This window comes from Vanacampus margaritifer, chromosome 14, assembly GCF_051991255.1.
Source record: "Vanacampus margaritifer isolate UIUO_Vmar chromosome 14, RoL_Vmar_1.0, whole genome shotgun sequence".
NCBI lineage: Eukaryota > Metazoa > Chordata > Actinopteri > Syngnathiformes > Syngnathidae > Vanacampus > Vanacampus margaritifer.
Genome location: NC_135445.1, coordinates 15,227,562 through 15,350,577, shown reverse-complemented (window position 1 = coordinate 15,350,577; position 123,016 = coordinate 15,227,562). Strand labels below are relative to the sequence as shown.

At 38.0% G+C, this 123,016-nt stretch overlaps 3 protein-coding genes across 4 annotated transcripts; 2 read left to right on the top strand and 1 right to left on the bottom strand.

Moving 5' to 3' along the window:
• Window positions 1-7,706: 7,706 nt before the first annotated feature.
• Window positions 7,707-33,071, bottom strand: atp8b1 (ATPase phospholipid transporting 8B1). Its single transcript, XM_077586370.1, has 30 exons — window positions 32,921-33,071; window positions 24,188-24,369; window positions 24,008-24,105; window positions 23,669-23,782; window positions 19,859-19,957; window positions 19,513-19,574; window positions 19,223-19,295; window positions 18,653-18,723; window positions 18,150-18,232; window positions 17,726-17,884; window positions 17,491-17,579; window positions 17,092-17,282; window positions 16,611-16,695; window positions 16,292-16,415; window positions 16,172-16,215; window positions 15,900-16,056; window positions 15,594-15,782; window positions 15,388-15,500; window positions 15,111-15,275; window positions 14,740-14,851; window positions 14,109-14,184; window positions 13,782-13,914; window positions 13,308-13,436; window positions 13,068-13,224; window positions 11,905-12,128; window positions 11,741-11,824; window positions 10,035-10,280; window positions 9,415-9,553; window positions 9,124-9,254; window positions 7,707-9,005 (listed from the first exon to the last, which is right to left on the bottom strand). The coding sequence occupies exons 2-30, from the start codon at window positions 24,348-24,350 to the stop codon at window positions 8,784-8,786; spliced, it is 3,732 nt and encodes a 1,243-aa protein (XP_077442496.1). The 5' UTR covers window positions 24,351-24,369; window positions 32,921-33,071; the 3' UTR covers window positions 7,707-8,783.
• A 1,612-nt stretch (window positions 33,072-34,683) lies between these two features.
• txnl1 (thioredoxin-like 1) lies at window positions 34,684-38,620 on the top strand. Its single transcript, XM_077586369.1, has 8 exons — window positions 34,684-34,991; window positions 35,714-35,810; window positions 36,291-36,464; window positions 36,583-36,708; window positions 37,093-37,162; window positions 37,315-37,487; window positions 38,161-38,265; window positions 38,342-38,620. Exons 1-8 carry the CDS (start codon window positions 34,894-34,896, stop codon window positions 38,369-38,371), a joined length of 873 nt encoding a protein of 290 aa, XP_077442495.1. The 5' UTR covers window positions 34,684-34,893; the 3' UTR covers window positions 38,372-38,620.
• A 1,381-nt stretch (window positions 38,621-40,001) lies between these two features.
• wdr7 (WD repeat domain 7) lies at window positions 40,002-111,786 on the top strand. 2 transcript variants are annotated; one of them, XM_077586196.1, is made up of 31 exons: window positions 40,002-40,154; window positions 41,484-41,655; window positions 42,807-42,913; window positions 43,197-43,275; window positions 43,508-43,682; window positions 44,106-44,182; window positions 44,286-44,405; window positions 44,510-44,655; window positions 44,772-44,871; window positions 45,664-45,811; window positions 48,570-48,685; window positions 48,802-48,934; window positions 49,264-49,484; window positions 49,900-50,095; window positions 55,020-55,234; window positions 58,739-58,972; window positions 59,656-59,949; window positions 60,881-61,077; window positions 63,914-64,011; window positions 67,440-67,586; window positions 71,040-71,158; window positions 73,307-73,430; window positions 78,523-78,636; window positions 91,278-91,505; window positions 97,617-97,803; window positions 103,766-103,883; window positions 104,050-104,199; window positions 104,392-104,474; window positions 104,571-104,670; window positions 106,522-106,626; window positions 107,925-111,786. In XM_077586196.1, the coding sequence occupies exons 2-31, from the start codon at window positions 41,497-41,499 to the stop codon at window positions 108,126-108,128; spliced, it is 4,494 nt and encodes a 1,497-aa protein (XP_077442322.1). In that variant the 5' UTR covers window positions 40,002-40,154; window positions 41,484-41,496; the 3' UTR covers window positions 108,129-111,786. The 2 variants fall into 2 exon arrangements, with proteins under 2 accessions (XP_077442322.1, XP_077442323.1); XM_077586197.1 differs by lacking the exon at window positions 67,440-67,586.
• Window positions 111,787-123,016: the final 11,230 nt, after the last annotated feature.

The following is a 123,016-nucleotide window of genomic DNA, read 5'->3' as shown; positions in this document are numbered from 1 at the left end:
TGTGTGTGTGTGTGTGTGTGTGTGTGTGTGTGCGTGTGTGTGCGTGTGTGTGCGTGTGTGTGTGTGTGTGCGTGCGCGCACACGAGTGTGAGGAAGTAAGAAAGGAGATTGGATTAAGGCAGGCAAATAGCATATATCATATATAAAATAATGTGCGTACACTGTATATACATGTACAGCCTATTATAGTACTATACAGCTATGCATACATTTATACTGTACTGCAGTTAGTAAACAGTCTATTATTTTTATTATACTACAAGTATATAATATATGCAGTTTGCTAGTAGTATACTATTTCTTGTGTATATTATTACAAAAGCACACCCAAAAACTCACATTCTGATTTATTGATTAAAATGCAGATTGTCACTCCATGCAAAGTGAACAACCAAGTATACAAAATGTAAAAATCGACAGTTTGGGCAACATTATGACATGACTCGGTCTCGGGACAATGAATGGAAATGAATGAATGAGTTAAAGAGATCAGCTACAGTAAATGAAATATTAGCTAGTGAGCTAACTAGCTAGCTAAGTAGCTAGTTAACATTGACCAGAGTGTTGGGGTGGATGTTGATTATAACCTGAATAGCACTACCTTGAGTGTTGAATTGACCACACCCTCATTTCCAGTGAAGGAGAAACATTCCAATTTTCCTGCGCGCTGTCAACAGTTCAATAGCGATACATCCAGTTGTTATTGTTAGGGTGGTGTGGCTCAGTGGTAGAGTGGTCGTCTCCCATCTGTGAGGTTGTGGCTTTGATCTTCACTCCTGGTGACCATGTCGAAGTGTTGAAGAGCATGACACTGAACCCCGATTTGCTTCCAGTGGATTGTCTTGCAAACCTGAGAGTGTGGGTTTAATCCCAGGTGTCTAATGCTACATTCACGCCAACAGCGGGGGAGGTGTTTCCGCCGGGGCGATTGCACTGTAATTAATGGACTTTGTGCGAGCGGGCGCGCTTGGCACGTTTCTGGCGAATATTTCGCTACTTCGCCCATTTCGTCGGCATTGGCTGAATTCAACTTTTGCCGCCATCACGTCAGCGACAGCCAATCGGTGTCAAGATAGTCACATCACCAAATATGTTACGCAGCAGATAAAGACAGGAAGTGGTTGCAATACACCCATATTGTGTGCAGAACGTGTAGCATAGCATTGGAGGACAGCTTGATCGGCGCGGTTTGCAGGCACCCAGAGCTGTATGACATTGCAAGCTACATGCATGTACCGGGACCTGGCCAAAAAGGAAGATTGCTTGGAGGAAGATAAGCATGGCAGTTGACGGAGATTTTTTAAAGTGTGAAGCAAGCTAGCAATGCTACAGTCAAGTTAGCACCAGCAACTGAAGCGGAAAACCCTCCTCTTCCTCTGTTGCGGCGCGGCGCGAAACAAATCCCATTGGGGAACCCCATGAACAAACACACGCGAGACCATCGTCGCGTCGCGATATGTTTGGCTCGGTGTAAACGTAGAATAAGTCAAAGTATCCTTGAGCGAGATACTGAACCCCCAGGGGATCCTGATGCCGTATCATCAGTAGTCAAAATGTAAAACACTTGTGAGGGCCTTATAAGGAGGAAAAGTGCTATATAATGAAGTAGTACCAGAGTAAAGTGTAGTTTGAGTTATTTTTTTAACACTGACACTAGTGTAAAGTACTTTCAACACTACTCAGTGTTTACCAGTGTAGATTGTAACACTATACAGTCTTGGAGTAACACTGGTCAGTTGTGGAAAAAAGTAACACTTTGAAAAATGTAAGATTTACACTCAGTGTTAATCTAACGCTGGAGATTTTGCTGCTGACTTCCTGCTTTCATGTCTAAGAATCATGGGAAATGTATGTGATGCCACCCCCACCCCCTTCCATGACTTCACAACTCATATCTCCATGCTCAACGGGGCATTCCCGCGCACACGTCCTGGTTTGAAGTCGGAGAAGTCCGACTTCCCACCTTCCTCTTGTCCTCAAACGCAGCATTAGTCCACCATTTTGACTTGTGATGCAAATGTGATGTAAGATCGGAAGAAAAAGATCGGCTGTCTGTCAGGATAGAGCAAAAAAGCTTGGATAATGGTGAGTGGTTGATTGTTTAGTGCTGTTTCACTGTCAACCAAGATAGTATTTAGCATTAGCGATTGTAGCGACTGCGCATCCCAGACCTTTCGCTCGTTGAGCAAGGTTCTGGAAACCCTGACTGTGGATGGTTTGACAAACAATGACTTCTCACTTACAGAAGGGGTTGCGAGCATGTGTTGAGCTAAGTCAAAGTCGAAGTAAAAAATGCCAGGCTTATTTTTTGCGTCAGTCCATCCTTGATCGAGAAGACCCTGCAACTTGCCAAGATCAGCAAAGTTTTTAAGAAACTTGGAATTTGCAAAGCCACTCGCAAGCTACAACCAACAGATGAAGATTTACCTGTCCTGATCACTTTTCGTGTTTACCATGGGGGGAAGAAAAGATTTTGGCGCGGTGGGGAATCATGGGCAGTAAAAACACACCCATTTCATCACCTTGCACTGTACAAAGGATGGCTGCTAGAAATGTTTAAGGGCTGAACTAAAAGCCATTCAAGCCAGGGACTTGAAAAATATTGAAGTCTACGTTTACAACCGCTTTATGGCCAGATAAAGGAAAATACAATCTGAATAGTGTGAACCTGAAGTCAATAAAAGTTGTATTCAATGCAAGTTGAGTGAGTGGTACTCTTATTTTATTTGCTCTGTGTGTGTCGGAATAGAGGCCTCTGGGTGGGCTTTCGTCTGCCCCATCACTGTGGGCCCCAAACTGGAGGACAGAAAACTTCTTTAAAAAGAGAACAAAGTAATCATAATGATTTTTTTTTTAAAAAAGAAAGAAAAGGGACATTTCTCTATGGGGGATAAAGTCGTCACATTGCTAGTGGTTTCATTTGCCGCAAGGCATCACAATGAATGACCACAGCCACCATGCACCAATGATGTGCTTCACTCGGGATAAAATGGTCACTTTGTTAAGGGTTTAATTTGATCCGGGGCTACAGAATGACTACAGCCACTAATTATGCTCTTCATGCCAAGTCAATGATGAAGCCTTGGTCAGCGAGCTGGTTAAAATAGTCCTCAGTGTGTGTGCGTGAGTGTGCATGCAAAACCACTCCAAGTGAAAGTGGCCCTCTGAGGTTCAAATTTACATAATGATCCCATGTCAATTTGATTTACTCATTTGAGTCTAACCTCTTCTTTGTATTTTTAAATCTTTATTTATGCAGTCTTTTTTTTTTTGATAGTGGAAAGAATTCAAAACGCAACTCTCTGCTTGGGTGAGCGTTCAACTCCCAATGGGGCCCCACTTGCTAAAATGAGTACTAACTGTATCAAGGTAAATGGAACAAAATGCTACTGATATTTAATCATAATTAAGCAAGTGTAATCTATAACAAAAAGAAACACTTCAAAAGGGGAGAAAAAACAACCGCAAGGGTAGAAATGAGCTCAAGTATTTATTTTAGTCAAAACGAGGCTTCATCTAAGACATTTATAGTTATTACTGGATAAACATAAAGTCTTAAGTATCATTATAATGTAATGGGCTGTGCTGAAGCAGCTATGAATCATTCTCATTGCAGTTTTTTCGAGTTGGAAATGATATATATGACTCTATATATGATTAAATAATTGTCTATTATTTAATGATGTCACATTTAATAATTAAGGTAGACGTGAGCTTTTATAGGGCTTCAAATGATTTTGTTAAGGAGGTAATGTGTAAAATAAATAAATAATAAAATGTCCTCTATATTACATTTTTTTCCCCTGTATTTCATCCTTGTCAATTTGGTTCTTGCAGTGTAGTCAGTGAATGTATTTAGCATGCATACAGGATGTACTAACTTCCTGTCGAAAATGCATTTGATCACCACTTTAGTTTATTCATCTACTGTATACATTCGTGCCTGGGTTTTTTGCTTCCATACACTCTCAGTCAAACCCATTTACATTTTTCACTTCTGATCTGTGCAGGTGTCTTCCATGAATATCAAATTCACCTCAAAGAGAATAATGCACCTCCTGTGGCACTCACATACAAACATGCACGTTCAGAAAAGCTGTGTTGTCAGTCTAGGAGTGATTCATGTCACGTGAGCACATCTGTCACAAACCTGTATATTGTCACCTTTTTTGGGGGGGATAATTTATGGGAGGGGACATTAAATGCTTATTTTTCATTTATTAAACAAATTGTGCTTCGATTATAATTGCCCTCTATAAGTAAGTCTTTTTGGAGTCAATTAAAAATAACAGTATTTGTATTAGTGCTGTGCCTTTTCAACTGTCATTTTGTAGGCCTTCGAAGGCCCGTTTTCATTACCGCCAGCCAACCCTCAGCACTTCTCCCTCTGTGTTTCTATAGTAACCTTGGCTAAAATCCAAACAGCCAGTAGGGCCCTCTGAAGGGCACTACACAGGGAAGATGAAAGATCTCCACCAGGCGACTGCAGCTTCCAGGCAACAGATAAATGTGATTTTTTTAAAGGAGGGCATGGTTCCACTGTGCAGGAGGAGCGACGGTGACTGCTGCTGTCACTGCGAGAGGGGTCTCTTCAGTATTCTGATATGAACAAATATTAACACGCTTCTTTGTCAGCCATGTTTGCACCTATGCTCCATTGCCTTCAAGCAGATCATATCGTGGAGAACGAAGGTAGAGTAATGTTAAAAAATTGTTTAAACGGCCACAATAGACAACGATGGCATTCCGTATAACAGATAACACATTAGTTTGATTAGATTCGACCTATTGAATTCAACATGCCAAATCCGTTAAATTCCTCATCTAGATGGATTCAATGCACAGCAACATCTAGTGGCCATTCAAACTCCAGTTTAGACAATTTATCCTCATTATATATATATATATATTATTAGGGGTGTCAAAATCTGTGAATTAATTTTGAGTTAATTTAAAGTTCCTTTAATGCCTCAAATTTTTAATGACCGCCCCTTACTCGGAAAGCAAGTACTGGGGGAATTCCAGTCACAAGACAGCAGACACGTCCACCTCAAAATTTTGCAGTAATAATTTTAATAATAATGCATATTATTGTGGAGACTGAAGTTAAGTTGTTTTTTTAAAAAAAAATGTGCAAAAATTTACTTCATGTTAAAGATTAGATAGCTCTTAATATGAAAAAACATGCACTAAGCTGTCACCAACATCTTACAAATGCAATTATGCTATCTAGTGGCAGAAAAATTTGTTAGAGTATTACTGATTGTCACACCCAACTAAGTAATTCAAAATTCATTCTCCGCATGTTACCCATTTTACGGTACATTTTTAATTTTAACTCAATTTTCTGAATTATTATGAAATTACTGTATCAATGACTAAAAGTTTCTTACATATTTCTATTAGTTTAACATTTTTTTCCACTTTTATGTTAACAAGAGAATGAAAACTTAGGGAAAAAATATTTTGCTGTACATTTTATTGTATATTTAGAACAGATATAAAATTTGCAATTAATCTTGAGTTAACTATTGAAGTCATGCAATTAATTATGATAAAAAAATTATATTGCCTGACACCCCTAATCTATATATATATGAATTAGAGTACATATTTACAGTGTACTTGACTCCTATCTCACACTTTCTTTGGCCAAATTGTCTGAGCAAGCATAAATTTGCGGCCGCAGCCATCCAGCGTTCAAAGCTCTAAGCGTCAGTGTTTCTGTTTGTTCTTTGAAAGATTCATAAGTGCCACATCTACATGAATCATTCACCAAGGAAATGATTGTCATAAACATGAAGTGCCATCTCTGCCACTGTGTGTTGAAAAATGTATGCTTTTTAAGTCATAAATTATGACATGGCACTCAACATCCTTCTGCTGGAGGAGGGGTGCATGGCGATGACTTTCCTTTTACTTACTTTCATTTCACAGTGAAGAGACTTAACATGGCAAATGACATTTTCTATGTTAACTTCAAATAACTGCCAAATGTCATGTGGTATAAAAACAAGAGGGAAACGGTTACCAGAAAGGGTGCAAATGGCCCAATGTTGAACTGATGGACAAACTAAGACACAAAACAAACTTTTATCCCTGCAGTTTCTCCATCTTGATTGCTCATTTCCAAAAGTGTTCTCGTTCATATTGGAAGTACCATGGACCAAACTGTGAGAGCACGTCCATGTCTTTGTGTGTGTTCCTCTCTTTCTGCCTGTACTGTATAGATGAGACCCTCACCTCGAGGCGAGCCGATCCTCTTACTATAATACCTTTGCCTAATCTCACAAGCGAATCAGAGAGAGCCTGGGGCACTAGGCACTAATAGGTTCACACAAATGGGATCTCGTCAAAACCCCTTAATCCTCCCGGAACTGTAAATATGGAGGGCATTATCTGCGTAGGCCTAGAGGCCTCTGATGTGGTACTGATGCAGATTTGACAGAGAGGCTGCGAGATAGTAGCCAAAAACATAAATAAAAATAATTTAACATGCTGTAAACCGTGTTAGAGCAGTAATACTGTTAGATGATGAAATACATTAGAAACATTTTAAAAGCCAGATTGAGTGTAATATCTTGCGTTTTTCTTGAAGAGACAAAAATGAGGGATTTTTTTTTTTACCTCCACTAAATGTGTAATTGTGTAAGTGAGAAGTATTATACACAAAACAAACATTTTGGCGGAGCTGGGGAATAGAAAAAGCAAGATGTTACAAAATATCTAAATTTATGTAAATTCATCAGAAAACAGCGCATGAGAAATAGTGAGAAATTTGATGAAAAAGGCAAATGTATCAGGTGGATGGATAACCATGCAGGTGGACAATTGGATGTCTAGCATTGTTTAGTGTTGGAGGTCACATGCACTTTTTGCCATCCTAATTTCTACTGTACAGTACTTTTTTTTTTCTTTTTTTTTTACAGCACTTGAGTATCAATGCATTTGTAGGCCTCACTAGAAAAAAGAGATTGCATAGACAAGAACAAAATGTGATTTTTCTTTTATTCAACAAGACATCAGTGTTAAGCACCAACCGAAGTAGCTGCTCACCTTAGACTATTTCGTTTATATAGGCTACATTCTTATTCATATTCCCGAAAATCATAACGTGAGGTGTGAGATGCTACTTTAAACACTGCGTAAATAAATTTTAATAAATAAATATTAAAATTCTGATAAATAAGAAGCTGGTATAGGCTGGCATAAGAACTGAAGCAGACTTACACTACACTACATTTCAATGTTTATCATTACACATCCGATTTAATTATGCTATCATTTGCTTTGATTTTTCGATTCCTTCACATGATCCCAGAGAACGTATACGCTACGTGGAACCCATTTAGAAGGTCAAAAAATATGATTAAAAAAATAAACTGAGATGTGCAAGAAGAAAGAAAACCATGCTGTTAAAAAGACATTTATTTGACGTGGCTTCATAACTAAGAGGTAAATGTTAGCTAGGCCTCCATTGAGAAACACAGGTGTGAGCACGCACGCACACGAAAGAAGTGAAATCTACTGAGTTGGGGAGCATTATCTTGCAGTGACACCCAGAGGCTTTGTTTGGTACTGCCAAACTAAAATACACGCACTAACCTTACTGCTGCAAGACGGATGGATGGATATATGGATGAATGGATTATGACCAGATTAAGTGGAATAAAAATAAATATATTTTGAGAAGAAAAAACATGGTGTCAGATTGATACATACCCTTGGTTTTTATTAACAACACTGATAAAATATCATTAATTGATCCCAACTACCGCATGTCTGGGTCAACTGCCTCTATTAATTTAATCATAAAAACACATCTGCATACAGTAACAGAACAACAATGTCTTAGTTTTGGCTTGGAAGTGTGTAGCAGATAAATAAATTTTAGGGCTAACAAAATGACATTTTAATGTAAACAAACATTTGTATATTTACTGTACATGCACACAGATGCAAACAAAGCTGTAAAATCTTGAGTGAAAAAAAAAGAGATGGAAGATAATCAAGAATCTTTACATCATGGGCAGGAAAAAAGGACAATAGCTTTTAAGGAAAATTATGCTAAAAACTAAAGATTTTGATTGAAACAAATTTACCCCAAAAAAGTGATTGTGAGAGCCGTCTCAGCCACTAGAACAGTGTTCACTTCACAAAAATAAATGACATAAACACACTTTACAGAGGGCCATCTCGCATACCCTGACATCGTAACATCCCTCCTTTATTCATGATACAATATTAAAAGTGTGTTTAAAAAAAAAAACGGAGTGTCTGTTTTGAATTTCTGAATTTTAACAGACAAAAATAAATGAATCAATTTAATCATATTTAATGAGAATTTAAAAAAAGAAAATACTAATTTTAAGTGCTCGATGGATAAGGAGCCATACCTGTTGGAAAGTGAAGTGGTGGTGGCAAGTGAGAAAAGTGGCTTGGGTGAGGTCAACCAAATTTTTAAAAATAAAGCTTTTTGTTTAAAAAATCCTGAGTTGAATAAATGACATTTTTGTGAGGCACACTGTCAGCGCATGACCCAAAATGGCAGTTGTTTCTCTTTGGTTTTGCATAATAGAGTCTGTGCATAGAGGACAAACAAGTGCCTCAGGTCTTCTATTACTTTCAAAAGCACTTCAATTCAAAAATATCCCTCAACTTTGAAGTCATTTTGATGCTGAGTTACCAATCTTGACCACCTCAAAAGTGTTGGCGCGGATTGAATAGTGATTCCAGAAATGGGAAACACACCACAGCAGTCAGTTTGCACCGGTTTCCAGCCATCAAATGTTCTCAGCTCTTTCAGGAACCCCCCGCAGGGGGCCAACCCGCGGCGTGGGGCGCCTCCGAATGCTCCGCCCAGAAGCGATGAGGTCGGCGTAGCCTCGAGAGTGGGAGAAGGCGTAGCCAGAGCGGCGGGAACGTGCACCGCGTTGGAAACCTGGTGCCCTTTTCTTCGCCCCCTGTTGCATTTCTAACTCGTACCTCTTTCTATTTCTCTGGACCTTGAGGGCAGAAAAAAATAGATTTACAAACTCATACGTGACTGATTGGTCAAATCAATCAGTCAGGTTTTCACATATGAGGCTTGAGACTGGGAAGGGCCTGCAAGTTTGACCTTACCTTGTCTCCTATGGAAGGAAAGATGAATTTATGGAGGAACTGGATGCAGATGACAGGCAGCAGGCTGATGCCCACTGTGAGGATGATGACTAACCACAAGTAAGGCTGGCGGAAAGCGTTTGATGCTGCCCCTATAAGAAATGAAATATCGGTAACATTCTTAGTGACAAAAGACAACAGGGTTAGAGTACCTTTGTATTTGAGCTCATATGTATTGTGGCATACAAATACATTTTGTATACAAAACTGAGGACCGACATGGACATGGATGTTGCCAAATGAACCACTGACCTGTGAAGGTAAAATGACGGGGAAAGATGACGTGAATTCCAGCACTGTGCAAGTCAAACATAATGCCGAAGTAGATGGCTATGCTTCCCAGAACGGCAAAACAGTTGACAAAGGTCCAGTAGGAGGTATCCAGGGAGATCTAAAGGCAGCAAAAATGATAATGTTTTACATTTTTACAGTTACGCACACTCACCTGTAACATGTACGTTATTTTTCTCTGTCACAAATAGCATTATTGCATTAGCAACAGAAGACCTCTTTGCATCCAGTTCTTGAAATTAAAGTTAAAGTATCACTGATTGTCACACCCAACTAAGTGGGGCCAAATTCGTTCTCCGCATCCCCTGGGAGAGCAGTGAGCAGCAGCAGGAGCCGCGCTCGGGAATCATTTGGTGATCTAACCACCCCAATTCCAACCCTTAATGCTCAGTGTCAAGCAGGGAGGCAAATGGGTGCCATTTTTATAGTCTTTGGTATGACCCGGCCGGTCTCAGGGCGGACACTCTACCACAAGGCCACCGAGTCATTGTCATTCCATCAGGCTTATGTATAATGAAATGTTCAATACTTGGAAATGATGAATGTCAAAGTCAAACTTGACAGACAGGTTAATGACTAACCTGTAGATTGACGGTAAAAATGAGCGATGAGGCAGTGACAACGGCGAAAGACTGATAATTCGAGGCGCCTTCTCCATCTTGCCCCATGGTTTGCAGAAATGCTCCGTAAGGAATGAAGAAGATAATGAGGGAGACGAAGATGCCATGGAACAAGCTGATGAAGAAGTTCTTGTAGTTGAACAACGCCCCCTGCTGACCGGGCAGATACAGCTTGGGAAATTTCAGGCTCAGTCTGTCGTTAACGTCCTGCAGAAAATGCATAAGAGTCATTTTAAGATCTGCAGGTTGATTTTCTTTAAGCCACACAAAACCACATGGATGAATCTATACCTAAAAATAAAATTGTGGCTAATAAAAATGCTTAGTGGCTTTAGTAAGTGTGAAGCCACTATCCAACGTGGCTGGTGAGCAGAAAAGTTCATCTCAATGCCAGAGAGAGTGACGGACAGAACAATTATATGTGGTACTGCTAGATAGCAGAAGATACAATTAAACTGTGTATTAGCCACCTGTTGACATTCCTAGATCAGAATAGTAGCTGTGTTCACTAAACAGGCCCAAAGAAAAAGTTGCGAGCAAATTTAATTGAGGTTATTATTTCAGTGAATGCCTTTTGTGACATATTTGTTTGGTGCTGCAGTATAAGAGTTTCGAATGTTTCATATGCACTTTTCGTGGCGGAAACAGAGTTGTTTGCCGCTACTTTAACCCTAGCAAGATGAATTAGTTAAATTTCAAAGCATTATTTTTAGGAGTATTTTTTCTGAATTTCCATTTCCAAAGTTGTGAATACAAAAACAATGTCTCAGTGGTAAAACACCTAATAGCAGAGGTCTTCAATAGGTCAAATGTGGTCCTCAGTCACACAGATGCTACTCTATACTGACCCTGATCTATTTTGACATTATCTATATTAGAAACAACTTCACACATTAACTGTTGTCTTATTTTAACCTGAGCACATTTCGAGCAATGTTTTCCATCGTTGCGATCCAAACGTACAGTAAATGTGGGTGAGTCAGGGAAGCGGTAAGGAGAGAGACAAGGTCTAAAAGTAAGTTGAGAGCAAACGGATAATAAACTTTAAAACAACAGCACAGCAAAGAAACAAAGAGGTTGACGTATTATATCTGTTATTCATACATATATAAATAATCAAGAATGTTATCAGGTTAAAATGCTCACAGCATTTATGTTACTTTGATATTTAGTCACAGAATTGTTCCCAACACTTTTATAATAGATAAATACATAAATAATATTTTAAGAATTATATTATAATAGTCCATCTAGTTCTTTGTGAAAATCAGCTATATATACTGGACCTCTTTAAATTTAAACTGATAACCTCTGACCTAAAAGTTAGACATAATGCAGTTTAATGATTTGTTGACGAAAGTTCTTTTCTTTTGTGCGTCAACAGGAATGGGAAGGGTGGGAAGAACACATACAGTCAAGTTACACAAAGTCATGCTGATGTCACTGTATTTACAAAGCTGACACGCCCCACAGTGGAAATTGGTTTATTGTTCCAAACTGTCGCTACTGTAAATTGTACTGCTTGGTGGCTTCAGTGGGTAAACATTTCATTTCAGAGTTGTACAACTATACAGTTAAACTTTCAGATCTCAGTACATCCTGGCTCTGAACTGAACTTTAGTATACTGTATATATTTTTACAATCACTATGACATTGTTGTTTTTACCTGATCAAGGAGTCCAACTAGAAGAACAGGTAAGCTGCTGTAAAAAAGATTGTAGAGCGTGATGAACCAGTCCTCATAGGCCACCTAAAGACACCGATAAAAGATTATTCAGGGCCTGGAATCGCATTACTTTAATGTTAACTTTAGGAAAACAAGATGCTGACCTGTGCTGAGTATCCGCTGAAGAAAGAGTACCAGAAATGGACCAACGTGAAGGCAAAGTTCTTGAAGAAGAAAAACCGAAGGAACTTGCACATTCGAATGTATGACCAGCGTCCGTGCACTAGCAGGAGTCGTTGCAAGTAACGGAACTGAGCAAAAGCGAAGTCACTGGACATCACAGCCTGCATCCCCTCTTGGCCACTGATGCCAACACCAATATCTGCGGCTGGAGGAACAGGAAATGGGGAAAGATGGAGTGAGGATGCAAGGGAAGGTGTGCCATTAAAATGTGTGTATGTACACAGCAAAAAAAAAAATTTTGTAAAATTTTGGGGAGTTGATTTTAACCCCTGAAGTGTAATTTTGCAACATTTTCAGGATCAACTCTGCAGAGATGTAACTAATCTCCACCTTCGCATCTAGCGACAAACGACGAAGAGTAATCGCCACACTCTAGTGTAATATCAACACTGACCAGTGCTAACTAGTACTAAATTGCAACTACCATCAGAGTTGTTTTAATCCAATCCCAGTGTTAAAATAAAAGAACACTTTTATAAGTGCTGTTTTAACTATTTAGTGTGGACCAATATATACACTTTTGAGGTGTTAAATTGACCTCAGTAGGTGTTGAATTAACAGCAGCAAATCCCCACAAATTCATGGTTCATAACTCACAAATTCACCTTTTTGCCAAAATTTGGGGGAACCTATCGTATCGTATCAAACCTATCACTGAATGGTTTAGGGTCCTGGACACATTAATGAAATGTTAATTATCACAAACCCATTCGGGCTTTGAAGTCTGCAGACTCTGGTCAATAATCAATGAAGCCCAGAGTTCAAAGCAAACATGGTGAATCAGCATTTAGCGGTTATGCTGCATGCAAATGGAATTAGCTGCCAACAGAAGTGAAGCCAGCCCCATGTGTAATTGCTTTTAAATCCACACTAAAAAAACAGCTTTTTTAAAATCATGTTAACCAAAATCTTGTTCCTGCACTGTTTGCAGTATATTTACGGGTTGAACTACTAAAATACATAACTGTAAATCAATTTTAGGGGAACATCCATTACTCACAAAAATGTGCTATTCACAGTCAGGCTCGGTCCCTGTCACCTAGGAATAATGAGGGTCAACTGTAGTAGATGTTTGCATACATACTCTTGATCATGTTGACATCATTGGCCCCATCTCCTATGGACAACGTCACCGCCTTCTTATACTTCTTCACCAAACTGACCACATTAGCCTTCTGCTTCGGTGTGACACGACAGCAGATCACCGATTCACACTCACACGCCATGTCCACAAAGTCAATCTGGGAAGAAAAATAGATTTGTGCAAACTATTCCATCGAAACTCAATTGTGCCTACTATTCTGTTATTTTTATTTGTTTTAACCTGTCTCATCTCCTTCTCCCATTCGTTCATTGGCTGTCCATCCTGAGGACTGCTGGGAGGCAGTCGCTTTCCCAGACGACGAAGACGCAAACGGCGGCGTTTCTTCTTCTTTTCATAAAGAATCTCATTCTGAGAAAATAACAATAAACATGATGTGAAATATAAGAATTTATTGGTAAAATTGTTAGTAGTTTGGTTGGTAAGCTATTGTGAGATTTTCTATTTCAAAATCACTTTTTTAGGCACCAACTCAAACTCAATATTATATATGAATTTGATTTACTTAGAAAAAAGTTATCTTTTGTACATCATTAGCCTCTTAACAAACACTTAACAATGCATTATTGTAAAGTAGTACCTCCGTGGAGGAAAAAACACAGCCAGGAACAATAAATGAACAAAGAACAGACAATAAAACAATCAACAATAAGAAAAAACAAACAATACATCTTAAAAAAAACAAAAACAAATTACCAGCCATCCTCCGGTGATAATGAGTGCATTTTTGCCCGGCTCTGGGAAAAATGGCTCTGCAGGTTTCTTTCTGCCTCGACTTTCAGTAGGAGGCTCGTGTCTCCTCTTAGCCTGACGGAGGCTAAGCTTCTCACTGGTGGCAAACAAATCAATACAGATTAACAATGAGTCTGAGACAATGGCCTAACAATTATGACAAAACAAGGACACCTTCTGAAGCATGTATTTACACGTTAATATTAAGTAACTGTACTTTTCACATTTTGCTTGTATTTGATGGTGTTTGTAGAGAAATGCATGGAAATGATTTCAGTGAAATTAACTCACTTGACATCCTCTCCATAGTGAAGGTGCATGTCATCTGTCAAAAGGGAGCATGAAAATCCAATGTTCTCTGCAGTTTCTGGAAGAGGAAATAAAATCAAGATTACAGAGAATTGCGACGCAAACACATTTTTATTGATTTTAGCCATATAATGTTAGCTCATTTATTAATTACTTCAGGCAATGCAATACAGTAGTCAACATACTTGTCAACTATTTTGTGTTCCTCATTTGGACTTGCTCAATACTCAAAAATAATGATAATTCCAATGCGCTGCTCTTCTATAGCCCTTTTCACACTGCACTCGCTCAGTGTGAAAGAGTCACGCAGCAACACCAAATGATCGGTTGCCAGCGTGCCCATATTTGGAAGAGATGACGTACAGGATGTATTTTTCATTGTTGCAAAAGAAAGCCCTATATTTGCTCATTTTAAGAAGGAGGTGGAGGACTCAAGTTAGGCTACTTGTAAAATAGGCCCGCCAAAATAATACTAAATGACTCCTCTCCAATTAGAGACACTTGTTTGACGTCATGCTGATGAATGAGTTTAATGACGACCCACTGCACCCTGCTAAATGCAGTGTGAAAGGGGTTTAAGCTACTGGTTTGGGTCTCTTGAGTGTCGAAGTACCTTTCTTATCTCCAGTCAAAACCCAAATCTTGATGTTAGCCTTTGCCAGTTTGGCAATGGTTTCTGGTACTCCTTCTTGCAGTTTGTCTTCAATGGCTGTTGCTCCAATCAACTGAACAGAAAAGTACAGTTGATATGTTTGACCAAGTTGGTATTTTTCAAGAAAAATAAATGAGATTCATTAAGGATATTTTCTCTTGATAAATGGAAAAAAAAATATTGGAACGACCAGCAATGAAATTCAGTGGAGTTTCTCAAAGAGAATACAATCCGTTTTCAAATACAGCAGTACTGATAAAGTGACAATAAATGCATCTTTGACAATGGATTCACTTTCCAAAAAAAAAAAAGATTCAGCATTTCCCACTCACCATGAGGTTTTTCTCAATCATCTCGTACACTTGATCGAGGGCAGCCTCTCTGTTGACCATGGTCACCTGAGCATCATGGTGTTTCCTGGACCAGGCTTCATACTCGCTACTGCTGATGTCTTTGTAGCACAAGCACAGCGTTCGCAAGGTCTCGTTGGCAAATTTCTGTAGGGGAAAGAGCAGCACTAAAAAACAGTTCTCTATATTTCATAGACTCAATATTGGACATAAAATACATTTTACTCTTTGAAATCAGAGTTAAGCTAAATTAGCTCACATCTAGAGCAGTTTGAGTAGACTCCTTGTGTTTGGAATTGGGTGAAAGTCGCTCGTAGATGACTGTGTCAGCTCCTTTGCAGTAGAGACGAATACGACCATCTGGAAACTTCACTGTAAGGGCAAGAGATTCATTTAATCCGATTCAACTTGCTCTGCTTTGTACGGCTAGTGATCAAAAAGATTTGTTTGCGTGAGCACTCATACAGATGATGGACATGCGTTTGCGGTCAGAGTTGAAGTCGAGCAGAGCCAACATCTCGTAGGTTTTCTCCTGTTCCATCTCTGTGATGGTGATTGTGTCCTGAGTTCGGGAAAGAAAGACAAAGCCAAAGTTCCGAGCTGCCGTTACTAGTGCGCCTTCATCTGGAGACGCCGCTTGGTACACCAATTCGCCTAAAAATGAAAAACAAAATCAGAATGTTCATAATTTGATATAGAATACTTGCTTGATAATTATACTTAATTATGCTGTAAATAATTATGAGTCATCATTAAAAAAATCTAAATTACCATCCTTGTTGTCCACCATGACAGTGTGACAAAGGGAGAGGAGTCTGAAGAAGTCCATCGCCTCTTTATCCTTCTTGGATCGCAAACAGGCAACGAGGGAATTGTCCATGAATTGGAACTTTTTGTCAGCATGCCGATTCCAGCTCCAGTCCACAGGCTTTTAGGAGAGCACAGGTGACAACTTTAGTTTGATTTATTTCTAATTTAAACACTGGCATCTAATGAATAAAACTAACAAATATTATGAACATAAGTTTTCAGTATTATGTTACCTTTCCGCGGTCCAGAGGCACTCCCTCAGCAGTAGTTGGCTCACCTGTTGCGGATAATGCAAAATTTTAATGTAACATTTTATGACAAAAGTGCATGACATGTTTATTTAAACCAGTTACCATAGCCGCGTCCAGCGATGGTGCACTTTTTGAACTGCATGACGTTTTGTGTCAGCGTCCCTGTCTTGTCTGAGAAGATGTATTCAATCTGTCCAAGCTGCTCATTCAGGGTGGTGGTTCGAGCCTGTCAAGAATTGGATCAGAAGGGATTGTCAATACTGAAGTTCAGGAGAGGGAAACTAATCCTAAGAACAAAGAGTTATTCCAAACCTTTGATTAATGTGCATAATTTCAGTCATTATGCAAACTTTCATGCTATAGTACGACACGAAAACAACGTTCCAATAAGTTTCATTTGTTGGTTTATAATGCAGTGTACCTTTGCTGGTGTGTCTTTCTCTGCAAAGTACATCTGCAGGTCCCAGTTGATGAACTTACTCTGGCCAAGACGGATTACCTCCACACTGAACACAGAGCAACAAAAGAGCCGTTTTATGTGTTGGTATGTTTAACATTTAGATCAACAATGAGTTACTGCAGAGCTTGTCACTCTGAAATAGTGAACCCTATGAGAGTTCCAAACCCACCCGCAGAGGGCAGAAAGCTATATTACAGAGACACCATGTAAAAGAAGAAAAATAAAATATGCCTCTTAAGTATTTTTTATTATTATTTTAAATTATTTTTAGTATTATGATTGTTTTAATTATTATTATTTTTATAATTGCGATTACTTTGATTTTTGATTATTTTTATTTATTTTATTATTTTTATTTTTAGCATTATCATCGTTATTATCATCATCATCATTATTAGACAGGGTCAGATAAGGTATTGGGGGCATAAATTATTTTACTAACCTGACATAGAGTGAAATAGGCACCATGGTGTTCAGAACGATGAGGTAGCCCCAGAAGCTAAGGAATCCTCTGTAGGAAGTACTATCATCTCTACCATCATAAAGATACCAGGCGTTGGTCCCGACTTCCTCATACCAAAAGCTGTGACCAATGGCGAGTCCTGCTGCCACCAGGATCAGGAGGACAAATATCTATCGAGTTGTCAGACAAAAACACATTTTTATAAACTGCATGTCCAAAGTAAGACAACCTAGTTAGTATGTCTTTAAGTCTATTAATCAATAATAAATACCACATGCTCATTTCATCATTTAATCAAGATGCCCTTCTATTTACAGCATAGTGTGTTAGTGTATCAAATCATAAAACCAGTAATGATTGTATTCAAATTGAACTCACAGTGTAGACCATATAGTTCATCAACTCATCAATTTTGGTCCTCTTGAACCTTGTCTTTCCACCATTTCTCATTATTTTTGTATCAGCACCTACAGAGCAAAAAACAAAGAAGAAGAAAAGAAAGAAAAAGAAAATAGTGAATGCAATTCTGATGTTGTATGTATACTATACAGCTACACAAATGTTTTTGTCAAATTGAAGATTTTTCTCATGGAGACTGGAGAGACATTCCAACCTGCGAAGATGACAAGTCCGTGACATGCTTCAGTATTTCTGATCTTGCACCCTCGGAGAAGCATGTTGTCCAGGTCCACCGGATAGCGTTCTTGCTTCCAATGCATCACTCCTATGAACCTATCCAGACGGTTGTTGGGCTCCTCGCACTCAATCAGTGCTATAAAAGAGATAATATATAATAATAATAAGAAAATAAACAGTAGTGTATTTCTACTGTGTTTAGAAAACAACTACTTAAAAAAAATAAAAATAAAATAAAAATAAAATTCCTACAAACCAATTATTGTACAGCTTATAAACAATAATGAAATGCACACTTAAATACAAAGTAGTTATTCATTCAAATGCTTTACATTAAATATAAGTTCATGAACTTGAAGTAAACCATGTAGTCCCTAATTGCAAAAATGTGTAAGCGTTACCATCAAACTGAGACATTTGACGTTCCTCCTGCAGTCTTTCATCAGTTACTCGAAGTCCCATTTTAAATTTTAGGTTGGTTTCTCTGAAAAGGAAAAACCAACAACAATAATTTATTACCACTATTGTAAACCATAACTCGGTGATGATGATCTGATACAGTATCTGACCATTTGTAGTTTGACTACAAATGTTTGAATAAAAGGTCTTCCCTTCTTTATCAAAATGAGTCACATTGGTCAAAGTCAAACGGAAAGCTGTTTCCAGTTGTCTTAGTTGACATAGAGTAACGTGTTGACAGAGCGCTTGGAAAAAAAGGAAAAAACCTTTGCTTCACAAATCAAATGTAGTTCAATGGCTGTGTGGACGTTTTTAAATTCACCAAGTGCCTTATTCACTAGAGTAGGCTAGTATTTTAGCATAAACATTTTCCAAGAGTTTTTGTTGTTTCTGTCTTTTTATTTTTAATAAAAGATCAAATAAGTTTTTAAAAGAGGGGCCTCACCCATCAAGCTCTGCTGTTTCCACATAGCACAGGCTATTTGGGTTTGAGCTAGACAACAGTAACATGTCCGCCTAGAAAACAAAAACAAACAAGAACAAAAAAACACAATCAGACACACTGGAAAGGTAAAAAAATGTCAGTTTGCAAACAGAGCCAATTCAAATTATTACATTTAAAAGAAGGGATAAAATGGTGGGTTAAATAGAATACACCATTCTACACTAGTGTTCATATTTACATTGTACTGCATCTAACTTTAAAAAAATGCTTAACCAATCTTTCAATACATATATATTACAAACTAGCTAAATCTTCCTAGCCCAATTAAATTCAATCAGATAACAGAAACACTATCAACAATCAATTTGAAACTGTAAAAAACTGATGATTACAGTATGAATAAATTAATGATATCCATCCATCCACATCCATTTTCTATAGCGCTTGTCCTTGTTTTCTATCCCAGCCGACTTTGGGTACACCCTGGACCAGTTGCCAATCAATTGCAGGCCAAAGATTAAACAATCAAACATCCACACACTTTCATGCCTATGGGCAATTTACACATACCGGAATAAAATCATTTTTCTTCAGTCGAACTACATCTCCGACCTCCATGTGTCTCCACTTTGCCTCTTGAAATCTGAGCAATGAATGCAAAAGCAAAATGTTGTTGCAGTTTGTTAGTAGATTATTTTGATCTCAAATGGATAAAACTGAATGTAATGATATAAAATTGGTATTCTTTATAAGTGAACAGATCTGAACAGATATAGGCATGCTTTTTGTGGTACATTTCAATTAAATATTTACCAAAAAATCCAAAAGTTAATGACAAGTTAACATGAACAAGTTCTGACCTGCCATCAAGCAGGACCTCACATTTCCTATTATTAACCTCCTTGTCCATCCTGTGTCGAGCCTGAAAGGTAAAAGCAAGAAAGAGGGAAAATAACTCGAAGAAGAAAAGGGAATGACCAAATTTTCTGAGCTTTAGAAAATATACATCTCAAAAACAAAAACAATTTATTCCCTCAATAGAACATTTTTAAAGGTGTTCCTAGGCTGTTATCATACATCATCTGAGAATAGTGAATACCAAATAGCAATGGAAGTATTTATTGCTATAATTTACTGTTACGTAAATGTTACATTTTATATTATTTTAGTAGGAATAGGATGCTCTCAGACAGTTGTTTTTCTTACAAGATCGTCCACCAGGTCTTTGATGGCAGTTACTCCCAGAACCACAACCAGAGGAATCAGAGTGGTGTACCAAGGCAGAGTCGTAACAGCTGGAATACTCTAAGAAGACACAACATGTATTGGTCCTTTGGACTGTACGTATTTCACACATGGAATGCATGCATTGTAGCAATGGATAGTTTGCAGTTGTGGTCAGAAATTTATATCCAGGTGTTGCTCAGATAATTACAATATCAAGGGAAAGTCAATTTATTTCAACAATTTGTTTAAAAAAAAAAAGTTAAACTTCCATGTTACATTACTTTCCCACGCACGCACCAAGTGAAATAGCCTTTATTTGTTTCAATTTTGATGATTATGGCAGAAAGACACAAAAATAAATATTTGCAAAATTAGAAGATTGTGACAAAGTTCAACATTGTAGGCTCCCTGTGTACCAATCATGTCAGCTACTTAAAAACCATCATTGACGCACTTCATAAGGAGAAAAGGTCTCAAAAAGAAATTGCAAAAAAAAGCTGGATGCTCACAGAGCGCTGCATCAAGTCAAAATGAACATGAACAGTGAGTGTCAAGAGGAAGGGGAAGACGTCGTTGGAAAAGATGCTCAAGTGACAAGGATGGAGAGGATGTCAACTAACGGTGATTCCGAAATCTTGGCAAGCTCCATGAGGAGTGGACTGAGGCTGGGTGGTCCCAGGTCCTCTTTTCACAGGAAAGACAATTTAGCATTTCATTTGGAAATCAAGATCTCTCAGAGACTGGAGAAGCACAAAAGTCAAGTTGCTTAAAGTCAGTAATAGTTTGGGAAGCCATGTCATTTGCTGGAGTGTTTACATGCCATCAATATTTGGGTTAAGGTAAAAATTTGATATCTGAAACATCCGGAATAACCCAGTTTTTTACACGCTTACTCACGTGGTCGTTGCGCTCAATTGGAAAACCCGATCAAAAGTGGGATGCACGGACAACGTGATTTCCGCTTTTTACTTTGTACTTTCAATAAAAAAAAACAAATATTACCAATATTCGGGTTTTAAAAGGGTTATTGCCTTTAATGAAGTCCACAGTCAATACAGCTGTCTACCAGGAAATTTTAGAGCACTTCATGCATGTTTCCCGCTGCCTGTGAGATTTTTACAGACAATGATTATATTTTCCAGCTGTATTTGGCACCTGCTCACAAAGTCAAAACTACTGGAACAACAGTGTTTGATTGGCCAGCAAACTTGCCTGACTTGAACCCTATTGAAAACTGATGTTGTATTGTTAAGAGGAAGACGAGGGAACAGAAACCCTGAACCGCAGACGATCTGGAGGCTGATATCAAAGCATCTTGGGAAACAATAACACCTGAACTGTGCCAAAGGTTGATTGCCTCCATGCTTGATGGTGTCATGAATGTAAAAGGTGGCCCAAAAAAGTACTGAGTGCATATGACTTGACTACCAACATTTCTGTCCATTTGTATTCACATGAAATATTCAAATTTTGTGAAATAGTCCGTCCGTCTTCTTCCGCTTATCCGGGGTCGGGTCGCGGGGGCAGCAGCTTTAGCAGGGAAGCCCAGACTTCCCTCTCCCCAGCCACTTCAGCCAGCTCATCCGACGGGACCCCAAGGCGTTCTCAGGACAGCCGAGAGACATAGTCTCTCCAGCGTGTCCTGGGTCGTCCCCGGGGCCTCCTGCCGGTAGGACATGCCCGGAACACCTCCCCAGGGAGGCGTCCAGGAGGCATCCGAACCAGATGCCCGAGCCACCTCAACTGGTTCCTCTCAACGTGGAGGAGCAGCGACTCGACGCTGAGTCCCTCTCGGATGACCGAGCTTCTCACCCTATCTCTAAGGGAGAGCCCGGCTACCCTGCGGAGGAAACTCATTTCGGCCGCTTGTATCCGGGATCTTGTTCTTTCGGTCACGACCCACAGCTCGTGACCATAGGTGAGGGTAGGAACGTAGATCGACCGGTAAATCGAGAGCTTTGCCTTTCGGCTCAGCTCCTTCTTCACCACAACGGACCGATACAGCGTCCGCATCACTGCAGACGCTGCACCGATCCGCCTGTCGATCTCCCGCTCTAACCTACCCTAACTCGTGAACAAGACCCTAAGATACTTGAACTCCTCCACTTGGGGCAGGACCTCCTGCCCGACCCGGAGAGGGCACTCCACCCTTTTCCGACTGAGGACCATGGTCTCGGATTTGGAGGTGCTGATCCTCATCCCAACCGCTTCACACTCGGCTGCGAACCGCTCCAGTGAGAGCTGGAGGTCACGGCTTGAAGAAGCCAACAGCACCACATCATCTGCAAAAAGCAGAGATGCAATGCTGAGGCCACCAAACCGGACCACCTCCCGACGGACCCTCCTCTCCAGCACCCCTGAATAGACCTTACCTGGGAGGCTGAGGAGTGTGATCCCTCTAAAGTTGGAACACACCCTCCGGTCCCCCTTCTTAACAAGGGGAACCACCACCCCGGTCTGCCAATCCAGAGGCACCGTCCCCGATGTCCACGCGATGCTGCAGAGACGTGTCAACCACGACAGCCCCACAACATCCAGAGCCTTCAGGAACTCCGGGCGGATCTCATCCACCCCCGAGGCCCTGCCACCGAGAAGCTTTCCAACCACCTCGCGACTTCGACCCCAGAGATAGGGGAGCCCACTTCAGAGTCCCCAGACCCTGCTTCCTCAAAGGAAGGCGTGTTGGTGGAATTGAGGAGGTCTTCGAAGTACTCTCCCCACCGGTTCACGACGTCCCGAGTCGAGGTCAACAGCACTCCGTCTCCACTATACACAGTGTTAACGGTGCACTGCTTTCCTCTCCTGAGACGCCGGATGGTGGACCAGAATTTCCTCGAAGCCGTCCGGAAGTCGTTTTCCATGGCCTCACCGAACTCCTCCCATGCCCGAGTTTTTGCCTCAGCGACCGCCAAAGCCGCATTCCGCTTGGCCAGCCGGTACCCGTCAGCAGCCTCCGGAGTCCCACAGGCCAAAAAGGCCCGATAGGACTCCTTCTTCAGCTTGACGGCATCCCTTTCCGCTAAATTTTGTGAAATAGTGAATTTTTTAATGTTTGTGGTATTTTTGCCATAATCATCGAAATTGAAACAAATAAAAGCTTGAAATATTTCACTTTGTTTGTGGGGAACTAATGTAACATGCAAGTTTCACTTTTTTAAACAAATTATTGAAATAAATGGGCTTTTCCTCAATATTCAAATTTTTTGACCAGCACCTATATACAGTAATTTCTGGACTACAAGGCGCACCTGACTATAAGCCACATTAGCTAAATTTGGGGAATACTCTTGTTTGTTACACACATAAGCCGCACCCGACTGTAAGCTGCAGGTGTTTTATTATTGCCGCACCGGGTTCCCGCTACTTTATTTTCCATAATAAGGGCGCAAATTGTCTCACTCTCGTTCTGTCTTTCTTACTGTATTTGGGCTCACTTGGTTTGTTTTGCTCTGCCTGACGCTCTTGCGCTTCCTTTATAGTGCACCCCCTTGTGATCTGATAGATAAGCCACACCTTTGTATTAGCCGCAGGGACGAATGCAAGTGAAAAAAGTAGCGGCTTATACATAGTCCAGAAATTGCTGTACTCAAAATGGACATGAGGAAGATAAACCCTAACACTAAAATAATTAGTAATAATAATAATGATGATGATAATAATAATAATTATTATTAATAATATGATTATTAATAATATGATTAATAATAATTATTATTATAAAACAACTTCTCACATTCAATTGTTTTATTTTCATAACGTAGTAATTCTGTTACTGCTTGTGATATGTACCTGTAGGATGAGCAGAGCCAAGAAGTAGATGTTGGCGACTCTCTTAAACTGCTCATACAAGTTGAGGGGAAGGAATGTGAAAACGTTGTATTTGTACGTCTTGATGGCATTCCCCTGTAACAATGACAAATGGTGATGAGTACCAAGCCAGGAAGAGGAAATATTCCAAATGATTCAACAATGACGACAAACATTTGTACAACCTGGTTACAGTAAAAGGCTTACATGATTGAGTACCGTAAATGAATTACCATGTCCTCATGGTTAGACAAATAATGCACCCAATTATTTGTTTCCTAGTGTATTGGCCATGTAAGAGTAATTGTTTTTTGCACTTACAGAGTATTTGCTCTTTTTAATGCACAGGAATACTTTTTTGTCAAATTCTGGCAGGTGGTGGTAACCTCGGTCATTGGCTTTAACCTTCCAGCCAATTTCTGAAGAGAAGAGAACATTTCAGTTAGGAAGGAGCCAGAGGGAAGGAAGGAAGGATAGACAATCATCTTTGTAGTGCCTTACCACTGGGTCTAACTTCCGCGGGGGGCTGCGGGGCTCCTGGCGTCGGCTCTTCTTCCTCTTCTGAGCTCACATCCAGCTCATCGTCTGTCTCATCATCACTGTATGGCATGACTTCATCATTGGGCCCCACAGATCCTTGGGTGCCCACATGGCGCGTACTCATTTTGACACCGCAGATATCTCTGAGAAGGAAGAAACGATTCAGTTTTTAGAATTCTTAATGCCGATGTGCTCAACAGCAAGTAAAAGCGCAAAATTCTAACAGATTAACACTCTGTTGTCCCATCAACAAATAGGTTAGGATAGAAAACAGGATGTGCTATTGCATTAGCAAGATAAAAACATGTTTGTTACAAAAGAAAAGCTTACAAGCACACAGTAGATCAGGGGTGAGCAAACTTTTTGACTTGCGGGCCACAATGGGTTTGAAATTTTGACAGATGGGCCGTACCAGGAGCATTTGGACCTCATAGCACAGTAAACACACACAGATAAATGTACAACCTGATTTACTTATAGCGTGCACTAAGGACTGCGTTTTTCAAATGTGCAAAATCCACTTATTTAAAACAGCTTTTCCAATAGCTTCATTTTTATTGTTTTAGCTCAACTTTTGCTGTGTTTTTATGCTTTGTAAAGTGACCTTGGGTGTTCTGAAAGTTGCTGTTTTTAAATGAAATGTATTATTATTATTATTATTATATTGTATTATTCTCCCGTTTATTTGAATAAATTGCAAACGTTGTTATGAATGTGCCCTGCGTATCTTTCTGTCCCCTTTCTGTGCGTAAACGAGCTTATCAGTGAGACCCTGACCCAGTGATCATATTTTCCGGGTGTGTAGAAGTTACACAGCAGTGACTCTGGTGTAAAACATAATCTGCACAGGAGTCTGAGGGAAGTGGATCCCAACACCAGTCATCCACTGCTCGTACTGCTGCAGCTGGAGAGTGCGTTCTCCAGCTGCACCCGTCACTCACAGCAGTCCTTCACTTTACGTGAGACCGCGCCAGTGATTTTATTTTCTGCGCCCTCGTAATTAAAGAAGCGAAATAACGCCATAATATGTGTGTGTTAAGAGCGGCAACTTAATCGCTGTCCTTGGTACCCGCGGCAAAGCACTATTAGGGACGTGAAGGGAATTTTTTTTTTTTGCATATTTTCTCTGGCCCACCCATTTTTCCTCAGGCCCACCCACAATAAAAATCCTGGCGCCGCGGCTGGCGCCACCTATTGGTGAAACGCGGGCATTGCAGGGACAAAATTAAATTCATTTAATTAATGATTTTGAATTTTTTTCTAGCCTCATTGGCTAAGTTCGGCGGGCCGGATTGAAAAGCATAATGGGCTGTATTTGGCCTGCGGGCCGGGGTTTGCCCATGTCTGCAGTAGATCATAGCTGTTGCTGCCTATTGGTTTACGCTATGTTGCCGCAGACTAGACAGAATGTTAGTGATAAGCCCTGCTCAACAACATAACAAACTGCAAATGACACGAGTGTCATAATTGGACTACGGAACTCGGAAAGAGGGTAGCCTATTTTCTTTTCAGGGCAAAATACCTGTATGCTTTGTTGTATTCAGTATGGTAACTGAGATGTTGTTTAAAAATACAAGTTATTTTTAAATCAAGCTCCTGTCATCATCCAGTTGAACAACATACCACTCAAGTGGACTAAATAACCTTATATACTTTTCTAGAATTATGTCATCACTTAAAAAGTAGCCGCCATCAAGGCCATTTTAAAAAAGAGAATGCTGGATGTCTCCTTGTTAGCAAATTATAAACCCTTCTCAAACTTTTCCTTCTCAATCAAGATAGTCAAAAAAGTGTTTTTTAATCAACTTGGCACATTCTTGAACTCAGATATTTTTATAAATTCCAGTCAGGTTTCCGACCTCATCACCTCAGTGCAGCATTTGATCATCATACTGTCGAACAGGCTGGAAACTTGGGTGGGGTTAAATGGAAGAGTCCTAAAATCAGGACGGAGTAGCTTTGTGAACATTGGAAATTGTTAATCTGACCGAATGGCCGGGACGTGGGGTCCCTCTAGGGTCAGTCCTTTGACCCCTTTTGGTCAGTCTGTATATGTTACCTTTGGGTCAAATGCTTCAGAATGTCAATGTTGGCTATCATGGTTATACAAATGACACAGCTGTATGTATCAATGTTTCTCAATGACAGCAGCTCAATCAAAGTTACTGTGTCACTGCCTAGAACAATTTGATGAACTAAAATTTCCTTTCGCTAAACCAAAACAAAATGAAGGTCACTGTTTTTGGCAATAAAGAAAAGAGGATTGCTCTGAGAAAATACCTAACATCACTGTCTTTAGAAATCAAAGACCAAGTCCAAATTCTTGGGGTGCTCATAGACTCAGACCTGACTTTCAGCAATCATGCTCCAAGCTGACCAAAAGAAGTTTATTCTTGCTTTTATCTCCAGTAGATTCAATTATTATAACGGTCTTCTGACTGGACTCTCTAAAAAGAGCATCTGACAGTTCATTCAGAACGTTGCAGCTTGGCTTCTGACCAAAACTAATAGATCAGAACAAATCACTCCAGACCTAAAGGCTTTACACTGGCTCCCAGTCAGCTGTAGAATAGATTTCAAAATTCTGCTATTGGTCAATAAATCACTGAATGATTTGGGTCCTGAATACATTCAAGAAATAAACCCAGCACGACTCTGAGATCAGCAGACTTTGGTCAATTAATGGAGCCCAGAGTTCAAAGTAAATATGGTGAAGCTGAATTTAACTGTTATGCTGCACACAAATGGAGCTAAAGTGCTAACAGAGGTGAAGTCAGCCGAGTGTAAATGCTTTTAAATCCAGGTTTAAAAAAAAGTGTCCATGTTTTTCCTATATCTTTTAGATTAGGTTCTTCTAAACAGTTAAAAATCTTTTCTCCTTTTGATTATTTTAGAAAGCTACTCTTAAATGTTTTTAAAGTCTTCTGTTAATATGATTTAATGTTGTCAATGTATCTTCTTTTTAGTAATATTCGTAAGTTTTGTTTTCTTTGCTTTGCTTCTGATTGGCGTTAGCTGTTGTTTGTTGGTGTTGTGCCATTGCTTTTGTAAAGCACATTGAGTTGCCTTGTGTATGAAATGTGCAATAGAAATAAAACTGTCATGCCTTGCAGCTCCATACATCAACACTGACTATTCATTGAATGTAATGATAAAAAAAAGAGAAACTATAACAGAGTGGCATTAATGATACATAGCTTGTTTTTTTTATCTAGAGTCTAAAACAACTTGGATGTGACGGTACAGTTAATTCACACAATTGATGAACTGCATGATCAGACTATTATTATGCCCTTCCTGGTGCGAGAATGCAAAAAATACCTTGCAGCTGTACAGTTACAAAATGTGAAGGAACATGTTGATGTTGTTTAGGGCAGGATTTAAAGTGATTTTTCAATTATTCTGAATAAACAAGTTTAGTTGCATTGATTAAGACCCATCGAATCCCCGAAAAAAAATAATTTTAAGGAACATTTATAAAACAAAACAATTTCATCAGTGCCATCATCCGACTCAGAAAACAGGTTTGGTGGCTGAGGTAACTATGGCAACAATGAGGGAGGGCGGGGTATATGCTCTGCAGAGTGGGACAGAGGAGAGCATACCGTAGTGACGACAGTGAAACCTGAGAGTGGGGGGGGGGGGTGGCTCAGCTCTCGTTCAGACAGGTAAAGTGAAGAGCAAATAAAGGGAACGCCACACAAGGATTGACACAAAAAAAGATGCCACTCAGTCAGTAAATAAAAGCAGAAGGGATCGCTTGCCAGCTGGCATTCACTGTATGGGACACAATTTTGATACAATACTATACAAACGTGCAGCCTGATATATACATCAACTGCCTTTACATCTGATCCCAATTACATTCTATCAATGATTCAGTAATCAGTACCGATCAAATCATAGAACAGCACACAATAATAATCAATGATTTCCACAATGAAGGGTCATGCATCTGTGGCTGCCTGAGGCCTCTGTCCTGTGATAACTGACACTAATGTATCCATGCGGGCAACACAGACCATCTCTGAAGCAACTGACGTTCTTTTGCAAGTGTTGTAATAAATAACTCGGAAACAAAAAGACAATTCAGCACAAGCACCAAATCACCCGTTCTGCAATTACCACTTGTCATGAGTGAAAGTGAATCTATATTGCTAATTAGTTAGCAAGTGTAACTGCACCGGTTATTAATTGTCATTACTCAAACTTAAATGTAAATATTTCTAAAAAATATATATATAAGTTCATAAAATTAATTTTATATTCAGTAGGCTGTTCAATTTCAGTTTCCTAAAAACACAGCATCTCCCCTATACCAGAATGGTTTGACCCAACTTGTCATTATGCCACCTAGAATAACCTGTCAATCACTTGAAAACTTTATTTAAAATTTGGTAAATTATTCCTTTTTTAGAACAGAGCTTTACTATGATCCCAAAAGATAATACTTATATTTATAATAATCTGTATGTGCACAAATCTTTATAATAAAAGTATTTATTCTGTATTTATTTATGTATTATTTGTTTATATATTATTTATTAATTAATTATGCATTTATTTATTATGTATTTATTATGTACTTATTATTTTTGTTATTATTTTATTGATGTAATTAGTTAGTTAGTTAGTTAGTTAGTTATCTCTTTTGTTTTCTTCTAAATAGTTCAAGAGACCACATAAATACCAGTTCCAAAGTTTAATAAATCAGACAATGATGGCACAGCACTCGTTTGTTTGTTCTTCAATTAGAAATGCTTCGCGCTGGTTAGGGGTTACTTGGCTGAAAAAATATTTCACATGGGGCACATCACTGAAAAAAGGTCTACAACCATGGACTTAAACCATGATTGTCCCTACAGCTAGAGTGTATAACTATTCTCCAGTGATATAGTGTTTAAATCTCTTCAAGTTCACACTGAAATAATTTTCCAATATTTCAAAGCGGTTCTACAAGAGTGACCAAGTGAACTGATAACCTTGTTTTTTATTATGTGTTGATATTTTCCTCGGTGGATGGAGAGCAATTCTATGGCAGTGACTGGCACACAATCTATCGTAGACTTCGAACAAGGTTGAACTGTTGATATGAGAGTTACAAACTATAAACTAAATGTCTTTATTTGCCTTTGTATGTGAACAAGCCATTGACTGATTGACAGATGATGATGAGAAAATGTGTGTCACATATTTGTCAGCCAATGACAGTTGTTTGGGTAGAAGCATCCTCATTAATATTCCATTCAATTTTAAGAATAATCGTGGATGGTGAAAAGTGGCTGTGTTTGTTTATTATTTGATACAGTCCAGGTTCTTCAAACAATTTGAAAGAAATAAAGGACAGCATTTAACTGTATGGAAGATCGATGGTGACATAAAGCCTTCTACCCTATTTATGTGATGTAGATGGCCACCCTCACTTCTCTTTCAAACCGTCTGTCTTGTGTATTCACAGGCATGTCTACAACTTAAGCCACAGTATTTAGATGGAAGAACAAGTGCTAGGTGACAAAGTCAACAATTGTCAATGAATGAAAAGTTCAAACAGAAAAGGTGGACGGCATTTTAATATTTAGAATCTCCTTTCTTTCCGTATTTTAAAGGGGAAGTACATTTCTTAATGCATCCATCTATCCATTTACTAGCGCTTATCTGGGGTCGGGTCGCGGGGGCAGCAGCTTTAGGAGGGAAGCCCAGACTTCCCTGTCCCCAGCCACTTCAACCAGCTCCTGCGACATGATTCCAAAGCGTTCCCAGACCAGCCGAGAGACAAAGTCTCTCCAGTATGTCCTGTTTCTTGATATATAGGTTATATATAACCTCACTAGTCTAAACATGACATTCTGATTGTTACATTTGTAGAATATGAGTTATGAAGCAAAATCCAGCCGTTTTTATCCATCTCAGGGGGCCGCCATTTTGCCACTTGATGTCAACAGAAGATGACATCACAGTTACTCAGGGCTCAGACAACGACCAATCACGGCTCACCTGTTTTCTGAAGCTGAGAAGTGATTGGTTGTAAGTGGCAAAATGGTCGGCTTCTGATATTGATCAAAACTGCTGGATTTTGCTGCCTAACTCATATTCCACTAACACAATATTAACCACAATACTGTATTCAGACTAGTGGGGCTGCATAGAACATATTGTAAATAATTTTGTTTTTTGGGGGTGTTGACATCCCCTTTAAAGAGTAACTTAACTTTTTATCTTTTATCTATAAAAGTGAAAACTGGATAAAGGAGTTCAGACCAAAATAAAAAAACAAAAACAAAAGCAACAACCTGTAAAAATGACCAAATTAGTCACCTTATTTTAGCGAATGAAGAATGAAAGTCAGAAGCCCTCCCCCACCACCCCTCACTCACCCGTTTATGATGGAAGCTTTCACTGTACAAACCAAGCCGTGTTCAATGTGTTATTTCCAATTTGACTTCTGTATAAAAAAAATTGTGGCATCTTTAAGTCAGGTGACTATTACAGTCAATTCAGCAATAGCATCAAATGAACGCTATCACAATTGAGATTCTCCAGCAGTTTTCACAGCAGGAATCAAACTAATGAAATCCACTGAATGCAAGTCCATAGAGACCTCATGCTGGCTAATCTCCTGTGCATGGCGCCACTAAAATACTATGCATATTCATATCAGTGAGGAAAAGTCTATTTCTAGCCACAAACCTCATCAATCATGTAGTCAAATTGTCAGTTACAGACAGTGCATTGTAACTGTATTAGCATTAGAGTTCAAAATGGACAAGTGGAAAAATACTGGATTTAGTCTGAACATCAACAACAACAGCAATGCTGATTACTGATGAGAAATAGACATTGATTAACAATCAATCATCGATTCCTTGTTGATGTTGATTTTAGATGACAGAAAATAATTGTAAACTTGAGTTTAGATGACATTGCAGCCTCATTGTGAAATCCACATTGCCTTAATTACTTCAAGACAAACTGCAAACTGCAACAACAACTTATTCAATGTAAATGACAAATGATTAACTGGTATATTTCCAATTTTTGAGTGGAAGTTAAATTGTAAAATGTTGATTATTAATTTAGCTTGACTCCATCAGCATAGGTGATTAGGTAGATGAGTCACTTTGGAATATATATTGGATACATTATCATTCAATTAAATTGAATTTAATTTGAAACTAATAATACAAAATATTGATGACAAATTGTGAAACCGTTTTTAAAAAAAACACAAATTAATCATAATTTATCTTAATTATTCAATCATTTCTTCACCGTTTGCCATATACTCTTTTTTTTTCATAAATGAAATGATCTTGTACCTGCCATCAGTGTCAGCTCTTTCCGCAAAGTCACAGACAATATTTCCCGAATCAAAACTTTTGCTCATTGCTTGTTTATGGTAAACAGTCGGGCAGGTTGCACGACCCAGGCCGCACTGTGTTAAGGTACAACACTTTCCTGGATCTTTCAGCATTAAAGTGGTTCAACAAGGGAAGATTACAGCTATCAAAACATGTACTCTAAAACTATGTTTGGTGTGTACTGTGCTGTTTTAAGAGATTTTTATTGCTGATTACACTGTCTTGTTGTGATTAACAAAGACTGCAGAAAAACAATTATGATTTTTTTTTTTAACCAACACAAAGATGTTGGAGAACTTTTGTCGAGTCATCCAAAGAACATTTGTGATGTCACTGGCATTGCCAGCATGTTTTAGTACGATAATGAATCAGAAGTCACGGGGAACTTGGAGTTTAGTCCTCATAGTTGATCACTATATGAACACTTTGTTCATATATTGTACGTTGTAGTTGGATAGTGAAGAAAGGACCTCAGACCCTATTTGAGAAATTTAAATCTGCTTGAAGTGGAAACTCATCATTGATCTCAATTCAAGTTTACTTAGAAACCAAACCACTATTTGGATGATAAGGATTTGAGGATTATTCTCAGATGTCAAATGCCTGACTATATATGTACTACGATGGTCAAAATACTACTTTTAAAGTGACATTGATTTAGCCTTGGGGTCGCTATATATGGCAAAAAAAGGGTAAATTCAATAGAAGTAAAATTCTGCCTTTTCAGATAATAGTGCTGTGTTTCTTTGATCAATGTTTTTTTTTTTATTATTGAAGTTGCCGTTCTGTAGTGGTGTGTTACTTTTACAACATCATAGTGAGACTATATATATAGCCTAAATAGTAACCAAACTCATCAGAAACCATCTTGTATGATCCACCACTGCACACTACAACAATAATTAACACATAGTTTAATTCCAAAATTGTGCATTGGAATCTTTAATTTGGCATATCAAATATTAGCATTTGGCTAAGTTTGGATCCGTGCTGGGAAGTACATTTGTGGCTTGAAATGTGATAATGGGTTTTTACCTTTTTGTTTGATTTTGGCTCAGTTACAACCACACGCATATACACTTATATTAGGGCTAAAATGTACTGTATTTCAGATACAGTGAACATACTTAAAATATGATAATAATAACAACAGTACAAATAAAAAAATATAAAAAGAATACTATGCTTTTGGCAAACGACAAAAATGTGAATGGAACAAGAGCAGTCGTCCAGGTGAGGCACTGACACTCCCTTCCAAGTGTTTGAACCAACTCTTCAACACCAAACTGAAACTGACCAGGTACAAATGTTTAAGATTATATTAAACTGTACTTACAACGTGTTCTTTGCTGGTGAGTGGTTAAAAAAAAAAAGAAGTAAAGAATGGAAGAATCGTGGTCTCTTCGGGTGTCCGGCCGCTGTGTCACCGCACCATGTTTCCTTCTTCTTCCTGCTTGTTCAGACGCGCAACTGCACCCCGCCCTTCCTCCTCCCCCACGCAACCTTACCTGCCCGGCCCTCACTAACCCACGCGACCGGTTTGACACGTTCCACACCACATACGCACGTCGCACACACAAACACTAGGCCTGTGTGAAAAAATAATAATCGGCGTGGCAAATTTTGGAGACATCGATGACAGGTGTTCTTTTTGTAAAGCTGTAGGACACCGAAAAGTGTAACACGTTTATTTTTTGATTGCCCCATTAGTGCTTCTTTTTGAAAGGATATTGAGAAATATTTTATGTGTGAATAAAAACACAAGATTGCAAAAACATTACTACCCTTTTTGAATCTGAACAAAAAATTATCAACTTTGGTTAATTTGTATGTTTTGTTGGGAACATGTTATATCCATAAATGTAAATGTCCAAACTTGAAACCTTTATTCAAATTATTTTTTATTGAAATTGACAATTATTTAAGTCTCTTAAATTTGTAACGAACAAGAAATGTCATTTCATAATGAATGTCCATGCAGAATTATTCAAAAAACAAACAAACAAAAAACTCTTGAGCAAACTGAATATTGTTTCTGTTTTTTCTCCTGTTTTTAATTTTAATTATTTTTTTTATGGCATTCATGTAGATTGGATTGACTGGTATTTGTATAATTTATCTATTTTCAATATATTAAAAAAAATAGAAAAAAGTTATTTCTGTGCCTTAAAAAATAAAAATAAAATAAAATTCCAAATATGCACCTTCAATAAAAATAATATTGATAATAGGCCTAATAATTGTTTACTATTTGAACTTTCTAAATGTGACATGTTGTCAACCTCATCTTGTCTTCATTTTATCTTGATTGTGTGCAAGCAGCAGCCACCAAATTGTTGTGTTCAAGATGTGCTGTTGAAAATTTTCAATTCAACACTCCCTGAGGTTTTGGACCAAAAGAATATGTACAGTGTTTTTAAGTAAAAGTTAAAGTAAAAAAAAAAATCTGAACTGCATCCAAGCTGAAAACTGGGGCAGTCATCGCCAAGTTGTTATTGTTACCTGCCACCATTAGAATGCCGGTTAAAAGACCATTCCCAGACACACTTGCGTCCTTGAGTAAGACACTAATACCTTGAAGTTTTCCCCAGACGCTTGAGCAGCCCCCAAGTGGTCAAGTACTTGAATAATGAGTGTAGAGGCGATGACTCAGCGACAACTAATTCAAATTCGCACATTTTGCAGGCCTTTGCTTTTCAAAGTATATTGCATGCAAACAACAAACTGAATAGATGTCAAACTTAAACCATGTGACAGACTAATTTTGTCGAATATTATGCATAAAACAGTGGGAAAATTTGTATTTTGATGGCATGGGACCTTTAACTATACCACAACTTTGAATTATGGATTCATGTTTGATTGTGACAAACTGCATTGGATGGTCAGTAGTAGATCACTGTAATGTATGTATTTATGGAGGAAGTACAGATCAGTTTAAAGTCAGCCAATTTAAATTAGTTTAATGGTAAAAGCGCAAGAAAAATTTAATACAGTCACAAACCATGATAAAAAAAATGTTCACACTCCAATGCACATGGTGGCGGTAATGCTAACTTGTAAATAAGACCGCGGTAAAACATAGGCCACGCCTTTCTCCGTTCCTATTGGTCAATCGGAAAATCACGTGTCGATTCACTTGCCGTGTGTCTGTAGTGCGCCTAGCAAATAGATTGAATTTAGCTACTTTTGACGCAAAGCTAAAAACACAACAAACAATTTACAGGAGCTAAGTACAATTGTGTTTTTTTTCCCGGAAATATATCCGCAGTTGCAAGGCCACGCTGCTATAATCGTCTGTATTTTACCATGGTCGGTGTTAAAGTGATCGGGAGTGATCCGGAATTTCTACCGGAGCTAGCGGCCGCCGGCTCGAAGCTCGCAGTGGTAAAGTTCACAATGGCCGGGTAAGACCCACGTTGGAGGCCGTCCTACAACCAACTACGCTTCTTTACACATATTACCTTAGTCACGAATGGTCAACCATAAATGTTTGGAAGAAATGCCATTCGCGGTGTAGATATATATTTTCAAAAACAACTGCTTGCATTAGATACCTGTATGTTAGCATTATGCTAGCGTTAGCTTTTCTGGCAGACTTGCTTAGAATGACATAGCACTATCGCAGTGACTTGGCATTGGAGCATTGCAAATTCCAATAATGGGTTGGCTGACATAATGTGTATGTAGAAAAGAGAATTTGATTCTAGCTCATCACTGAAAAGAATGTTGTACACGAACTTGTCCATTTCCCTTAGTTGTGTAGTCTTTGACTGCTCGCACTCGGTAACTACATTTCCTGTGTGTTGACTTGTCAATGACAGTATTTCACCGATTGGTTGCATGATAAGAACTGACTATATATTTAAATAGTTGACCCTAATTGACTTGTTGAGAGAGATATAATACTTTACTTAATGATTAACTGTGGTTATGTCAGTCAACTCCTATCTAGAAGACGACACATGCAAGACAATTCAACTTTATTTAAGATGGAACAAAATACAGCACTGCTATGTACAAGATACACATTTTGTTGTATTAAGTGAGGTTATAGTCTTTAATCAATTATTTGAATACTTCTGCACGACTAGAGCGGAGTTAATAGGACATTCTTCTTCCCCCACAGGTGCCGGCCGTGTGTCAGAATAGCTCCAGTGTTCAACATGTTGAGTAATAAGTATCCCCTGGCCGTCTTCCTCGAAGTTGATGTCCATGTCTGTCCGGTCAGTCTGATCTCAAACACACCAATTCAATAAAACATATAGCATATGTTTCTAGTTGATATGTTTGCATAAAATGATGAAATGATTCCCAAACAATTGCAAAAAGCAAAGAGATGTGGTTTGCAGTTATGCACACGTTGCATCTATAACCAACCTTAAGGTTTGTTTTTCATTTTGAGATATTTATATATGAAATCATTTAGCTTTTACTGCATTAGATTTGCTATGCAAATGTATTGGTTCTGTCATTCTGCCAATTTGTGAAAAAAAAAAATAATTTGAAGGTGTACCTCACAAGACTAGTACAGTAAAATCAATTTTATTATGAAACATTTGATAAAAATGTTATAAAAGAGGCGATTCTGTCATTTTTTGCTAGGTATCAAACAAATCCCTTGTGGAAATTGAGGACCAAAGAGGCTGTGCTTAGGAAATGCGACAATTTAGGTCATTTGACTCAACTAGCTTTTTCTTCCGTAGGCAACAAAAGAAGCCAACAACATAGCAGCCACACCAACGTTCTTATTCTTCAGAAACCGGGAACGGGTGGACCAGTATCAAGGAGCGGATGCTGCAGGTCTGGAGGAGAAGATCAAACAGCTCACAGAGAATGATCCAGGAAACAGTGAGGATTCTGACATTCCGAAGGGATATGTAAGTAGACATTTTACTGTTGCATTCCCAAAAATGCAGTATTGGCTGAATTACTGGTATTTATGTTTACTTTCAAATGAAGCTAAAATGCAGTATAGTACTCTCATTTTGTTTCCAGATGGACCTCATGCCTTTCGTCAATAAAGCCGGCTGCGAATGTCTCAACGAGAGCGATGACTGTGGTTTTGACAACTGCTTACTGAAAGCTGATTCATCCTACCTGGAGTCAGACTGTGATGAACAGGTAAGAAGCAAAACAGGCAACAGGGCTAATTCCACATTTTCAAGATATTAGCCATTACCGAGCAACATTTTGTCTTGACGTGACTACTATCAGGACTCGGTATTGTTTTAAACATTTATGTGTAGTTATATAGTATATTGGTGAGATATTTTACCTTGACATTAATAAAGCAGGAGCTTGTCATTTGAATTTGGTACCAGCTTTCTTTCCACTGCAGCATGTACATAAAGCATGCCTTCCTGAGTATGTGTGAGCCAGGTAAATTTGTCCAGCTATGTCAAATCCCAGCGGCGTGCGTATCACACTTAACTACTTGAAAGGTGTCGTGTCCCTAACTACTTCATCATAAAAAAGAAAAAAAAACTTTTTATATGTTGTTTGCAGTTGCTGATAACTATGGCCTTCAACCAGCCTGTGAGGCTCTTCTCAATGAGGTTACAGTCCTCAGACTTTGGTGAGTATTTTTGCAATGATCTCCACTTCAGTCAATTGAACTCTTCATAAGGCTATTCCACATTGTATTCTGAGAACTATTTTCTTCTTTTCTGCCTGTTCTTCATTTCCCAACTATGATGCACCGTGTTACATTCCTTGTTGGTGTACCAGCCCAAGCTCCTAAAGTGGTGAAGATATTTATCAATCTCCCGCGCTCTTTGGGTTTTGACGATGCCGAGCGAAACGAAGCCACCCAAACTCTGGAGCTGGCAGAGGAAGACTACAAAGACGATGGAATCATTCCACTACGCTATGTCAAGTTTCAGAATGTGCAGAGTGTAACGGTAAGAACCAGAACACTCTTGGTACTTCTGTGCCATACTGAAACATGAAACATTATTTTTAAATACATTAAAAGGGGATTTTTATATGCCCGGTTACATTTGCACCAAATCACCAGTCCCAATTTTGGATTAAAGTTTGTTTTTCCCCCATTCAATGATCATACAGTGCCTCAGTTAATCTTAAATTTCATCCTTCCCTTCATCCTCACTCACTTTTAAGTTTTGGAATAATAGATTCCTTACGAGTGCACATAACTTGACATAATTTGTCAGAACAAAAAGGTGTGATGCAAAACAAAAAAAATAATCAATGTGACAATTGGTACGCATCAGGATGTTTATACTAAATTATCGTAAATTGTAAAGTTGACGTACACATTGAGTTGTAAATAGCTGTGTATTTATTAATGCGAAATGTGAATTTGGTTAGTGAAATTGTTAACTTAGTGGATCTTAGCAAGTTTTTTTCTCGAAACTGGAGAATGTTCTTCCAATCTAAATTGTGAGGTTAACTAATATATTACCAACAAAGTGTTCTCACTCCATAGTAGACAACAGGAGTCTTAGCTGCTTGCCACCACACATAACAAGAAAAACATCTAGCACTTCTTCTCTTGAGTAGAAAGATGCATTTCCAGTGTATTATTTTTGTCTTTGTTTTCCCACTCACTAGTTGTTCATCAAATCAAACCAAGGAGATGAGGAAACCACAAAAATAAACTACCTGACATTCATTGGTACTCCAGTACAGGCCACCAACATGAATGACTTCAAAAGGGTATGGGTTCATCACATCAAACTAAGCAAATGTGTACATTTTTTTGTACTAAAAAATAAATGGTCTATTCATACAGGTTGTGGGGAAAAAAGGAGAGAGTCACTAAGTGAGAACAAATGGGGAAACAAGGAGTCTGCTGAAATTTTGAAGGACTTTTCCCTTTGCCAAAGCTATCACATTCAAGAATACGTTCACAAACAACACACAGACACACACATACATGCATACACAGACACGCACTCCTCAACTTCTGATTTAAAGAATTATCAGTCTCTGGGGACTCCCAGTTGATAAACATTTGTATTGTAATTCAAATGAAAATACCTGTAAATAAAACAGTCCTTTTGCAAAGGCATGTGTGTCTTTTCTGATTTTATGGCAACTCTGAACTGTAGCAAGATTTATATAATATAGATAAATATTGTTTGAAAACAAATGTCTTTAAATGCATTTTACTGTTTTCCTCGATCAGTTGTTCTCAAACCTTTCCATCAAGTACCAACATTAGAACTTTCACGTTGTGCCTAAATATTGTAAAACTTTATTAAAAAATGAAATACAATTGACTGTACTTGGACAAGGATTCTTTCAGGTAACACTTGAGTGAACCTGTGTTCCAATTCTGTCCTAGGTAATTTAATTTCTTCATTTAGTCTCCAAGTTGAAGCACTTGCATTGCCTACTAACTGAAAACAAGCAAAGCTATGTTAGTCAGGGGTCACCAACAGTAGCTGACTACCTGTTTTTGAGCAACTCACCAAAGAATATTGTTTTTGTAAAAAGCTTCAGAGTTGTTTTAATAGCATCCAGGCCTCACCTCTCAGCGACTTTGATTTTGTCAATGTTGCTCATGTTGCAAGAGATTAAATCCACCGTGATTAGGGAGAACCTTTATGGATCCTGAAAGAAATTCTGAAACATGTTGAAGGTGGAATATCAAAAAAAATCTACGACAGAAGAAAAACATGTTTTTATAATGAGATGTTCTAATACTATTATATATATTGAGCAGGTATTTCAGAATACAGAAACAAGCATGCTTTGTCTTTATCAAATGGATGTTGAGATACATATTCAATTATGTATTTTATTTAATCATGAAAAAAATAAACTAAACCTAAGATCCTAATATTGGTAAGAAGTGGTTCTCACACATTTTACACCAAAACTTCTACCTAAAATAATAATAAAATTAATGCTTCAAATACCAGTAATATTGATCAACATAAAACTAATGCAGCAAACTACGCCCAAGGTCATCAAGAGGTTGTGTTCTTAAAAGGTAGGCGTGCATGTCGCTTAATGTTATTTGTAAGCAATTGAAACTTTATGCAGTTTGACCATTTACACTGATCAAATAAAAAAAGGAAACTACTAGAACAATAATTAATTGAAATGTTTTGCACACAAAAGTGAAATAAAATAATGTTGAAAAACAAGCAGTTCCAAAATATATTGAAAGTAAAAGAGAATGCAACTGAACTTTAAAAATAAATAAATGGAAAAAAAAATATGGCATCTACAGGAAGCCTGGTTCTAATACCACAATGAGAACGACTGCTGTGTATTAACCGTCAAATTTCGCACAAATGGCATACAGTACATACAATATACTGCACTACTGTAAAAAAACAACAACATTACAGCACTGTACAGTTGCAACAAATTGTGCAATCTGAGCCTGAGTGCTTTTACTTTGACAAGAAACACCCGGATGTGTTTGGGGTCATCGCTAATGTTGTCTCGTGATTAGTTCGCTGACCGTCACGCAAAGGTTTGACTGAGCTAAAAACCTCAAAGAAGCAATAGCTGTTTTTATTTATCACCGACTGAGATATTTTTGCCTAAACTTAACACGAAGGAGATGTCTCAGTGAGCTGCGGTCTTGGGTGCGTATCCACTATCTTAAGCGTTATATTTTTATCCTATGAGCTGCTTTAGCAACCCGGAAGTCCCGGCATTACAGTTGTTTGGCTTTAGTGTAACATAGCATCACCGTAGCCGATCAGGTTTTGATTGCACGACAACACGCATAAATAGGGGTGTAAATGAAAAGCAATAGTGTGTGTAGTGTAGGGAGTCACTCTCGACAGCTCTGTGAGCCATTCATACTCCTATGTACCCTATTTGCACCACATTGATCACTACACTTAATCTGTCCTCAACGTCAATAATCGCTGAACATTTAATTCATATTATTCAACTTTACTCTAATTTCTATCCCAATCAGTGAATGAAATATCGCCCCTCTGGAAACGTAACGGTGCTGCGCAAACAAAATTGGCTGATGGCACGTCTTCTTTGGGAGATCGCTCTGCGCAAATTGAGTGAACGATCGATGTATCTACTACTACACTGCCTAAACAACCAAATGTGAGAATGTGTCAAGCTTTTGTTTGTGGACACGAAGTCTTTTAGATATTGAAGGATAGTTGTTTTTGGCGCAAAAGCAGTATATGCTTCTGTGTGAATGCAATCAAAATGGTAAGTTCTCTGAAAGTAAGAACCTGTAGAATACTCAAACATTGATGGCACTGACAAGATCTTTGCGATATGATCCTCCAAGCAGTAGTTTCAAATCTTTCCAAATGCTATTATTTAAGGCAGTATCTGTATTAAAAATATCTGTTGATCAACACATATTGCAGAGACAAGTGTTGGAATACAGTAGCCTAAGTACTGTTAGTTTGTTGTTGTTCAGTTTGAGAGAATGTTGATTTTTTTGAATACAGACTGGAGATCGGTGAACAGGTCCTTCGAAGGATTTATTTTACAGAATATTCTGGACACAGCGGGTTTACAAAAGCACAGCTGCTTCTCGCCAGTGTGCCTTTTTCAGCGGACTCCCAGCATTCTTATACTATCTTGAAAAGACCTCAGAAAACAGCCCCCAGACCTGAGTTCAATACACATGACGACAGCCGGAAGTAGATAAGACTTTTTACACTTTTACAGCATATCATCCACTACACATTGAGTTCAACCCCAGATACTGGCCGATTGATGTGGAAACAGACGAGGTCTTTTAGACATGATGACATGAGCAGAAATTGTGACAGCACTTATAAAGACACATCCACAGATAAAAGTTATACTGAGGAAATAAGGAAATTAAAACAGTTATGACTAAATCTAGGCAGAAGAATCTCAACAGTACATTGCAATATGGGAATGTTTTTGAGTGTTCACTCACATTCATTTTCACTCAACCCTACCAGATAAATCAGCACCATGTCGGGGAACAATCTGGTTCTACCCATTGTTCTATGGGGCCGCACCGCTCCAACTCACTGTATCAGCAGCCTGTTGGTGATGGACGACTTCAGCACAATCATCACTGGCTGCCATGACGGACAGATCTGCCTTTGGGACATGACATCGGAGCTTGAGGTAGTGATAGAATCATATGGTGATGTTCATTGTTGTGTGTGTCATTACATGGGACGTTTTTCAGCGGTGCAGAGACCATCTTTTTTAAACCACTGTTAAGACATACAGCTTTCAAGGTGACTAACGGTGCGCAATGAACTAGCTTGCACACATGTGGTCAAGGGGCATATTCACTGTATTTAATTGGATTCTTCCAGATTTGATGAATGAGAATCGCGATTCATACGAGAATCAATTTTTTGGCACACCCCTAGTAGTTATGGTAAAATTATGTTTTGTTTTCAAATATCTAAATTGCTCTCTTTTAGCAAAACTCTGATAACGTAGCTACGCAAGGTCAGATCTTGAGCACACCTGTTGTGTATGATTAACATCTCATCACACAGACATCCACGTCTCAAATTTCCTTAGTTAATTACAGGAAATGCCAAAACATTATGGTTAAGTGACAGTAAGCTTACTCCCAAACTTGATGTGAAAGTAGTGGACATAGTTGATTTGGTCGGTTCAGGGCGCAGTACTGCAAATACATAACAAATAGATCACACAATGTGAATTATCAACCACGATTCAAATTACAATGGCGGATTTTGTGTCTTAAAATTCTGTGTCGGAATGAGAGGTCTCAAGCAGCATGCAAAGTGGTGCCAACTGCCAATGTAGTGGCTCAGGCAAAATGAAAGGAAGTAGATAGACCTTTTTTGTTTGTGTCAATATTTTTTAGATCTGAAAACACAAACAAAGTGCAACATATCCGATTTTGGAGCTTCTGAATGATCTAATGGAGCCAGTCACAAGAAAGTCATGTCATATCAGATACTAAACTCCTTTCAACTGCGTCTGTGTCTTCAGCCCATCAAGGCAGTTTTTGCTGGCCTCTCCTAGAGCAGTTTTCTGGATGTGCTGCACAATTTTTAAACAAATGTTACCCCAAAAGGGCACAGATTACCACACACTCGGGATGAGTTAAATCCATGTTGTTGCTGACAGAAATGTATCAAAATATCCCACCGGAGACTACATTTTTCTTGAAAAGCTGTAAGCTTGCAAGCAGTCCTCCGCTGCAAAGCCAGCCGCCTGGCGTGTTAGTTTGAGGGCCCATTCCTTGCTGTTTTTATTTTCTAATTGTTTTTATGTTTCAATTCTCTCAGATTTGTCCCAGGGCCATGCTATTTGGTCATACAGCGTCCATCACCTGTCTGTCTAAAGCCAGCGCCTGCAGTGATAAACAGTACATCGTCAGTGCATCAGAGAGTGGGTGAGTATATCTTCAATATAGGTTTTCTTACCTAACTTTTAAACCCTTGTCATTCTGTTAGTTCATAATCACATCCAAGGGACCTTATAACAACAGAAATCAGCACCTTTCTCCTGCACGCCACAAACACACTAATATGGAGCCGATTATTAGTTTTTGTCCACACTGTGTCATAAAATAGCTACCACTAAAGAACATACCAAAAAAATACATTTAATCCGAGCAAATATCTACTATATTTCTTTTTTTGTGTACAATAACTTAATTTTCTTGTTGTTTCCAGGGAGATGTGTTTATGGGATGTCAATGATGGTCGCTGTATAGAATTTACAAAACTGGCTTGTGCTCACACTGGCATACAGGTAAACTCATTTATAATGCACATTGTATATTGTTTGTCCTTAAGTAGACATATATTCAAAGTTACGTCTCTTTCAAGCACTTACCATCAAATTGTCATATAACAAACATACCACGGAATACACAAGTGTTGAAATAACTACCAATCACTAATTTGCTAGAACTCCTTCCATCGCCAGCTTTCCTCATCTTTTGTTCTTGTTTCCCTGTTACTTTTCCTCTGTGATTGTCTAGTTCTATCAATTCACTGTCAGCACTCAGAGAGAAGGTCGCCTGCTCTGTAATGGCCATTATCCAGAGATTCTTGTGGTAGATGCCACCAGTCTGGAGGTGCTATACTCGCTGGTGTCCAAAATCTCCCCTGACTGGATCAGCTCCATGAGTATTATCCGATCACACCGTACACAAGGTTTATTGATTTACTCTCACTTGTAATTCTCATTTTGTCCGTAATTTTCTGTGCAAACTTGCTATGTTTCTACAAGTAATAGATGGGTGTTGAAATGAACACCACTTTTAAGTTTAATCAACTAATTCTTGTTGTACATCTTTGTATTCAGCAGGTGGCTTTACTTCTTGTTTACTTCTTCTCTGTTGCAAGACTTTGCACTTTAAACATGCAAATTATCTTTTTTTTATGATTGTAATACTTTATTGAACTACACTTTCCAATATTTGTAATTGGTCATCTTGAACAAATGTTTACTTGGATAGACTGAAATCAAGACAGCTGGTGATAAATGCACCTTTAATTTGCTTGAAATTGCACTACATTATGTCATAATAGTGATACAAACTTACGTTATAACTTAATGAGTACTTTTTCCTGCAGAGGACACAGTTGTGGCAGTGTCAGTGACAGGCATTTTAAAAGTCTGGATCATCACAGCTGAGGTCAACAGGATGCAGGTAGTGGTTATTTTGCATTAAAAATGAGCATATTGCGTAATTATTTTTTTTTTGAATAAATACAAAAACACATAAATATAAATATGGAAAAATATCCTCTCAGGACCTGGACCCGGTGTTTGAAGAAGAGTCCAAACCTATATACTGTCAGGGCTGTCAGAGTATTTCCTTCTGTACATTCACTCAGAGCAGCCTGCTGGTGGTCTGCTCCAAGTTCTGGAGGGTAAGAACTGGTCCTCAAACAAAGTACAGACCACAGTACATGCAGATGGAGCAAAACACCACTTAGCCTTAAACTTGAAACCAAATATGTTTTGTGTTTGTCAGGTTTTTGATGCAGGTGACTATTCACTACTCTGCTCCGTGCCCAGTGACAATGACAAGGCCTGGGCTGGAGGAGAGTTCATTGCAGCAGACAAAGTCATCATTTGGACTGAAGATGGCTGCAGTTACATCTATAACCTACCAGCCAGGTATAGTTGCAATAACGTCAACTTCATCATCATCACCATGGCCCAGCAAATGACATAGAAGACAATTTTAGACCAAAATTTTTATTTATTTATTTATGTCTTTATCTTCTCTCCAGCTGTTTACCTGCCAGTGTCCATTTCCGAAGTGATGTGGGCAAAAAAGAAGGCTCAATTCCGCCATTGATATACAGCATAGAGAATCTAACAGACAAACAGGTCAGTCACTAAGCGTTCTAGTTAAAATGACAAAATACACAGTCTCGAATTCATTGAGGCAGGCATGAACCTGTATTTTATTTCAAAGTGATTAGCAGCTAGTCTGCTCTAATTCAAAACAATGCAAGCATTGTTTGACCATGGACATGTTGTAAGCCAATCTCAGGGCCAATATACAGTACAAGCAGGAAATAAGATAATTGTGAAGTCTGCTAATTAAAAGTGTGGAATCATTACGTAAATTTAGTGTAATTCAGGAAGCAATCAAGTTTGTTCTGATACAAGCACATTTAGAAATGTCAGTCAAATCATATTAAAGGAGCATCTTATAAAAAGCCACTGATATGCACCTAGCCAGTACTTGAAGCTGCTGGTGTGTATGGAGTCCTGATAACCTCCCAGTGCAGTCCAAATTCTTGAAGTCGTGCTCGAAAGTTGTAAAAAGAGCCATCCTTAATCAGTCTCAGGAAAATCTGACTATATATTGAAAGTAAAAAAAAAAAAAATTCAAAATCTCCCATAACCCCACAAATAAATCTCCTTTCCCCACCACCCCACGGTACCCAATTTTTTAAATGGGTAATAATAATCACACACTCACTTTGCACATAGAAAAACTTTCTCAAGACTTTTGCCAGGCTTGTCAGCAGATCAAAATTGTCAGATAACTGGACACGAGGTGCATCAGCTGATTAGTTCAACATCCTTAACTTACTTTCAAAAACAACGTGATTTGGATTTTGAGGTTGCGCAGGCCCTCTCAACTTTCCTCCAACTTGCGCTATTTTCTAGCTCCTGATATGTCCGCCTGTGACTTGCTTCTTTTTTGGACGACGAGAGCCCTTCCACAAGCTACTGATCCAGGGAGACTCTTCAGGCAGACTGTCTCTGTGGAGCATTCCAGACTCCTCGCCTCCACGGCCACTATCCACTCCAGCAGGTATGGACACATGAGTTGTCAAAACTACACTTGAATGTGCAATTCCCCATAAATGAGTATCAAGGAAATTTATTAGAAAACTTGGTTTCTTTTTAGAATTAATATACACTGCAAAGCACTCACAAATTTCGGCCATTGAATAAAAATGACATTTGTTAATGTGCATACACAAATATATTTTTTTCTGACAAATTCCTTTAATACTGTAATATCGCCTAAATAAAATAAAATACAGTACACACGAAAAAGTCTAGGAGTGAGAAATTTTAGATTAAAAAAACAACAAAAAAACACAATATTCTTAAATAGTTACTGCATTCACTGGGGAAAAAAAGTCTCAATCTCTCAGGCTGGTACAAAATAGCCTGCAGTCTGGTACTGTTCTTTGGGCTGATATATGAGGACCCCTGCAGTGTTCACTAGAGGTTTTCAGACTTTTTATGTCAAAGAACCCCTTATGGGGAGATTTTATTCCAAGACCCCCCTTATCCTCCTAAAGTCAATTACACATAACTATGAAAATAACATTTAGAGGGTAAAGCGGTTAGTACATCTCCAAACAGCAAATGAATGAGAATCGACAATGATCGTGCCACTTTACCACTATATGGAGGCAAGTTGGCAATCTTATTTTTCAGACTATAAATCGCACGTCTTTTTCTTTTTTCTCTTTCTTTTTTCTTTTTTTTAATAGTTTGGCTGTTCCCGCACTCTAAGAAGAGAATTGTTGAACCAATTTAAGATTAAACAGATAATTGTTGATAAACTTAATAAAATTGCTTCAAGTGGTAACACACAATGCAATTAAATTAATCCAAAGTGAATATATTAATTAAGTTAATCCAAAGTGAATTTATAATGTTTGATAAATTATGAGTTCATTATATTTAATATATAAATTAAGGTAATCCAAAGTGAATATATTTAGTTTAATTAATTATGAGTTCATTGAATTTAATATGTTCACTTTAGATAAATTCAATCGTGTGTTACCACTTGAAGCAATTTTATTACGTTGGTTTAACAATTCTCTTTTTAGATTGTGTGATGTCCCATTGCACAACTTGTATACACTACAGTATATTAAAATTAGAGCTGCTTAGAGACTCACACCCAAAATCACCATTCCCTAATCGAGTTTGGATTGAATTGGAAACTTCCTTTTCTATCTCTGGAAAAGTGTTTAATTTAGAATGACTTAACTTAATAAAACCCAGTCGAATCCTGTTTGGTAATTGTGCCTTTTGCTGCTGTAAATAGTAAATATTTGTTGTACAGACGCTCCCCACCTTACGAACGAGTTACGTTCCGGACGATCGTTCGTAAGGTGAATTTGTTCGTAAGTTGCTTCAGTGCTATATTTTGTATTAAAATTTATGTTTAAAGCCTATATAAGTATATTGAAGGTTTATATAAGTATGTTTAAGGCTTGTACAAGTAACCTGCATTGGTTTGCACTGAAAAAAACTTAATAAAATGGAGAGAATACGTACAGTACTGTACTGTACTACGTATGTTAGAGAGAGAGAGCGAGACACACACACACACACACAGTATGTACATGTACGTAATAAGATAAATAAAATGAAGTTTAACTTACTTTTGGAAGATGTACTTGATGCTTAAGGAGATGATGGAGAAGGAGGAAGAGGAGGATTTTATATCATGAGAGATTCTTCGTCGTCGCTGGAATCGGCTTCAAAAGTTATTTCCTGCTTCATGGGGACTGGCGTTTCTTCCTCCTCCTCCTCGCCACGTTGCTCAGCCTCCAATGAGCTCTCACAGCGCCAATCGTCGGTATTAGCGGCGGAAAGAAGCACTACGCGCAATACAAAATCTAACTTACAGCATTTCTTTCCAAACATTTTTCGACATACTGTACGCGCAGAAATGTTCATATGTACCGTTGTTCGCAACTCGAATGTTCGTAAGTAGGGGAGCGTCTGTAGTTGGAACCCCAGTCCGCACTCACAGCACTTTTTCAAACACACCCACAATTAGGGAACGGGGATTTTGGGTACGAGTCTGAGGTCTTCTGTATTTTGTCAGTCGCCTTTTCTAAAAAACACTACTTATGCTCAGAAGCAATTTATGTTTTTTTTTCTTCATTTGATTGGTGTGATTTATACTCTGGGCGACTTATGGTCTGAATAACACGGTACTATTCCACGTAAAAGGTTCCAGACAGCTGCTGAGGCTGCATTTACTAGGTATCTCCATAAGCGTCATTACTGGATGCGTTTGATTAGCTTCTTTTGTACAGTAATTTCTGGATTACAAGGTGCACCTGACTATAAATTGGGCTAGCCAAATTTAAAGAATATACTCGAGTTTGTTACACATGTAAGCCGCAGGTGTTTTAATGTTACCGCACCGGGTTCCCGCTACTTTCTTTTCCATAATGAGGGCGCACATTGTCTCTCTCTCATTCTGTCTCTCCTACTGTATTTGGGCTCACTTAGTTTGTTTTGCTCTGTCTGACGCTCTTGCGCTTCCTTTATCGTGCGCCCCATTTTGATCTGATGGATAAACCACACCTTTGTATTAGCTGCAGGGTCGAATGCAAGTGAAAAAAGTAGCGGCTTGTAGTCCAGAAATTACTGTAGTAGGAATTCACATTTGAAAAGTTTTTGCAAAATAATTGATTGCAAATTTATTTTAAGGAAAGATATGGCTTGTGGATCCCTGGGAATCCTGGGAAATCTGATTGAAACAACTCAGATTATCTAATATCATGGGTCTGTCTTTTTCGCTCTAGATCTGCAGGTCTCATCCACCATCAGTCTCCAAGAAGCATTTGATAAATTAATTCCTGTGTCTTCTGGTATCATTGATCAGCTCAGCATCCTCCCTAGCAAAGACGAACCCATTAAGGTTGGAACCAATGCGGGAATAAATTTCTCATACAGTTTGAGTTTGAAATTTAAATATCCAATGGAGTATAATTCTGTTACCTTCTATTAAAATGTATATATGCTTTCCTTTTTCAGGTGACTGCTAGTGTCTACATCCCCTCCCAGGGTCGACTAGTATGTGGAAGAGAAGATGGCAGCATTATTTTAGTTCCTGCAACTCAAACTGCCATCGTTCAGTTGCTACAAGGAGAACACATGCTTAGAAGAGGTGAGGGAAGGACCGTTTTTTTTTTTGAGGGAGCCTTTTAGATTGTTGACACTCTACTTATTTTGACAATAAGATTAATAAATTGTACAGTACATTGAACATTTTAGGAATTGACCAAAAAATTAGCATGTTTGTCTCTTGGTCCATATTCTACCATACCCAGATTCTCTGGCAATCTTTAGTTTTAATGTAATCTTGCTAAGTCTATCCCTAAGAAAAGCATCCATTCGTTTTTAGAGGCAGTTTTCTACATGAACTACTCTTAAATCTAAGGTTTGCATTAAGAAAGGCAACATTCCACCGTTCTAAACTTTGTTTGTTCTCTGCAGGATGGCCACCCCATCGTACACTACGAGGTCACAGGAATAAGGTGACATGTGTCCTGTATCCATACCAGATATCCCCCCGCTATGACCAGCGCTCTTTGGTGTCAGGAGGGGTTGATTTCTCTGTCATTGTGTGGGACATTTTCACTGGAGAGATGAAACACATTTTCTGTGTCCACGGAGGAGAAATCACCCAGCTCATTGTCCCTCCAGAAAACTGCAGCGTGAGTCTTCCTTCAATTGACTTTGTCATAGAATAGGCAAGCCCTTGCCTTACACTCTAGGCTCTGAGGTCAGCAGGCTTGGGTCAATTAGTCGAGCCCAGTGTTCAAAACAAACATGGATAATCAGCACTTAGCCGTTATGATGCACACAAATAGAATAAGCTGCTAACAAAAGTGAAGTCAGGTTTTTAAAGCATTTCTTAAATCTAAATTTCCAAAATCTTTTTCTTGCACTGTATGTTCTTTTAGTAATTTTAGTAAGCTACTTTTTATTTTATTTTTTACTTTGCTTTTAAAAGTCTTAAATCATTTTGTTTGTAAATGCCTTTACATTTATTTTTATTTACGTGAAGCACATTGATGGCTCTATTATGGATCAACTATTGAAACATTTCTGGCCTTGTTTTCTCTGCAGACTCGGGTGCAACATTGCGTTTGCTCTGTTGCTAGCGACCACTCGGTTGGCCTGCTCAGTCTTAGGGAAAGGAAGTGCATCATGCTTGCATCGCGGCACCTGTTCCCAATCCAAGTCATCAAGTGGCGCCCCGCTGATGACTACCTCGTTGTTGGATGCTCTGATGGCTCTGTTTATGTCTGGCAGATGGATACAGGTGAGAGTTGTCATGCAATGAACCCAATTTTATCACAGGGGATATAAGTTTCATACTGGTGCAGGAAACAGAGGTGATGAGGAGGTCATGGGCAAGTTTGGTATCCAGGAGAGAAACGCAGAAGGACAGACGGTGGTTGACTTTGCAAAAAGAATGGAAATGGCTGTCGTGAATACTTTCTTCCAAAAGAGGCAAGAACATAGGTTGACCTATAAGAGTGGAGGTAGGAGTTCACAGGTAGAGTACATCTTCTGTAGACGGTGTAATCTGAAGGAGATCAGCGACTGCAAAGTAGTGGTGTGTCCTTGGTGTGTCATCTAGAAGGAAAGAAGATAAAGAGACTTGGTGGTGGAATGAGGAGGTGCAGAAGTGGATTCAGAGAAAGAGGTTGGCTAAGAAGAAGTGGGACACTGAGAGGACTGAAGAAAGTAAAAAGGAGTACAGGGAAATGCAGCGTAAGGTAAAAGTACAAGTGGCAAAGGCCAAACAAGGGGCTTACGATGACTTGTATGCTAGGTTGGACAGTAAGGAGGGAGAGACTGATATATACAGGTTGGCAAGGCAAAGAGACAGAGATTGGAAGGACATGCAACAGGTTAGGATAATAAAGGATAGTGAAGATGGAAAGAGTACTTTGAAGAGTTGATGAATGAGGAAAATGAGAGAGAACGAAGAATAGAAGAGGTGACTGTTGTGGACCAGGAAGTAGCAAAGATTAGTAAGGATGAAGTGAGAAGGGCATTGAAGAGGATGAAGAGCGGAAAGGCACTCGGTCCTGATGATGTACTTATGGATATATGTAAGTGTCTAGGGGAAGTAGCAGTTTAATTTCTGACTGGGTTGTTCAACAGGATCTTAAATAGTGAGAAGATGCCTAAGGAATGGAAGAGAAGTGTGCTGGTGCCCATTTTTAAGAACAAGGGAGACGTGCAGGGTTGTGGCAACTACAGAGGAATAAAGCTGATGAGCCACACAATGAAGCTATGGGAAAGAGTAGTTGAAGCTAGACTGAGGGCAGAGGTGAACATTTGTGAGCAGCAGTATGGTTTCATGCCAAAAAAAGAGTTCCACAGATGCAGTATTTGCTTTGGGTATGTTGATAGAAAAGTACAAAGAAGGTCAGAAGGAGCTGCATTGTGTCTTTGTAGATCTGGAGAAAGCTTATGACAGGGTGCCCAGAGAGGAACTCTGGTTTTGTCTGAGGAAATCTGGAGTGGCAGAGAAGTATGTTTAAGTGGCACAGGACATGTATGAGGACTGTAAAACAGTGGTGAGGTGTGCTGTAGGTGTGACAGAGCAGTTCAAAGTGGAGGTGGGACTACATCAGGGATCAGCTCTGAGCCCCTTCTTGTTCGCTATGGTAATGGACAGGATGACAGACGAGGTTAGACAGGAATCTCCATGGACTATGATGTTTGCTGATGACATTGTGATCTGTAGTGAGAGCAGTGAACGGTTGGAGGAGAAGCTAGAGGCGTGGAGGTTTGCCCTGGAACAGGAGGGGAATGAATGTTAGCCGTATTGAGTGAGAAGAGAAGTGGCACCATTATGCTGTGTGCGTGTGTGTTTCAAACTCACAGTCCAGAGCAATGGAGAGTGGAAAAAGAAAAGAAAAAGTGTGTGCAGGCAGGCTGGAACGGGTGGAGAAAAGTGTCAGGTGTGATGTGTGATATAAGAGTTTCAGCTAAAATGAAAGGAAATGTTTGTAAAACTGGGGCGAGACCAGCAATGTTGTTTGGTCTGGAAATAGTGCCACTGCGGAAAAGACAGGAGGCAGAGCTTGAGATGAGATGAAGATGCTGAGGTTCTCTTCGGGAGTGACCAGGATGGATAGAATCAGGAATGAGTACATCAGAGGGACAGCACATGTTAGAGGCTTTGGAGATAACGTCAGAGAAGTCAGACTGAGATGGTTTGGAAATATCCAGAGGAGAGATAGTGAGTATATTGACAGAAGAATGCTGAGTTTCCAAATGCCAGGCAGGAGGTCTAGAGAAAGACCAAAGAGGAGGTTTATGGATTTACTTAAAGAGGACATGAAAATAATTAGTGTGACAGCAGAGGATGCAGAGGACAGGGTTAGATGGTGGCAAATGATTCGCTGTGGCGACCCCTAAAGGGAAAAGCCAAAAGGAAAAGAAGAAGATAAGTTCAAGACTCACCCGGAATGTGTGAAAATTGTCTATCGCGAGACCACCCAACCCCTTTTTTTTTTAACAAAGTTTTTATATCCCACACACTTAAAATAAATTTTAACTTAAGACAATAAACTTATACATATATTAAAAGTATGTCTCAGTGCCCGTTCTCACTCTCTTACTTGCGCAACTCTCCAATTCAGAGGCATGGTGCTCCAGTCTAAATTAGGACTTCCCTGTGTCCACTGTAAAAACCCATAAAAACAATCCCTTATGATATAGCGGTGCCGTGAGCGATAAAGTGCAATACAATACAACGGTAGAACACTGTATTTGCACTGATTAGGTGGTAACTGGTTTGCTAATGAATTTGTACATGATTTCCCCACAGTAACCTTTCAAAAAATTGTCATCTCCAAGGCATATAACGAACGAGATAAATATAATACGTTATATATTTCAACATAACTTTTTTAAGTTCACTGTTGGATAAGAGAGACAATTCGTGGCTTCTCCACATTTTAAATTAGATGACTTTGTCATTTTTGAATGTTTATTACCTTTACCATATTTTCTGGACTAAAAGTCATTCCAGGGTGTAAGTCCATGTACTCACGTAGCAGGGTATTTAAAAAAAAAAAAACAATATTTCTCTCCTCCCCGTGTAAAAAAGAAAAAGAAAAATTGTGTCCACACCACCGCGTTTGTAGAAAAGAAAACATCCACAGCTAACCGCATTAATGCATTTTTAGGTACATTCATAACAATGCCAGACCTTAAGGTGGCAACAGTTTCCCAAATCCTATCCAATCAGAGTACTCTTCCATCTGGCGACCTCACTTCCACAAATTGGGCTGACAATGAGATGCATGCCAAGCCTCTAGGTGGCAGTTGTTAGCCAAATACTGCTCGTCTCTTGACGACACTTTCATCATATGTCACACATGCACAGACTTGTCAGCGCACACAAGACTTTTAAAATTAAATATTTAACCAGTTCAGGGTGTACCCCGCCTACTGCCCGAAGCCAGCTGGGATAGGCTCCAGCACCCCCCGCGACCCTTGTGAGGAAAAGCGGCTAAGAAAATGGATGGATGGAAAAAATAGAAGTCGAATTTTCTGGGGAAACTTTTTTACAAAAACTGAGACAGTGAACAGTTGAGCTTAGACTCACACCCAAAATCCTCTATACCTAATCGTAGGTGCATTTTGAAATATGCTCCAGGCGTGCACTGGTGCACTCTGACCATTTGGGGAAGCAAACTGGTTCAAATGTGCCGTTCAATTATTCAAAGTGCGCCAAAAAAGGAGTGTCGGAGCCTAGTGCGTCAGGCAGTACAGATGGAAACAGTTTAATCACAGGCTACTGATTGTCGCCAAAGTTGGAATACTAGTACGGGCATTGTGCCATATTGATGCTGTAAGGAAGCCACAAGCTAAACTAAGCTATATGTCACACATTCATTGTCATGACTACTCTTTTTCTTCTTCCATTTCTTCTTCTACTTTTTTTGGGCAGTTACCAAATACTTGTGGTGCATTACCACTGGTGGAAAGAAGGTGGCGCCATTGCTCAGAAAGTCAACACTATTAGGGCACAGGGATTTTGGCTGCCTGTCCAAAATTTAATTTTAATATACAGTATACAAGCCACACCTGAGTATAAGTTGCAGGACGAGCCAAACTATGAAAAAAAAAGTATACTTTGAAGGTTTATTCTGCATTAGAAACAGACAGGTTTTAAGAAGTTAGGCTCGTTTTTAAAAAATACATATAATAAAATGCATTCACAAAATGTGAATGTTGTAGAATTAGTCTTTAACCCTAATTTTGCTACTTCCAAAAAACTACTTCAGTTCAACATAGCACCTCATTGCCAGCACATTTTAACTTGCATGCCAGCTTAAACATAACTGGTTTGAATGCAGCTCTACAAAGATATCACTGGGAATGACTGCGTGTGAGTATGTCCATGCATGTGTGCGTGTTTGGGGTCTGAATGAGCTGTAGCGCTGAGAGATTGCAGGGTAACTGAGTGTGAAATTAAAGCGTGTGTATGAGACAGTGAGTGAGAAAAAGTGTGCTTGCTTAATGTGGATGTGAGAAAGAGAGAGTCAGAGAGCGGTCAGAAAAAGGGAGAGAGAGTGTGTGTGTGTTTCTGTAAGCCATGGCACCATTACATGTCTGATGCCTGAGTCTATAGTCACTCACTCTCTTTGAAACACACACGCACACAGCATAATGGTGCCACTTCTCTTCTCACTCAATACTTAAAGCCAATCGTGATATCAGGTCTGGCTGCAGCTAATGGGGTCTCCTCTATACCGCTCTCTTTTTTTCTTTTTCTTTTTTTTAAAGCAGAAGATTGTTGCAGCCAGAGATAACTGTGACTTGAATCACATTCAAGACCATAGATGATCATAGTAAGCATTATGAAACCAAGGCTTTGTTGATTAGGAATATTTGGTATTGATAAAAATATGGCCATAACGATGGATAGCCACAACAGACAAAATTACATACAAGAAAGTGTGTCCTCGTCATAGGATTAAGATTAGCGAATCACCAATCCATTACAAAAATACACTAGGCTGTGGCTAAAAAGATATTCACATGCTCTTGAGCCAACAATCATGTTTAGCATATAAGTCCAAAGTCACTGTTAAGTTTTGTACCCAGTCTGCCTTTGCTTAACTGTAAATGGCCTTCAAAAATGTTGTTTTCAATGTTCTGTTAAGATTCCTGGTCTCTTAACTTGCTCATTCTCCAATCCTTAATGTTTGTAGGGGCCTTGGACCGCTGTGTGATGGGTATAACTGCTGTAGAGATACTCAATGCCTGTGATGAGCTGGCTCCGGCCACCGTGGATGCCTTGAGCCATTCGGCAGTGAACCTGAAGCAGGCAATGACTCGCCGGAGCCTGGCGGCACTGAAGAACATGGCTCAGCACAAACTGCAAACACTTGCCACCAATTTGCTGGCGGCAGACAATGCTGACAAGGTACAGTCACATTTCAGTAAAGTACTGCATAGTAGGATGTAGGAAGTAAGCATTGTATTGAAAATTAGATGGGTGTCTGTTATTTGCTAATTGTCTGAATGCTGAGAGTCAGTCATTTAATGTTGCTGCTGTGACATAAGTCACTGTATGATTGCTAGCTGGCACGTCACAGCTTTTATTTTTATATACTAACTTACAGGGGTTGACCAAAAAGCAAATTCCTTATGCACACTCTGAGGACAGACGTATTGGAACAACTGACCATACACTCTAAGAACATTTGCGTCAAAAGTTACCCAATTATGAATAAAAAATGGACCAATTCACTTTATGGGTCAGTTTGACCCAACTTTGAGTCAAGAAATGGGTAAAATAGTGTAAAACAACTCACAAATATAGGTCAGATCTTTTACTTGGGTCATAAAATTGCATAATTTTGTATAAAACCCAGAAAGTCTAGGATCGGTCCTTTTTTTTTTTTTTTTTACCCATAGTTGGGTTATTTTTGACCTAACTGTTTTTAGAGTGTTGCACATACATTAACGGCACAATATGGAATATACACTCCTATTGTAGTTGACCCTCAGGTTGTTTAATGAGTGTGAGGTATTTGTGCAGGACAGGCACATTCTTTAAAACCAACCATTTCTTTATTTGCTTTGCTTTCACTAAATTCTATGCAGAATTCATTTTAGCATATGCTTTTTTCTTCTTCTGGGCTGTCCTTTATATTCCTTTTGTTTAATCTTTTTCATGGTCCTTCAATTATGTGTATACCGGTGGTGTCTTCCAGGATTTTCCTCTCATTGCCTCATAATCACAGCTCTTTTCTGAAAAGGCCAACGCACAACAGCTGCAATTTTCCTGCCTTGCTAAATCAGAAATACATCACTGTTGGTTTTTGTTGGTGTTATTGTTTCTCACACCCCAGGGTCATTTGTCTGGTATAACTTTAAAATTATGGGTCAAAACCATCCAACCTCCCCCCCATGTGAGTGGTTATGTATGGTCCCCTGCCGTGTGTGATGAAAGATAATGACCATGAAATGTCATACTATCAACACAAACACTACACCCAGTCACCTGCAAGCCATCACCTGTGTTTACAGTCACAGCTTTTAGGCTGGTGTAAGGAAGTCAATATGTGACTTTGAGTTGTCCTCTGGCATTTCTGCTGAACCGTGTTTTTGTTTTCTTTTTGTCTGTAGGAGGTACAATATTGCCAGAGTGGGGGAAAAAAAGAATCAATGGATGTGTTATTATAATCACAGATTTTTTTTCTGGGTATAATCCGTTTATGATTGATATGCTTGTCAAATGGACATGATTTATTAGGTGATACATCTGTAAGTCAAATTGTAGTGTTGTTGAGCAAAGTGTGTAAATCTCGATTATGAGATTGCTACAAAATCAGTGTGGATACTTGAGTTAATCTGTTAATCAGACACTGAGAGTTGGTGGGAGTTGAACCCAAAATTGAAGAAAAATAAAATTGCCTATAAGTGTGATTTTGGATGAGGCTTATGGGTGTTATTTACACAATTTTATTGTAATTCATTCAGTCCCACCTATGCACTTTTCGCATGTCATCTAAAAAACACATCACCGAAATGCTCACATACTGTTCGGGCCAAATTTGATTCATTTTGAAATTTGACAGCAATGAAAATTGAAAATACAGTAAATGTCATTCTTTCACCCTGGTATTTGTTTGACTTTTCATAAAATGACCTGGAATGAACAAAAATTAGGAAAGTAAATCTAATTATCTTTTGTGGTTGCTGCAAAGTGACTAGTAAAACATATTGGACTTTACCAGTGTGTATAAATCATGGAAAATCCTGGTAATTGTGAGAAACTTGAAAACTTGCTTACTTGCTTACCTACTTACTTCCTTGCTTGCTTACATACTTATTTTTATGGGACAGTAGTAGCAGTGTTCAAGAGGGTGCTTGAAAAAGTCCAGAGAATTGTCTGTGCCCAACCACATTTACGCATGTTTCAACTGAAACATGCACCTCTTGGTCTTATATGCATCATGAGATGAGAAATCTCAAAAACAGTGAAAGAGTATAGCAGTATTAGAATGATTACACACAAAAAAAAATCCTAAATATAAGGAACAGAAGTCATGCAGCGGTCAGAGGGTTTCGTGACACAGGTGGAGATTTACAAGTTCCTGCAATGTATAAGAAAGCATCACTTTATGAATTAATGATCCATTTATTGATGTCATACAGGCTTTTAATACAGTTTTAAAAGATATGTGCTACATTGTTTTATATGTGAAATTATTATGATGATTTGCATGGAAACTGTGTGTTTAAGAGTTAAGTATGTTGTGATTGAGCTTGTTAAGGGCTAACTAGTTATTGTATTTTGCAAATTTCGATACATAACACAAAATAGATTATTGCAATATAGGGCTGCTTGATTATGGAAAAAATAATAATCATGATTATTTTGGCAATAATTGAAATCACGATTATTCAAACGATTACTTTTTGGTATGTTTAAGCATCTAAAAATATTAAGACCAATTAAAATAAGTAGAAACACTATAATTACTTAAGTTCCTTTTGGACAAAAACTGAATTTATAATAATATTTATTTATTTATTTATTTGTTTGTTTGTTTATTTATGTTGGCAAAAACTTGAAGTTGGAGTGCAACATTTGCACTGTGCAGTAGGATGATTTTTTGGGGTACAAAACAAGAAAATGTTTAGTAAAAAACAAATAAAAAATATTAAGACAAATAAAATTCATTGAAACACTATAACTATGCAAGTTCATTTTGGATGAAACAAAATGTATTCAATTAGTTATTTTAAAATTTAAAAAGGTGCAAATTTATACATTTAAACAACTCAAAAATTTGTATGAATAATCTTATTTTTTTGCGATGATGCTTATTTTGTAATTGTGGAGTGTAATCATTGAAATTGTTATTGAATTTCGATTAATTTCACAGTCCTATTGCAATATACCACAATAGATTGTCTTCTGTTTTTTGGTGAATGTGAAAAAGGGTCATAGGAGCCCAAACAGTGTGTTATGAGGCTCTCTGCCTTTAGGTGGCAATGTTCAACCACTGGAACTCGATGATAATTGACAGGAGGACCAGGACAAGAATGGCGTTTTAATTTTTATTTATTTTTCCCTTTCTGAATTGCTTTTCTAAGATGTATGATTTAAAAATATATATATACATTTTCATTCATAACAGCTGACTGTTGATTTAACTATTTATTTCTGTTCTGCGGGAAAATAAGTCTAATCAGTGTGTGCGTGTGTCTATCATGTCAGCTTTGATTGCTCCTCAAAATGTAATGTAAAAGGTTTCTTCTTTAATTGATCATTTGTTTGTGGTTTAAAACAAAATAACTACAGTATATATAGTCTTACCCTTTTAAAAAAAAGTTTATCTCCTGTGTCTCACTTACTTACTAATTCCTTGATTTGACTGATTTTAGATTTTTCAACATTCTTCCTCCTTTTTAGGGAAACCTGCCCAAATATTCCCACAATGCTCTGGTGGTCCAGGCAATGAAGACCAACCTCACGGACCCTGACATGCATGTGCTTTTCTTTGACGTGGAAGCCGTGATCATCCAGTTGCTGACAGAAGAAGCTCAGAGGCCAAATCCCATGCTGGTGTCCCCTGAGACGCTGCAGAAAAGCCAGGCTGGGGCTGACAAGGGAGGCTCTTTCCTGGCCAACAAGATCTTCAAGCAGGTCAGGAACAAACGCAGCAGGAATCCACAATTTTTAGTAACAATCAACATTTTAATAGATTTTGTGTTGAGACTCATTCATTCAAAAGTCTAAGTCTGATAATTAACTCATTCGCTGCCATTGACGGTTATAGACGTCAAAAATTCATTTGAACTATTTCTATTAGTTTAACATTTTTTCCCACTTTAGTTAACAAGATTATGAAAACCTAGAATTTTTTTTTATTGTATTAGAACAAATGTAAAATTTGTGATTAATTGTGAGTTAACTAGTGAAGTCATGCGATTAATTACGATTAAAAATTGTAATCGCCCGGCGCCCCTAATTTTTAATAATCTTTTCTTTAAAAATAAATAAATATATATTTGAATAATCTTTTCTTTAAAACAAAAAATGTTTTTTTGTTTAAAAAAAAAAAGATTATTAAAAATTAGGGGCATCGGGCGATTAAAATTTGTAATCGTAATTAATCGCATGACTTCACTAGTTAACTCACGATTAATCACAAATTTTTATATCTGTTCTAAATGTACAAAAAAATTCTAGGTTTTCATACTCTTGTTAACAAAAATGGAAAAAAAAGTTAAACTAATAGAAATAGTTAAAATAAATTTTTTAAAGTCTATAGCTGTCAATGGCAGTGAATGAGTTAATCGCATATTGAACACTCGTTTTAAAAACAGGTAAAAGAAACAATGAAGGAGACCATCAAGGAGCACCTGCTGGACGAAGATGAAGAAGAAGAGGAGGAGATGAGGAGGCGAGAGGAGAAGTCAAAGTCTCTGAGTCTTCTGGAGTACAACCTGACAATGGACACAGCCAAACTCTTCATGTCCTGCTTGCATGCGTGGGGTCTCAACGAGCGGCTGGACGGGATCTGTCTGGAGAGACTTGGCATGCTCAGGCCACACTGCCCCATCTCTTTTGGCCTCATCTCCAGAGGTGGTCACATGTCCCTCATGCTGCCCACCTTCAAGGTATATCCCAAACTGTAATCTGCTTGCAACCAACTAGTGCTGCTTCCAGATGTAATTAATCAACAATTTGAACCACATCATTAACAGTCAATTAATTGATCAAAAACTTGAACAGTGATGTATGCAGCTTATTCCTCATTTGTTTAATGGTCCTGTATTGTAATTTGAATTAATTTTAATTCATTAATAATAACTTTACATAACACTATGTGATAATTAACTGCAACAATAGTAGAAAGTACATCCATTTTATATACTGCTTATTTATTCCTCACTAAGGTTGCACTGCCGCCCGATTGGACTAATCAAAATAACAATTTCAAAATTTAAGTATTACTAAAGCTCGCAAAAGTTGAGTAAAATACGATCTTTATTAAGGTTTAGTCTAAAGTCTAACCATTTCTCAAGCATATTATGCGCTTGAATATACTATGCACCTTTCTAAAGTTGATTTTCCTATAGTCATCATAATCATTTGATCGAATGGGATTTCTTATGTCCAGACACATATTTTTTGGTGTAAAGAGAAGTTTTCTTACCTTGCCAAGTATTTTACTCCCATTTCTTATGAGATGAACTCAAAGATCTAAAACTTCTTCCACATACACAGTATCACCATTTTTCTCAAATATTGCTCACAAACCAGTCTAAATCTGTGATAGTGAGCACTTCTCCTTTGCCAAGATTATCCCTATTCCATATCAAAATGCTTATTAAAAGCCATGATTACTTCACAGGTGTGTCTTAGACTGCCCACAATAAAAGGCCACTCTGAAAGGTGCAATTTTGTTTTATTGGGGTGGGGGCGGCGGGTCGTATCTGGGGACTGGTTCCGCTACGTCTTCTGTTGTCATGGTAGCTGATAAAATAACCTTTGATCTGCTCTCACCATCACTTGTCTTTGGTTCATTTATCGCACTCCATTTTTCAGGAGTCTTTGCTGCGGCAGTTGTCCCTCGCAACAGGCCGGAAGCTGACATTGTCAGACATCGTTGGCAAGGGGACATACGGCGTGTCAAGGGCGGTCACGACGCAGCACCTCCTGTCCGTCATCTCTCTGGCCAACACTCTGATGGGCATGACCAATGCCACCTTTGTCGGCGAGCACATGAAGAAGGCACCGGCCAGGTAGTCAACCCAGAGTCAAGATGCTCTCAAGCATGCTGTCCAGTATTAGGTCATTATCTTGCGTACCTGGTTGCTAAGAGGTAGCGTGGTTCCTCATGGGATGTTAATTAGGTGTATCGAGATCCACCAGGCAACCAGTCTACTCCATTGATGTAATTGTAGAAGGAAAAATAAATGTCTTCACTCCTACCAAGACACCAAATTCACAGTATACAAACAGAGGAGACTGCGCAAACACACCCACACACACACAGTTATACCAGCGACCGTCTGGAGTTTGTGTGAAGCTGTTTATTTGGTCTGCTTGAGCTCTCATTGTGCTATAAAAGATTTAACGCTAAAGGTCGTGGTCCAGCTGCTGTAACATCACTTCACAATTTCATCAACCCTACACAGAAAAACACTGCAGTGGGAAAAGCATAAATTATGCAAATAAATGGAGAGAAAAAACTTTTTTCAAATTATGGTATTTTAATGACATTTCCGTGGATTCATCCCAGCCAGGTTTTATTTAGGACACAGACACAATGTAATGCAGACTTAAAAGGTAGTTTGTCATTGTAATATGGCATTACTCCTTTTAGTCAGTAATTCATTATTTACAAATTGCATTGACAGTAGATATTTTTTTTGGGGGGGGGGGCATTTAAAAAAAAAAGGTAAAACGATGCCATCATATTTACACTGTGTGTTGATTTATCTAAGAAAATGCAGCCACCTGCCCCACAAATTCTAGGCAAAGCTTGATTTGTAGTTTGACTAGCAAGTCTTGACATGATCTGAATTTAGTCTATTTGGATAAGTGGTCCGGAAAATGGATGGATGGATGGATGGATGGATGTACTGCCATAATGACTATAGTAAGATTAATTTCCCTCTTACAGTTAGCATAGCTGCATCCAGCAATGGTGCACTTTTGGAACTGACTGAACTGAGTTTGTGTGGAATTTTTGTTTGAATTACCGTATTTTTCGCACTATAAGGTGCATCAGATTTATAAGGTGTACCTTCAATGTATGGCCTATTCAAAAACTTTTTTCCATATATAAGGCACATCGGATTATAAGGCGCACTGTCGGTTTTTGAGATAATGAAAGGCTATTAGGTGCGCCTTATGGTGCGGTAAATACGGTAATTCTATTTTCTTATAAAAAATTGCAGCACATTCATGTGCAATATTATAATTATTATTAGAACATTAAGAATCATATTAAATAGTGTTGTTGTATATGGTTTTTGGGACAAGGAAACAACCAAAGAGCAATTGTTTGAATCCTGCTGAGTCTTAACAAGTATTTTAATCAGTACGATAGATGCGAAATTAGGCTACATTGTCTTCTGATTTTCAGATGATCATCAGTGGTCCTTAAGCAGTAATAGTGATGTCTATATCTCTGATCTGATCTCTAATTCCCGAGCCTTCCAATCTTACCATCATATTCAAATGTCATTCATTGTGTAATGAACACAGACATTCCGTTATGGATGAATTTTTCTAAAGGCAATGCGACCCAGTCATTGCATGCTGTGACTGTTTCTTTTCCTGTTCAAGTCCACATGAAAACTTACTGAGCTGACTCCTTATTGGATCTTCTTTGTCACAGGACTATATTGAATTGCGATTAATTGTTATTTGTGATACTCAATATCATTTTTTTCAGACCTTTTTTCAGGCTGTGCAACTTTTGAGTACCGGTAGTCACCGATACAATACAGAAACCACTAGTACATAAAATTCCCCCAAATAACAATGACAGATAATTTTAAAGACCTATATATACCAATATAGCATTTTACCTTAAAATTGCATGAAATAAACGACAATTTTCTATTCTTCTAATTCCTTGCTCCTGATTGTAAAACGGCCACAAGAGGGTGGCCATTGTCATGATTACCAATGTCTTAAAAGGACATTCTGTGATCCCTAGTGGTGAACTTATATTCATTAATTTAAAAATATATATACGTTGTATCGCATAAGTGTTTTTTTTTAAGTAGGTCTACTAATCACTAATTATATTACATGGCTATAGTCTCACCTTACTAGAGTTGCCATGATTCGCCGCCATCTTTCTGCTATGCCCAAAGGCCAACTTCGTGAATGTAGTTAGCCCGGGTGGTATTGCATTGAGTGTCGGACCCAATGGGTCGACTAAAGCTTACCTTCCACAGCTAGGGCCTGCAGGTAGTCGTCACTAACTCACGTGATACAGGGCCCGTCGCTTGTCACCTTCTGCTTTGCTCTCGCAAGCTTTTCCTAGCTTTTTTTTTTTTTTATAGCTCCTCCCGCTAGCCACTCTTGTTAGCTGCGCCGGCTAATTCCGTCTCGCTCGGAATTTCGGCGTCGCTCGCCTGCCAAGTCGCCGTCGCTTACCGAGATGCTCGTTCGGTCACGCAAAATAAGAATTGGTGGTAGGCTTGTGAAATGTGGTCTCTCTGAGCTACTGTAGTGTGCGTGCTTTTAATGCTATTCTTTAACCACTAGATGGAGCTAGGGCTCACTGAATGTCCCTTTAAAATAAGGCTGGTATCGGCACCGATACTTTTGATTATGATGAATATTTTTCAATCACTTTTAAAAAGTGAAATTATCTCTGCAGCCTTGTTTGTCAGTCATCTGTCGGGATATTTGTATGTGTCTAAAAGTGAGTTTTCCTCTGGTATGTTCAGATGCAGGATTGTGCCCTTATTTAAAAATTCAATAGCTTGAGCATACAAATGCCCTTTTGTGTGTTTGCTTGTGTGTGCGTATATGTGTCCGTTTTTTGTGCTCTTCCACCTTTCTCCAGTCCATTCCTTTAATATTTCATGCCTTGTCTTTGTGATCCTCCTCCAGGCCTCCCAGACCAGGAGGAACCCCGGAGACTCCTCGTAGGATGCCGGCCACACCCCCTCAGCCTTCCAACCCGGCGCTACAAGCCCAGATCAAACAAGGTAACTACAAAAGGAGGGGGGGCATTTGCTTCACACACCCATGGGGCCCTGCGGGGACATTGGGAGAGAGGCGGGGGCTCATAATGTAGCCTACTGGCAATAAATCCCACTGAGACTTAAAAAAAAAAATATCACAGAAGGAAGCTGCTGGTGTTTTCTTGTTCAGTGGGTCTTTTAAAGGACTCTTTTGTCATTTTTGACATGGTTGAGGTCTAACAGCTGGAGTTCAACCTTCTTAAAAATTAATTTGAAGGTCTTTTTGAGCATCAAATGCTTTTATATTTATAAAAACAAATGACTCAAAAATGAGCTAACTAAGAGTCTTCTTGAAAACTATGTTTTTATTGATCTCATATTTGTCTAAATTTGTCTTTTTTGTCGTATTTCTTCAACAAACTATCAAACATTTATCAAAACTATTTCCCCGCCTTAAAAGTTCAGACCTAATGTAATTTTTCAACATTTCACATTGAAGTTTGTAGGTTTAGTAAATGTGTATACTGTACTATCATAAAATATTATGGCAAGTCTGCCAGAAACAAAACAAACAAAAAATGAGAAATATTTGTTCCTGTTATAATTTATAATCTGTTTTAAAGTAGAAAAATATTTTTAGTGAAAGGCGAAATTACAAAAATGACCTCAAATACATTGATTTTGCAACTGAAAGAAGTCCTGAAACTTGTTCAGGTTCACTGTAGGCAACATTGTCACCATCTGTCACCATCTGCTATACACACGCGCACACTTATCAAGCACAATACCTGCACATTTGTTTATACACACACACTTGCCTTGGATGGCACACTTATGTTCTCGGTGGGAAGGGAATGGGGGGTTTGTGCTATTGTCATGCTCTAATGGGTGTGAAGCGTGACAAGCGCGTGGACTGATTCACGCCACACTCCTATTCATGCCTATTCAGAGGGACTACTTGGCCATGAACTCTGCTCAGACAGTCTACAACAACCAGGTGTGTGTGTTGTGCACTGATAGCAGCTCACAATCTCCCTGTGGAAAAAAAAATGCAGGCCCCTAAAATACTGTTAACACACGAGATAAGCAAATAGCAGTATTTTTTTCTGTTAACCTCTTGAAATTAATATTTATATGTTGTACATATTCCTTGAACGTACTTAATTCCAAAACATTTTCTTCAAGACCTGTCCTGATTGCAAAAGGTTAAAAGCAAGGCATACCCAACAATCATTAAGTGGTAGTGATGCAGCAATTGTCAGTTCAAGCATCTACATCGCAGCAGACAAGTTGCTGTCACTGTCGCATTCTGACATTATCACGTTGTGGAAATGCGGCAAATGATGAGACGACATGTAGTTTGGCAAAAATAAATACGTCACATTAGCTTAAAATTATTTTTATGGTTTACATAAGTTAAGATAGTCTTGTGCTTTCCTTATCCATGTTATTGACTGGTGTATTAGGCAAGCACTATTTTTGTTTTGCAAGTTTGGATAGGTATAGCACTACTTTAATGAATGTCTTAAATAAAAAAAATTTAATGTCCAGGTCGTCAGACAATTGGACAGTTGTTAAAATAGTTACATTTAAAAAATATATTCTCCCCACTAGTGCTGGTTAACTGCTGACCACTACTGTTAGTTGCTCTCACTGTATTTGTTGGTTTATTTCATTGTCTTTGCTTCTTGTATTTATTACCAATGTATTTTCATCTTCTCCTGCATAGCTTCAGCCTGCTGCCTGCTCTGGAGGGAGAAAAAAACCCTGCACCAGAAGCAATAATGCCTTTAGTTTCTCTCACTGCACTTTCATTTGATCCATTATGTTAATACTGTATGTGCAGCTTTCCATGTTCCTATAGTTATTTTCTTACTTTTTCTCTATTACAGTAAAATTTTTCCCCTTTGTCTCTTTGCCGTTTATTTTTTAAGATAACTATGGCAGGATTACAAACAAATTGTTGCAATTAGCTGTTAAGCACATTGTGTTTATATTACAGTAATTAAACAAATAATAATAATATAATAAATAAAGTTAGTAGTGTTGTGGATTTACAACACCTTGAAAAGTATCCATAAATCGTAACCTTTTTTCATGTTTTGCTAACTTACATCCATAAAATTAAATGTTGTTTATTGAGATTTTATCGGATGTACCAAAACAAAGAGCACTTAATTGTAAAGTGGTAAGAAAATGATCCATAGTTTAAAATTATAAAAAAAAAATACAAGTTTGAAAAAGTGTGGTGTGTTTTTGGTATTCAGCCAGCCCCCTTGCGTTTAGAGCTGTTAGTTGTTTGGGATTCTACATATTTTGTTACAGAAATCACTCAAAGTTACCTCTTAACAGCGGTAACGCGCCGTCTTATGGATATATATATTTTTTAAATCATGCACCACATTGCTCAAAGAGCAAAAAACATTTATTTTACTGTTTTGACGATGTCTGGTTGGACTCTTGATGTGTCCAGCCACAAGCTGGACACATCAAAAGTAAGTTATTCTGTTTATTTTTAATTTTTTAATTGACATAAACATTAACCTGCAGTAATTACTGTTCATCACACAGAACTGAAATGAACTGAAAGTGTTGTTGTTGTTTTTGTTTTAGTTTTATAAATTCTATTACATGAAACATGATTTTTATAGCTGGCACTATATGAAAACACAATCAACTCATCAATTAAACATATAAGGGCTGTTTGTAATGTTCTTTTTCAAAAATATTGTAATTCAAAAATATTATAAATCCACAGTGATGTTTTCTTGATTCGAGTTCTTAGGTGCCAGTCTGAAACGTTTGTCCTGTTAACGGGGATTTTCACAGGCTTGCTTTGACTTGCTCTGATTTTTTCAGTCCTGATCTCCAAAGTAACACGGGATTTTTTTTTATCTCTTGTCAAAGTGCTTTTGGTAAAGTCATTTGTTATCTATTTTTTTAGTTTTCTGTGACATTACATTTTTGTGACTTATGTGAACTTATCTTGCTACTTTTCCCCTACATAGGAAATTGTACACTGTGGTTTTGGTTATGTCATTACTGTATTTTGTCAAAAATGTTGAAGATGAAGAAGTGAATCATATAATCAAGAGTTCTATAAGTAATGATCTTCAAACCTTCTGGAACCTGTCTGCTCTGCACCTTGCTTTGTACTTCCATATCAAGTACGAGTTATGTAATTCAATGTATCTTTTTTTCCAGACCGGATCAACAGATTTTCTGTTAAATGGTTATATAATTTGCTTGCTTTTATTCTTTGCCGTTGTTTTGTAATTGAGTGTAAAATATTCTTCCCTTACTACTTGACTTCTTCTCTCCCCCCATCGGTGGTTCTTAACCTTGTTGGAAGCACTGCTCTATGTTCTCTGTGTGTGTGTTTATAAAGTTAACAGCTTTCTAACATCTTCCTTCACTCTTTACTATTTTTCTCATTTTCTTCCTTTTACAAGCTGCGGTAGCCACTACAGCCAGCACCAACGTTTCTGCTACCGCTACAGCTGCTGGGCCCCTGGGGGCCCCTGGGGTTCTTCCTCAGAGGGCCCCTAGCTCCCCCAGCCCTGGTCCTGCTTCTCATAGCATCCCCTCAGTCAATGAAGGTACAGACTGAACTGATGGGTACAGCTTACAGGAAATCTTACAGCCCTGTTCTTTATTCACCCACTTATCCTTGGAGATCTTCTTCTTCCCTTCCTATATTGTCCGCTCCCTTCTGTTCCTTTTTTGACATTTGTAGTGTCCCCCATATGTAGTTCTAGTTCTTAAAATTATCACGTCATGTTATATTTGGTTTAATTTAGATTTAACTGTCGTCAAGCCATTAGTTACTGACATCCCCAGAGTAAGTTTCCATCCGTTTATTACAGTTCTTGTTTTTGCTTCTCTTGCCTCAATCTTAACTTTACCATGCTTCTCCTGCTTTTCTCGAGTGTCCATGTCGGCCGTTTTCCCCTTGTCTTAATCTTTGTTTGTGTCTACAGGACTGTATGTCTATTGTGTTTGTCTTTCTTAGGTGTGTTCAATTCACTTTCACTTCACTAAGTTGAACAGTGATCTACAATATTAATACGTAGTTCAAATCATTTAAGCTATTGTTTTCAAGTTCCTCGAATTTTGGAACTTGCAAACAACCAAAGCTGTCTTGAAATGATTCATTTGAGAGTGCATTGACCATTGTCCCTGTTGACTGGTGTTTTGTATTTTGTTTTGTCTAGTTGTGTGTCATGTGCAGTGTCCTATTGTACAGTGATATTTCTCTCTTTCTCTCTTTCGCATGTTTGAGTTTTTCTGCTGCTTTTTGCTCAGTTTGCATGCTTGTTATTTTTGACCAGACAGTGTCAGCAGAGGTCATTGATTAATTGTAGACTCACTTGGCAAACTAAGCTTTTTAGTACGGTATCATTTTCCTTAATCTGTGCTTCTTTGACATGGGCAAGATACTGCTCAATCAACTCAATGAATGTGCTCTCCGGTATTTGAAAATGTTTAATCGTCTTTTTTTTGTATTATCTGTGAAGTATCCTCTGGTTTTTCAAATTTTGGTAATAGCAGACAATCTTAAAACCTCCCAACATGAGGTGTTTTGTTGGTACTCTAACCGTGAAAATTTTCCACAGACCAACCAATGACGAGAGGTTTCTGATTCAGACAGATCATAAATGCCACATACATTGCAAGCACCATAAACTTTGCCGCGAAATGCATCATAGTTGTGCAGACAAAATTTACATTGGCAAAAGTTTGAGAACATTTCCTGACTATCACCCTATGAAGGATATTAGCACAACTACCGGCCATAGAAATACACTTCGCTCCGTAAGTATTGGGTCACATTTTGGCATTTTTAACAAAAAGACCTCAGCTCGTTGCAACTTCTTAAAACATAATCTAACTCAAAAGACTAGCACATGTGAGAAGCGGGTGGGAAGTCAGGTGACAGAGATGCCACAGCACAGACACTGAGGGCAGTGGAATGTTATGTAATGGCCAAGTCAATCACCTAACCTAAATCCGATTGTACCTGCATTTCGCTTACAGTAGAGGCCTGGCAGAGCATCACCAGGGATGAAATTCATCTGGTGATCTCTATGCATTCCAGACTTCAGACTGTAATTGACTGCAGAGGATTTGCAACGACACTTTAAAAACTGAAAATTTGATATTGTGACTTACCTGAATTGGATGTAAACAACCTCAAATTTAAGAAAAGTCGGCAATTAAAGCACATGTTGTTCATTTAATGCTAAATCAATTGTGGTGGTGTCAAAGTAAAAAATATGAGAATTATAACAATGTCCCAATATTTATGATCCTGACTTTAGCTCATATCAACACACGTTTTTTTTTAAACAAACCGTTAAGTGAAATAGATTGACATTCAATAACTTGGTTATTTTATTTGGTGGTTAGTTTCTTTATTTTAGCATTTGTGTGTGATACAATACAACTAAATAGTGGACCTCCACTATTCGAGGGGATAGGGACCGGATATATCCGCAAAAAATTGACACCCATAATAATTGCATTGGGAAGAACAATAACACATTTTAAATTATTTTTCCCCCAAAAACGATTGACTAAGTGGGGATATGCTTACATGCTATACACTAAAATATTTTTTAAATATAAAAATACGGGAAAAAACCCCGTTACTCAGTGGGTGCCAAACTGCATGTATGCAGGGGTCCACTGTATCCATTATTTAAAAAAATTCAGTCTCAAGGGATTTTATCGAACTAGTTTGTAGGTGGGTACATATATTTCCACATGAGGGACATTCCACACTCTCAAACTTTGAATAGAAAACTTCCACTTTCATTAAAAAAAAAAAAAAACTAGTGTTGTTCTGATACCGCATAAAAACACTTGCATCGGCAAGTACTAACAAGTAACATGCCGATACAATTATTTCCGACGCTATTATATGACTTTGGATGCAGCATCTTGTGTTTTACTTGTGCCCAACATTCACTGATGTGTGATGTGTTCACTGCATGCCAAGCTAGGATATCCTATTGGCCCTTAAATGCTCTGAACCAATGGCAGGGCAGCTTTTTCATGTTGAAAAAAAACACAACCGAGGTATCGGAACTGGGTATCGGAAACCATATCGGGGGCCAAAAAACGGTATCGGAACAACATTAACAAAACCAGTTGGTAACGTCTTTTTACCAACAAATTAGCCTTTGTGTGTATTTATGCAATGGAGGTAAGTTTACATTGGTGTTCCTGACAAAGAAATGAAATCAAAATGTGTTGATTTCTTTGCTTTGTGAATCATTCAACATTCACATCAAACAAGCGCAGCTTTTAAAATCTCCTGAAACCATCTATTGGAAAAATATATGTGGATGAATAAGGCACTTTGTTTATATCACTGTTTATACTCATAAAGCTTTCTAGCTTTGTAAGTAGATCTGGACAAAGACTGGGGCAGAATTGAACTCTTGTGATCGTTGGTTTGAGAGGTTTATATTTGAGTCAAATTTGTTTCACATATCCACTTCCAGTAAATGATGTCTTCACGAGTAAGAGTTATTAATTTTCAAGTAAAAGACTGTAGTGTTACTAATCACATTTTTTTCTGTCTGTTTGGTTGTTACACTTCATAAAGCACATTGAACATCTGAGTCATTAAGATCAAAACCCTCACCGTATTGCCGTATTGTTTGAATCCCTCATGAACTGTACCTGTTTTTAATTGTAGAATTTTAAGATTAGTATGTCTGCAAGCCTGTGGGACCATCATCGTTGTCATGTTTCTCACAATGGGGCAACTTAAGAAAATCTCAGTATTGTGGAGATGTTGCAAAAATGCTTAAGAGAAATTACATTTTCAATCAAAATGTAATTATGTTTGGCGTTTTTCAAGTATTTGGTCAGTCGAACTGTCTAATCTGTCTTGTCTGACACTAGACAAGACAATGCATGAACTACGAGTCTTTGCAAGCAGAGTTTTGTTCATTTGATGTAATGTTTTATTTTATTATTATTATTTTTTTCTTACGCCAGCCAGTACAAATTCCATGAAATTACCTCGTGTGTATTTGCAGGTTGGAGCCAGCTGGCAGCAATGCACTGTGTTATGCTCCCTGACCTCTTGGGCCTGGATAAGTTTAGACCCCCACTACTAGAGATGCTGGCAAGGAGATGGCAGGACCGCTGTCTGGAGGTAAAACACTCAGTTTTAAACAAAAATACTAACTCAACTCAACGTTATTTATAAAACACTTTAAAACAACCATCGCTGCATACAACGTGCTGTACAGGGAATAAAAATCAGCCATGCAGTAAGACAGGTAAAACAAAAATAACACAAAGTAGGTAAATAAATAAATATCTTGAGTAGATAAGTAAATGGGTACATAAAATTTAAAAAATCATAACACAAGAAGTAGATAAGTGAATACCGGCAAGTAAAATATTTATCAATAAATTAATAACATAAGCAGGCACCATAAAACACTGAAACAATACTAAATCTCATGCTGATGAGTCAAAAGCCAAAGAATAAAGAGGTGTTGTAAAACGGGCTTTAAAAGTGGATAGTGTGGGAAATTGCCTAATATTTAGCGGAAGGTCAGTACAAAGGGTTGGACCGGCAACTGAAAAGGCTCGATCCCCTCTGAGCCTACGCTTAGTCCTCGGTACCTCCAGTTGTCTGCTCCACTGACCTGAGGCACCTGGCAGGTTTGGAGGAGCTCAGAGAGGTACGGTGAGGAAAGACCATTTAGCGATTTGAAGACAAATCTTAAAATGAACTCTAAATTTCACAAACAGCCAGAGAATAGAGGCCAGAATTGGGGTTATGTACTCCCTCCGATGAGCACCACTTAGGAGGAGAGCAGCAGCCTTTTGGACCAACTGGAGACGCTTGGGGGAGGACTGACTGACTCAAAGATAAAGTGCATTACAGTAATCCAGCCAAGCTATACCGAAGGCATGGATTACCGTTTCTAAATGCTGCTTAAAAGAAGAGTTTTCTCAACCCTAGCTGGCTACCTAAAATGGAAAATTATGATTTGACAACAGCACCATTTTGCAGTTCCAATTTAAAACCACTGTCCAGTCTAACACCCAGTTTAAGACTGTTGACTTTACATAGGGCCCCGACAGGGCCAAAGTCAGCAGGATATGATGGACCACTTGGACCGAAGACCATAACTTCTAACAACTTTTATAATATGTAAATGATATACAATGGAACCTTGGGTGACTAATGACAGTGTTTACGAACAATTCGTGTGACACACAAAATTTTCATAAGTAAATTAGCTATATTTATGTACTATTTTCGGTAGGTCTGGGCAATAAATCTAATTAATTTGACACATTGTCATTTTAAAAATCGAATCGTGGAAAATTTGCTAAATCCTGAAATAGAATTTTGTCTTTTGGATTATTAAAAGCTGTTGTTCTTATGTTGTGTTACATTCAAATGTTTTCATAAGTTGTCATTTTGCACAAGTGGCAGAATGCTGGATGGGTACTTTATAAGACATGTTTACAATAGCTACCAACTACTTAACTCTGGCATTTAAGAAAAAAAAAAATATGAATGTTAAGTTTATGTTAAAACTAATTTAGAATCAGTATACATGATTTTTGTCTGAACATTTTGCACAGGAATTATTTTTGAATAAATGAAACCTTTAGATAAATGTTTGTTGGGTTTATTAGATTAAAATCGTAATTGTCCTGAATGTCTTTAAAAATCGAGATTTAATTTTTTGGCCATATCACCCAGCCCTAATTTTTGGTATATGAATGATCTTAGCATGTGCTTAGCTTCGTGCATAATACATCACGAGTGAGTCTAGCAACCAGAAAGACAGATCAATTAATCTTTTCAACTGACATGACAACCCACTTTCTGAAATCACACCAAATGTTTCCCAGGATCGAAATTCCCAAATCAACCAATAAGAAGAAAAGAAAGGCTAATAAAAAAACAAACAAAACAAAAAAACACCGGTGTCAGAATTTCTTTAGGCTATTATGGAAGAAGACTCTTCTTCAATGGAGGAATTGTAGTAGTCCTCCCCCTTTTGCCCGCCTTAGCTGAATTTAATGGGCAATAAATAGTTATTTTGTTTTTTAGTGTTAACATTTATTAAACAAGTATATAACTAAGTTTTATGCTTGGAACGGATTTGTTGCTCTTTCTTTCATGTAAATGGTTTTGGCTTACAAACATTTGTCAAGGAACAAAATAAGTTAAATGAAGTTCATAACCCAAGGTTCCACACCTTTGCAGAAACGTAAAGAATGCCGGTGCGTCAATCTTGACACTAACTGAAGCCACTGTGCTTTTACATAGGTGCGTGAAGCAGCACAAGCTTTACTGCTGGCTGAGTTGAGAAGGATCGCCCAATCAGGACGTAAGGACACCATTGATTTGTGGGCTCCTTACCTGCCTCAATATGTGGACACAGTCAGCTCCCGTAAGTACTCAGACATCACAAGGCATTCATGATAATGATACCTATGTTTTCAGAGTGCCCAAAGCCACTTTACATATCATAAAAAGCAAAAAGCAACAATCAGTAAAGATAATTAAAATGTTAGGGTGTTTAAGGTGAGTTTGCGCAAGTTTGAGTTATCATTTAAAGATATCTAGGTCTGTGCAGTTGCGGATGTGTTTGGGAAGTGAGTTCCAGGGGGATAGGGCAGCAATGGCGAAATCTTTTCCCACTTCCCCCCGGGTTCTGTACCTGGTCCTTTGTGGTTGGAAAAGAGTTCCGGATGGACTGAAGTTTATAGAGGGCTTTGGAGAAGGAGCCATATAGCAGTAATCCAGTCTGGATGTGATGAATGCATGTGGACATGATGCAACTAAGTTACGCGAGCAATGCAATTTTGCTCAATTTTCATAAGATTGTTATTTTTGTGATTGGTTTTATTTTTATTGGTGACGACTGCATCAGTAGCATTGCCTTTCCTTTGTGCTTTCGCTATCCAGCTGTTTCTTTCTCTCGGCTTCCCTATGCTTTCCCCACTCTCCTCCTCTGCCTATTATTAGTTGGACCTTACCATGGGAAGAAAGGTTGATCTCCACCGTCTTTTACTAGAAACAGCCTTCTAAAAATACCACGTCTGTACTGTATGTGAATCTGTTTCCAGGAGTTGCCTTGTACTTGCCGATGATGCTGGGGGCGTTCTCAGGGGAACAGTTGCCATGGAAATGGGTACCGGTCAGTGTTGTGTTACCACAGCAGTACCGCAGGCGGGGGAGGTAGGGAAGTGATGGACGGGTGACCCCAGGGGAAGAGGGAGGACAGATGGGGGAGGGAACACACAGGGCAAGATAGAGTGAGGTTATAGGGTCACTGAATTTGATCTATGCACAGCACAACAAGCCTGAGAGACACACAAAAAAAAGGTGGGTTCTCCTGGTATCACTTTTTGATATTCATGCATCTCCTTAATGTATGAGATGAGTATAACGTCATAGATTGGCAGTTTTCTGGCACTGTTGACGCAAAATTCAATCTACCACCCTCACCTAGCTTTTTCCCTTTCTCCTTTATCTTCTTTCAGTTTCACCACCTTGGCAGTGCATGGCTGATGTTTGAAGCAAAACGCCCGTACTCATCCATTAGCTTTTAGTACAGAGGAAATGTTAATGAGATTGCGTTATGCCAATTTCCCGCTATTGCAGCATCCATTGCAACCAACCCCATGAATATTACAAAGTTTTTACACAATGATAACATAGTCATAAGATCTCTCGATTCATTCTTGACCTCAAAGTACTTGTTTTTATGAGCATTTGAGGAGTTATTTTTTTTAGTACAATACATCACATATAAAGGTTTAATAATCTTCAAGGTGGATGGCTTCTGGCACTGTAGGCGGAGGAGAGAATATGGAATGGAAGCCCTGGAGAGGTGGAGCAATGGAAGGATTTAACCTCAAATAAACCACTCACTTCATTAAGTGAAATCACCCAGGATTATTCACACCTACACGCTCATGCACACATACAATTTGGCCCTTAGAAATGTCTGTGCCAGATGTTTCTTTGATCACTGAATAGTGATCACCAGACCCTTTCTTTTCAAACGTTTCAAATCTGTTTTCCCCAATTTTGTTCACCTGCTGCTGTTGGCAATCATTTTTTTGTCCCCCTTTTATGTGTCCAGTAGTTTGAGTAATTAAAAAAGCTAATTGGTTAAAAAAAAAAAAAAAAAGCATCATTAAGATGAGTCAAGATAACTAATTAGCTATATTTCCACAATTAAGTGGAATTTGTTCGCTATAATTTTACAGGAAAGGAAATATGTGTTTTGAATAGAGGAAGAGAGAGCAACAAACACAATAGAGTAGGAGGAAAAGGTCCCGGAGGTTAACAAGGCATGCTGGGAGCTATGTGTCATGGCTGACATGACAAGCTTGACCTTGGAGCAGGCTAGAATCCTGTCTTCTCCCTCTCCCCTCCCATCCATCCAAAACCCCTCCTACCTTCAATCCTCCGTTCTACCGAGCATCCCCCTCTTCTTTCTCCCACAGCGGGTTGCAACTCTTTCATTCTCCAGCAGCTGACTTATAGATCATAGACCTGGTTGAATGCGTTTTGTAACGATGTGAAAAGTAATGGTGTGGAAGTCCCAGTGGCAAGTGGTTCTGTATATCAGGTGAATTAAATCCTCTTGCTGAAGATACCAGCGACGTGTCTTTCCGTAGACTTTGAATAAGTGCCATTATCACAAAAGAGTCTTAAAGGGGTTCACAAGTCCACAGTTAACAAAGATTAGCGACATCCCCTGATCAAAAAGCCCCCAACCGGGTAAGGAAAAACTCAAAATCAAAACTCCATTTGAGGGAGATTTGGAAAAACCTTGAAAAGAGATCACAGATGGGGAGGTATCTCCCTTCCAGGATGACCAGGCGGCAATGGATGCCGTTTGGGTGTCATACAATGTTAAATAAAAGTACATGAAACATTGGTCGATGCAGAATTCTCCTTAGCAAGCGGAATTTTCGCAGTATTTGTTCACAAATACGAGAATACATCTTGTACTGCTCATGCTGACCTTTTTTTAGGTTGGACCAATCAGGCGTTGCTTAGGGCAGGACATGCAGCTGTGACAAAACCAGGAAGCGTAGACGCCGGGGGAAACAAACAGACTTAACAGACGAATGGACACTGCAATTCATTCTGTTCTCGCAGAATAACTCACCGTTTCCTTGTTGGATATTGAACAGTGAGAGGCGTTTCGTGCATTTGTATCTAGTAAAGATGTTCGTGCTCCCCCCCCCCCAAGACGAGACCGAAGATTTTTGCTGTGATTGGTCAAAACAAACGTGCACAAGATGCCACATCGTCCAATCAGCTCAAGGTATTGTACAGCAAGTCTGTCCTTTCCCAAACAAATCTGCCGAGGGAAGTTCCAGGTTGTTAATGTGAAGAACTCCCCTGAGTAATTCACAATTATCAATCTGGCTTGTGACGTTACCAAGAAAGTGGTGCATCTCATAATTAGTCTCAGTCAGTTTCTGCAAAATTCATACTGCAAAAGTATCAGTGGGAGCAGTAGCAGTAGACAGTTTTTTCCAGCTTGTCCTCGTATCTTCACTTGGCAATGCTAATTTCCTACACCAGCTGGTTTGGGGCCCGTTTGTCCAGTGTCTTGTCCCCGCTTTAAGGCGTCGTCTTTAGCCTTCCTGAGTTGTCTGACACATATCCTCACTAAAACTAATGTATGATGTTACAGTGTCCGTATATTCGTCCAAGCTGCCAGCTGAAGTTTCAAAGACTTCCAGTCAGTGCAGTCCAAACAGTCCTGTAGTGCCAGCATTGCCTCATTGGTTCACATCCTCAGTGTTTTTACTGCAGGTTTAGCACATTAGATTGTGTGTTTGTTTGTTCGAATCAAGTGGATTAAACAGTGATCAGAAAAAACTCAATGTTGCGCGGGCAACAGAAGCATGAGTCTTTCAGTGTTGTGTAACAGTGATCCAAAATGTTGCCTTCCCTGGTGGGACAATCAATGTGCTGCTTATATCTAGGAAGTTCATGGTTAAGTTTGACTCTATTGAAGTCCCCTAGGATTATGAGGGGTGAATCCGGGTGCATTTGTTCATGTTCGTTGCCTTGGACGGCCAATGTTTGAAGTCTGTTCATGTTAGCTTCTGGTGGGACGTAAACACCGGCAAGAAAGAAGGAAGAAAACCTGCACGGTGAATAAACTGACTTGCATTTCATAAATAGCTACTCCAAATCCGGGCTGTAGTATGTCTTGAGTACACCATTTGCTGTTTATATAGAAGCATGTTCCGCTGCTCTTTGATTTCCCCGATAGCTCTTTGATGTGCACCACACGATGAAGTTGGAAACCGGGGAGGTGTAGCGCGACATCTAGGATGCATTCACTGAGCCATGTTACCGTTACCGTGACGCTGAGTACAACACCATGTGAAAGTCTTTGTTGGCCCTTGTGAGGAGGAGAAGCGCGTCCATTTTGTTGGGCATGTTAACGGAATTCACGGTTCACCACTGCTTCTGTCCATTTTTACACTCAGAAACTTTCGTAAACTACGGTAAACCCTAAAGTGGGCAACTAGATTTCTCTGGCATTGTTCAGGATTATTGTGACTGGTGTGCATGCTATGTACCATGTGTTTCATGTCTGTAAAGATCAGTCCATCTAATTGAATTCAGCGAGTGTTCTGTTAATGCTAAAGCATTGCCCTGCCTTCATATCCATCACACTGAAACAATTGGGTTTTAATTAAGTCCAATTACATTTTTATCACTTAAATGTATGCACCAAGGGCTGTGTATCAGCTTTCTGTCAGTTTATTGTCATCTCAAATATAAAGCTTTGCAGAGAGTCATAATGAAGAATAGTCAGCACTGTGTCAGCGGGCTAATTGGAACATGAAGCAGAATCTTAACGTGGATGAATAACTCTAATTTTAAAAAATGTTGTACTGTAATTGTTTTTATATTAATGCATATAATGTGATCACGTCAAGATGATGTAGTAATATTGTTACAGGCATTGTTTCTTTAGCTCTAATTATGGCAATGTTGTTTTCTATTGGGTGAGATAACACAATTGTGTTGCATTAGTTTTCTTATTTATACTTACCTATCGTCTTTGTCTCATTTTGCTCAAATTAACATACAGGAATGGTGCCTGTTTTCTTGCATGCTGTGTTGGGAGTGTCAGTGTGGATTACATTAATTAATCTGTTTAACCAGAGATTAGCCCAACATCAGTTCAATTACCTTTTGTCACTCCATTCATTAGGGAATAATTATTCATTAGCCTGGCTAATGAAAAGCCCTGTTAATTGGCAATGGAGCGATAAGGGTTTAATGAAGGCACTAAGTATAGTATGTGTTTTTGTACTGGTGTGTGTTTTCTATTAATTCTCTTGATAACAAGGTGGTCCAATAAACCTTTATTAGCTACTTAACCAGGACAATAAGAATCAATGCAAAAACTGTCGTGATGAGAATACTAACGGTCACAGACTGACTATTCAGACCTATATGCATTTTAATTATGTGTGGTTCTCTTATAGCTGGCACAGCCACTGAACCTTCAACTCCAGCTCCACCCCCTCCTGAAGCTCAACCACCTGAGGTCAAGGCTCCTGAGGAGGAAATGGACGTAACTGATGATGACATCACTGCAGGTATTAATAACTACTTTGTATACAACCTCAACAACAACAAAATATTTCACAATATCCCTGGCAACACTCTCATTACACAAGTTTTCTAGTTTATAAGTTGGTTTAGGTTGCAATGTTCTGTATATTAGCCATTCAGTAGACCTATACGTCTCACACGTTTATTTCTTTCTTGCTTTCATCGTGCCTTCAAATAGCGAGCAATTGGACCAAAAGTAGGAAAGGGATGCTACCACACACGTTATGAGTAGGGCTGGGTTTTAAAAAAAATCTAATAATCAATATCGAATCGATTTTCATTTTCGAGCTTAAAGGTGCATTGTGCTGTTTAAAAAGGTTATGTTAAAGCTTTTTCTACATCATACACGCTTCACCAATGCCCAGATAAGTACGAAGAGCCCTGACTGTTTTACTCTGACTGCATCTATCAGCTTTTATCTTCCCTTTATAGTAGAGTCTGTGGACCCTGCACACTCCACAGTTTCTTTGGGGATTGGAGGGGCGGAGTTTTTCTTACCTCATTTGAAGTCATGTCTTTGTTTGTCAACTGTGGCTGTCGCTTTTCAGACCATGCACATACTTGCGCGCGCACCATGAACGAGCCTGACACAGATGACGCAGTTTACGCTTTGGGCCAGAGGTGGCAGTGGCAGTCGTGAGTAAAAAAGTGACAAACTGCACAGAGATCCTTTAATATTGATTCATAAAACCATAAATCCTTCCCCCCCCCCCATAAATTCTTAAAAAAAATGTTTTGACAACAGATGGACACATATAAATAGGTTGTACCTTTTGGCATCCAACTGCGCAGTTATTTGTTATGCCTGCCACAATATGCCACTGACTAGCATAATAATAATAATAATTTAAATGATAATACAATAATAATAATATTAATTAGCTGTGAATAATATACACTTTCACTTTTAACGCCAAGACATAATTGATTTCTCTAAAACTGCTAACCGAACTGAACCGAAAACCGTGAGGACAAAATCAAAAACCAAACTGACCCGTGGAATTTGTGAACCGTTCTACCCCTAGTACCTATGTAAACTATAATTAGCGATTACTAGACCTAGGATTATATAAAAAATGTACATTGATGTGATAGAACATATTTTTTGCATATTATTGGGTTTTTAAAATGAATTAATTATTAGTTCACCATTAAATGGCACTAAATATTACACAGTTTACATTTTATAGGAGGGTTTTGTGCTTTGTTAGTGGAAGAGTCCAAGAAACATGACTGAGGAGCAGAAACCTTTTTTCTTTTTTTTTTTACACGCCCCAATTGGCCCAGCAATTGAATGTGCGTCAATTTGTGCCTGCTTCTGAAGTCACTTATTTATCTGTTTATTTATTAGCATGAAAACTCAATATTACATGACTTTTTGGATATTGACAGTTGCTATGATTTCCAGGGAATAAAGTCAGTAGTGGGTCTGTGATTACTGAAAATCCGCATATAATTGACGCCTATATGCAAATTGCTGGCGTCGGGCCGAAACCTCATAAATCACAATTTGGTAAATATAATATTTTTCCAACAATCTATACTACTATAAGTCAGTCCACACGTGTTAACTGACGCCAGCGAAATATATGTATTAAAATATATTTTTCAAAATTATATAAACAAAAATCATTGAAAATGTAAATCCACGGATGACAAACTGCAAGTATGCGGGGGTCAACTACTAACTTTGTATTATACAAAATAAGATTTGTTTATGTTGCCTCATTACATCATGCTAAAACGACCTTTTTAGCCCACATTTGGAACAAAAACCTCTGAATGACAATGAGGGAGTTGTTACCTACACAATCCACTCTGCCACCCACTGTTACATACACAACAAATTGCTGATTATTCATCTTATAAACTTAGATGCACGCACGTTTGTAACTTTCCACAAATTTACAGTTCTCTTATGACATACAAATATTTTTAGCAACACTAATAACCTCATGCATCCAACCTTGTTAACTTATTTAAAAAATGGTTTGACATCTTTACCCTCCCAGCTTCCTTCCTTCCTACTTTTCTCCCCATCCTTCTCCCAGACCAATCAATATTACATACACAGCTAACAATTTGTCATTTCACACTGGTCATTTTTTTTTTCCTGTATTGACAGCAGTATTTTTCATTTTCTGCACAGCAATAAATCTTTAAAATTGTTCACACACCAAGCAGTCAAATATTCTTCTGTTGAGGAACAATTAGGAAAACTTAACTTTCTTCAGTCATAATGTCCCACTATTTTTTTTTACTTTGAACACTGAATTCAACATTGTGTGCCAATGCGTTGCAGATAGAGGCAATGATGCATGATATAATATATATTGCAAGTGGACGGTAGGAAGGGAAATTACAGGTGAAAGATTTGCTAAAATGCAGGAGCAACAGAGACAAGAATTAGAAAGAAAACTAGCAATAAAAGACAGGGGGAAAAGAATGCCATCGACAACTACAGAAATACTTGGCTTTGGGCTGTTATCATGGAGTTTATTTACTGTTCCACACGTGCACTTATCTTAGCCTGGTTGGGAGGCAAGTAAAGCCTTGTGGGCCACCGGGCTAATGAAACGCTGGGGAAAAGCCTGTATGTATTAACATTTTTGCAGCTCGGAGATTCCGTGGCGCAGCTCCTGTGTGTCTGTGCTGCATTCTGTTTAACTGCCTGGCCCCGTCTCCTCACACACAAACACACATACTAGAGATGTGCAGCACCACCTCCCCCACTTAAACACGCTTGCCTATCACAGATGAGAGTATGATAATGATGATGATAATGAGAGAAATTCCCGTATGTGTCAGGTATCGGCCATTATATCGGATATCAGCTTTTGTAGGCCCCGATCAGAACTTGCATCAACGACAAAAATCTCATTGTTTGGGCTCTAATAGAAAGCTAGGACATGAAATGCATTAATATAGTTGAGAATTATTGTAAAATGCATCAGGGGCGGACGAGCCATCGGGAATTTTGGGAGTTTCTCAAACGGCTGGCTGCCACGCGCACTTAGTACGACGAATAGTAATCGCCGTATGTCGGATATGCCCCATCACCATCGGCGAATAGGATTTGGCGCATGTACGTCGTCTCGTAGCAACCTCTCAGGCAAATAAATTCTTTCTCTGAACAAATGTTGTTCCCTTTCCGTCCCTGCAATGTATACATCGTATTTTCAGACTATGTCACACATTTTTCATAGTTTTGCTGCCTCCACAAAGAGGGCATCATGTCTGTCTCTGTTGATGTGTGTTACCTCAAGGAGGTCAAAGATTTCCACCATGCACAATACCTCATCACCCAATCTTTGACACATTACAAGGGAAATATATAAAGACATCTTTTTTAAAAAAAAAAAGTATTTAGACATTACTGTAAATAAATTCAGAATTTATATTTTGATCAACATAGTATAGATGGAGCCCTACAATATTCAATGTATTGACAAATACTATGTATTGTTTTGTTTCCTGTTAGATCATAATTATATGTACTCTTTTGTGGGACTATTCTGGGTACAAGATAATAACTCATTAATTATCCAGCAGTCTAAACAAGGAACATGAATGAGAATGTTAATTTTTTTTTCTCAACTCATCCTTCCATTTTCCCATTTCCACCTTTCACCCCTTGAGAGGGTTTGCAGCATCACAGATAGAGGTCAAAGGTGAAAGGTCAGGCTAACCCTTACCTCTCTGTGTCATTAGCCCAGTTGTGATTCGGTTAGCCGAAACGCTAGCCTTCCCTGCTAATCTAATATCAGAGCCTGGAGGTTGTTTGGGTCAGCTCACATTTCTCTTCAGCACAGATTGACTCGAGGCAGAAATGAATGTTGCGAGTGGTGATTTTAAACCCTCTTGATTGTTTCTAATGTTTGGGTTTGCGTAGTTTTGACACACTGAGGGACACCGCTGCTGTATTGGAAATTTGTTACATTTTAGACTGGAGTTACTACTGTAACTATTTTATTTGTAAACGTGTAGGATTGTTGTACCTGCATATTTATTTCATTAAATTAATACATTTATTAAGAGGTATTGAAATTGGCGTTATACGTTATACAAAAAATAGATTAATTAAAAAAATACAGAAATCAGGATTGGGGGAGGGGGGAATCACATTGTTGTCCATATTCATGCCACCACTTTAATCAACCTTTAAACCTTAAAAATGTGCATGGCGCCATCTAGGCTCTCCGGGTAGTATACAAGTCAATTGACCGGTTTCATGACTTGCTATATTCATGATTAAGCCATGAGTAAGCTGCTAGTCAGTCATACTACACACATACACATATCCCCCACAACACCTTTCTGTTCCCCACACACAATTATTGCTTCCTTATCCGACACATTCATGGCTCCTAGCGTGTGTGCGCAAATCACATACAATCTTGCCCATCCCCCATTATGTGAATGCTATCACTGTTCATTCAACCGTATGACGTGTGTGTGCGTGCGTATGTGTTTGTTTGAGAGTGAACACATGAAAAAAAACGATGACAGAGGATGAAAGTGTGATACTTATCAGGTGAGGAGATTTGTGTCCATATAGCTGTTATACACTATTATAATCAGTGTTGGGAATGTTACTTTAAAAAAGTAATTATTTATAGTTACTCATTACTTGCTTAAAAAAGTAACTGAGTTAGTAATTTAATTACTTCATAATAAAAGTAACTCTTTACCAGGCAAACTAACTATTTTCACTACTTAAAAAAAAAAAAAATATATATATATATATATATATATATATCAAACAATTTGAATTTTTAGTAATTTTTTATATTATTATTATTATTATTATAATTTTTATACAAGGAATTCAAATTACATCCAGGCTATATAGGGTGTTTGGATTTATTTTTGTGAGTATTTCACACAAACTCCTCACTCCATAATATGACATCATATAATAATAATAATAATAATAAAATAATAATAATAATTCATTACATTTGGTGTAGTGATGTATGTTCTACAACTGCCAGTTACTACATGAATCAGAATAATAATACAAATAAAATAACTACTGGATAGATGGTGATTTGTGGCACATATGTCATCTATAGGTAATTTGTAGACAGTCCTAGCCAGTCCCTCCAGGATTTTGCAGGCATTTTTTGATTGTTGCTAGCTAAAATAATCAATAATAGATTAAATAAATTGCCAATGATATTAAAATATACGGTGCTTAATGCTATCATGGCCAAAATCATTGCCAAAACTACTACTACATTTACTCCTCAAAATCATCAGCTTCCACTTGATCTCTCTGAAAAACATACTTTTGTACACTTCCAATATGGTGATATATCTTTAGTTTAAAATTCTACACATTTAAAGACATGTTTGATGATTGATTTACGTAAATAAACTGCCCAACTCAAACAATTGTTGGCGCTATTAATTACACTTGGCGAGCGTGTTGCTATGACTTACCGGTATCTTTATCGCTGTTGGCGCAGTATGGTTCTTGGTAGGACAGAATTATCAACAAATCGCTCCTCATGGCGGCCATTTTTCGGCAAATCTTGACTGTTGTTTTTGATTAATGTCACTCTTGTCAAAATTGTCAAACCAGTTCCAGGCGAGGACGTGGACTCTTTGCTAAAATGCTAAAATATGCTAAGCCTTAAGGTACAGAAGAAAAAAGGACAACACGTCCGTCACGTCATGACAGGCTTCCCGCAGCACTTCCTAAATAAAAGTCACTACACATTTCAGCTGTCAAGGCACTTTTATTGTGACGAGGTCCGACAACAACAGTACGTCTAACTGAGCGCAAATGACATCTTCAGAGCTAGTCACCGCACAACGTCTTGTAAGCTTACTTCGAGCCTTGAAACTAATAAATAAATTTTAACGCAACGCATGTCTCATACAATAACGATAACGGCATTTCAAATATGGGGAGAATAATTAGTTAGATTAGTCTGTTTATGAAAAAAAAGTTACCTAATGCCGTTAATTTAAACGCAGTCATTCCCAACACTGATAATAAATATTTATGTCTGTCTGTATTTATTTATTTATTTAGCAATAGGGAGAAGTGAAAGGCAAAAATCATATACCGTTACATATTGATACTTTTTTAACTCTAAGCTAATAAATCATTAAATAAGTATGGGATTACTAAATGAAGTAAATTTTAATATCTGTTTGAACAGATGGTTTTCTTCCTGTGATTGTGTAGTTTTTATCTCTCCCTCCACAAAAAAAATGATATTAGAGCTCAGACTTGGACTCTGTATCCACGTTCCCTAATCGTGGGTGCGTTCGGACTGCTTCAGCCTGAATCTAATTTAAAACACAGAATCGGTAAAAGCTAATTTATCCATAGATAGTTATATGTTTGACAATTGGTACGCTGAAATGTCAGGCTGTAACTGTGCGCCATTACATGGTTGATGCAATAATTAAATTGCAGTAACAAATATTGAAGCTATGATTTATGAACGATTATAGGTATAGAGCGATGATTTTCCTGTGCAATTCCAACAATATGCATAATTCTTCTTATACTTATTACATCATATACTGCAACAACTGGCCGGCGGTAATGTTGAATTACGGTAAGTGAATTTCTATAGGTTGGCAGCTCTGCGTAGTGATAATGATGCCTTGTAATTGTACTACTATTGATAATTTTCAAACTGATCAGTGATAAAGCCTGTCTCTCCTTTATTTACCTGCTTGTACAGTAATTTCTAGACTACAAGCCGCTACTTTTTCCACTTGCATTCGACCCTGCGGCTAATACAAAGGTGCAGCAGATCCCAAGGGGGCGCACTATAAAGGAAGCGCAAGAGCGTCAGGCAGAGCAAAACAAACCAAGTGAACCCAAATACATTAGGAGAGACAGAACGAGAGAGAGACAATTTACGCCTTCATTATAGAAAAGAAAGTAGCGCATACGGTAGCAATAAAACATCTGCGGCTTACAGTCGGATGCGGCTTATATGTGTACCAAACTTGAGTATTTAGCTAGGGCGGTTTATAGTCAGGTGCGCCTTATAGTCCAGAAAATACTGTAAGTGGTTTGTTTGTGGTTGCCCCCGACGGCCTTGCATCCCAATCGAACCCGCCTCGTCCCATCATACTTTGGCTTTCTTGTGACCACCGATTCTTGTCTGTCAGTCCTAAGACAATAAAATCCATTTAACCTTTAGACTGACTTAGGCAGGTTCGGAGGGCAATATCCACTTTAGGATTTTCAATTGTTTTTCCTGTGGCTCTTTTTTTTATCATCTTAATTGTGTTTTCAATTATTTCTTAAGCTTTACTGTCCCCTGACATTCACTCTAAGGACGTAGTGTATCCTTGACCACCAATTTATTCCATAGCAGCACACTTGTGTTTAAAATAATTTTTCATTGGTTGTAGTTTCTTTTCCAGAATATTTTCCATGGACTACTGTTTGCTTTCTCCTTCTACCTGCTTTTGTTCACACATCAGCTTCCTGCTGATATTGATCTCTTTCCCTGAGTCTCGGGTGATCAAGTTTTACCAGCCTCCTATTGATTACCAATGGATGGTGTAGGAGTGTAGGTTGATAGGGTTACCGCTTTTGTAGTGGGGTTTGGTAAGCTTGTTAGCATGAGCTCCTCTTCAGGGTTCCCAAAAAAGGACGATATTTGAATTTTTATTGTCATATGGCCATGAATTGTGTATAGTTGCTATTTTTTTCTGTTATAGTGTCTCCCAGTATTTCGAAGAGCTAAGTTGTTGGGGATGTTATGCCCATTGACTAGATCAGGGGTGTCCAAACTTTTTCTTCTAAGGGCCACATACAGAAAAAATTAAGTTTTCAAACTTTTTGACTTTAATTTATCAAGCACACCAAAACCAGTCAATCAAGTAACTGCATATTGTTTATATACTACCATGTTTGTTTTTTTTGTTTTTTTGGGGGCTGGGGGGGACTGCTACCTGAACAGCTTTCTTTTAGGCAAATAGTTTAGGATTTTGAGGTGGTCAAGAGCCTGTGTGGTATTTTCGCAAGTTGAACCTTGCCTCAATGTGGATAAAACCATTTTTGTTGACTTGACTTGGTAAAAATTTTTATTTATTCACCACAGTGTTATGAAGAGAAATGCTGTTACTCGTTTAGTTGTAAATGGTTGATTTGCATATTTAGTAAAGCACTACAGTATATAAAATTAATTTATTAGTAACCAATATCCCGTTTTTAGTATATGCCGTGGGACGCTTTAAAATGGTTAGCGAGCCACAAATGGCCACTGGGCCGTAGTTTGGACACCACTAGCACTGGACCATATAAATCATGGTCCAATATTTAAAATATGTATAGGTCTTAAAGTACATTGCCGTATTTGTCTACAATCTCACCAAATAAAATAAAAATAAAAAACACACATTTCCTTCTACCCGTGCCAGCCTTTTCTGATTTTTTTCTCCATTCTTCCATTAATCCATTCCTTGCCCTGTCTCCCTCATATCCTCTGTTCGTCTGACCTTAAAAAAATATATTGTTGCATTAAATCATTTTCTTTCTCTTAAGGATAATGTTATTTAGCCAGATAGCTTTTTTCCCCCCCCTCATTCCAATCCATCTCTTGTTGACGATTTAGCCAAACGTAGGCAAGCGCAGAGGAGAGCTTGTTCGTGCCCCTCTTTACTTTATTGGGTTATGTTTGGGAGCAGGTTGACCAACAAATAGGATTTAGATACAATGTCATTATAATAGATCTTTTGGTCGTGAAAGAAGGAGATCGATGGCCTTCAAAAATCAATCATTCCTTCCACACGGGCCGAGTGGCCGCAGGTAGGATGTGATTCCACCCAACGACTGTCCGCAGACATCTCATTTCATAAATGAAGTTCAGAGCAGTCTTTAAAAAAAAAAAGCTTTTACATTATCAAAATCTTTTTGATTTTATGGCTACCACTGACCTAACTGTAAAGTTTAGCACCGACAGAAAGTTTTGAATCTCGGTGAAGGTCTAAAATTAAAAGTCAACTTAATGAGTCATCAGCCGTACATGAAACCACATTGCAGCTGTTCAGTCCGTGGAATTTACTAAAGTAGAGTTTGAGAAAATCATAATGAAAAAACTTAGGTCCAAAGTGTATTTTTTTTAAGCGGTGAAGACAGTCACTCATTCTAAGTCTAATCAAGCCAATCTGTTAATTTCTAGAAGACTTTCATGTTTTTCTAGTGACATAGAATGCCTTAAAATATACTGTATGCTATCAAACATTTGATGTGCCCTTATCTGAATGTTTTTCTCATGTTGCCATAACTTTTTTTTTGTCTTTCTGTAAAACTGAACTTTTTTTGTGATTCTGGTTGGAAGTCCATCTCTAATTCTGTTATCTACTGGTCCAGTCTGGCCCAGGGAATGGATGCCATCTGTAATCCATTTATCAGAGCCAGCCGCTGGGCCTTCTTCCAAATGACAGCTGGCCCTTTAGCAATCTTATTATAAAGAGCACCAGGATATAGTATGAAAATATGGGGGAAGGGGGTTCTGAGGGTCTGAAAAATTGAGTAACAATCAGTGGACAAATGGCACCCACATTTGTATGAACCACTGGATAGCATCTTGTAGATTTTCATTTCTCTATAAGGGTTTCTTATGTAGATATTCATGAAATGTTTATTTATGTGAAAAGTTTTGTCTTCTTGGTGTTTTAGATATTTGTTGTTAATGGTAAGTGTTTATTTTTCATCATTTAGATGAATATACTGGCTTGTAATTAAGGTCAACAACTAATTTCCATGTTAACCTGGTCTATGGAAATGGTGGACCAAAATATTTCTTTGAACATTACTCTAGATGAAAATTTGTTTTTTAATTATGTCCCACTGGGTGAATCCCAGGGGCCACTTTGAATTCAATTGGATTCATCTATCCACTGCATATAGTTATTTATTTATTTATTTATTTTTTACACAGAACATAATTCATAGTTTTACCTCCATCCAGTTCCAAATTTGTGTTTTTATCAATACTTGAGCTAGCTACATTAATATAATGTATACATATTATTGGATCTATATATATAAAAAAAATAATAATAATCCAAAGAAATGAATGATTGATTTGATAATTTATTTTTACATTTGTTTGCATTCATAGTTGTGTATTAACATCCGGACTTGGTGTGGAGTTTTTGACAGCTAAATTTTGTGGTGTGGAATCAATTCCTACTCATTCCCTTGTTCATAGTCATTCTGTGATAGTGTTACTTTTGCTACTGAATAGTAATACACACTTTTGCTAGTAGCCAAATGTATGTTTTTTGCTGCCTAGTGTGCATTTGCTACGATGAAGTCACAGCCGCACTAGGGAGCACAACAAAGATTTGTAGTGTAATGCACAGACGAGGTTTGATCGGAGCCAAGTTTCTTGAATTAAATGAATTATATTCATTTTGATTTCAACTTTTTGGCTGAAACTGATATATGAATAAAATATTGCCAGTGATATGGTTGCCTTTGCTGGCTTGGGATATCTGGCTGCAATAGACTTTACTGTCAATCATAATCATAAGTAATTGTTGCTTTAGGCCTGGACTGCGGTTATATTTCTCATTCTGGCCAAAATCAAGATAGCTTTGGTTTCGTATCTTACATTATATGCAATGTAAATTGCTTATTTTTTTCATAAAACACGAGGTTGCCTTTTCCTGAACATTAAATCTAATGTGATCCTTATTTTGTTTAAAGCAAAATGTAAGCTGATATCGTAATTGCCAGGCCTTTACAAATTCATAATGTTGTTGTTATTATCTATGAGTTATGATAACAAATCCAGGAAGGCCAACAGCAAGACCTCACAACAGTGGCTACCTCTCTTTGTATGTTCCATCTTACAACCTCCTGCTGCTAGTGTGGGATGGAGGCTGGAGTGTGGGTGGGTGTGGCTAGCAGGGGCTTTGTTCCCTGCAATATAAATTAGTTGCAATGATATGCTCACTCACCCGAAGAAAATCAGAAAAAAAAATCTTGCGCATTGGTGGTAATAGGCTATTGCATCCTCTCGCTCTCTTTTTTTTCTTCCTCTTTTTCTCTCTCACACACAGTCACACTAACACATCTACACACGCACGCACACACACACACAATTTATGTGTGAGCTTTTTAACCGTGTGTGTAAGGAGCTCTCATCTCCTACTGTGATTTTGCCGCCAACATAATCTTCATGAGGCTGCTGCTGCAGTTCCCCGCTGTGCAGGTTCTGTTATACACTGTACACATACACAAGGTTCTTTTTAGGTGTTTGTGAACGGAGTGGGGATGACACAAATACTCAATAGAGAGAAATAGCAAGTGTGTCCTATCATAGGTGTTCAAAAATCAACAGCGGTCTAAGAATGACTGTCTATGTATTGTATGCACTGTAACAAAAGACTTTCAGTTGAACAGTAATATATATGTCTTCATCTGTTTGGCTCTAAGTAATGACCTGACAATAGAAGTACTGTATGCCTTTTAGTTAGTATCAGATTCATGTTGATTCACAGGCCTCATCGAGATTAGAAAATTATAACAAAATAAATAAATATTAACTAAAAACTTAAAGGTCCTCTACCTTTGGTTTATAATTAAAAAAAATCAGTCTGATAAAATGTTAAATAATAACATATAATAAGAAATAACTAAATAAATAAATAAATACATACATACATAATAAATTAATTGCTGTCTTTTTGTCAACATTTAAAATAAATGATTGCTTGAAGTGTTTGTAGTTATATTAATGACAAGTACAAATAATTGATTGTTTATTGTAGATTATACTGTTTTACATACTAGGGGTGTCAAAATTAGTGCTTTAATTTTGAGTTAATTTTAAAGTTCCTTTAACGCCACAATTTTTTTTTACGGTGAGCGCCCCTTACTAGGAAAGCCTGCATTGGGGGAATTCCAGTCGCAATGCAGCAGACACGTCCACGTCAAAATTAAGCAGTAATAAATTTAACAATGATGCATATATTTGTAGAGACTGGGTTCCAGTTGTATTTGCAATTCTAAAAATGTACAGAATTTCACAAGTTACTTCATGTTAAAGATTAGATAGCTCTTGATATGAAAGAAGAATGCACTGAGCTGTCACTAAGGTCTTACAAGTGCAATTATGACATCTAGTGGCAGAAAAATGACCTCAACGCGAATCAATATCACACTCGTTTTTTACAGTACAGTACATCTTGTTCATTTTAACTTAATTTTATGAATTATTATGAAATTACTGTATCAATGACTAAAAGATGCAGCCATATTTCTATTTAACATTTTTTCCATTTTTATGATAACAAGAGTATGAAAACATAGAAAAAAAATGTCATTGTACATTTAGAAAATATATCAAATTTGCAATTAATCGTGAGTTAACTATTGAAGTCATGTGATTAATTACGATTCAAAGTTTTGATCGCCTGAGACCCCTAAATTACAGAAATCCTCTGTAATCCTCAAGAAAAGTATTCAGACTGTGGGAAAAAAATATTTACGGTAGATTCTTCAAGTCAAATGTATCTTCGTAATGTTGACATCAATCGTCTAACAGTTTGTATGAGGTTTGCTAAATTTGAAAGGCTACAAGGTTTGCCTCGAATCTCACGCCAAGGTCTCTTTGTCTTTGTGTACAAGGCTGCCTCTCGAACCTTCCGCCAAACGCCAAGAAGATCTCCAATTCGTATGAGGAGCGCCGCAAACAGGCCACCGCCATCGTGTTGCTGGGAGTCATCGGGGCCGAGTTTGGGGCTGAGATTGAACCCCCAAAAGGTGCAGCACGTACTCGGGCCGGCGGGCAGGTCCCTGAAGGCTTTGGACCAACAAGTGGCGGGTCTTCAAACTATTCCCTGGCAAGACACACATGTAAGTAACTGACACCACAAAACATTGCCAGTGTAGGGATAACCCGTTGCAATATTATGTATTTTCCTTTTTGAAACCTAGAGTTTTTAAATGATGCATCCATTACAAGTTTAGCTTCAAATTCGAGTGGTTTATATTAAGTTTGAATTGAGCAAAGATTCAGCTAGACAGCCGTTAAACCTTTATTGATACCATCTTTAAAAAGAACTGGGACACTTTTAAACTTGAGACATGACACTGCTCTTTCCAGGGTTAATTAATACAGTATCACAAAATTTTACTGCAATCCATACCGTGATGTAAACAAATGTAGAACTAATGTTAAAAAAAAAAAATCACAGTTGGATTAAAGGCGAGGGGGAGAGTTGAAATTGATTTTAATCTGCCAAGCTTGACTCTTTAAAGAGCTTGGCGCTAAACACACACACACACACACATACGGTACACACACACTGATTGATCCGAGCCTGTGCCACCCTGAGCCTGGAGCACTTGAGCCTCAGTGGGCATCAAACCTGCACTAAGCAGAGCCACTCTTCCATCCTGCTTCTCCAGAGCTCTGATTGGTTGTCTCTGGGGCGCATCCACCCCGAGACGGAGCCTGTCTGCTCACTGATAGGCTGTGATCCATGGTGATTTTAAGTTAGGTCTGGAGTCCGGACACAGTGCTTAGCTCACCTGAATGGACTCAACACTTGTATGAAGCCCCTAAAAATCTCATACTTCAGTAATATATTGAACTTCAGTATGACACAGTCTTTTAACTATGTCACTACTTTTCACAGACCATAGATGTTTTTGAAAGAAAGTTGGCTTTTTTCACACAACTGGTATTGATGGTGGGCTTGCTTGCTGATTGATGAGTAGATTCAAGGGGGGTTGACAAAAAAAGTTTTTTTTGTGTGTGTTTTCTAATCGATAGAAATGTGATGAAAGTCAAGTTGACGTCAACTAGTCACTGATGACATTGACTAAATTTACATGCAGTCGATATTCAGGTTATGGAAAGAATTCCACGGTCTGAAACATTCAGGATCGCCTGTTTAAATGAGTGAGAGGACAGTTACTCCCGTATACATATCTCGATGTAAACCGATGCACGGACGTCATTACGCAAAAGACGTAATTTCTGCTTTTAACTTTTGATGCTTAATAAAATACATTATATTCATGTTACTCACCACACTAATAATACAGTAGTCTGTTTCCTCCTAAAGGGTGCTGCTGTGCTAAGTCGCCATGTTTGTTTACCTCTGCTTGTCTATTTCCGATGGGTTGCACGTAGTGCTGTCACTATTGAATATTTTTAGAATCGACTAATCGGATTTATTTAAATTTAATTTAATTTAATTTAATTAAAAAGTGCATTACAAATGCATCCCCCCCTCTCCCCCGATTACTGTTGATTAACCAGTGAATGCTGTTTATTTCGTGCTTCATATTCATATAGTGATTAAAAAAAAAAAAAAAAAGAGGGGGCTTGATGTTGCACAAGGTTACCCGTTTGGTAATTATTTTCCAAAAGTAAAGACAGATGTTTGCATATGATTGAACACACTCTGAAAATGTCCATGTTTCCAATATAATCCCAATAAATTACACTCAAAGACATTTCAGAGCACCGTGCAAGCAAGTGAAAATGTTGTTTCTATATTTTCATTCAGGTCTCCTCAGTAGTTTTAGCCTCATTCCATCAGTCTGTCCTTCAGCCTATTCTCATTCAGTCTATTGTTTTTCTCTCTTCGTCCACCCCATCTCGTACTTCACCTGTCTCTGTCATGAAATTGAAAGATGGATTGGTGTTGTTGGCATACAGTGCTGTGTGTGTGTGATAAATGAGAGCTGTCTACCCAGAGAGAAGCTGGCTACAGTAGTCTACACGGCAGTGTATGGATTTATGTTTTCATGTGGGGAGAGAAGAAATGTAGAGGATGGAGGGGGAAATTGAGCCTAGGATGGAAGGAATGACGGACAGATGATGACAAAGGAATGGTTGGACAGGATAAAAAAGACAAACTGTCCATTGTGTTCTTTCTCTGGACAATTATCTCTGTCGTAAATGTCAAAATACTGCAAGTCCCTACAGGGGTCCATTCATCATGAATGGTGGCATTTTGAAACATTCATGAGAGCTGATTGGAAATTGACTTTTATCCTCCTTTTTTTGTACAACACTTTGCACAAAAACTGTTCAACAAAAAAAAATGTTATCATTTAAATTTTATATCAGACGTTCCGGATCATACTGTTGGAATTCAATTTCAACTCATCTTGTCTACTTCTAACTTTAAACGTGTAATTCATGCTAAAAAGACGTTTTCAAAGAATATGCAACATTTTTTGTCAAGTATACACTCAAAAGCCGTATGCCGGAACATTGGACAGTGAAGACAAGACAAGACCTTCACTCTGCAGTCATTCTGATCAAGGCTTTATCCACTAAAGTCCTTAACATTGATTTGCCTTCACTTAAGTAAAACAGTGGAAAAGAGTGTGGCAGGTGGAGGAAAGAAAGTAAAAAAGCCTGTTGTGTCGGCAGTTAAGTTAGCCCTGTAAATTAAAATGTACCAATCTGTTGCCATTTCACACTCTCTTCTTTCACTCCTTGCTTCCTCCCTTTGTCTGTTTCCTCGACCAAACTCCTGCTCTAATTACCCTCTCGGTGTTAATGTGACATGTTTACTACTCTAACGAACAGCCCATTATGGCCGACTGATGCTTTGTCAATAGATATTGAGTCATTTGAATCTAGAGCCTTCCTTTAAATAAAGATGTCCACCGAGAGAAATGGACCTCAGTGGAGACTACTCTCACTTTTTCTTCACTGATGTCAGGAGTAGAGCTCCAATTGAGTCTCTAGACTTTTTTAAATGTTTAAAAAAAAATGGCTGCAAAGGGAAAGTCAGCTTAAAGTTTCAACAGGTAAGTACACACATATACCAAATAGACACGCCCACCCACCGCCTTCATCAATCACATCATGACCTGTGACACTTATTGTATGTTTGTGGTGGCATGGTGGGGTTTTCTGTTTCACTATGAGCAGAGCATCGGCATACATATTCACATTGAGGATTTGACTTAGATCAATGTTCTTTTGCCCTATGACCCCCACACCAACACGCCTCCCCTAAGGTCTCCCACACATTCACCCATCCATGTTATATACTGGTTATCAGTTTATGTGAAACTAATCGCTCTCTGGAGCTCACATTGATTTGCTGTCAGAAGCAGAACAACAATGAAGTTAGCAAATTAATGTTTGCATATTTTAAAAAAAAACAACAGAGAGGCATTCAATAAAATCACTTGTTGTATAAAGAGCGTATTAGTTTTGTTGGTTCATATTTATTAACTCATTCACTGCCATTGACGACTATCGACGTAAAAAAATATTTTGAACTATTTCCATTAGTTTCTTTTTTTCACTTTTGTTAACAAGAGTATGAAAACCTAGGAAAAAAATGTATTGAATTCTTTACGTCAATGACGGTGAATGAGTTAAATTATGCATTGAGAAGTTAGACTAGTCTTTATTTTACTAGTTGTCAACAAATCAAAAATTCCCAACTGGTTATTTCAGTATTAGCTACCACTAAAACACTCCCAGTCTTAAATTGTAGCTCGCTGAATTAAGTTAAATGCTAATGACTGAGAATGGCTCAATTAAGAAGTTCGGTTGATGCTACACATATTCACAAGTTATTTATAATTAATACGGTTTTGTGAAAGAAGAATAAAATATGTGTAATTCTCCGAGTGGTTTATTAATGGGATTTAGGTTTTGCTTGTAGCAACTTTGCAAAGTTGCCTGAGAAATGCCAAATTGTCATTATTAGTAATCAGAGTCCTGCATTTCAAAGGTATGTCAATAAATAGATGGACAGATGGATGTTGAATTACACTATTATTAAATACGTTTCAAAATGATTGAGGATATCTATGATTTTATTATAGTCAAAGGCCTTTTAATACTTTACAGTTTCAAAATGCATAATTTATGTATATTAGACAATTTGTCACCAAAAAAATGTTACCTGTGAAAGGTACAACAATATGAAGCACTTTATATAATATTATTGTATATCATCATATATAAACCTCATAATAGCATGTCAGGAATGCTTGTTAAAGCTGCTAAGTTTAATAAAGGTTGATGGTACTGTCATTATTGTCCTTATTTTTAATTTGCAATACCCTTAACACACCCTTGTTTTCTTGAATTCCTTGTTAATTTCAAGGCCTGGTAAGACTGAAGTTGTATCATGTGACTAACAGATGTAAAAGAACACATGGAATGCCTATAAATTCCATCATGATTTATTTTCTGGGTTAGTGTTGCATAGCAGCACATGCCATAATTGATGAAAGAACTTGTTGGATATGTTGGTTATTATTAAAACCGTGGAAAAAGGTTATCAGCTCTTAAAATAAACTCTAAAATAAATTAGCTATTTTTGTTGTCGTTATTTCATTTGTACAAACAAATGTATAAGTTCTACCAGGTATTGAAAATGAACAAAAAACGTAAGAAATCATGGTTGTCTAAACAATTTTAGCATGACTATAGCATCTGCTTTCTGGTCTGATCCAATAAATTGTCTAATCACAAAAATAACTAGTGACTAGACTGATTTAGAATGACAATTTTAGCCTCTTTCAGCTATAAATATTTATTCAGCCTCAACATGACAACAAGATACTTGTTATAACACTGCTGACAATCTTCATGCTGCTGTCTTAACATTCTTATCAACATGAGCACAAAAGGGCAGAAAGCGATTTTATGTATCAGTAAGTATGTCATAACCGTTGTACTCGTCACTGCGACCGTTGTTTTATTTCTTGCTTTATTTCTTTATTACCGCATCCCCACAGGCTGTGTGTGCACACGTGTACATGTGAGTGCCTGTACAATAAGGTTCTCTGCCATTTAAGGCAAATAGAAAATGGAAAATAATATATGATTTATTTATCTACGTATCATTTTATTATTGTTCGATATTTTATGTACAACACTTTGCTACAGCTGTGGCTGTTAAAGTGCTCTAGAAATAAAGTTGAGGTGAGTATATTACAGTGTTTTGAATTAATGTATCAATCCATAAAAGAAAAATATCCAGAGAAATTCAGAATAGAATTTGGTCGAATTATTATATTAATTTCCCATGTCAATGCAGTCGATGTTTGTAGCACCGCTATGGATTGCTTTGCCTTCTCTAGTTGTACAGTTTTATATTGGTGTTTTTCTTTCTTTTTTTGTGTTAACATTCACCGTACCAACACCATAAAATCAGATTCTGGTGTTTAAGCTGCCTCGTTTTGGTTACGTCTCCTCTAAATCACTCTGCTGAGGCTCTGCGTTCCACTGACAAGATCTACAGGCAGTCACCTGGGAGCTAGCTTGGGGGAGGGTGATGTTATTGAGGGCTGGGGGATATTTTTTGGAACCTTAATGGTCAGTGCGCCCCCACAGAGGCTGGCTCAAATGTCAGGTCAGCTATTAAATGACCTCCATTTCACTCAGTTGCTTCATCCCGTGTGGGTATGTTGGATTTCTACTCACACTTCAATTTAATCTTAAGGAATTTGTCATTTCTCCATTATAAAATGTTATGTTTATTGTACAATTCATGGCAGTTGTAATGTACATTGTGTTGCCTTTTGTGATGTAACATTCACATGTATAATGGTACATATGGTGTTCCACAGGGTTCAGGTCTGCAGCCCCTGCTGCTTTCATAGTATCTGCTGCCCCTGGGAGTGATGGGAGTCAGCAACGTAACTGCATGAATTGCAGTGCCAAACTGAGCAATTCTAGTTAGCTATCTAGCAAACCTAAAGGAAGACATCCATGGGGAATACAACTTTCTGAATTCAAGTTGAAAACAGACCTATTCGATTTTGTTCATAAGTAAACCATATAACTATTTCTTGAATTTGATGGGGCGGAAAATCAAAATTTATTTTTCAATAAAGGGTTCCGTGAATGCGCATAGGAAACCGGTGTGGTTCAGTACCTTCAACAAGGTTAACAGCCACTGTACTAAACTAAGTCATAAAATTTCAATGAATTGATGAAATAATATTGCCTATGTTTTACTATCTCAGGTAAGGCACTGACCTTCCTGCTACTGCAGCCCCCCAGCCCAAAGCTGCCACCGCACAGCACAATCCGTCGCACTGCCATCGATCTGATCGGCCGAGGCTTCACCGTGTGGGAGCCGTACATGGACGTGTCTGCGGTGCTCATGGGACTGCTGGAGCTCTGTGCTGACGCTGAGAAGCAGCTGGCCAAGTGAGTCCGTGCACATACACATTTAAATATTTTGGGGGGTTTTCACATTTCAACTATGAGAAAAATTCATTCGTTCAGTCATTCTCCAATTTGCTCACCTTGGGGAAAATTCATAATTAATCAATTAATTTCACAAAGTTTCACAACTTAAGGTCTCCAAAACTAGCGTTTATCTTTCTACTTTTTGCCCAAGAACATTTGACAGTCACTTTGATGAAAAGGGCATGACACACGTGCGAGGTGCTTACGTTGGATTGCCGATCAAGTGTCAGGTGTGCTTTTTTTTCTTTTTAAACTTGGTGGTGCTGCTAACGTGGAATTATCCCCTCTTTGCCGGTGAGTGCTTTCAAATCTGATCATGAAAATGCTTTACAAGTTTGTACAATCCGGATTTATTTTGCCTTTATCTGTGGTCAAAATGCCATCAAAGTTGGCAGTTTCACGCAAGTCTTGGCAGTGTTATTTATGTACATTAGCAACTTAGCAGCTGCTAAATCGTCTGTGGCCGCCGTCATTTATGCAGTAAAAAGTCTACTTTATGGTGTTGGTCAGTTATTAAATTCAACTGTATAATATCTATTAAACTATGGGGAGAGATTTGTCACAAAAACATTCACACAAATAGATTTGTGATTTTCACGTGTTTTTTCAGATCCACAAACATTTTCGCAATTTTCAAGTGAAAGCAAAACAAGCTCAAGGGAAACAAACTAAGGTCGCATTTTGTTTCCCGACTTGTACAAAATAAAACCATAATGGAAGATCAGATGAAGACTCGATTTCTGTTTTTCAATGTTCAATTTTAAACGAGAAACAGAAATGGCTCATTCCCGTTCAATGGAGACAGTAACACTGCCTCCCCGTGGATGGCGGAGGAACGGGCCTTAGCGCACACAAAATTAAAAAAGACGTGAAAATCGTGTATATATTTGTTGATCTGAAAAACATGTGAAAATGACAAAACCGTAGCAGCACAAACCTATTATTTCTCCCACATTTTACGTGTGGTAACAGTTAGCATCTACTGATTTAGCCACCATGTATTAAGTGCAACATTGGCTAGCATTGGTTCCTCTTGTGGTAGCCTGGTTCATGCTCAATCCTTTTTTTTTTGCCTCTTCTCGCTGTGGCAGCCGGTCCACAACAGCTGTCAATCATTGTTCAAGTGTGGCATTTGCCGTTTACCAAAAACGACAGTTTTGGGACGCGTGACGTCAACGTCAGGGTTTCTATTGGACTTAGAATTGAAATCAATGATGAACCCTGGCTTTCTCTTTCACATCAAGTCTGAATTATAACATTGGCATTTATATTTGATATTTATTCCAATATTTCTCAGAAAACAGCATAGTAGTTTATAGTGTGATGTTATGCTATTGTACTGAATAATATAGTGAAAAGCTGCACACAAACGCAACGCATTACTTGAGCAACATAGAGCTGACACTAAAACATGGGATCTAGACGTTAATCTGATTGCAGGACATTACCGTGATGTTGCATCGTCTGTATTGCACTGACATGTCAGCCATTTTCTGTCTTCATCCGTCTTAGTAAAATGACCACTTCCTAAAATGATGCGCATGCTTTTATGGCGAAGGAAACATTTTCTGAAGCCGACATTCATCGGTCAAACGTGTCGACACAACTGTTGTCTGAGTTTCGAAAGTACGATTGGGGATTTTTGTGGCGATGAAAGATGTTTAGTAGAGAGGATGTCATAACATACTAGCAGTCAATGAGCTTGCAGGTTTTCTTCAAGTACTCTGGCTTCCTCTCGTGTCCCACAAACATGTTGTTGTTGTTTTAACGGAAAACTGTGAATGTTAAGCGATTGTCTCTGAGCATGGTAAGCTTTCAACAACAACAAAAGAATCATCACATGACATATTTAGGGAAGAGAATGCATTTCACAAAGCCTCGTCTTGCGTATGGTCCATCATGCATGAGATAAGTGAGTGTGTCAGAAATCTCTATAGTCGCCATTAACTGATTTTGTTAAGTTTGAAACCCGAGACGTGCTAGTCTGCTTTAATGAGTATGGCTATGTCTGCTGTCTGTTGGGTACGAGTGTGTGTTTGTTTGTGTGTGTCTGCAGAGGAGAGGCACAAACACAATTCAGTTTGTTTATACATCATTTAGTTTGAGAAATACATACAGATTTTGTGCATGTGGCCAATTGAAAACCATTTATAACGCAGAGTACCTGCTTTAATTACTTGCACTATTCCTGTAGTTTAAGTAGGAAAAGGAAAAGGCAGCTTCTGAGGAGTTGAATGTGCAACTGGATGAAAGGAAAGTGCACGTCCACACAGAAGCTTGTATTTCCATGCAGCTGAATGGCAGTGAGGCTCTTTGTCCCTGTTGCACACTACTAGTTATCAATACACTCCTCACAGAGCGCCTTGTGTGAGTGCGTGAGTGAAAGTGATAATCCTTTTTTCAATACGTACAGAATGGGGAAAAGCCCCCGTTGTGATAGACTTGCACAGGTTTTATACATTTTCAATACAGGGCCACACGTCTACAGGATGCCGTTTTACCAACTGTGTTCTTTTCTTTAAAAAAAACAAAACAAAAAAAACTTTAGAAATAGACCAAGCAATTTTGGTAACATTTCCGGAACATTTCCAGACACATCAGCTTGAAATGAAAGCCCCTCACCTCAGTACATTAAGTTGTTTTTCTGATTGTGTTCTTTATATTTAACACAGTAATGAGATACAGCAAGGATGGACAACTTAAATGCTGGAGAGGGCCATATTTTTTTCATCAGTGAAATTTTTTTTTTATTTTTTTACACAAAGGACCACACACTTCCTAATCAGGTGTATAACAAAAATTATATTTTAGATATGAACAAGATACATTATAGGCCAAAGATTTGGACACACTTTCTTATTCAAAGCATTTGCTTTATTCTCATAGCTGGTTACTTTGTAGATTCTCACTGAAGGCATCAAAACATTGTATGAACAATGTGGAGTTATGTACTGAACAAAAAAAGGTTAAATTGTTATTATTGGGGTGATATGTTTGTCTTGCATATAATTCCAAATCCGCCCCCCCCCCCCCCCCCCCCAAAAAAAATGATTAGGCCTACTCATGTTGTAGCATAAGGCAGTATAAGACCCAATGTAAGTGCAACAAAGACATGGCTACCATCTAGTGGCAAATAGATATATTACAACTTAAAACTACAGTCAGACCCGCGGATTCACATAATTGCTGATTTAAAAATAATAATAATAATAATAAATATTTGTTCATATTTTGGATTTTCCCCTTTTGAAGATTTTTGGGGGGTTTTGTCTTCTTTTTTTGTGTTGATCTATTTTTTTTTGGGGGGGGGGGGGGTTAATCAAGGGGCCACTCATAATGTTGTTGGCCTGTGTGCCATCGCTGAGGTAGACCCAATAATTTTAAGTCCACCAGCAAGCCAAACAGTTGGTAATTTACTCAAAAAGTCAAACGTTTAACCTGTCAAGTCCTTGTGGTGTTGATTTCTGGTTGCAATGACTCACACAATGTGAATGTGACTGATGTTATTAGCTCCTTCCTCACACATAACAATCAATATCCCCCTTTTATCACTTTGTGTGTGGGCTCATTATCGAGTGGATAATCTCAGGGTTGTATTGGCTATCAAAGCACAAAGCAAGCTGGTTCTTACTCTGAACTCGAGTAAAATGGTAGTTTAATATCATTCCAATACATCAAAAATGTGGAGAGAGCCAAAAAACATTTGTACTTTACTCCTTCCGTTGAGCATGCCAAGGGGGTTGATTTGTATTAAATATAGTTCTGATGTCCATAGGCATAAATTCATGTTCAATTGTATACTAAATATATATGTACAGTATATAGCCACTCTAAATAAGTCTAAAAAAATTTATCGACAGTTGCATAATCAAGCCAAACTGTAAAAATACTACCGCTATCATTTTCTTCTTCCTTCAGTGTTGGTGTGTAAAGTAAGCGATGACATCGACATCTGCTGCGTGTGTGCGTGTGTGTGTGTGTGTGTGTGTGCGTGAGATCACACTGATAATGATAATTTAGATTATTTCCTTACATGTCCTTAATGTTGGTCATTAACCTCATTGCTTTTCAGTACAATTAGCTCCTTGCACTCCTGCCTTATATCAACATTGTGACTGTTTCCAATTACAGCCAACACTATAAATGAAATTAAACATTTCAGCTTTGCTGATTTATTGCTAATATATTGCCCGTTTTAATCTGTGGCTGCGATCTGTAATCAGAGGAGATGAATCGTGCAAGTCACCCCCTTCTCTCTCTCCCGCTCTCTCTTTGGCGCGCTTTCTCTCCTCCCTGATTCACCCATTTGTTAACAAGGCCTTGCTCGCCCTCCCTTTCCCCCCCAACTCTGTCACACACATATATACAGGGAGAAGTGAGTGGCCAGCTGTTAGGGTGTGCACGTGTGTCGTGTGTGTGTCTAATTCCTGTTGCATTGTGGGAGTCCATTATGCCGTTGTCGAGTGAATGGCTCCCATTGACTCAGCCTTGACATTATAAGCTGCCCACTAATCTCTTCACTTCATATATTTGTAAGTTTCTCTTTTAACACTTTCCCTTCTGCTCAGTGTTGGGTTCCGTCCCACACACACTGCGCAATCCTGCTGTAATGCAAATATCCGCTGTAAAATAAACCACCTCTTATTAATTGTTTCCAATTATCAGCCAATCTACGAATACATATTTCAGCACTTTCCTACAGAAACCTTTTATGTCCAAATTTGGAGCGTTTCATACTTTTTCACAAATAGATTTTGGCAAATTAGTGACTAGGGCTGGGTTTTAAAAGAAAAATGACAATGAAATGACACTATGAATCGTTTTTTTAATATCTCTTTTTCCCATAAATCCATTAAAAAATTGAATTTTAAAGGCCACTTTTAGGAGGTTACTTGAGATGTACTGTTCACATGGATTTAAAATAACTTTCTTACAATTACGAAAGACCTGACTTATTGCACATTAAGATAATTTCAAATCATCCTTGCTGATGTCAGTGTTTGTGTAACACTTAAGTGATTAGAACATGTGCTATTTTCATTAATAAACCAAATCATTTGACCAGTTACTGGCAGCCTTTGTAAAATTAAATTTGGAATTTATTTTGTAGAGTTTTTAAGTTATTCACTCCCAACCATTTTCACTGAAGCAACCCCCTTCGCGCCCGGCTGCTTTACTTAATATTGACTGATTTTGTAAGGTCCACAGAAGATTCTGTTCTTTTGCTATAAAAACATGGAACCTACCAGAAGAAAGATTAAAGTCTGTTCTTTCATCAGGAAAAAAGTATATTTGTATCTGTTTCCGTTTTACAGCAATTAGCATTAGAATATAGCTAAAGTTCATCATTATTCACAAATCTGTTTAAAACACTGGAGAAAACAGCTTGTTTGAAACATGGCCCTGGTTGATCTCTTATACTCTTATGCCACCTGCTCTCTATGATAACTACCATTGCTTTAAGCGACCTATTCATGTCAGAAGTTGTATCAAAGCCTTCTGTATGCTCTAGCATAAAAAAAAACATATTTAAAAACGGATTTATACGTTTTGGGGTTTGAATGAGTTAATCATGTCCCTGATATTTTAAAAGGATTGATGTTCCGTAATTAATTGACATTGAATTGAATTGATGAAAAAATCTAAATCATATTGAACTGAGTTCTTATGAATCGAAATTGAATCAATTGAGGAAATTATAATCGATACCAAGCCCTGTTATTGACATGCTGTCTTTGACATTGCCATGTTAATGTAAGTTTTCTACTAATTATAGTTGTTTTGTACCAAATCATGTTTGAATTTCCAAGAGATCTGGATTTTTTTTTTATTATCTTCACCGTTTCAATGAAGATGAAAAATAATCTTTCCCTGTATTGCCATTTCAATCAAAATCCTCTTCCTCTCTGTCCATCTGTAGTATTACCATGGGTTTGCCGCTCAACCCACCAGCAGATTCGGCTCGCTCAGCCCGACACGCCCTCTCTCTTATTGCGACTGCCCGGCCGCCAGCCTTCATCACCACTATTGCAAGAGAGGTGAGGCCAAATGAATTCAAAGTGCCTCAAGATGTTGACAGAAATATGTAATATGTAAAAAAAAAAATATTCATGTAATATAGTTCTAAAGTACTAAGTGTTCACCTTGGAGTAAAGTAGCTTCTCTTCGCTGTGTGAACACAAATCTCATGTTATTGTTTTTCAGGTCCATCGATATAATGCAGCCCAGGCTAACTCTCAATCACAGCAGAACGTTCACACCACCACTCTGGCCCGAGCTAAGACTGAAATATTGAGAGTGATTGACATCCTGATCGAGAAGATGCCTGGAGATGTTGTGGACTTGCTTGTTGAGGTGATCATATGTAGCAGTTTTCCATTATAAGCAATGAGTGTCAGCACAAGATGACTGGATTGTATATTTCTAGGTTGCTGACTGTCTCCAATATAATAGATTATTTAAGTTACATTTCTATTATAGAAAGGCACAGATCTTGTCAATAAAATATCACCTTCTCACTATCTTGCATTATCTTCTCGTCTTTAGGTGATGGACATCATCATGTACTGTATTGAAGGCTCTCTGGTAAAGAAGAAAGGGCTGCAAGAGTGTTTTCCTGCTATTTGCAAGTAAGTTGGTGCGGGAGTAAACTAACTCCTCTCCTACACGTTTGCTTCACTGTCATGTTGAGGGACTTAATGTTTGATTATTGGGAACATGTTCAGGTTCTACATGGTGGGTTACTGCGACCGCAGTCACCGCATTGCTGTCGGAGCTCGTCAAGGTTCAGTGGCCCTTTATGATGTTCGCACTGGAAAATGCCAGGTGCGTTCAGAGACTTGTCCTACGCACAATTATTTGAAGACCATGAAAATAAAGATACAATAACCTAATCTAGTTTGCACCTCTTTACCATATTCAATTAATTTTATTTCATTTATGTCATGAAAACTTAACTGAAGCCATTGTAGCCTGCAGTTATTTAGTTGTCATTTCAGGTACTTTTGTGATCCCTGAGAAGATTCACCATTATATTTTCATTTGTTTACATTCATTCCTTCTTTTTTCTTTCTTTGTTTCTTTCTTTCTATTCTTCTTCTTGTTCTTCTTTGTTGTCTACTACCCAATTTTTTTTTTAACTCATTCACTGCCATTGACGGCTATAGATGCCAAAAATTCATTTAAACTATTTCTATTAGTTTAACATTTTTTTCCACTTTTGCTAACAAGAGTATGAAAACCTAGAACAAAAATTATTGTAAATTTACAACAGATATAAAATGTGTGATTAATCGTTAGTTAACTAGTGAAATTCATGTGATTAATTTCAATTTTAAAAAAAAGAAGAAGAAAGAATCGCCTGACGGGCCTAATTAAAAAAATATATATTTAAAATAAGGGCCGTTTAATCGTAACTAATCACATGATAATTTTATATCTCTTATAAATGTACAATAAAAAAATTCTAGGTTTTCCTAAAAAATGAAGAAAAAAAATTAAACTAATAGAAATAGTTCACATGAATTTTTGACGTCTATAGTCGTCATGGCAGTGAATGAGTTAATTAAATACAAGACCATCTGATCAGAGCACCGCCATTGTTCATCTGGAATAATTGGATGTAGTGCTGAACTGTATTTACTGACATTGCTTTTCTGAAGTGTTTTTATGTGGTGATATCCTATCAAAGGTAATTTTATTATTTTTATATAATAATAAAATAATTTTACAACACGGAAAAATATCTTTGACATAAGATAAATGATCACATGACATAGAAGCGTTGAACGTATGAAGCAATAGGAAATAGGAGTCAGGATGTTGCCAAAAATGAGGTAATGGAAACCTGAGACTGAAACATGAAAAGATTGAAAGAAAAAAAAATCATTAAGAAGGTTTGAAAAGAGTGAGATTGCCTTGGAAGACTGGGGGGGAAAAAATCACATAATTCAGCCAACACAACTGGGATCTAATATGAAGGAGAGAACCAGGTAAAAATATAAGATTTTCATTTCATTGTGCTATTATATTTTTCTTCTCTATAACCACAGATGGGCTATAATTTCAAGGTCTTGGGCGCCCAAGGCGACGCGCCTTAATCTCATCTAGTGGCGAGCGTTTCTAATCCCAGTCACAGGCAGGGTCAGGATGGAGATTTCTGCGAGGGCCTTTATTGTGTTACACACCTTTCATCTGGTGGGACACTTTATTTGGTTACTTTGCAGTGCAGCGTTGCTTTATTTGGTCTCACGAGCATCTGTTGAACCCAAAGCTGCCCTTCACCTGATGGAATTATCTTGCTCAAACCAAACACTTACTGTCATCCTGAGATTTTCTGCTTTGTCGCAATGAAATTTCAACATTTGTTCGTCATCATATCTTTATTATCACAAAATGGAATTTATTCAAGTGTGAAGTTAAGATTGTGTGACAGCATCTAAAATCCAAATAAATTATTTACAATTTTTCCAAGTAAGAATGTGAGAGAAATTTTGAAATGCAACACTTTGATGGGTCTCCCCCTAATATAAGATTTGACTTTTCACAATGTGATAGAAGTGGGGTGAAATTCATTTATTAAAAAGTCCATCACTTTTACTACACAATGGCACAAATGGCACATCCAGTTTTCCAACCTTCATTGTTAACTGTGACTTCCTCTCAATGTCTCCCTAGAATATCCATGGTCATAAGGGCCCAATCACAGCGGTGTCATTTGCCCCTGATGGCCGTTACCTGGCAACCTACTCCAACGCTGACAGTCACATCTCCTTCTGGCAGGTAAATAGCATGCACACATTGCTTTCTTATTCTCTGCACATGTAAAAGTTTTACATGGATCCATTTTATGCCCAAAAATGAGATCCATTCATCCAAGCTGTTTTTAAAAAAACAATTACAACTAATGATAGCGCCAGCCGAAATGCAAAACGTCCTATCGTCAGGATTGTCCGATTGTGTTTTTTCACTTTGGATAAGAATAAGGAAGTATTTTCATATTCAGTCTGTATGTAAGGTAATTCCACCCTTTGTTGTGACAGCAAAGTCACCTGACCAAAGCCTCCACTCAAATTTGCTGGTAAACACTTGCTTGCTATCTGCATCACAACTGATTTTAGATAGAAGGTTTTGTGTTTTGGCCATCAATGCATAATATTTTATCATAACATTTATTATATGTAGTCGGCGATATGTGGGGGTTAGAGATCAAGACTAGGAATGGGCAAGTACCCGTACCAGGTATTGGTATCAGGCCGATTCCTAGCTTTATTTCAAGGTAACAGTATCTCGTGGCCATTTCAGGAACTAGAAATTAGAAGAGTAGAAAATTGACATTCATTTCATGCAGTTTTAAAAGGGAAGTCAACCCAGACATTTTCTTCACAATATATTGTTGTATGTGCAAGAAAGAAAGATGTGTAAAGAAAATTTGGGGGTTAACTTCTTCTTTAAGGAAAAATGCTATATGGTGCTACATACGGCTTCTTTTTTTTTTAAATTGTATGTCATTATTTTTATTTTATTTTTATTTTTTTGGGTGGGTGGGAATTGTATTTATCAAAAGGACTGCTCAAGAGTTGTGTACTTGTACTGGTATCGGTCTAAAAAAAAAAGCAGTATCGAACATCCCTAATCAAGACCCACCCCGAATTTTAGATGTCCCCTTGAAAATGTTTATACTGTAATTGCATATATAAAAAGTTTAAACCGTAAATATGAGTAATAATTAAGTCACACCTGTGCTGACAAGAAATGATCAACTCAAACCAACACACTTTTTTTCCCCTCTGGTTCCACGGAACATCCTCAATTACTTCAGCTCTGTCGCCTATTTGAGTACATCACCTTTGCACCTCCATGAATGGCTCTCTTCTGCTGCAGAGTCCTTACAAATGATGTTCATAGTTTTGATTGAGTGAATAACTTTTAATATTTGGTCTGCATCAAGCTTGCGACCCATTGACTTCACCAGGCTGTTGCATTCGTCATTTGAAATGCTTTTCCAGGCCTTTACTGCAGCCTCTCTCAGTTCTTGTTTGTTTCTCGGGATTGATTGTGATTTTGTGATCTCAACTCAGATGAACACCAGTCTGCTGGGCAGCATTGGAATGTTGAACTCAGCCCCTCAGCTGCGCTGCATTAAGACCTACCAGGTTCCTCCGGTCCAGCCGGCATCTCCTGGCTCCCAAAACCACTTGAAGCTCGCCCGCCTTATCTGGACCTCCAACCGGAATGTCATCCTGATGGCACATGACGGCAAGGAGCACCGCTTCATGGTTTAAAGGGAGTTTAGATCCAGTTCTTGGCACACGGCTAGCATTCTAATTCATATTATTTTAGTAATTTATAACTTCTAGTCATTCCTAATTTTGGTTTTGTTTTCTTTGTTAGTCACAATTGGAGCCCTTAGAGGTCCCAGCATTCATTTCTATTTATTTGATGTCAGCCTTATTATGCCAGCAAATTAGCTTTAGTTCATTGTGTTAAAATTTTAGGTCACTATTTTATTTTATTACTGGATAAATGATTTCACTTGACATCTGTGAGCAGATTTACTTGCGAGTGGCTGCGCTTTAAAATATTAAATGTGGTCGTCAGCCATTGCACTGGCTATCATCGTGCATTCTTTTATGGAGCAGAATGGGGCTACTTGTAGAGTGCTCGGTCATACAAAAAAATGAAAACATTCTTTGATGGAGGAAGTTACTGTAAAGTCCACAGAGGGGCGAACGTTTGCGATGCTTCCGAATGTTGAATTCACGTTAAGATAGGCTTAGGGTTCGTTCAAGGTCGCAATGTTTCCTAAACATTCTCTAACAGTCATAATGGTTCTCTTCTTCTTCCTCTTTTTTTCTTCTCTTTTTTTGGGGAGAGAGCTCAGTGTTGTTTATTCGGTAATCTTACCGATTCAACATGTCATCATCATTGCTCTCTCTTTTTTTTCTTTTTGTATGTGCGTGAGTTCATTTGGACACAGCTGGGGAGGGATGTGCCATGGCTCTTCAATTTGTTTTCTCCTGGAATTGAGACACCCTTTGCCGACAACAACTTCTCCAAGGGCCACGCCAAACTGCTTACTGGGAATGTCCAACATAAGCTCACGGTCAGAGTGCAGAAATGCCTCGGGAGGGCTGTTGCACAACTTTGGCTACTCATACTCCTTCTCCTCCTCAAACCCGTCGTCTTCGTCTTCCATACTCACATTTTTTTCCCAGTGGTGGCTCTCTTAATGCTTGGTCTTAATGCAAGGAATGTTAAAAATTTCCTTGCAACAAAAGCAACCATTGAAACTGTTTTAGAGAACATTAAGACTGTTTAGGGAACCATTGAACGGACCCTCAAGTGACATCAACATTTGTTAGCGTCATTAGCAATGTTGATTTCACGTAAGGGTTCGGCAGGGTTCGTTCAAGGTTGCAATGTTTCCTAAAATCCTGGCAAACCCTCACGTGAAATCAACATTTGTAAAGCCCTTATTCCACTAACAGGTGAGAGGGTTTGTTCAATGTCGCATTTCCTAAACCTTCTCTAAACTGTCTTATGGTTTCCTTAATGGTCTTTAGTCGCAACATGTTCAAAATGTCCTTGCGGCTTGAAAGAACATGAAGACCGTTTAGAAAATGAGTCAACGCTGCGAGCTTGAATGAACCCTGACTTGAAATCAAAATTTGCTCGCAAACGTTGGCCCCTCAGTGGGATGCGGGCTTAAAGCTCACGTGTACTTCAGCTAGATACTAAACCTCAGTTGCTCTTGACAGGGCACATTCATGTGAAAATGAGTTGTTGGCAAAAGCCGCAGTCAAGTCATCGTTGTGTAAATTAGATGTTGCCATTAATTGGCATTTCCTTATATGCAATCAAAACATGAATAAGAAGCTTCCTGCTTTGCCCCCTATTAAATTGTAGTACTCTTTTCATTAACAGACCTCCTTTCAATAAATTTAATAGTGGTAGGATGAGCTTTAGTCCCTGTCATGATTAATTAAAAGGATTTTCAGATATATCAAGGATAATGTTTATTGTTCCCCCTTTTTTTTATTCTACGAGATGAAATCCCGACATGTACAGTATCCATATCAGAGCTTGTGTGTAATGTAGTATGGTATTAATCTTGCACAAATTCTTATTTGTCTCCTGTGGTGTGACTGCCTGAATACCTGCCTTGCAATGACTTCCTCTTGTAATCCATGTTGAAGCAAACAGTTGACTACATAATTACAATTAAAAGATCATCTCACCATATATTTGTCAGTTGCCAATGCAGGTTTGCGCGATACATATTTGCTGCTTAATACCGTGCAACAGAAACATGAAAATGGTACATACAGTTCAAGACAGTTATTTATCAGAGAGAAAGTAATACAGATTTAAGTATGGCGGTCCGCAGGCTACTGACGGGCTTCCCGTCTCATCTGGTGCGAGGAAGAACATAAAACAAGTATGTGTCGCATGCAATGGCATCACTGCTACTTCTGGCTACAAGTGCAACCGGGCACAATTTATTTATTTTTGGAAATAACCGTTCCAGTCTGGACCTTTTTGCTTCTCAATTTTTTTTCTTGCAGAGTTTTATGCAGGAGGAGGAAAATATTCATAGATGTGTATATCATATATTTATAAAGTGATGAGTTTGTGAATATGTTTACATTGTAATCTTATTTAGGCAGTGAAAATGTCGATTTGTTTTGTTTTTTCTTCATGTAGTTTGTGTTTCCCACTCTGCCTGAAGTCCTTGGTTCTGCCCTCTATTTCCTGTCAGTTTGCAGTGGTGGTGTCAGAAAGCTTCTAACACTAATACTCACCTGTAAACACAAGTGTCAAAGCTTTTCGCAAGGTTCGTCTCAATTTAGACAAAGGAAAAGGAAGAGAAAAAAAAAGTCCAACAGCTCATCAGACTGCTCTTGTGACTTCACTAGTATATAGTGGCTATAAAAAATAAATAAAATAAAAAATAAATAAAATAGTCTACACACCCCTGTTCTTATGACACGTTTTTGTGGTATAAAAAAAAAAGTGAAGTTAAATTATTTAAAATCGTTTCCACTATTAATGTGACCAATAACCTATTATTATTATTATTAGCAGGTTTGGGGTGTTTTAAACCTTTTGTTTGGGGGGGGAATCACGATCTGGCATTTAGACAGGGGTGTGTAGACTTTTTATATCCGCTGTAATTCCAGAGAGTAGTGAGATCTTAATCTTTGGTTTTCTTCAGCATGTTCATGGTTTAGGAAAAAGCTTTTTTTTTGTCGGCCTCTCCGGGGAGAGAAGGTGAGAAAACGAAGGCAAAGAGGAAGAGCTGAAGAGTAAGTAACAAGTGAGGAAGATCAGTCATCCAAAAAAATGAAAACATTCTTTGACGGAGGAAGTGAAGCGAAGAAGCGTAAGTGGCATGATGCAATGTGGTAGAAACCTTCAGGGTTATAACATGTGATATAACATCAGGCACATTATAATGGCACATTTTGACAAAGGTGATGCACATTGTACGTCTATTTTACTAACTTCTTTCTGTGTATGACAGCTTCCTCAGCTTCGGCGCAATTGTCTAGACAAAAAAGTATGACATAGATAACCAAAATGTGTCAGCTCTCTCCTTCCTCTTTTCAAATGAGTAGAATGCAGTAAAATACAAAAGCCTCCACTCGAGGTTTTTAAATGTTCGCGTTTAGTAACTTTGCTTCACTTGCTATAAGATTAACAAATGTACTGTAAAGAAAGAAGCATTGTATTATACTGTGTCGTGTACCTTATCAAGTGGTTTGCGAGTGTATATTGTGTTTATGTTGTAACGATGTTAACTTGCGTGTGTGTATGTATAGTGCATGCATGTGACCCCCCTCTAACAGTTTGAATCCACTGTGTATCAAATAAATGTGTAGTGGTAAGCTGTGTTCTTGTTATCACTGTGTGACTAATAAAGATGGAACTAAGACCAGACATGTTTGTGCTAGTGTTAATTTTTTGGGACAATTTTTAAATTTAGTCTCAATTTTAGTCAAGTTTTAATTACAGTAATTTATTGGCTATAAGCCGCTACTTTTTTCACTTGCATTCGACCCTGCGGCGAATACAAAGGTGCAACTTATCCCTCACATCACAAGGGGGCGCACTATAAAGGAAGTGCAAGAGCGTCAGGCAGAGCAAAACAAATCAAGTGAGCCTAAATACAGTAGGAGAGACAAATAGAGACAATTTGCGCCTTCATTATGGAAAAGAAAGCGGGAACCTGGTGCGGTAACATTAAAACACCTGCGGCTTACAGTCGGGTGTGGCTTATATGTGTAACAAACTCGAGTATTCCCCAAATTTAGCTAGCGGGGCTTATAATCAGGTGCGCCTTATAGTCCAAAAATGAATATACACTTGTTTTTAATCATTATCAACCTCATCTCATTTTTTAGTTGACTATAAATCTAGCATTTTAGTCTTTATTATAGTCTAAGGAAACTTTTATTCGTCTTGTTTTAGTTGACAAAAACTGGCAACATTTTAGTCTAGTTTTAGTCAGGACAATCATTTTATCCGTTTCTTTTTTTGTCAAAAGATAATGTTGAACATTTCGGATGTAAAACTACTTCACATGAAATTTTCTCTCATCTTTTTGATGAAAAACAACTTTACACACAATTACAATACAGGGAGTCCTCGAGTTACGGCCGAGTTCCGTTTCTATGCTGGCGATGTTTCTATACCCGAATTTCGACATAACTCGGATTTCACCGTTAAAATACATATTTACTTCAAAATACTTTGTACAATAAAAAAACATATTTGCGTGACCTGGAGAAGCCGGAACCAATATTTTGTGTTTCCGCGCGAACAATCAGTGCTGATGGACGGCAGAACGGACCTTATTCAAACTTAAAAACGAAAACGTGATGCGCCGACCTGCTCAATGGACATCAGCTGCTGGAGGTAACAACACAACTTTAACTAACTTTAAAATGGCGTGATTACTGTGGGAAATTAATCAAAAAGTAGGTGCTATGGACGAGGCACGGGTGCTCTAAAGTCAAAACGATGTAGGTCGCGTACGAAGTTGCTACTATGGCTCTATGCAATGAGCTAGTAAATTAGCCAGCATTAGTTAGCGGTCGGAGAAAATTCATGGAACCGTGCAAGCCAGGACCCACACTACTCATTTCCTATAGGTAATTTAAAATACTTAGGCATAAAAAAATCACCTAAATTAACTGATTTAATTCATTTAAACTTTTCTCCACTTCTGGATAACATTTATAGTGACTTGGAGCGCTGGAATAATTTTCCTATTTCTCTTAATAGGACGAATAGCCACCATTAAAATGAAAGTTTTACCTAAAATAAACTATTTTTTCTCAATGATTCCATTTAAACCTACGGCTAAATGGTTCCAGTTGTTGGACTCAGCCGTAACAAAATTTTACTGGAATAAAAAAAAAGCAAAGATTAGTCTATCTACTCTTCAGAAAAGCAAATCCAAAGGTGGTCTAGAGGCACCAAATTTTATGTACTACTATATAGCTAACCAGCTACAATATATCGTTCTATGGGCACAACCCAACAGAGACACTAACTGTTGGTTGGAACTAGAACAGAAGGATTGTAATAACCTCAGACTTCGAGATTTACTCTTTATTACAACATCGATTAAGCGTCATAATTGTTTTAAAAACCCAATGATTTCCGCCACCGTGACTGCCTGGTGGAAGGCACTAGAATTGACAAAAGCCCAAGTGGAGCCCTGTGGACTTTCTCCCCTATGGCATAACCCTGACTTTCAACTTAACAACCAACCGTTTCATTTAGCTGTGTGGGAGCAGAAAGGAATTACACATCTCCTCCATCTCTTCTCAGATAATATGTTTATATCATATACATCCTTGCTCCAAAGATACAATATAAAAAACGGAAATTTTTTACATTATCTACAAGTTAAAAATATGATAAAGAAAAAAATTCCAACACTTCGGGGTACGCTCCAACCGCCTGTTTTAGCTAAAGATATTAACAAGCTTTCTCCGACAACAACAAAAAAACTTTCAAAAATATATACTGTAAGTTACTTTCATATACTGATAAAATTTCTTTACCCATCTCGAAATGGGAGACAGACTTGTCTATAGCACCGGAACCTGACTTTTGGATTCAAGTTTGTGAAAACGCATTTAAAATGACAAAACACACAAATTTACAACTTATCCAATATAAAATTATTCACAGAACATACATTACTCAATATTTGATGAAGAAAATGTGACTCTCCGACTCCGACATTTGTCTCCAGTGTTTACAAAACACTACAGACACTTATTTTCATGCTTTATGGTTATGTACTCCGGTTATGTATTTCTGGACTAAAGTCTTAGAAAAACTTTCCGCTATTTTGGACTGTAGGATACCTTTATCTCCAAACTTGTGTTTGCTAGGTGACCTAACAACAACTGACTTACCACATAAACAATTTCAATCTACACTTGTAGCCCTTACTATCGCTAAAAAAACAATTCTTGTTAACTGGAAAAATAAACAAACTCTGAATATCGACCAATGGTCTAACCTCCTCATAAATCACATTTTAATGGAAAAAATATCTGCCTCAAATAAAAACCAAATATCAAAATTTATAGAAACATGGTCTACGTATATAGAATTTTTTAACCTAATTCCGGTTACTTAATTCTGTCTGTTAGCGAGAGCCACTACATCGTGATAACTTACATTGATGTCTCTGCATTTGGCAATTTATTATTATATTATATTATTAGTATGGGATTTTTTTTAATGGGCTTTAGGTGAACTAATGAATACACACACGCTCGCACGCACGCACGCACACACACACACACGCACATACACATTCTCACCCACATACAAAAAAAAATATATATATATATATACAGTATGTATATATATGTGTATATGTATATATATGTATATATATTTAAAAAAAAAAAACATTTATTAAATTTTTTTTAATTGATTTGTTTGTTTGTTTTTAAAAAAAAAAGGAGAGCAATGATGATGTCAAATCGAATGAACAATACTGAGCTCTAAAAAAAAAAAAAAAAAAGTTAGCGGTCGGATTAACATTATTGTTGGAAGGTATGGATTAATGTTACATTATAACTATAATTGACTTTTTTGTTAATCTTTCATTGTGAATCCAACTCCTGTCTGTCCCATGTATTTGTGCATGTTGCTCTCGCTAGCTGCACATTTGAAAGGGGGTGTGTCACTGTGTCACGTGACAGATTAGCAGAGACAAGATTTACAAAATCATATCATTTTTGTCTCGTCTGTTTATAAACTAAAGTGTCCTTTAATTTTAGTCCAGTTTTTATTAAATGAAGTACATTTTCCTCCCATTTTCATTAGTTGACGAAAATGCATATTGATTTAGTCCCAGTTATTGTTTATTATTGTTTTAGTCTAGTCTAGTTTTACTCCGGTGAAAAATGTGTTGATGAAAATATTTTCGTTTAGTTTTTGTTGACGAAATTAACACTAGTTTGTGCATCACTTTTATTCTTACTAGATGCTGTTAACTCATGTATGAGGGCATTTTTCCTCTCTGGAATAATGGAAGAACATCTTAAAGTGACACTTCCTCATAGTATAAAAACTTGTGGGGTTGCTTGTGTTCCAAGTAACAACGCATTTTCATTTATTTTCAGTTTTAATATTGGCAGCGACCTTTTTATGAATTGAAGGCCAATGAAGTTGGTATCTCACTGAGTAGTGAATGCTTGCGAACATAGCGAAATTGAGGGTTTTCATCAGGATTTCTAAGATGTTCACACAGAGTTTTTACTTGTCGCAAAGACATTTCAAACATATTCAGACAATTTTTTTTACTGTCTGCAAAGATCTTTTGAAACTTTTTACGAACCCTGACGAAAACCACAAATTAGCAACATTCGCATGCATTTGTCGGCCAGTGAGATACAGGGAACTTTTCATTTATGGATTTATTTAAGTTTGCACTTCATTTTTTAAAAAATGATGCTGACACTGGGAACTCCTTACATTTACTACTTTTAAAAATTAAACAAAAAATTAAGATGTATGTAGAAATTTAAAAAAAAACGTTATTTATAGTAGAAAACTTTAGGGAACTATTTACTTGCTTAGTTTTTAATTTAGTTTAACACATGCTGATGGCCCTGGAAGCTCCCCTCAATTTTTGTTAGAATTTTCAAACAAAGCTGTCAACTCTATATGTTTCAAATGAAAATAAAAAGTTTATTATTATTTTATTTTTTTGTAAATGTTACACCAACATTTCGTCTTTTACTGCAAATGTCGGTCTCCTTGGCTACTAATAATCGGCATCGGCCTTGAAAAAAACTATCACTACTTTAAAGCTTGTCAAGTTTGTTTGTTGCTCTTATATTTTTTTGAAGCTTCACTTCAGAAAGCACTCGCGGAAAATGCTCCATACTACTTGAGTTGAAGGCTTACCATGTGTGCAGTCAAGTGTCAACATATATTGATTAGTACACGAGTGTATCTGCTCCATCATGCAGGCATTCAATGGACAACACAACTGAGTGTCGACAACATGTAGGACTCTTGACTGTAAAGGGTGTTAAATGAAAGAAGGTCGCAGGGTCATGTTGTATGGTTTCACTCTTTATTGGCAAATGCTGGATCGTGTTCTTTGCTCGGCACCCAAACCTGGCCGAATTTGTGGGATTTTTATCTTTCTTCTTCTTTTCTCAGTGAACAAACGGACTTTTGGTTATAATCCAAAAGGCAAGATGTTTGAGTGTGTATTTGTCAATTATTGATATTCCCAAAGTTTCTGCATTCCCATTTTTTTTGTGTGAAGATAAAAAGATTAGCAAAGGATCTGCTGTTAATCGATGTTATCTTACTGCTATTGATGGTTTACAGGGGTTTGCATGGCTAACATTTGTTCGTGGAACAAAATAAAATTTAAAAAAAAATTGCATATGAAGTAAACAAATTATTCATATATCGTTTAAATAAATGGTTAAAAATTAAGTAGATAAAACGTGGATTTCACTTTCTTTTCTTTGGTCCTTCCTCGGGTCTCCTGACGGCCTCACGACTCTGGCTGGAAGTGTTCGGTTTAGGTGAATGGTATGGGATTTTTTAAAATAGGTTTTAGGTGAACTAATGAATACACGCACGCACACACACACACACACACACACACACACACACGCAATCACCCACATTCAAAAAAAAAAAAAAAAAAGCAATGATGATGACATGTCAAATCGGTAAAATTACCGAATGAACAATACTGAGCTCTCCAGGAAAAAATAAATAAATAGATAAAACAATCAAAATAAAGCATTAAATGTTGATTTGAAGGACAAATGAATAATGCGAAGGGTAATATTACTAAATTAACAAATTTAACCCATTCATTTTCAAACGTGTTTAAGAAAACACATAACCTCATGGGCATTGACCATTTGAGATTCCATTGAATAGCCCTTGCGCTGTTTTGAACTCAGCCTGAGGATTAAAAGCCTCACTGCAGCCTACATGAAGACTTTTATAGCTACAAACTATTTAAAGTGCAGTGCTTATCTGTAATTCTCAGCGCCTCTTGGCTCATCTTAAAATGGCCGCCGGTTGTCTTTAATCCTGAGAAAGAATCTGCGCATACTTAAACGTGGGACAAAGTCCTCGTGTGTCAACGTTTAAAACGAATACGAAAGAAAGTCGATGTTAAGTGCCGAGCGAGAAGGAGATCAAAAGGAGACTATATGTGTGTTTAGCGCTGACAAGCTTGGAGTTTGTTCCTAAAGTTGGTGAGGATGAAGAGAAAGTGGAGCGAGAGGAAGACCAGATGAGAGAAGTGGAGCGGCTGGGCTTTAGATTTCGATTAGTTAAGAGCAGAGAGGCTGTGATTCTGCTCAGCTGGAAAGCAAAAGTATCGACGTCGAGTCAGAGAACCTCGCTTTCCCCTTGCTTCCCTCCCCTATAGTCCCTCAGGTGGGCATTAAAACCTAGCCGAGCGATGGAGGACGGACGGACGGGCGGAAACCCCGAGAGCTCAGCCGGAGCTTTGATTCACCGGGGTTTCCCACATCAACTGCCGAGAGAACGGGAACGCCGCCCTTCCTTTAAAAAGCACCACGCTGTCAAAAATTAATCACTGCCGCTTTACTTTTCAATTATCAATTCTTTGTTTAGCCACACGGCAGCTTAGAGTCGGCTTAACGTCATTTACGGCGTTTAAGGTGCTGCAGTTTGTGGGTGTGTGGAGGGGACGACGTGCTTTTGGAGGTTTGAAAGAGGCTGAGGGGTTTGTCACGCGTCGGCAAAGAGGTGATATGGCCGACGAGAACAGAAACGATATAGTCGGCTTTCAAGTTGTTTTCATGCAAAGGCGGGTTAAAGACAAGGCGGGAGGGGGGTTGCCTTCTTTAGAACAGCCTTATCTGGCATACATCCTTGTACCCCCTGGGGTCAGGATTATCACCAATGACCTGCTCATGATATGTGTGTATCACGCTTAAGTAGATATAGTTGTAATATAACGGTGTTGGTACATCATTGGAGCCACATTTTGGAGGTTTACTTTTAAAATGCTTTTTATTCCAAAGATTTGCAACCCAAAGCGTCTGACCACATTGTGAATTTCCGGCCCACTGTTATGGGATTGTGTAGTTAATTTACATAACAACCGCCTCCACACTAAGGTTATTTTACTTAAGGAACACTAACTAAATAACTAATTCAAGTAAAGTAGACAAATTAAAAGTCATTGGACTGTGATACAGTATCTGTGTTTAATTTGTTTTTGTTTTTAAATGTTTTTAAAAATATTTTTGTTAAATTTTTCTTGATGTGATAAAAAAAAAAAAAATCTTGCACACAAGAAACATGTAAAAAAAAAGAAAGAAAGAAAAACTAAAATGAAGCATTAAAAAAAAAATATATATATATATATATATATACACACACATACATAAACTAACAAATATTGGCTGAAAACCAACCAAAACTAACTCAAATTTCAAAACAAAATGAAAATTATAATGACAATTCCAAAACAATTCTCACCCTGTTCATTGAGTTTCTCCACAAATGACTTATCTTAACCTCACAAGTCAGTTTGATAATTGTGATTCACTCAAGGGAATTCTTCACATTATCAATCTGGAACTTCACTCGGCAGATCCGTTGGGGAAAGGAGGGACTTGCTGTACAATGCGTCAAGCTGATTGGACGATGCGGCATCTTTGCGCGTTTGTTTTTGACCAATCACGGCAACGGATGAAAATGTCGTCTTCCGTCTCGTATTAGGGAAACAAAACCAAAAAAACATGAACATCTTTACCAGATAAAAAAGCACAAAGTGCCTCTAGCTGTTCAACATTCAACAAGGAAACGGTGAGAAATTCTGCGAGAACAGAATTGACTGAAAAACTGACTTGAAAAAACTGCAGCGTCCATTCGGCAGTTAGGGTTGTTTGTTTCCCCCTCGATGTTGGCGCTTCTTGGTTTCGTTGTGTCTGCGCAGTGCCTTACTAAGATCTAAAGTACTTGTAACTTGTTTTTTATTGAGATGTTGCTTTAATACAAGTGTTAAACCTGTCACAACTACAGTATTAAATAGATAAATGAACTCCATTTTGATAAATCACGTGATATTCACATCAATGTCCACGTGTCTCACAGTTATAACATGGCTGATCTGATTAACGTGAAGCATATAAACAGCAGATTTGGAATGGATCACATCACATGGAAAAAGGTGACCAGAAATCTTTATTCTGAATGAGAGGGAGGATTTTTTTTTCTTTTCACAAATCATTTTTCTAATCTAAAACTGTCAGGTTTATATTTAGAGTTTTAACAAATCTAAAAAGTGTTTGTTTTTTTGTTTTGTTTTCTTATCGCAAGCTTCACCTTTATTCCTTCACTATAATTCGATATAAATATGTGTAGGCCTACATCCTGCATTTCACTCCTCATTTCCACTTGTTTATGTTCATGCTGTGAATTTTAATTCCAGATTAAAACACTCACCGCCCACTTAAAGATCTTCATCCCTACAAACGGTTATAAGTGCTGCCTTTATCCACCCGCATCTTTTCTCAGCGCCTCCTGACATCTCAACATGGCAGCCGCCAACCTGCTAAATTCTCATTAATCCCGAGAAAGAATCTGCGCATACTTAAACGTGGGACAAAGTCCTCGTATGTCAACGTTTAAGATGAATACGAAAAGAAAGTCGATGTTAAGTGCTGGGCGAGGAGAAGATCAAAAGCGTTACTGTATGTGTGTGTAGCGCCGACAAACTTGGAGTTTGTTCTTGAAGTTAGTGAGCGTGGGGAATTGAGGAGTGTGTGTGTGCGTGTGTGTGTGTGTGTATATATAGGGCTGAGTTTTCAATTAGTGAAGAGCAGAAAAGCTCTTCAATTGCTCTTCATTTTAAGTACGGGTGCTCAAAGAGCTACTTATGTCTGCAAAGCAAATTTTCCTGTCCAAATAACGAAGATGGATTTTTCTCCTCTCATAACGCAACCGTTTTTATGCTTTAACACTAGAAAATAGAACACTTGGAATGAAACAACAAACAAAAAGATGAATTCCTCTAAAACAATGTCATGTTGGCTAAAATACTGTACTACCTTTTTTCTGACCATTCAACCATTTTCAGTCCATTGCACTGCTGTATTCAGATTTTTCAAAAACATGTTCATATTGTTGAATTCTATTTTTGGAGCAGTATTAATTTTTTTCTCAGCATGAAAATTGTACAATATGGATTAGTCTTAACGCCACTGTCACTACTACTACAATAATTGGTATATTATTGCACAGGTTATCGAGTTTGATTCAAAGTTCGATTTAAATTAGAGCTGTCAAACGATAAAATTGTTTAATCAGATTAATCCAATTTTAGAATTTTGATTAATCACAATTAATCACTTAATTAACTAATTTGCTCCCAAAAACATATCAATAATTTGTATTTTTAATACTACCAGTGTCCCCAAAATGTATTTATAAGTTTTTTAAATGTTTTTTTAATGCTAGAGCATAGAGAACGGATGAAATAATGGTAGTTATTACAAAAACAGCCAGCAGGTGGATGCATAGTATAAGAGTTCAACCAGGGCCATGTTGCAAAAAGCTGTTTTCTCCAGTGTTTTAAACAGATTTGTGAATAATGAAGAAACTTAGCTACATTCTAATGCTACGTAATTGCCTCAAAACGGAAACAGCTAGAAATAAACTTTTTTTTTCCTTATGAAAAAAGACACTCTAATCTTTCTTTTGGTAGGTTCCATGTTTTTATAGCAATAGAACAGAATATTCTGTGTGCCTTGCATAATCAGTCAAAGTCCAGTAAAACAGCCGTGAGCGAAGGAGGTTGCTTCAGTGAAAATGGCTGGGAGTGAATGAGTTAAAAAGGCTTTCTCAACATTTTGACATGAACAAATATTCGGAATGTCTTACGCAAACATTTATTAATTGCTTTACTTGTACGCATGTAGTTATGTTTATTGCTCAAACACAACCTCTGCTACCTTTAACGCAACCATCCGCTGTCAGCTAAAGGATCATCTGCGGTCAAAATTAATAGTGTGATAAATCTGCGTTAATACATGATTAATGCGATAATTGTTTATGATTAATTAATTACCTGTAGTTAACACTAACTTTGACAGCACTAATTTAAACATTACACCATGACAATCAACAAACACAAGAATAAGCACATTTTGTCAACTCCATATTGATAACGTAATAATCCAGCGATGTAAAAAGGCTGCGTAGCGATCTGCCTATTTGCGTAAAGGACTTTTCTACTGGGAAACTGACTATACATGCGCGAACACACATCGCTACGCGGACAGGGCTGGGAAAAGTACAGGAGCGGTGTGCCTTCAGGAGGATCATTTTTGCAGCATTTTTGCCTGCAGGCCAGACAAAGTAATGAGTCATTTTTAATTGAGGTATGAAAATCACCAAATCTTGTCACTTTTAAACCTATAAGTAGTGTAGGCTTTCTGAAATGAAAGAAATAATTTAAAATAAAGTTAGTAAATATTGTTTATTCGCAATTTTTATGGTTTATTATGTCTGCAGTGCATGATTTCCATTCAGCATTTTTCCCATAATGGCACAAGTCAATGGCCCATTTTTTTTTTAGCATTTATTCGCAAATATATTTACGCCACACTGGCAGCTCCACGTTTTCCGTACATTGCCAGTCATTTGGCTTGAATGTTGCATTTATGGGGGGGAAAAAAGACAGATAATTGAGGACCCGACTTTTGTGACACATAACATGTAGCATGATTTAAGTTGAGCTATCAAATTGACAAGTTTGGAGTTTAATTTTAAATATAAAACAATAGAAATGGGCATTATATTTACAATGATGTACGGTATATGTTCCAGCAGCTAAATGGCAAATTCGGCGATGCCAGCACACCTACCAAAAAGACAACAACATCATATGCGACCATAATTCCTCCCCACAGCAAATACAAGAAGCACCAACTATCCCAATAAACAGCAAATAACAAAAGATCCGTGTCCACAGACAAAAAGTAGAAAAGCAAGCTTGTCACCTCCAGGTTCTAAATGTCCTGTTGAGCAGATTCCTCAGGTCTAATAAACCCGGAAGCTCAGCAGTAGCGACGGCGGCCAGCAGGATGTGACTGGCGTGAACATGGGCTGGTTAAGGTTGAAGATTGCTGCGAGTGTACGGATCAATACACGCGCAGCTCACACACACAACGGAACACTTCAAAAGAGAGACGAGACGGGGCAGTGAGAACAAATGCCCTCTCAATAATTACCAGTAAATTAGTTTTCATTTTTCTTTTCTTTCTTTTTTTTCTTCTTTTTTTTCCAAATAAACAATGAAATGACAAGGCAGAAAACAAAATAAACAATATAAAATAAAGAGAATAGACTGTTTTGGGGATAATTTAATAAAATTTTATGGCACAAATAGTAGAATTTAGGTGTAACTGTCGGTCATTGCTTATGATAGGGCAGCAGAAAGGGTCCCGACTACCCGCCACTAATAAAAGGGTACCAGTAGATTTTAGTCATCAAATGTGAAAGACATTTTCAATAAAAAACACAACGCTTTCTAAATAAAAGGTAGTTCATTTTGTTCAACAGTAAACCCATATCTATTTCTCAATTTAAATTTTTTGGATGAATGTGCATA

What these genes read in the sequence shown, in the direction of transcription:
- wdr7 (XM_077586196.1), top strand. Translation starts at nt 41,497, where the DNA reads ATGTCGGGGAACAATCTGGTTCTACCCATTGTTCTATGGGGCCGCACC. An exon ending in TCTGCTCCAAGTTCTGGAGG is followed by an intron (nt 44,406 to 44,509) that starts GTAAGAACTGGT and finishes TGTGTTTGTCAG; the next exon opens with GTTTTTGATGCAGGTGACTA. An exon ending in CGGCAGACAATGCTGACAAG is followed by an intron (nt 55,235 to 58,738) that starts GTACAGTCACAT and finishes CCTCCTTTTTAG; the next exon opens with GGAAACCTGCCCAAATATTC.
- atp8b1 (XM_077586370.1), bottom strand. Translation starts at nt 24,350, where the DNA reads ATGAGTACGCGCCATGTGGGCACCCAAGGATCTGTGGGGCCCAATGAT. An exon ending in TGGCTCTGCTCATCCTACAG is followed by an intron (nt 19,958 to 23,668) that starts GTACATATCACA and finishes GTGTCTTCTTAG; the next exon opens with AGTATTCCAGCTGTTACGAC. An exon ending in TTATCACCGGAGGATGGCTG is followed by an intron (nt 13,437 to 13,781) that starts GTAATTTGTTTT and finishes TTATTTTCTCAG; the next exon opens with AATGAGATTCTTTATGAAAA.
- txnl1 (XM_077586369.1), top strand. Translation starts at nt 34,894, where the DNA reads ATGGTCGGTGTTAAAGTGATCGGGAGTGATCCGGAATTTCTACCGGAG. An exon ending in TTGATGTCCATGTCTGTCCG is followed by an intron (nt 35,811 to 36,290) that starts GTCAGTCTGATC and finishes TTTCTTCCGTAG; the next exon opens with GCAACAAAAGAAGCCAACAA. An exon ending in AGTCAGACTGTGATGAACAG is followed by an intron (nt 36,709 to 37,092) that starts GTAAGAAGCAAA and finishes TGTTGTTTGCAG; the next exon opens with TTGCTGATAACTATGGCCTT.